The sequence below is a fragment of the Caretta caretta genome, chromosome 3 (genome assembly GCF_965140235.1).
Source record: "Caretta caretta isolate rCarCar2 chromosome 3, rCarCar1.hap1, whole genome shotgun sequence".
In the NCBI taxonomy this organism is placed as follows: Eukaryota; Metazoa; Chordata; order Testudines; family Cheloniidae; genus Caretta; species Caretta caretta.
Genome location: NC_134208.1, coordinates 14276518 through 14399129, shown reverse-complemented (window position 1 = coordinate 14399129; position 122612 = coordinate 14276518). Strand labels below are relative to the sequence as shown.

The window sequence follows — 122612 nt, the reverse complement described above, 5'->3', positions numbered from 1 at the left end:
TACTCATCCCAAATCTCCTGTACAAGCAGAGGAGCCCAAAAGGTGCTATCATTGTACGTCCACTGAGCAATAAATGTCCTTGGCTGAGTGGAAACAAGCAACAGGTAACACGTGAAGCTGCTGCTTTTCAGAGCACAGGGGTATCCCATGCTACTTCCTCTTTCCACACAGGATTTGTAAAGCTTGCTTTTACACAACCAAGCAGTGAACATATGTATGCTGTTAAACTTAATGGCGAAGTGCTCCAAGGATGGAGAGATACAGGTGCAGAAATTTCTGTGGTCAGGAGGGACCTGATCCATGTGAAGGGTTTGTTACCAGAGAAAATGGCAGAATTAGAATAGGTGGGAGGTTACCAAGTCCTTGCACCTTTAGCTAAGGTACACATGGAAACTGGTGATTTGCAGGCTGAACTGACTGTTGCAGCAGTAGCACACAATTTTGCACCATTTCTACTGGGGAATGATTTTTTTTTTTTTTTGATGTGGCAGAATCTCTCAGGGTTTGTTAGCAGCAAGAAGGAATCTCGTGCTGAAAGCCCTAGAGAGGAGGGTAAAAGTGTCTCTTTAATTGCTCAGTGGTAGCAGCAGGGATGGTTGTAACCAGTTCCTGTAAGCCCAGGGCTCAAGGCAAGTCCCTGCGGGAGCGGCTGGATAGAGCTAGCTCCTGTCCCATGATCATCTCCCTGGGGGAGGAGAACTTTTCACCTTGTAACAGGGAGGCCTTCCCAGCTGCTGACTGCCAGGAAGTTGCAGGTCAGCAGGGGACAGGTCCTGCCCCAGGGTGCACAGACATGCACCCCAAGATGGAAGTTGGTGTCCTGGTGACTGCTGTAGAGGGAACAGATCCCAAGGACTCTGTAGCTGGAAGCAAGCCCAACCCAAGTGAAAGGGGTTGTGGATTTTGCTGGACCGTGAAGGGTCTGTCATAACTCATAGCCTACAGCTGGATCAGGGTCACCTTCCCTCTCTGGGCTCCCCTCTGAGGCAGCCACTGTGTCCCCCAAAAGGGAAGTCCAGACAGAAGGTGTGTGTGCGGGGGGGGGGGGGGGGGGGTCAGGAGGGCCTGCCCACCTTTTGTAGGGAGGCTTTCCACCAGGAGGAGTGTGCAGAATCTGCATCTGAAATGCCAGACCTCTCACCTGTGGATCCAGTTTTAAGGAAAGACTGGGGGTCAGATCTCCTGGAGGAGAGTGTCCACCCAGCTGACCTGTTGGGATCAGAGTGGGGTGACCAGGGGGATTTTACCAAACCGAAGCACTCCATTAAAGAATGTTATTCCTACTACCCTTGTAAAAGATAACACTGTCTCTTCAAGGCTGGGGGAAGAAAAACTTTGCATTTGGGAAGCTTCACAAAGGCATGGAGTCCAACCAAAAGAAATTTACAGAGGGAGGGGCTGAGGGCAGGCATGGCTGCAGTGCACCCTTTCTTTGCCAAAGCCTCAAAGACGTGCCTGAATTGAGAGGCAGAGCCTCCTCCAAAAAGACACTGTCTAAACCCCTACCATGGTACACAAAGGAATTGGGGAAATGCAATAGACACTGAACAAGCTAAATTGTGTGAACAGCGCCTGTCCACCGTAGATTTGCTGTTAAATCTTGTCTTTTGCTACTTCATCTATGGGTCAAGACAAAGGTTAATACTAACGGTAAACCCTTTAAAGATGTATAACATACCTGATTTGTGGGGAAAACTTTTGTACATGCTAGGGATGGTGACAGAACAGTCCCACAAGCGTGTTGCTTTTCAGCTTATACCTGTAAACAGGCTGGAACCTTGTACAGCAGCAAAAGCATAACAGGCCTGCGCTGCTGTGTGGAAGGAGAAACTAAAGCACACTGCCTCATAGCATTGGTGGCTAAATGCCAAAACACCTACACTTTAACAAATATTGCTAGCTGCATACTGTTAGCAAACGGGCAAAGAAAAGGGGCTCAGAGGTAGTCTCAGCACATAGAATCATAGAATCATAGAATATCAGGGTTGGAAGGGACCCCAGAAGGTCATCTAGTCCAACCCCCTGCTCAAAGCAGGACCAATTCCCAGTTAAATCATCCCAGCCAGGGCTTTGTCAAGCCTGACCTTAAAAACCTCTAAGGTGACAGTCCCAAGGGGGTCTCTGTTACCCAACCAGTCAGTGTCACATTAGCTAGCCTGCAGGCATCTGGTAAAGAAGCTGATTTAAATGATACATACTACAGTTAGCAGTTCTGCAATTTTGGATTTGAGTTCCTTCAGAACTCTTGGGTGAATACTGTCTGTTGCTGGGGACTTATTACTGTTTAATTTACCAATTTGTTCCAAAACCTTCTCTAATGACACCTCAATCTGGGACAGTTCATTAGCTTATGCTGCACCGTTCCTTGTGCAATGCAAGACAGTATAATTGTGGGTTTACGCTCCAGAGGGGTGCATGCCTGAGTAGCTGGGAAGTATCCTGACTGGAGCCTTCCTATGTAGTAGCTGGTTAGAGTGTCTGCATGTGTCCCTACCTGTATGTGTGCTGGTGAAAGTGCAGGCTGGAGCCTGGAGAGGGCTTGGCAGCCTGTCACGGCAGTACAGTGTAAAGGGAGCCCAGGCTGGTGGGTCAGGGGGACTCAGCAGTACCCCAGTTCCAGGTGGCACCCTGAGAGGAACCATCACAGCCATGGTCACACTTTTTTGGTCATCTTACTATGCTTTTAATTTGGAGTAAATATTTAATTTGAGTCTTTATTATGGTGCTTTTAAAGTTTCCATGCAGCTTGCAGGCATTTCACTTTTGTGACTGTACCTTTTAATTTCCATTTAACTAGTTTCCTCATTTTTGTGTAGTTCCCTTTCTGAAGTTAAATGCTACTGTGGTGGGCTTTTCGTTGTTTTTTTTCCCCCTCACAAGGAGAGTAATATAATTAAATATATGGCCACAATTACCCACTTAGAGGCAATTCTTGATTTAGTCCTCTCTTTGTGGGTTCCAGGACTAGTTGCTCCAAGAAAGTCATATGGTGTCTAGAAACACTATGGCTGTATCCTGTCCTGAGGTGACATGTACTCAGTCAATATGAGGATAGCTGAAATCCCCTTTTTATTAAGTGGTTTTTTGGTTTTTTTTTTAATAGCCTCTCATCTCCCAGAGCATTTTACCATCACCATCCTGGTCAGGTGGTTGGCAGTACATTCCTACTGCTATGCTCTGATTATTCAAGCATGGAATTTCTATCCATAGAGATTTTTGTGGTACAGTTTGTTTCGTTTTAAGATTTTTACCATATTTGACTCTCTATGCTTTCTTTCACGTATAGTGCCACTCCCCCCACCAGCATGACCATAGGGCTGACTCCAGGGGTGCTCCAGGGCTGGACCACCCATGGGGAGAGGGGAGTGGGGGAAGGTGGGTGCTGAGCACCCACTGGAAACCCTGCTATCAGCTCCCTTTTCCCCCAGCACCTCCCACCTGTTGCAATCAGCTGTCCTGCAGCATGCAGGAGGCACTGGGGGGAGGAGTAGGTGCATGGCGTGCTCAGGCAGTGGCAATGTGGCCCATGCCTAGGGACCCCAGTCAACTGGTAAATCCAGTACCCCAGCATTTTTTTAACAATATTTGGAAAGCTCATTAAGTGGTCCGTCAAGACCCTCTGTGATTTTTTCAAGTGGTCTGTGGGGAAAAATAAGTTGGACTACATGAACAATCAAAGTACCTCACTTTCTTTTTTTTCTTCATCCTCCAAGTAATAGCAAGTAAATGAAAATAATGTTCTTGGCTGGGTCACAAGGAGGGCCCCCGAAAATGAAGCTGAGCACAGGGCTGGGGGGGGGGGCCCACCAACTCTAAATCCACCCCTGGCTGTCACGTCACCTGGGCTGGGGATACTGTGTCAGCTGATCCACACAGTCGCCAACCTACCTGGGCAGTACAGCAGACATGGCCCTGCCCACTGCTTCCTCTCCCTAGCCCACCCACCACTTGCGCTCTCTCTCTTTCTCTTCTCTTCTCTTCCCTCCCTGCCCCCACATTTAGGCTTAGCCCTTTCACTTTTAAAAATAATTGCTTGCTGCTCCCCGTCTCAGGCCTTTCTGGCAGCCCTGTAGAACTCCAGTAGAAAACGGAACCCGAGTGTCCAGTTAGCAGTGCAGACCGGAAACTAAAAGTCCAGTTATAGGAATAACCGCATTAGCCTCCGCTCCTCCCACTCCCAACACCCACCCCAGAGGGCTGGAAGAGAGGAGGGGCAGCTCAGTGCAGAGAGAGACAAGAGAATGGGCTAGAACCAGGTAGGTACCCGCTCTATGTGGGCGTGGGGGGGTGGAGATCCTGTTTCTCCCTTCCCCCCAGCCCTGCTGTGCTTGCAGTTTGCCCCTCCCTTGACCCAGGGACTAACCCTAGCTCCTGCCCCACTGTGCTTTTGCCTCCACCCCCTTTTTACAATCCTTCCCTGGGGGGGCCACAAATATGTTTGGTGCCAGGCCCACAAGAAGTTAATCCAGCCCTGCCAATGGGGGGGGGGGGGAACCTTGGAACAAATTTGCTGCCTAAAGCCCTGGCTGGCAGGTGGGGTAGGGGAAGCCCCTGCAACCTGACCCCAGTAGCAACACTAGGCAGGGAGGGGGGAACTGCCGCCAGGTACTGATGCCAGATTCTCTTTGAGCATGTAAAAGCCACGCTTCATCAATGGTGACTTATGGAGCGGATTAGGGGGCTGGGCTCCCTTACTACTTCTATGGGCTCCCCCTTCTGACTTATTCAAAGGCGCTGCATTCTTGCGGGGGATGCAGTGAGGGGACTGTCTGGACTCCACGGAGAGGGGTGGGCTGCTGGAGCAGTCAAGGGCCCTGGGGCCAACCCTCCAAGGGGAGGGAACTGACCACAGCTGGTCCCGCTGCCAGGGCTTGCGCTTCAGTGGTGGATTCCAGGTTCCTGTGCCCCACTCCGGAGAAGCACCTTGGTCCTGGCAGGAAGTGAGAGATGCTGCCTGGTGTCCTGGCCAGCAGCGGGCTGAGGGGGGGTGGGGGGGAATGAGGAGAAGCGAGGTCGGGGACTGGACCACAACAGGATGTCAGGCCCCTGGGGAGCTACGGGAGGGAAGATGGCGGAGGATGGGAACTGTCATCACAGGGGATGTTGTGAGGGGGGCAAAGACACAGCTCTGCCAGTCTAGAAGCTCCACATTCAGGAGAGGGGTCTGGGTGGGTGGGGGGGTGAGAGTGGAATGGGGACAGGCAGCAGCAGGGCTGGAGGCAGTGAAGGGGCTATTGGAAGAGAAGTGGAGTAAGGGAGTTAAGAGGTGATGGGGGCAGGACTAGGGGAGCTAGGAGTCATGGGGGTGGGAGCTGGGCTAGGGGAGGCAGGAGGGGAGCTAGGGGGTGTCAGGGGAGGCAGGTTTGAGGTGGAGACAGAAGTCTGATTGGGTGTAAGGGGAGTGGCGGGCAGAAAGAATGTGCACACTCCAGGAGAGGGCCCTGAAGGAGGAATTATGAGTCAGGGAGGCGGCAGAAGGCATGTTTTGGGAGGGTAACTGGGGATATAGGGATAGGGCAGGAGGGGCGATTACATGTCCAGGAGGCAAGGGCAAAAGGAGGGAATTAACAGGCAAGGGAGATGTTGGGGGGGGGGGGGGAGGGAGGGGAGGGCAAAGGGTAAGTGCAGGGGGAAGAAAACCGTCCTTCTGCAGCTCAGCTCAGCAGCATAGAGGATGCCAGCTTAGGAGCTGGCCAATGGATACTCTGGCACTTTGCTCAACATTGCCTCCAGGAGCCTCCATTCGTGAAGGGCCCCCCTGCTTTTGCCCCCATAATTCAAGCACTGCATCTCATATGAGAATGTGTAGAGGAATCACTCCCTGCTCTGCAGTAATCAAGAAGTTGATGTCTAAGACAGAAATACCATATCCATGATTGAAGACTGTCCAAAAATCTTTTAGATGTTTTTCATTAGGATTAGGCTTTATGGCAGTTGAACCATAAAAGATGTGAGGAAGTTCTGTGACCACCACAACCATCTAAATCAAATTGTGATCTAGCTAGCAGTGAGCAGATATTCAATGAGCTATAACTTAGTTTTCCCAGTTATCAAGAAAAACATTTTTCTTCTTTAAACCTGTGGTTCTTAAACTTTTTAGTAATGTGGCTCTTACAGATATTTTCAAATTTAGTGGCTCCCCACAACCGAATACCGTTTTGTTTTTTTAACCAACTGAGGACAGAAGATTCTAGAGTTCAGGACACTAGATTCAAGAGGGACACTATAGCTTGGATTTTTGCAACCTTATTCAATTCCAGTTTAATTATATAATGTGATCTGATCTGGGTTTTTAAAACTGTCATTTGAAATTATGAATTTTTTAGCATGTCCGGACACAGTCTAAGATTTTAGTGAGAAAAATGGGCCTGTCTCAAATTGCATAGTTGCACAATGTTTGGCTAAATTTCTGATAGCTGCAGATGTAAGTCATTTTCCAAGTTTAAATATTTCTGTACTTAATTTTCCCAGAAATCATTGCTGAAAACCCAAACGTAGATATAACTTGAAGTGAATGGAAGCAGCGCTTTCATAGCTTCATCACTGAGTTCTCCATACTCTTCTTTAACAGAAATCTAGAATTCCTGGTATTTTAGACATGAAACTTGGTCTTTAGCATAGTGATCACTTGACAATTCTATGAGATTTTGTTGAGCTATACTTAACACCATTCCAGCCTTAACTGTTATCAAGAATCCAACAGGTATCAGGAGATCATGTTAAACACCAGGAAAATATCCATAATGGGAATACAATCCAGACAAATGAGTAATTATTTGGTCTTGAGCATTTTGATCCCTTTCACTCTGTTCTTTTAAAAAGTCTAACAGCAGAAACATCTCAGCAACTCCCTTTTCAGTGGGGTATGTCCAAAGACAAAGTTTCTTTATGACTTCCTGGATTTTCTTTCATATCTAGTATTTGTTTTCCTATCTTGAGGGGTTTGAGTTTAGTGCATTCAATTTGACATAGATACCCACCAGACCCTTGAAAACAAATGACCCATTGATCTCCCACCCCCCACCTCCGAGCCTCAGCAGAAGCCTCAGGGCTGAAGTCTCAAGCCTGGGCATTCCCCTCATATAAGGATACATATGGATAAGACCTATATATGTCTAGCTGTTCCCACTCAGGCCATTGCTACATGCTTTGGGAAGATGCTGGTGCTGAACTGTTCCATGAAACTGCAGATGCTGGAGAAAATGTTAATGCAGAACTTCCCCAAATCACACAAAGTAATAGATCTGATCTTCTCTTTTCTGAGCTATCTCCTTTGGGGAATCAGAATGTTGGGCAAGATGGAAGCAGAGCCGGGGGGGGGGGGGGGCGGGGGAAGAGAAGTTTCTTTGCTACTACAACTGACTATCAAGGAAGCCTGTACCTGAGAGCAGTGGATTCACCAATGTGACGGTGTAACCCACTGCTCAGTGTGTGTCTAATGGACTTCCCTCTGTGTCTGATCAACAGAGGACACAGATCTGTTGGAGAACCTAGCTCTTGCTCTAGCTCTTGGAATTTGTGCTTTTAGCTCTGGGAGTCCTTGGTTCAGTCTCATGTGTGTCAGCCAAGATGGCAGGCCTCAAAATGGTCTCTCTGGTTCTTAATGTTAACCCTGCAACGTTAACTATGATGAGGATGGTATAGGCCAGCTATACCTTGCAGCTAAGTAGCAGGATCTTAGATACTGGATAAGGGTCCATCACCCAGGGCTTAGAAGGGAAAGATAGTGTACCTCCCTATCCCATAATGCAAATGGATAAAGAAGAGAAAAGAATAAAGTAAACAGATGACAGCTTTTATTTAAAACAGAAACAGTGAGATGTGGTTTGATAGTTTGGGTTTAAAACCCAGGCCCAACCAAATAGATACCCTGGCAATAAACAAATAAACCTAAAACAAAATCCCAGATACTGCACCATTTCTAGGTGGTGGTAGGCAGTAGATGCTAAGACGCCATTGTCATGGCCAACTGATGGACCCTGAATCTCAACTGCTTCTTAGTAGGAGATCAACAGGATCTGTTGATGCTAAAGAAATGCCTGGCTCTGCAATCATCGCAGGATGAGCGATCAACAGGACCTCTGTACCTTTCTCTGAAAAGAATGTGGGGTTCAGAGATTGGTAGCACAGTCTCAGTTCTTAATGCTGTTGTCTTCAGATGCTGCTCTTCTGATCTTCTAGTCCACGTAGCTGCGCAAATACAATGGTACTGTGGCTGCCTCTAGGATGGACAGCAACGAGGCAGCGGGTGCTCAGAGTTCATATAGGCACAAGTGCACCAAAGTTCTGAGGTAAAACTGGCAGCTCCCCTGGTGGAACCTGTTTGAACCAATTCTGACTGTTAGCTGCCTTTCCCACCATAGTTCCAAAGGGCCTGAAAACTTTAGCAAGAAGGTAAACAAAGGGCTGTTTGTCAGGCATGCCGTTTTGAATTTCAGACTCCATATCCAATACGTGGTCAAATACCTTAACCAAATGAAAAGGCATAAAGTACAACTTATTCTAAAGCACAAAACAATTTATAATCTCTACTTCATGTTCCATTATCTGGCAGGTTTATGGAGCAGTGCTGAATATCAACAAAGGAAATCCCTTCGGGAAGGAAGTGGTGGTGGATTCGTGGCCAGATTTCAAAGTTGTCATCACCAGGCAGCAGATAGAGGTAGATCAAAACATTTTTTTAATCTGAGCTCCAGAAGAGCAAATGCACTGTGGAGCCTGTTGTGATTGAATCCTTTCCTTTAGCTTCTTAGGTGGTGTCAACTTGGAGTGGGAAGGGAGTAGCAAGGCTTGTACTCTCCAACACCCTGCAGAGTAGGTGACTTGGCTGATTCCTGGGAATATAGTAGATAAGATTCTTCACCACTTGAAATCCTTAAATCAAGACTGGATGTCTTTTTGAAAGATGTACTCTCTCTAACAGAAGTTACAGGCTTGATGTAGAAATTACTTGGTGAGGTTCTCAGGCCTGCATTGTGCAGGAGGTCAGAGTAGATCATAATGGCTCCTTCTGGCTTTAACATCTATGAAATTGTGGAGAATGTATTGAATGGGGAAGAAAAAAGTGCAGTAATACAGAGGGTTTTGAAGATTTCAGATGTGCAAACAGCTTCATAGTGAATCCAAGCTTTGTTTTTTGATTTTTTTATTTCCATGTGCATTGTTTTTTTAAATGAGTCACTATTTATCTTTGCCTACACAGGGCTCCAGGGTGGATTATATGAAGCATCCAACACTGACTTGTTTAGACCTACCAACAATGTGAAACTATCCTCTTTCCAGATGTTTATCCTCCCAGACCCTGACATGCTGCCAGACATCAGAACTCAGTATGTCCAATCACATCCTTCCTATTTTCAATAATATATAATACTTAGCTCATATCTAGCACTTTTCATTAGATGTTAAAACAGGGGTCTCAAACTCAATTTACCGTAGGGCTAGTACCAGTCCTCAAATCCTCCCAGCAGGCCAATAATGTCACTGAAGATGGTGTTCAGAAAAGAAAACGTTTATATTATATTTTTATTTTGAATTTATTAGCAATAAAACGGTCATACAACTTTATACAATTCTTCGCCTGCCAGAGTTTTTAGTGTTTGCTAGACACCTGGCAACGCTTCAGTTCTGTCAGTTTGACGTTTGGCCTCAGTGACTGAGCAGTTGAAACCTTCAGGATTGCAGCAAGGTGGGCATCAGATAGTTGTGTGTTCGTTTTTTTGACTTGTTTATATTCATGGGGGGGGACAGAGGGGGCGCGCGGGAGGAGAAGTGGTGCTGACTCTGCCCGGTGCCTAGTGATGTCCCTCTCCCCCAGCCAGTGGGAGCTGCGGGGGCAGTACCTGTAGCAGACATTGCCAGCAATGTGCCGGCGTGCATCTCCTCCGCAGGCCACAGTGGGGAGGTTCTCTGACTGCAGATGACTTTGAGACCCCATCTTAAAGAGCTTTACAGATGTGGAAACTGAGGCACAGAGAAGTGGAGTGACTTGACCACGGTTCCCCAGCAGGCCAATGACAGAGCTGGGAATAGAACCCAGGTCTCCTCAGTCCTAATCAAATTCTCTATCTACTAGGCCACAATAGGCAGAATGGTAGGTCATTGGGACACAAACTGGCTGAATGAGGAAGAGCCTGGGAGTGAGGAGGCAACTCCAGGAAGTGAGAGGCACTGTGTGTGTGTGTGTGTGTGTGTGTGTGTGTGTATTAAGGGCCTTAATTTTTAAGGAAAGGCAGACCTTGAGGTGTGTTGGTAACCATGATTGATTTTTTTTTTTCACTCTCCAAATCAGGTCCTCAACTCCCTCTAAAGGATCATGGGTGGCGCAGTCCAACAAGCATTTCTTGTACTAAGAACTGCTAGAGTTAAAACCATTTAAAACATCATGTGCACATATTACAGGGGTGAGCAAACTATTTTGGCCTGAGGGTCACAGCAGGGCTCCGTAACTGTGTGGAGGGCCAGGTAGGGAAGGCTGTGCCTCCCCGAACAGCCTGGCCCCACCGCCTATCCAACCCCTCCCACTTCCTGCTCCCTGACTGTCCCCAGTCAGAACCCCTGACCCATCCAACCCCCCCTTCTCCTTGTTCCCTGATCACACGCTGGTCCTCACCCCCATCCAAACCCCCCTGTCCCCTGACTGCCCTCCAGGACCCTTTGCCCCTTTTCCAACTCCCCCACCCCCTTGGAGCACCAGGACTGCCAGCCGCCGTGCCACTGCGGCCAGACCCAGCCACTGGAGCACTGGCAGCATGGTGAGCTGAGGCTGTGGGGGAGGGGGGACAGCAGGGGAGCGGCCAGGGGCTCAAGGGCCAGGCAGGACGGTCCTGTGGACCGGATGTGGCCCGCAGGCCGCAGTTTGCCCACCTCTGTATTACAAGCTTAGTCCCAGGACTCAGACATAACACCTCCCTGGGCACCTGGCAGATAAGGACTGGACCTCCCATCTAGACTTCTCATACAGCAATGGCACTAATCCTCCAATCTCTAGCCTGGCCTAGCGCTCTTTAGTTTCCTTTTCTGAAGTAGAACAGGAAAGCCATTGAACTGGGAAAGATGGCTCTAATTCTGCTTCAGTGGCTTAAGGATGAAGTATTCTGCCTAATGCATTTCCTATTCCTTCTCCCAGGATGGACCCTGCACCAAGACTGGCTTACCTTGATGTCTCTCATACCAGCCTGCTGAATGAAACCTGGTCACGGGGAGGCAGCGAGCAATGCCTGGGTACATTGCCAACCTCATTCACTGCTTCCCCAGCATCTGCGTGCTAGATGACAATAGACACCCTGTCTCCTGGAGTCTGACAGATCAGTTTGCCACCATGATTCACAGTTATACCCTTCCTGAGCACCGCAGGAAAGGTTATAACCGTCTTGTTGCCACCATGTTAGCTAATAAGTTACATAGCCAGGGCTTTCCAGTTCAGGGTAACGTCCTGGAGGAGAACATACCAGCTAGATCATTGTCCAAAAGCATGAACTCTCAATGTCTGCCCTGCCAATTTTTCAGACTCATCCACATGCCTTTCTGGTTTTTAGCCAGCCCTGACCTATAGTCTAAGCACCGGTATAAGTTATTGGTTTCCTGAGTATTCACTTACCTCCTCCACTGTACCTAGGTGAAATATTACAGCCTTATATGGGAAATCAGACTAGATCATAACAATCCCTCTTCTAGCTTTAAAAATCTCTCAATCTAATATACGCTAATAACTGTTCACGGCATCTCAGTTCAGCAAATCAAAGAAAGGTAGGAATGGATTTAAGTCTAGCATTTTGTTATTGTAGTTCATCTCCCCTGCATTCCCTCTTATTAAAAAAAAACAATTCCTTTAGTTAAGCGAACTGTCTTATAAGATCGCCTATCTTGTCCCGGAGTATACATCTTTTATTAGACCAACCCACAGTTACTGGACAAACCAGACCTCTGACCCCTCCTGGCCTCTTCAAGTGCACCCCATCTAGATCTCAGGCCCTGGGCTGTCACTTGTCTCGGGGGGGGGGGGGGGGGGGGCAAAATAACATGATTCTCCCACTCTCAGACCAGGCCCTGGCTTGCAGTCCCCTGTGTATCAACCTCAGCAGACATGTCCAGACCCTATAGTTCTGTTCCCTCTGGGGGCAATGACAGTGGTGACCAAACAGCCTCCTTCAAGCAAAGTATTATTTAGAACAAAAGCATTTCAGAGAAAAGTGGTCTTTAATAATAAGGCACACTACATGCCTCTCTAGCTCACCAGGTGGTTGTCTTACTACAGACTCTATGTGGAAGATAAACTTCCTATAGACGCTTCTGCAAAACCACTCTGTCTCTCAGCCTCTGTCCTCCCTGTCAGAGCTCCATGATATTCTCTGGACAGCCCTGGAGACTTGCTCCCCTTCCCAGGGCAAGGCACTATGGATATGCCTACACTGCACTTAAGAGGTGTGACTGCAGTTCCCGTAGACATGCCTGAGCTAGCTTCAGTCTAGCTAGATCAAAGGTAGCTTGACTAACAGTAGCAGGATAATCACAGCAGCCAGGAGGTGGGATAGGGGGGTGAGGGTGCGGAGTCCGGGTACATACAGGAACAGCTAGTGTGGCTGTCTGCCCTTGCTGCTATTGTTACTCAAGCTAGCCTTCGTCTAGCAAGATCTAGGAGAGCTCTGGTATGGCTACATGTGCTGCAATCACACCTCCTAACTGTAGTGTAGAGATGCCCTTTAATCTGGTAAATCTATCTCTGGCAGAACAATGTTTACAACTCAGAGGCAGAGGATCCATGATCCTTGAAGCTTACACTTGAAAGGCAATGGGCCAAGTGTATGTCTAGGTGTTCTTATCTGAGAAGCTCCTGTATTGCTTTACTTGGCTGTTTGTTCTTCCCACAGCCACTATTGTATAGTAAACATTTCACTACCACAACATAAATTATACAGTCTCTCAATAACTACGTTCTATCACTCCATAGATTAGCACACAGCAGCTCCATGACTGTCACGCTCATCGTTTCACACTAGCAATGATTAAGCAATGAATGGCACTGGTTCCTGTGTTAACAGAGCCCATGGGGATGTTCACAGTACCTAGGAATGTGAACTCCTGCGTTGGGCCTACAACAGTTTAGCAACAATGCAGTGGGAAAATTGAATGGTATATTAAATACAATGCTTATGTTAGCAGCCTCCCTTTGAGTATTTGGGACACATCTGATTTAACTACATCCCCCCAAGAGACATCAAAGATAAAAATATGCTGAATGTTAATCAAAAGAGCAGTTCTCAGGTGCTGCAAAGATCTCTCTCCTGTGATGCAAAAGAAATGGCTTTTGGTTCTTTCAGATGTTACATTCAAATGAATTCTCATCAGCAACAAGCTAATATGGGTCCATCCTTTAAAAGACATTTTATCTGCGAACAATGCCAGCATGAATACAAAGATAATTTTGAGATGTCACTTCCATCTGGTCACCCAGCGTATTACATGCTGGAAGTCTGTGATGTATTGTCCAATTTAGGGCCAAATCTCACGAGTACTTTCTATTGAAGGTAATGAGTAGTTCTGCATGTAGCCATTTTAAAAAAAAAATCTCATTGCATTTTTTGCATGAGAATGGGAAAATACACTAGGACAAATCCTAAATTTCCCCTCTTTCTGTAATGGTGTTGTCTTCTACATATTAGCTACTACCCTGCACCCCAAAGATGTTGTGTTTCAGTTTGTAAAATGCTTTGGGAATGTTGTAATAATTGGGCCTATAGGTTTACCTTACTTGTGAGCCTGACTGTGGGGAAAAGTCAACACAAGTTCATGGTGACACAATAACCCCCAGAGTCCACTCACTGCTGGGATGCTATCTCCTGGCCTCTCTGGAGATTAGCTCTTTCCAGGGCTGATGCTCCCTTCTGCTGCTTGCTTCACATCCTACTACCTCTCTCTCCCCCGTCCATGTGACTGCACATGCTTCTTTGTGACTTGGCCCTCTGCCCTGGTCACTATGCATCTTTCCCTATTCTGGGGTATCAAAACCTTTCCTAACAAATGGCCTCAGGCAGCCTTCTCATTCGCGGCCTAGCTGGTGCCACTTCCCCACCTCAGGCTAGCAGAAGAACCCATGCCCACCTACTACTTCAGATTCCCACTCAGGGACCCTCTAATCAACAGCCAAGGCCTGCACCCTCCTGAACCTTGATGCCTTACCTTACCATCTAGCTCTCCCCACTTCTCAGGGCTCACCAGCCTCACAACTCCCTCCTCCCAGGGAGTATCTGTCACCTATTTTAATTCTATAGCCACCAAACATACCTCCCAGTCCCTACCCCCCCAGGGTGTGACTTCAGCCTATTTCCCTGTCACTCCTTCTACGAGGGGCTTCCGACATTTATAAACCCAGCCTAGCTACTCCCTCCTCAGCTGAGCTCCCTCAGTCAGTCAGGGGATTCCTTAAACCACCTGGTTCCCCTCAGGTGTGGCTTGTCTGGTTAGTTGGCCCTCTTCTTAGCCTGCATTAATCCCTTCAGGAAAAGTGTGGGATGAACACCCATTACAACCTATACCAATAAATGTTGATGGGAAAAGGTGCAATAGGGAGACCGACTGAATTAGTCCAAACAAAGAGGCCTAGGGATCCAAGCATGGGACCACAAATCAATGAACCAAAATTGATGTGCTGGCAATTAGGCCTAACTGGTGGATAATAATGGGGATGGGCTATTCCACACACCACTCACTGCCATTTGGAGTTCTTGAAAAAAAGTAAAGACACTGAGGAAAAAATATGGACAGAGAAGTACGCTACTTGAGTGAAAGACAAGAGAAAAAAAAGGAATGAGCTTCACCATCATAGCTGCCACCTCAACCCTCTCCTGGGACTCTAGTATCTAGCCTGACACCCTTGTGCCTTCTTTGTCCTAATCTGGGGAGCTGTCCTGACCAGACCAAGCCAGAAAGCAGGGTCCAGATACCACCTCTGGCTAAATTCCAAACATCACCTGAGATATGAGACTTTGTTTCCCTGGGGCCACTGTGTCCTACACCTTCCCTATGTATATTTCCTCTCCCTCCTCACACTTTTCCTTCTGTCTAATAACAATCTGACTTAGTCAGCCAAGACTGCATATTTTACAACACTGCTGTAAGCCTATGACCAGAAAGAGACAGCTAAAAGCAATGCCCTAAACAGCCCAATACTTATACAAGTTTGCCAGGTCTCTCACTGGCTGATAAGACCATTTGCTGAGTTTGTATTTCTCCAGCAGCGAGGTTGCAAGTGAGAGTCAACACCAGAGACACAAGCTGCATTTTCTCTCCTGGCTGTTCTTTTCTCCCCCTTTTCATGTGTATGTCTTGTTTTGTCTTCTCAGAAATGGAGTTGGACTTTAATAACAGCAACAACAGCTCCAGCCCATCTCAACTGATTTCTAGTCTTTCCTCCCCAAAAAGTAGTTTATTACCATTTAAGAGACTATCAGAGAAGAGGGGTGTGTGTGTGCCACCCTTGACTAATTTTTGTGGCTCCTTTCTGCACCCTCTCCAATTTTACAACATCCTTTTAAAAACATTTTGTTCTCTTTTCCCTGCTGCTCCCAGCCTACCAACTCAGTGACTGTGGGATTTCTCTGGCCACCTCGTAGGGGAGGGATGCACAAAAGGGTGGACAGGATGAAGAGTGTGAGGGGACAATGCCATTCACCCACACAAGGATGAAACAGGATGATGACTCCATCACTATTAAATCCACACTCACATGTTTTTAAAGTTGAAGTTTCTGACTGCATGCAAATTCTTTTCCAATATGCAAATTAGCCAATTTATTTAAAACATTAATGGGACACAAGTTCCTTAACTTTTTTCCTTAGCTGGTGGCAACTCTAGAGCAAGGATCATTTCTCATCCAAACTGAGAGTATGGTCACAACATCATCCCACATATCTCGCCACTCCCTATAGTCACTATCTTTCATCAAAGGCGATGTGTGGGCAATTACTGTGGCTATGATTGATAGCCAAGTGGCAGCCAGCAGAAAGTGAGCTAACATAGGACCAGGTTTGCATGAGACATGCCATGACAGATGTCCCTTTGTTCTGCTTAAACCCCAGTTTCACTAGAACCACGATAATCCCAGTAAACCAGGATGTCCAGCCATTCTGTCCACAGTACTTTTCAAAGGAAGGAGCTGCAGATAACGTTTTCATAATGAATGATTTTTCACCAGCAATAATAGGGTTAAGCTAGGCATCATAGGATAGGGAGAGACTATGTACAGACTTTTTTAACAAAGCTGATCACTCTGTTTGCAGACACAGCTGGATTAGGTTGCATTCTTCCCATAATTTTTTTTTTGGAAAATTCCTGACTAGTACGGTATCAATCCCAAAGAAATGACGCTGGCAGATCCAGTTGTCATACTGCTGCTGTTTGTGGTAACTTTTGTTTCTATTCTCACTGTGAAAAGGGGCTGGAATAAGAGAGCCTGCCTGAATTTTCCCCCAGGACCAAGACCTTTACCCGTCCTTGGAAATGTACACCAGCTGAACCTGAAGAGACCTTACCGAACTTTGCTTGAGGTAACACTTTCGAATGGGATGGACTGGGCAGGCTATACTTGATCTCAGAGTTGTAAATGGCAGATGGAAAAATGCAAGCTAAGTAAAATGCAGGAGTCCCCATTTTTAGAAGCAGTGCGCACTGCGAGGGGAAATGCTTAACGCAGACAAAGCAAGGGTAGCACGGCTTAAGAGTTAGCTAGTCAGTGAGGCACTGATCACTGACTTACCATTGACTTCAGCCAATCTGGGATCAGGTCCTTCAGTCTGGCGTTATATGTATGTTTATTTGGCCTATCTAGAACTTTGATCTGTGCTGGGCTTCATGCAACATATCTTAAAGCCTGTCACAGATCAGTGAGAGAATGTGACAGAAAAGTTCATTAAAGATAATAATTAACAATACTTGCAGTACAGGCTAACCCCGCGTAAGGGGGGTGAACATGAAAGGACCATGAGGAGGATGAACTTATCCTGCCTGGATGGAGCAGGGTATGGGGGGGGGCATGGCTGGGGATAAGCCCCTCTGGGGTCTTCCTGCCTCACACAGAGGTGCTGTGTAAGGGCCCTATGGCCATGTGGGCACTTTCAGCCACTGAGCTGAAGCGGTCTCTGAAGAGCCACTCCATGCCCGGGGGCAAAGACTAATCCAGTGTTTGAATTGTATGTATGTTTATCTAGCCTATCTAGAACTTTGATCTGTGCTGGGCTTCACTCAACATATCTTAAAGCAGCGCTGTGCATGCCTGTCACACATCACTGAGAGAATGTGACAGAAAAGTTTGTTAGTGATAATAATTAACAATACTTGCAATACAAGCTAAACCAGAGGGATGGACATGAAGGGACCATGCAGAGGGTGCGCTTATCCAGTCTGCCATGGAGCCCTGCCCATGTAAGCCCCCTGCCTGCAGCAGGAGCAGGTGGGCATGACTGGGGATAAGCCCCTCTGGGGTCTTACACCGCAAACTCTGTGTGAGGCAAGTGCTCTATGGCTGAGCTGAAGTGACAGGTTTCAGAGGGGCAGCCGTGTTAGTCTGTATCAGCAAAATGAAAAAGGAGTCCTTGTGGCACCTTAGAGATTAACAAATGTATTTGGGCATAAGCTTTTGTGCTCTAAATCCCACTTCATCAGATGCATGGAGTGGAAAATACAGTAGAGAGGTATAAATACACAGCATATGAAAAGATGGGAGTTGCCTTACCAAGTGTGTGTGGGGGTCAGTGCTAACGAGCCAATTCAATTAAGGTCGAAGTGGGCTATTCTCAACAGTTGACAAGAAGGGGTGAAGATCACTTTTGTAGTGCTAATGAGGCCAATGTAATCAAGGTGGCCCATTTCAAGCAGTTAACAAGAAAGTGTTTCTCAAGCGGCCACCAGGGGGTTTTCCTGTGGCCATGACAGCCTCCTAGGTGGTGATGGGGGAGGGGGAGATGGCAAAGCATTGGCAGAGGCCCTGGAGACGGGGGACGGCAGGTGGGAAGGGGACAACGCTGCAGGAGGAAGGTCAGTTCTCTTCTCTAGCTATGGGAGTTTCAGCCCCGGGGTGGTTGGGAGGCGGCTCCAGCGGCAGGACCTAGGGAGCCTGGCTGCGCAGACCAGGGCACCCGCAATGGTGCTTTGGGTGCCAGCACCCAGCTCCTGCCCCCAGCTCCGGGCTCTGGCCACTGGCACCGACCCCAGCCCCGGGTTCTAACCCCAAACCTTGGTGGCGGCCGCTGGCCCGGGCACCAATCCCCAGGCGCACACTCCAACTCCCAGCCCTGGCTGCTGACCCCGGGTGCAGATCCCCAGCCCCAGTTGTGTGGCAGCAGGCGCTGGTTTCGGCATAGTGGCCCTTGCTGCCTCCCCCAGCTCACATCCAACCCCCTCCCCATTGCCCCTGGTCCTTCTGCCTTCCTGGCCCTGCATTCATTCCTCCATCATCCCTGGGCCCCACTACCTCCCGCAGCCCACATCCAACCCACCATGGCTCCTGCTGACAAATGGAAAGTGTGCTGACAAATGGAACCGGGTTCAAGGAAGAGCAACAGAAATGACTGGAGGTCTGGAAAACACATCATAAAAGAAGAGACCAAAGAAGGCTGGTCTGTTTCACCAAGGGAAGGTTAAAAGGCGATTTGATAGTTTATAAGCACCTGCACAAGGAGAAAGTCTCTGACAATAGGGGGTCCGTGAAGTTAGCCGACAAAGGCATAATGAGATCCAGTAGTTGGAAGACCAAAAGCATAACTGGATTCAAAAAAGAATTAGATAAGTTCATGGAGGATAGGGCCATCAATGGCTATTAGCCAAGATAGCCAGGGATACAACCCCGTGGGCTAGGTGTTCCAAAACCTCCAACTGTCAGAATGTGGGACTGGATGACCAGGGTTGGATCACTCAAAATAGCCCAGGAATGTTCATTCTCTCTGAAGCATCTGGTACTGGCCACTGTCAGAAGACAGGACACTGTGCTAGCTGGACCATTGGTCTGACCCAGTATGGTCATTCTTCTGAGACAGCCCGTGTGCTGAAGAGCTTATGTTAGATGGCCTGATACAGTCACATCTCATCACTTGCCTCTTGCTGTATCCCATGCCCCATCCTTCATCTTTTCATTGTCTATCTGGGCCTTGATCCTGCATCAGGATCTGCTAGCACAGACCCCTGTGCCCATGAAGTCATGCTGAACCCAGTGGTACATAGATTTTATGCCCCTTTGAGCAAGGCCCATTGTTATATTCTGTGTTTGTACAACATCTAGCACAATGGAGTTCTGGTCCTGACTGGGGCTCCTAGATGCTACAGTAACACCGATGATTAATAATAATGAGAGTCCATGCAGATAGAAGGGTCTGCACAAGCAGCTTTCAAAGCAAGATTGGAGCCATAGATTGTCAGCTATTCAGGGAAAGCACCTTGTATTCTTATTTGTCTTCAAAGCACGGAGCATATATTTGGTGCCATTTATAATAACAATAACAAGCCCATCTAAAGTAAAACCACTGATACACTGTCAATTTTTTTCAAGGCCAAAGTGAAAGAACTATACTCTCAGTAAAGTTGGTTACAAAATAATTCATTTATTGTTAATTGTTTTGTTTTAATCAAAAATTTAATTTTTTTAAATGAAATCCTGAAAAATGTCAATAAAAATCATTTTTGTCAAATTTGTATGTGTGAAAAGGAAATAAGTTCCTGTCCAGCTCTAATGGTATACTGTAGCCCATTATACTGTCTGTAATTGCTGTATGCAGGTAAAACCAGATATAGGTAATCCTTTACATAATTCCCTCCTGAGGGCAATTCCCAGGGAGCCAAGCAGTGTGTCATTTGTAGAGCCTGTTTTTTTTAACAGGGTTACAAAGGTAATGAATGTACATGGTAAGTTTGTCATAGACATAAGTGCAAAGCCTGGTCCCATGTTTCAATAAGTAGGACACTAGCCTAGGACTTGGAGACTTGTCTTCAATTCCTGCTCTGCCAAAGACTTCCTGTGTGACCTTGGGCAAGTCGCTCTGTGCCTCAGTTCCCTGCCTGTAAAATGGGCTGATAGCACTTTCCTACCTCATAGGATGTTGTGAGGGTACATTAAAGATTGTTTCAGTGGGCATCGGACACTCTATGTACTAGGCATTCTTAAGCTCTATGCCCATATTATAGCAAAACTTAAAACCTTACAATGCTTTTTCCAAACAAAATAAACAGCAGCAAAAGAGCAGCAGTGTGTATAACGGTCTCCTGTCTGGATGCTGAACCTGGCACTTGTTCATTCAGCTATATTTGTAGACAGAAGAAAAAAAACCAGCTCTAGCTTGTATGTTTTAAAATCAATTGAAACTCAACAGTTGGTATAACAGTAGCATGGAAACATATAATGCTTCTCCCCCCTCTCCCCCCCCATATATAAGCTGTCTGAGAAATATGGCCCAGTCTTCAGCATTCAGATGGGACCCAAGAAAATGGTGGTGCTGTCGGGATACAAGATGGTGAAGGAGGCTCTTGTGAACCAGGCAGATGCGTTTGTGGAAAGGCCTAGAATCCCAATATTTGAAAAAATTTCAAGAGGACATGGTGAGATTTCTTTTCTCTCTTACCTAATGATAAGACTGTTTTATGCTCTGACCATTGGAAACATTCTTCTTCTGTCAGGGGTGTGTTCTGCAGGGCTGAGAAATCAGAACAGTCTGGAGAGCATACATTCTTACTTGTATACTTCCATTCAGCAGTTCTGTTGCTTCCAAAGATAAGACCAAGACACTGGGGACTTGACACAAAAATGTTACAGGAGATATACAAAGGGGCATTATTAAACAATGGAGTAAGTCCATCCCTGTCTATCGGTGAAAGATAGAGACCCCAGTAAATGTAACGTAAGGTAACAAAACTAAATCTGAGGTGAAAATAAAGGAGCTGGAAGACTTGGAGGCAACCATCTCATTACCCTTTGCAGACGTCAGTGTGGAAACACCACAAAACCCATGCAAGTTACAAAAAGACTCAAAGAAAAAGAAATTAGGCTTGCCTACTCCTGGCTGTCTGCACTGCAGAACGTGTACACTAAACCCACCTATTTTCTTTTCCAATAACCCCAGAGGCAACGGAGTGCCTGGACTTTGCAGAGCTCCATGACTGACAGCTTTGCAGGGACGCAACAGGTTTCTCTGACTAACCGGCGAGGCTGCTGCCTTTAAATCTCATATGATAGCTCTCCATTCAAGGCTTCCTCTTTGAACTCACCTCCCTAGTCCTGGCTTTCCCTGCATCCTCCCAGATCCTGCTTTCTCTTCTTAACAGGCCACCCCCTGCTACAGGCTTCCCTGATAACCCTGCACTGATCACGCCACCGCTAAGCTTTACCCAGTGTCTTCCTTAGTGGCTGAGTACCCTCCTCACTCCCAGCTTCTTCCTATCCGGCCCAAGAAACTCCCTGTTTGCAGCTGCCATCCTTGCTTGCTACCATCATAGGCATTGCAAAGCAGAATGCAGTAACACCTAACTTTTAGTCACTTAGAAAATCACAGGAACAGCACTGCGATCCACAAAACCTGAGTCAGGCATGTAGGTTCCCTATACAATGAATGGGAAGAACTAGACACCTGATTCACAAAAGCCAGCATGCTAGGCAGGGAACTGCCTAAATTAGCCAGTGGGAGATGTTGATGAGAGGGGTGTTTCCTAAGCCCTGCCCCTTCACTGGGATAGGTTCCTAAGTCTGGGCTGCAGGGAGGCACCTAGCTGTGCTAGCAATCCGCAAGCAGAAACCCCTCTCCTGGAGTCAGACAGTTTAGGTGTGTAACTCAGTGTTAGGTGCCTGCCTTCACAGGCCCTAGGCTCCTATGTGTCTGCATCTTTCTAGGCATCTGGACACCTATCTCCTGCCTAAGTCTCAGTACAATCCACACAAAACAGCAGGAGGAGGAGGTGCTGGTGGCACTGCCCACCTTATAACGTTTAGCCCAGTGGTTAGAGCACTCACCTGGATGTGTAAGACCCAGGTTCAATTCCCTCCTAAGGCAGAGGGGGAACAAAAGACTGGGAGAGGCATCTCCCACCTCTCAGGAGAGTGCTCAACCCACTGAGCGATGGGATATTCTGAAGTAGGGCTCTCAATCTCTCCTGCTGAGGCTGTTCCACTTCTGAGAAGAGTCTTTTTGTCAGCGAGTGAGAGAATGAATGTCTCTTAGCCTGGTGGTCAGGGCACTCAACCAGGGATCCTGGGGCCACTCCCCCTGCTCCAGGGGCCACTCCCCCTGCTCCAGTGACTCTAATTATTCAAAGTGGAACAGCTTCAACAGGAGAGGTTGAAGGAGACTATCCCATAGCTGGATGGTGAGCGCACTTTCTTGAGAGGTAGCAGACCCATGTTCAAATCTCTTCTCTGCCTCAGAGGGGAAGTGAAACTGGGTCTCCCACATCCCAGGTGAGTGCTAGAACTATGGGGCTAAAAGTTATAAGGTGGGTACCACGACCATCACCTCTGCTTCTTTTATTGGGATCAAAATGTGAGATAGGCAAGTGAACACCCCAGTTCATGGATTGCACGGGGGCTTAGGAAGGAGATACGTGTCCAGATGCCTAGAAAGAGACAGAAACATGGGAGCCTAGGGAATGTTTATCCTGCAAATTTTGGCACCAAATGAGTGCAGACACTTACGGGGTTTGGCAGGATCTAAGCGGAACCTAAAATTGGGAATTAGGCCCCTAAGTACCTTTGTGAATCTCCCCATAAAAGTTTATAGAACCATAGAAATGTAGGGCTGAAAGGAACCTTGAGGTCATCTAGTCCAGCCCCTGCATTGAGGCAGGGTTGAGTACAAGCTTGTCTTACTTAGCCACGTAACTCAATGCATGACCAAGTGAAGTTGAAAGCAAAGCAGCCCTTGCGATCGAGTTACTCTTTATGCATAATTAATAACGACTTGCTGCAGACTGCTCTGAAAATGTAACCTGTGGTGTTTGGGAGGCTGAGCATTATGGACGTTTAAGGTTAGTTGATACTGGCTGCTCATATTCAAATCTAAGGAATGATATTTCAGGTGTTATTTTTGCTCATGGTGAAAACTGGAAAGTGATGAGAAGATTCACTCTCACGACCTTACGGGATTTTGGTATGGGCAGGAGGACCATTGAGAACAAAATCCTGGAAGAATGTGATTATCTGATAAAGGATTTTGAATCTCGCAAAGGTAAGTACGTGTTGAGCTTCGTAGTGTAACACTGGTAATCCTTCAAAGTCCTTAACCACATCTGGGCCTGTGAAGCCCCCTTTCTCCCACCCTCATGGAGTCACCTCACTTGGAAATTAACTCAGTCATGACTCTTGCCTTTGATTCCAACTAGTCAGAACTTAGGGGAGGAGCCTGAACCAGTTGGAGCAATTGGTCGCTGTGTAAAGGGTGGGAGGGGAAGGTGCTGGGGGATTAGCCTAAATATAATGGTCCAGTTCCTCACTGAGGCAAATCTCAGACTGACTCTCAGGGAAGTTTGACCTGAGGATCTGACACAAGGGAAAGGTGTAATGAGTCCTCCTTCTCTGCACACCAGTAATGCCTCTGCTAAAAGGAGCCCAGAGACTGCTCCCTTCTATTGCCCCAAGGAATGCAAGTCATCCCAAAAGGGGCAGGGGCGGCCTGTTATTTCAATGGTTTCCAGTATGAAACCTGTTGGTTACCAACAAAATGATGGATGTTGCTGTTTAATGTTTTTTAGGAAGCCCCTTTGACACCATGAAGATGATGAATGTTGCTGTTTCCAATGTCATTGTGTCGATAATGCTCGGACACCGATTTGATTACGAGGACCCAAAGTTTATCAGGCTTATCTATTTAATTAATGAAAGTGTCCGGCTTTGTGGGAGTCCCATGGTTACGGTAATATTAGTCTGGTTTATCCCGTGTCTATTTTTGGGATTTCAAAATATTTCCAAAGGAGAGAGATCCTAATCCCAGATTATCCAATAGCACAATGATTAGAGCCCTCAACTCGGGTGTGGGAGAATCAGGCAAAGCAGCCATTTGAACCTGGGTTTCTCATATCCTGCACGAGTGCCATAAACACAGGGCTATTGGCTATTCTGCGGAATTGTTTGTGTCCCGCCCCCATCCCCTTGAGGGTTGGCCAAAAATTCATTCTGGAGCTGCAAAACCTTTCCTGTTGAAAATGTCATCAAAACAATAGGTTTCCGTGACACGTTCTAGTTTCACAAAAAGAAAAGGAGTACTTGTGGCACCTTAGAGACTAACCAATTTATTTGAGCATGAGCTTTCGTGAGCTACAGCGAAGTGAGCTGTAGCTCACGAAAGCTCATGCTCAAATAAATTGGTTAGTCTCTAAGGTGCCACAAGTACTCCTTTTCTTTTTGCGAATACAGACTAACACGGCTGTTCCTCTGAAACCTGTTCTAGTTTCAGTGATTTGGGATTTTCTGATTCAACCATTTCATCTAAAAATTGCTGAGCAGCTCTAACATCTCTAACAGGAAGCAGCCCCAGATGCTCCCGGGGAACAAGCAAGAAACCCTTATGTTGGGCAATGGTGGAATAACCTGCCTACAGTGAATAACCTGTCCATGGAAAACCCTGCCCATAATCCTCACCACCATCAGTTAGCTGGCTGGCTTGTGCCCCGAGCGTGTGAGTTTACACCCTTTCTAAAAGTCAATTGACACAGGCGTTAAAAGGCTGGTGACCGCCCTACACAAGCTCCCCAACCTTTGCTATCATCCGCACAACAGCATCAGTGGTAGCGACCGCATAAAGTGCTAGGGCACAAAGGTTATAGACACATCCCAGGAGCCTGGCCGGCTTAACCTCCTGAATGTAAAATTATAGTGGTTGCTCTACACCTACACCAGCCATATGAAGAAGAAGCAGAAGAAGAAGGAGATGAGTTCCAAGAGTTGTTTCATTAATCTCAATGGGAGATCTGCATGTGGAAGACGTATAGAAACAGGCCCTGTTATTTACAAGACCATGTTTATCAACCCAATACGTATTACTGTAAAGCCACAGGCTGATCATGAATGATTTGTTAACCACTATAATCTGTGTTCCCTTTGGCTAATTGTGCTATTCCCTTCCTTTAGGTGTTCAATATATTTCCCGCCCTTGGGTTCCTACCAGGAAATCACAAGACTGTCTTTAATAACATGGAAGAACTGTACTCCTTTATTCAGCAGACTTTCATCGAATACCTGAAGCAATTAGATCCCAATGACCAGAGAAGTTTCATTGATGCCTTTCTCGTCAGGCAGCAGGAGGTACCAATGGGCTGGGAAAGGTAGAGGGGGTTAATGCAGATTTTCCCTGATTACCAATATTCTTTAAACTTTAACGGAGAGTTTTGTACTTGCAGGAAATATATAATCCCAATTCCCATTTCAAAAATGAGAATTTGCAAAGCCTGGTGAGTAATCTGTTCACGGCTGGGATGGAAACAACTTCTACCACACTCCGCTGGGGCCTTTTGCTTATGATGAAATACCCAGCTATTCAGAGTAAGATTTCTGAGCCCTTCTGACTATTCATCACTTCTCTTACTCTGCTCTGTATGTACTGAGTGTGCTTTTGTACAAACTATGTCCATACACATATAGACACAACAGTCCTCACCCATGTTCAAATGCAAGACCTCTGGCATGATGTCATCCCTTGCAGTAGGGAGAAGACAGACTCGGCTGTCATGAAAGTAAAGGGAATTCTTTATTGAGGCTGCTAGACTCAGAGAGGGCTCTGGAGTTTTCCCTGGTCATTTAGCTCTCTGACTAAATCACTCTTTGCTGCCTAATGTCCCCACACAGGGTCTCCCTAAATCCTAGACTGCACTAAGGATGGGAGGGACCACAGTTATTGTAAACCTCAAGAGCCTGATCATAGCAGATGCGGCACACACTCAACTCTCATTAATCAGTGGAACTTGAGGATGTTTAGCACTTCACAGGATCGAGCTCTCAAAGCAAAAGCCCGACCCTTTGCACAGAGACAGTATCTTCTCTGCACTCAGTAGGTTACTACTATGCATTGCTAGAAGAGGCATGCTTACCTCTGCTCCCAAATTACCCATCTGAGCCTTGTACCATTTCAGCCTTGGTAACTAAGGTTGTCAGCAGCAGCATTTTAGAAATAAGATGTTTGTGTCCTAAAGAGTGTCGATTATATTGTTTAGCAGGTGTCAGTTGTATGCTTTCTTCTCTCTGTCTAGTTTCTCATAGGGGTTCCCACCACCATAGTATCTGAGCACCTGCTTTCACTCTCTTTTAATTGTTCAGAAAAAGTCCACGAAGAGATCGAAAGAGTTATAGGATCTGCCCAGCTTCGTTATGAACATCGGACACAAATGCCATATACGGACGCAGTTATCCATGAAATTCAGAGGTTTGCTAATATCCTGCCAATGAGCTTGCCTCATGAGACTACTGAGGATGTCAGACTTAATGGCTATGTTATTCCTAAAGTAAGTTTTTAAGAGGTACTTTAATTACCGGGACTTTTAAACTCACCAATTAAAACAGAATAACAATGCATTATTTAAATTCCTCCAGACAAGAAATCACATGACCTCATGCACATAAACACCATGGTGATCAGTAGGGACTGAACCTGGGGGCTTCAGCATCAAAAATTCTAGCCCATCTAACTGGAGCTAAAGGAGTTACTCTGATAGCTCTTGATAAGATAGTAGGCGCTTCTCCTCACTGCGGCTAGCACAACCCCAGAGAGACACACAATCACATAAGCAGATTTGGATGAGAAGGGAGGACATTTTTTGAATATTCCCCTTTCTCTTTAATTTAAGAGAAACTAAAGATGTTCTATCATGAAACTAACAGCAGATTGAATGCTCTGTGAGCACTTTGGCTTCACACGTGGTGATGAGTTCACTGAAGCTGAGTCCTTCCCAAACAACACACCACCACCTCCTACCCAACACAATCAGTTCTGGCTCATAGGACAGGAAGCCAGCCACACCACTTCTGGCCGCATTCTTGACTTAATCTGGACAATTCCCATCCACAGACTAATCAAACTTTAAACTTCTTAGCTGCTGGGATCAGATAAGACAAACCACAAAGTAATACATGCAGTGATGTCTGCAGTGCTCTGGATCAAACCTCCGATATGTTTATGGGAAAGAGGGCAGGGGGGTGCTGTCCTGAGTGTTCGTCAGCTATGAAGGCATGAAATATTAAGAAGGCAGGGTGAGAAGTGGAAAGAGCCCTTCTCTGGGCACCCCCGGAATGGATATACCTGCAGGATACTGTTCCTGGATCAGATCCTCAGCTGGTGCAAATGAAGTGAGCACAGCTATGCCAGTTTACACCATCTGATGATCTGGCTTGTTATCTTTCTGAATGAAGCTCACAGTTTATCGTCAATTTGATATTTTTATTAGAGCTAGTAGAAAAATGCAAATGTTTTTATTATTTATTTTAAGGATTTTATTTTTAATTGAGGGTTGTTTTTTTTTTTTTCAATTTCACAGAAATTTCCAGGAAAAAAACAGAGAAGCTGTTTCTGGGATTAAAAATAATTTTTTGTGAAAATTTTATATTTTCGAAAATAGTTCTTAGTAAAAATGTTGGTTATCAGTAAAAAAATTTAGTTTGGGGAAAATTTTGCCGAAAAAGAATTTTTCCACGAATTTTTTTGTTGCCAACAAAATACCTTTTTTTTTGGTTGAAATCACAGTTCAATGGAAAAGTTTTGACTGTTCTAATTTTTATTTTGTGATGCTTTTTAGGGTACTTATATCATCCCCTTACTGGCCTCTGTTTTGTGTGACAAGACTCAGTGGGAGAAGCCTGGAGAATTCTATCCTCAGCATTTCCTCAGCACAGATGGAAAGTTCGTGAAGAATGAGGCATTCATGCCTTTTTCAGCAGGTAACTTCCCTTCAAGGACAGCAGTTTGCCTTTGTCTTGTGTCTTCCCCCTTCTAAGGCATCATGTTGGATCTCAGTCTGCCTTTGCATTCAAGGAAGGGCTGGGCGAAACTCTCTCAGTGCTGTTCCGGAGCAATGCTAGATATTCCTTGTCTCTGTGGGTTGAGTTTGTTACTTCCATTGCACTTCCAATCCCTGCTGAGTAAGAGACATGAAAGGACTAAGCATGAAAATCACATTGTTTCCAGAGATGGACCAAAATCCAGAACCAGACACTCTGAAACCTTAGTGGCTGTGGATTCTGGACCCTGAGCCAAAGGAGAGCTGGAGATGGCTCTTGCCAAAACCTGTCATTGCCATTCCTTGAGCAAGCTAAAATGGTCCTTAGAGAGAATTCCAGCCTTTAGGTTGTTCAGGAGGTTCTGTCTGTCCCCTTGCATATGGGCACTAGCTTGCCTGGATGACCTTATGGTCTGGTGGACTGAGCAAGGTACTACGAATGGGGAGCTTTTGATTTCTAGTCCTTCCTTTGCCCGTTACATCCGGTGTGACCTCAAAGAGGTCACTTACCCACTTTATGCCATATTTTCCCATCTGTAAAATGGAGGTGATAACACTTGCTTTCTGAGATGGTGTTGTGAGGATGAATTAGCTCATAATTGCTAAGCGCTTATCTACAGCTCTTTCCTAGAGTTAAAACTCAAATCTGTTGTGTTGCTGTTACTTTTGAAATCCTTCCATCCTTGGTGAATTTCATTACAGGTCGGAGGATCTGTGCAGGCGAGACTCTTGCCAAGATGGAGCTCTTCCTCTTCTTTACAAGCCTCCTGCAGAGGTTCACTTTCCATCCTCCTCCTGGAGTTACCAGCTCAGACCTGGACCTCACCCCGGCAGTTGGGTTTACCATGCCCCCAATGCCCCATAAGGTCTGTGCTGTGCCATGCAGATAAACTACAGCTTCTTGGGAAAGTCACACAACCTCAACCCCACTCTGTCCTACTGCTTATCCCTCCCAGATACATGTGACCTATCTTAACAGCATTTTACTCTATGCCTTAGAAACCGGTTAGAGCTTGGGGCCGGCGTTATGCTGCCAGAGCCAGGGATTGGAGCCTGAACTGAAGCCGGGGCCACATGGCCAGAGTTGGGGTCAGTGCCTGACAGGGTCAGGAGCTGCATGGCCAGAGTTGGGGGTCAGTGCCTGACAGGGTCAGGAGCTGCATGGCCAGGGTTGGGGTCAGTACCAGTGGTCAGAGCCCGGAGCTGGGGGCAGAAGCCAGGTGTTGGCACCTGAAGCCCCATGGCTGGAGCCCTGGTCTGCACAGCCAGGCTCCCTAAATCCTGAAGCCCACCTCCCAAGCACCCCAGGGCTGAAGCCAATGCTTCTTTGTCTCTCCCCCTCTCGCCCCATCACTGCCCAGGAGGCTGTTGTGGCTGCAGGAAAACCCCCTCATGGCCGCATGAGAGACACTGCATTAGTAACCTGCTAATTTCTACCAGAAAACAATAAAAACATATATAACTCTTGCAATGTTGTGAAAGATCCATTTCTTCAAACCAGCAATCATCATTGCCCAGAACTATAGTTATTATTCAGCCATTGTAAAATATTTCACCACAGTCCCAAGTGTAACTGGGTGGCTTGCCCATAGGCTGGAGTGCCTGGGCCCAAGACAATCCTGATTACGAGATGAGCCCCACCAAAGAGGAATTAGGTGATTCTAATATAAAGGCCACAAGAAGCTGTAGTGGGGCCTGTCCTACTTTTTGTTTGGAAGCCAGCTGGGGCTGGTGGAAGGAGCTGCTCTGAGGAGCAAGTTGGACTTCTGCAGAGCCCTAGCCAGATAGAGCCTGTGACTGGCTTTTAAAGAAGGAAAGATGAGCTGAAAAACTGTATTTGTCTGGATGTTTGAGTTGTGTTTTTTTGGCAGACTGAGGAGAACTAGTGAAGAGTCAATTAAAGGCTTGAGTTTAGAGGGTCCCTGGGGACTGTGTGGGGTTTTTAAAGGGGCCAGGATGAAGGGGAAATAGAGACAGGGTAGCCACATAGGCAATCCTAGCCATGAGGGGGCACTTAGGATGCAGTGAACAGCCACGTACTACAGCAAGATCTAATAATCATGTATTACATTTATAGAGTAGTTTTCATCTATTGTATCAATTTAGAGGGAGCATATGGGCCCAAAGAGTCACAGATGTTAACTTGCTCCTATCCCTGGCCAATATTATACGGTGTTGTATAACGTTTGGCATTTGTTATACAGAGGCCTCAGCCTGTTTAGTACCATGGCAAACACACTCTTTTAAACCTTTTATTAAAGGTAAGGAAACACCATGAATACATTACAATTCAAATGCTTTGAGTAAGGTTTATTTTAACAATATCCTTTGATCTTGTTCCTTTAGCTGTAGGGAGTATTTAAGAAGAACTCCCCTCCTGCACACGCACACACACATACCCCTCTTCTCTGATAGTCTCTTAAATAATATTGCAGATGGCAATAACTACTTTTGGGGGGGAAGAGTAGAAATCAGTTGAGATGGGCTGGAGCTGTTGTTGCTGTTATTAAAGTCCAACTCCATTTCTGAGAAGACAAACAAGACATACACATGAAAAGGGGGAAGAAAAGAACAGCAAGGAGAGAAAATGCAGCTTCTGTCTCTGGTGTTGACTCTCACTTGCAACCTCGCTGCTGGAGAAACACAAACTCAGCAAATGGTCTTATAAGCCAGGGACATACCCGGCAAACCTGTATCAGTATTGGGCTGTTTAGGGCATTGCTTTTAGCTGTCTCCTTCTGGTCATAGGCTTACATCAGTGTTGTAAAATATACAGTCTTGGCTGACTAAAACAGATGGTTATTAGACAGAAGGAAAAGGGGGTGGGGGAGAGGAAAAAAATAAAATAGGGAAAGCGTAGGATACAGTAACCCCAGGGAAACAAAGTCTCATATCTCAGGTGACATTTGGAATTTAGCCAGAGGTATCATATGGATCCTTCTTTCTGGCTTGGTCTGGTCAGGACATCTCTCCAGATTAGGATGAAGAAGGCACAAGGGTGTCAGGCTAGATGCTGGAGTCCCAGGAGAGGGTTGGGGTGGCAACTATGATAGTGAAGCTCATGCCTTCTCTTTCTCTTGTCTTTCAGTCAAGCAGCGTACTCCTCTGTCTGTATTTTTCCCCCACTGTCTTTACTATTTTAAAGAACACCAAAAGGGAGTGGTGTGTGAGATAGCCCATCCCCTCATTATTTTGTCCACCAATTAGGCCTAATTGCCAACACATCACTTTTGGTTCATTGATTTCTGGTCCCATGCTTGTTTATCAGGCATGATCTTAACACCGTCCTTGAGTTATATCACTAGGCCTGTTCATTTGGACTAATTCGGTCTTTCTGTCTCCCTATTGCACCTTTTCCCATCAACATTTATTGTTGTGATGGGTGTTCACCCTACACTTTTCCTGAAGGGGTTAATGCAGGCTAAGAAGAGGGCCAATTAACCAAACAAGCCATCCCCTGACTGAATGAGGGAGCCTAACTGAGGTGGTGGTACCCACTTTATAACTTTTAGCCCAGTAATTAGAGAACTCACCTGGGATGTGGGACACCCAGTTTCAGTTCCCCCCCCCCCGAGATTTGAACTGGGGTCTGCTGAAGAGAGTGCGCTCATCATCCAGCTATGGGATAGTCTCCTTCAACCTCTCCTGTTGAAGCTGTTCCACTTTGAATAAATAATTAGTCACTGTAGCAGGGGGAGCAGCTCCTGGATCTCCCAGGTGAGTGGTCTGACCAACAGGATAAGAGATTTTCATTCTCTCCTCTGTGGCACAAAGATTCTTCTCCAAAGTGGAACAGCTTCAGCAGGAGAGACTGAGAGAGCCCTACTTCAGAATATCCCATCGCTCAGTGGGTCTCGCACTCGCCTGAGAGGTGGGAGATGCCTTCCCAGTCTTTTGTTCCCCCTCTGCCTGAGGGGGGAGTTGAACCTGTGTCTCCAACATCCAGGTGAGTGTTCTAACCACTGGGCTAAAAGTTATAAGGGGGCAATGGCATGAGCACCTCCTCCTCCTACTGTTTTGCATGGAGTGAGGCAGGCACCTAACAATGAGTTAAGCACCTAAGCTCCCTGACTCCAGGAGAGGGGTTTCTGCTTGTGTATTGCTAGCAGAGCTAGGTGCCTCCCTGCAGCCCATACTTAGGGACCTATCTACCATTGGCTAATTTAGGCAGCTCCCTGCCTAGCATGCTGGCTTTTGTGAATCGATTGCAAGGTGCCAAGCTCCCCCCATTCATTGTATAGGGAACCTGTGTGCCTAACTCAGACTCTGTGGATCGCAGTGCTGTTCCTGTGATTTTCTAAGTGACTAAAAGTTAGGCGTTACTGCATTCTGCTTTGCAACACCTAAGATGGTGGCAAGCGAGGATGGCAGCCTCAAGCAGGTCGTTTCTTGAGCCAGATTGGAAGAAGCTGGGAGTGAGGAGGGTACTCAGCCAGCAAGGAAGATATTGGGTGAAGCTTAGCGGTGGTGTGATCAGTGCAGGGTTATCAGGGAAGCCTGTAGCAGGGAGTGGCCTGCTAAGAAGAGTAAGCAGGGTCTGCACAGCCGGGGCCGGAGGCTGCAGCCAGAGCTCGGGATCGGTGCCCTGGGCCAGCATCTGCCTGAGCCCAGGGTCAGCGTCTGGTGCTGCACAGCCAGGGGCCACTGCTGCATGGCCGAGGCTGGGGATTGGCACCTGGGGTCAGCGGCCAGGGCGTTGGAGTGCGTGTCCAGCTACCAGTATCTGGGCCAGGGGCTGCTGCCAGGTTTGGCGGTTAGAGCTTGGGGCCGGCGTTATGCTGCCAGAGCCAGGGATTGGAGCCTGAACTGAAGCCGGGGCCACATGGCCAGGGTTGGGGGTCAGTGCCTGACAGGGTCAGGAGCTGCATGGCCAGGGTTGCGGGTCAGTGCCTGACAGGGTCAGGAGCTGCATGGCCAGAGCTGGGGTCCGTGCCAGTGGCCAGAGCCGAGAGCTGGGGGCAGGAGCCCGGTGTTGGCACCTGAAGCCCCATGGCTGGAGCCCTGGTCTGCACAGCCAGGCTCCCTAAATCCTGAAGCCCACCTCCCAAGCACCCCAGGGCTGAAGCCAATGCTTCTTTGTCTCTCCCCCTCTCGCCCCATCACTGCCCAGGAGGCTGTTGTGGCTGCAGGAAAACCCCCTCATGGCCGCATGAGAGACCCTGCATTAGTCTTTCCCCCTAGGGCATGGAGCTGCTCTTCAGAAACCACTTCAGCTCAGGGGCTGAAAGTGCCCACATGGCCATAGGGCACTTACACAGCACCTCTGTGTGAGGCAGGATGCCAGAGGGGCTTATCCCCAGCCATGCCCACCTGCTCCTGCTGCAGGCAGGGGGCTTACAGGGGGCAGGGCTCCATGGCAGGCAGGATAAGTGCATATGTCGTAGGTCACCTCACTTCCTGCTGGCTGCCACTTGACCATCAATCATAGCCACAGTAATTGCCCACACATCACCCTTGATGAAAGATAGTGTCTATAGGGACTGGCGAGATATGTGGGATGACGTTGTGACCATACTCTCAGTTTGGATGAGAAATGATCCTTGCTCGAGAGTTGCCACCAACTAAGGAAAAGAGTTAAGGAACTTGTGCCCCATTTATGTTTTAAGCAAATTGGCTAATTTGCATATTGGAAAAGAATTTGCATACAGTCAAACTTCAGCTTTAAAAACATGTGGTTTCGGATTTAATATTGGTGGAGGCATCAGCCAGTTTCATCCTTGTGGGGGTGAATGGCGCTCTTCCCCCTGCCCCCCCGCCCACAGTCTGCCCCTTCCTCTTCATCCTGTCCACCCTTTTGTGCATCCCTGCCCTGCAAGGTGGCTGGAGAAATCCCACAGTCACTGAGCTAGTAGGCTGGGAGCAGCAGGGAAAAGAGAACAGAATGTTTTTAAAAGGATGTTGCAAAATTGGAGAGGGTGCAGAAGGGAGCCACAAAAATTAGTCAAGGGCTGGAGAAATGTTAATCTACCCAAGAAAGGCATAACAAGTACCCCTGGCTGGAAGCCAGATCCAGACAAATTCAAATGAGAACTAGTGGTGGTTCAAATAAACTAGAAGCTAAACCAAACCATGTAACTGTAGCTCTTTGATGAGGATCCTATGCGTCACAAATTGGAAACTAACAGTGATTAAATTGTGAGATCCCTGAATGAGGCTAGTGGGCTTGTTTAGTCGAGAATCTGTGGTCCTGTTTTAACTCAAATGTTTTGATTGCCAATTAACTCAAATTAACCAACTCACTTGTAAATGCTAGTCTAGATACTGCACAGATGTTTATTCCACCATACATGTGTTTAAGATTTGGTCAAAGGCCCCATAAAAAGTGGGAAGCATAGAAAAAGGCAATAAGGTGGGAAGTGGAGAAAGAACCAAATGGGAGGGAGACGCTGGCATTCTTGGCAGATCAGAGACAGGGGATGCAACAACAAACAAGATGCAAACCAGGGTGGAGCCGTGCAAGATACTGATGAATAATATCTGGGGTCAAAACCTCTGTTGGTGTATATGGGCATAGCTCTACTGAAATACATAGTTTGCACCAAAAGTGGATGACCAAAAGAATGTGTGTGCTGGAATAAATCTATGTGGATCTGCTGAACACACAACCTTGTACTGGTTTCACTATAGGTGTGATGTTGCACCGATTTAGCTAAACCAGTGCAACTTTATGAATGGGAATGTTTCATCAACCAGGTTTACAAATAAATAAATAAATACTGATGGAGAGGGAGAATGGGTCAGTGGTTAGGGTGATAACCGGAGACTTTGGAGACCAGGGTTCAGTTTACTGCTCTACAACAAACTTCCTGTGTTACCTTGAGCATGTCATATAGCCTTGCTGTGCTTCAATTCCGCATCTATAATGTGGGGATAACAGCACTGTCCTACCTCACAGAGGGGTTGTGAAGATAAATACACTAAAATGATTGCAAGGTTCTCAGATTCTACAGTAATAGCCACATAAGTACCTAAGACAAAGAGAGCGTGCACTTGTTATATTAGATCAGGCTTTTTAATTTTAGAAGATCATCTATAGAAAACCACATAGCAACCTATAAACACTCTATATTCATGATGATCAGCTCTTTCAGAATACATCACATTATTCATATTGACCCAGACTTTAAGTGCAGACAGAATCTTTATTTATAGGACAAGATACTCTACTTTTGAGATGTTATGTGATCAGAATTGATTATTTAAACAATATACATTTATCGCTATATTTGAGTTGATAGAAGACAATAAAGACATGGAAATGTTAGCTTCATATTGACTATTTTCATAATTAGTACAGGAAACAGAGTTTTAATACATTAAATACTCTGGCATCTTTTTAAAAGCCTTTAGTGTACTGGAATGGTTTAGTTATTGCTTAGTCCCGCTTTAAGTGTACATAGTAATAAATAAACCATTCCTGCCAGGTGTTTGTCTAACCCCTTTGACACCCTGAATGGCTTAGTGTCCATACAGAAAGAAGAATGATGGTTGAGGAGTGGGAATGGTGGAAAATGGAGTGGGGGTGAGGGGTGCACACAGCCCCTGGCATGATGGGGGGAATAGAGAACTCTGGTATAGGGGTATGTCCCCAAAACCCCTCAATGCCAACTGGTAAAGGGGTTATAAACAGGTTTGGGAAAGTTTGAAAAACTCAGCCTTACCCTCTGCCTCAGTTTCTCTCTTTCAGGGCTTGTCTGCAGTAGGAAAAAAAGTGTACTTTTAACATACCAATAAATGTTGCAATCCTAGTGCAGAGATAGCTAAGCGTAGTTATAACACTTGTTAATTGGTCGCGGTACAAACGCGAGTGGGACAGCTACACTTGCCTTTTTCCTGCTTGGCTGAGCTTGTGACGGCAGGGCTGGATTAATGCATAGGCAAGTAGGCACACGTGTAGGGCCCCAATTCATAAGGTGGGGCAATCCTAAACAGTGCGGTGAGCCCATGGGCCAGGTTACGATGCCACTCACTCAAATTTGGCCTTACTGCATCTCCATCACGACAGAAGGGTGGCCAGGTCACACCTGAGTAGTGCTGTGACCCTGTGGTCACGTAGGGCCCAGTGATGGGGTCACCCAGAGCTGTGTGAAGGCCTTACACTCGACTTGACATTTCTCTGTGTCTATCACAATAATCAATTCTAAAATTTCAGGGACTATTCTAGGCATCAATGGTCAGAATCCTATTGGTTCTGGGGGAAAATATAAAACCAAAAGGGGAAAATGTGAGACACATGAAGCCCTGACAGCTCTTTAGTACAGCCACAGTCAAACACCTCTGCAATTATCTAGAGCTCAAACAGCTGGCGGATGGCTGAGTTAATGCTTTCTAGTATAACAATACCCATTTCTCTTAACTCTACCCATCCTCCCCATAGATTTTAACATGGTGGCATCTGGAATGAATAAGCCCCCAGACAGAAAGAAGAAGAATGGTTGGCGTGAAGTGGGAATGGCCGGAAATGGGGGTGTGCTCACAGCCTTTGGCATGAGGGGGAGAATAGAGAACTCTGGTATGGGCGTGTAACCCTAAAACCCCTCAATGCCAACTGGCAACGGGGTTACAAGCAGATCCTGATCCTGGTATGTACACTCTGGTTCACCAAAGAGTGTCATGGAAGATCTTAAATGAAAGCAGGGTCAGGCTGGCTGTTAATATCGCTGTGAAGTGCATGCCCAGAGACTATGTATCTGAAGTCAGATGAAGGATTGTTAGAACTTCAGAAAGGAATGAACAGCTAGAGAAACTCAGCAGAGGACGAGAACCATTGTCCTAAAATACGCTCCCCCTTGCCTTTCTGTGTATTTGGGGAGCAAAGAACACACCTTGGCATCCTGCACCTAGGATGTAAACAGACAGCATGTTTACGTTCTTGAAAACAGGATCACAACCAGCTTGGTTGAAATGCTGCAAAGGACATTTGGGGCAAGATAAACTTACTAAGATTGGAGGTTAGCCTGGCAAGTTGAGTTTAGTCTTTAGAAAGCAGGTTATACTTGCTGGCAGAGGTGATGTTTGTGCAAGGGGCATGTGGTGTCATGCCCTGCCCAGATTGCTCAGTCACATGGTGTGGCCAGGCCCCCTCCCGACACAGCAGCTGAGCCAGGGAGCTGTGCCGTTGAGCAGCTGCTGCTTTCCCATGGGGGAGGACTGCCTTGGGAGGGTGGGGGGGTAGTCTTGACTTGAGCTGTTCCTGAGTTGTGCACCCCCTCCCCCCGCCACTGCCAGCAGGCACAGGTCGTCTATGCTTCCGATGGTATTAAGTGCTGACCATGAGCTGAATCAAACGAGCTGGTGTCATCGCTGGCCCCTTGGGGACAGGAGACCTGGTGTTACTGTGCGTGGTCAGTGGCTAAGGGGCTGGGCACCACAGGGGAACACGGCAAAGGACTGGGGTGCACCTACTGGTAACCTGCAAGGCAAAGTGGGGGCTGCATAGCCCAGCGGAGAGTGCTTGGGTAGCTAAGAGAAAGCAGAGGTCAGGGAGCTGGCAAGTCTCTCTCTCACTGGAGGTGGGAGGGGGAGGGTAATAAGGTGACTCACATTGCTAGGAACCCCACAAATCATCACGGGGGCATGGGGTGAATGGGGAACACAGAACCCCTGGCGGGAGGCAGATTAGAAAACTCTGGTATGGAGGGAGGGGGAATGGGGAATATGGGTGGGAAAGGGGGGAATCAGGGCACACACAGAGCCCTTGCCATGGGGGTGGAGAATGGGGGACCCTGGAATTGGGGAAGGGGGGCACACAAAGCCCCTGGCATGAGGGGAAGGTGGGGATGGGGGGGTTTGGGAATGGGGCACACAGTATCCATGGTATAGAGAAGAATGGGGGACATAGAGGAGAGTGGGGGTGCACACAGAACTTTTGCCATGGGGAAAGAATGGAGGACCCTGGGGAGCACACAGCCTCTAATGAGGAGAGATTGGGGGAAGCTGGTATGGGTGAAGGGGCCACACAGAGCCCTGGCCATGGAGGAGAATGAGGTGAATTAGGACATGGGGTGCACGCAGAGCCACTGTGGCAGGAGGAGAAAATAGGGGCCCCTGGTATAAGAGGAGCGGGAACTGAGATTCACAGAACCTCTAACATGGGGGAGGTTGTGGGGGTTGCAGGGCATCCCTGACAAAGAACGGGATGGGAGGCTGAACAGAAGGAGCTTTTGTGGGGAATGGAGAGATGCCAGGAGCAGCTAGTGTGTGCAATGAGCTTCTCCTACACAAGGTACAACATGTGTGATCCCCTAGCGTAGACATAGTCTCAGAGGTCGGGGCAGTCCTGGGAGTGCAGAGGTTCCTTCTTTGTTACTGAATGTCACCACCACACCTCCCTCCGGAACAGACTCCTCACTTCTCCCATGTCCCTCCCACCGAGTTGGAAATCACCAACGTAGGGAGTAATAACAACTGAAGATGCAGAGTCAGCATCTGTGGAGATAGCAACATCCAGGGGATTTCAGTGCAGACGACATTTGACCTTGTGTTTTGCATCAGTCTATGCTGTTTCAGCTCCCTCTCTGGTGGATGTTAGAATCATAGAATATCAGGGTTGGAAGGGACCCCTGAAGGTCATCTAGTCCAACCCCCTGCTCGAAGCAGGACCAATTCCCAGTTAAATCATCCCAGCCAGGGCTTTGTCAAGTCTGACCTTAAAAACCTCTAAGGAAGGAGATTCTACCACCTCCCTAGGTAACGCATTCCAGTGTTTCACCACCCTCCTAGTGAAAAAGTTTTTCCGAATATCCAATCTAAACCTCCCCCACTGCAACTTGAGACCATTACTCCTCGTTCTGTCATCTGCTACCATTGAGAACAGTCTAGAGCCATCCTCTTTGGAACCCCCTTTCAGGTAGTTGAAAGCAGCTATCAAATCCCCCCTCATTCTTCTCTTCTGCAGGCTAAACAATCCCAGCTCCCTCAGCCTCTCCTCATAAGTCATGTGTTCTAGACCCCTAATCATTTTTGTTGCCCTTCGCTGGACTCTCTCCAATTTATCCACATCCTTCTTGAAGTGTGGGGCCCAAAACTGGACACAGTACTCCAGATGAGGCCTCACCAATGTCGAATAGATGGGCACGATCACATCCCTCGATCTGCTCGCTATGCCCCTACTTATACATCCCAAAATGCCATTGGCCTTCTTGGCAACAAGGGCACACTGCTGACTCATATCCAGCTTCTCGTCCACTGTCACCCCTAGGTCCTTTTCCGCAGAACTGCTGCCTAGCCATTCGGTCCCTAGTCTGTAGCGGTGCATTGGGTTCTTCCGTCCTAAGTGCAGGACCCTGCACTTATCCTTATTGAACCTCATCAGATTGCCTCTTGGTTGCACAGCAGTGTTGATATTGCAAATGGCCAAGTTCTAGGCTAGGCATGGAGGCTCCTCTGAGATTGTACAATGTAACAGACAATACAAGACTCTAGTCCCAGTTACACCTGTGCAACCTTGCTAATGTCATTGGAGTCAATGGGGTTGCCCATTGGTATAACTGAGGCTAGGATGTGGTCCTAACAAATCATGGGCCAAACCACAACCAAAGGCCAGTGCACGGCCGTGTACCAGGCAGAGTCTGCAGAGGGAGGGCTGAAGATACACATGAGTAAGGGTTAGTCTACACCACAACAGCTTTTCTGATATAGCTACACTAGTGTAACTATACCAGCAAAACCCTGTAGTGGAGACACAGCATGTGCTGGCCAAATGAGTTATTGTGCCAGGACACTTAAACCACCTCCCTGAACAACATCAAGTAGATCATCAAAAGGACTCTTCTCTTGATATAAGCTGCATCTACATGGGTGGGGAAGCTATTGCTGGCTTAGCTATGTCAGGCATGTGATTTTCTGACCATCATACTTATATCTGCCAAACTTTGTAGTTAGACCTGGCCTAAGGGAAGGAGCTCTAAGAACGTGGCTCAGCACAGACCTTATGGGGCATTGGGGGCGTGGTAAACCCAACCGCTGGGGTGAGGTCCAGGTCTGAGCTGGTAACTCCAGGAGGAGGATGGAAAGTGAACCTCTGCAGGAGGCTTGTAAAGAAGAGGAAGAGCTCCATCTTGGCAAGAGTCTCGCCTGCACAGATCCTCCGACCTGTAATGAAATTCACAACAAAAAACAGGTGCTTGTTTAACTCTGAGAAGGAATAAAAACCACAGCACAACTTCTTAGTAAACTTCTTAGTTCAGAGTAGAACTATGGATTTACTTCAAGAATAAACAAGTGTGACTTAAAACAGGACTTCTTCCTATAAATACACCAACTAGTAAACAAAATGGAAAGTGATTATAGTCTAAACCTTTCGAGAGGAACAAATTTGCTCTTTTAAAAAATACTATATTAGTGGCTGCACCAGTCATATTTTTGAAAATAATTCTCCTGGCAGCTATTCCAGGAGAAATTAAAAACCTCAACCAAGCAAACAAAGACCCCCAACCTCCCATTTTTTTAAAAAAAATGTTCAGGGTTTTCTTTTGCTTTTGTTTTTCATTTACCATTTTCAAGGTTTTTTTTTTTTTCCTCCTTCACTTTCAGTCTTGAGTTTGGATTATTTTTTGTTCGCCATTGCCATTTTTTTAGAATTGAATTTTTTAAATCAAATAATTTTGACTTTGTGAAAAATTTCATTTAAGAAAACTCCAACTTTTGAAAATAAAAAAGAATCAGGGCCAAATGTTGTGAAAAACAGTCTGCTTCAAGACCCCAAAACATTTAGTTACTTTCAAAATTTTTGTGACTATTTGTGTAGCCCATAGGGCCAGTCTGCTCGCTTACCTATATATCTTTTCTTATTTTCTTAGGGTTTTGATTGTTTTATTATAATAGGTTTATAGGTTTATGTTAAAGTAGTTTGGCTGTAAAGCAAGGGACCTACCTACAGGCCACATCCCGTATGTTGAACTAAGATGCATCCAATGAAGTGAGCTGTATCTCACGAAAGCTTATGCTCAAATAAATTTGTTAGTCTCTAAGGTGCCACAAGTCCTCCTTTTCTTTTTGCAAATACAGACTAACACGGTTGCTACTCTGAAACCATACATATGTCTGGGACTTTCACCTAGATCAGGAGTTCCCAAACTTGGTTTGTAGCTTGTTCAGGGTAATCCCCTGGTGGGCCACGAGATGCTTTGTTTACCTGAGGGTCCACAGGTACGGCCGCTCCCAGCTCCCAGTGGCCACGGTTCACCGTTCCCGGCCAATGGGAGCTGCGGGAAGAGGTAAACAAAGCGTCTCACTGTGGCTTGTTACCCTGAACAAGCCACAAACCAAGTTTGGGAACCCCTGACCTAGATAGATAGTGATGAGTTAAGGTACAATGTCCATATATGGCTGTGGCCTTTAACGTAGCTAAATAAAGGATGCTTGAAGCAGGTTGGCACAAGGGGCTTTCCTAGTTCATACTCTCTGTAAACTTTACAAGTACACCACAAGGAAAGAACTGAAATAATCGAGAGGACAAAAATAATAAATATGAGAATGAGCTAATGTTATTAATATGTATGTATATGTCATCAATACATACAACATACCAGCCCATGCAGTAAGTGCACTTTTTTCAGCTTCTGAGTTGATTTATGGTGTAACCTCAAAGGGGTATGTCTACGCTGCAATTAGACACCCAAGGCTGGCCCAACCAGTTAACTCAGGCTCGCAGGGCTTGGGCTAAAGAGCAGTTTAATTGCAGTGTAGACTTTTAGCCTCAGGCTCCAGCCCAAGCTGTGGGACCCTCCCACCTTGCAGGTTCTAGAGCTGGGGTCCAGCCCAATCTAAATGTCTACACCACAATTAAACAGCACATTAGCCAAAGCCCAAGTTAGCTGGCACAGGCCACCCACGGGTTTTTAATTGCAGTGTAGACATACCTAGATAAGCACTGTCCTTAACTGAAGCCTAACTTTAAGCAAGTGCTTAAGTCCCATTGAAGTCAACTGAAGATCACCTTAATCGGAGCCATAGAATGTATTGGAGTAGCCTAATAGTGAAGTGACAAAGGCATGGATGATTGTAGCAAAATCCTCATTAGAAAGGAATGATCGCAACCTCCCAGCCAGATATAGGCGGATAATAACCCATCTGGGTCACAGCTGCTATGCAGAATTACAGAAATGTAGGGCTCGAGATGTCATTGTGAAACTCTATACTTCAAAGCACCACCCTGGAACCCCCATATTCACCACTGTCTTATAATTAGGATATATTTTGTACACAGTATGCCTTGTGAGGTATAATTTTAAAAGTCTTGAGCTGTTGAACATTAATATCCTGTTGGACTGTATGTGCTGTCACTGTATGTGAAGTTATGAAGTTTTGCTATGTGTGTGTCACTGAAATATGTTGTGAGGTTGGGAACACTCACAACCAGCTTTTCAGGTACAACAATGGAGTAGCCAGACAGCAGTGAATGTCAACCCCCACCAAGGAAAGAATCCACTATCCCATGTATACAGTGGAGACTTCTGAGAGAGCACATATGCAATGGAGACTGTTGACCAATGGGGGCTGACTGACCTCCCAAGTCACAGCATAGATCTTTCCAGCAAGCTGGAAGAAACTATAAAAGAGGGGAAGTGACATCATCACTTGGCTGCACTCCCCCCACAATGCAACACCTGGAAACACGTCTGGAGGACAAAGACCGAACTGCGGGAGGGTGATCTCAGGCTGGAAGGCAGTTCCAGCCTGTATACTGAGGATCTGTGCCCTGCTTGTACCATCTGTCAGGGTGAGACACTGCTTGATTCAAATCCTGTTTAGTTTGTAGAACTCAGACAACAAATTTATTTTTGTTTCTTGTAACCAACTTTGATTTCTATGCCTGCTACTTATAATCACTTAAAATTTATCTTTCTGTACTTAATAAATCTGTTTTACATTTTATCTAAAGTTTTGGTTGAAGTGCTTGAGAAATCTCAGCTCAGTTTACAAAGGCTAGTGTGTGTCCTCTCCACATCAAGGGAGGGACAGACTGAATAATTAACATACAGGGGTCAGGCTTCTGACCAGGGCAAGATGGCACAGTTCTGGGGAGCAAGACTGGGGAGAATTGGCTGGAGCCTCCCTATTATTGGTTCATGAGAGGCTGGGAGAAGCATTCATTTAACTCAGTTGGGTGTGTCCCTGCCTGTGGATGTCTGTGTAGTGCTGTGCCTGCCAGAGATTTGAGGCTTGACAATAGCATCACAAAGTGAGAGGGATACCCCAGGTTGGTGGGACAGAGGGCTCAGTGGTTCAAGAGTCCAGGTGGCACCCAGGGACCCCATCACAGTAATCTAGTCTATCCCCTCCACACTCAGGCAGGACCAAGACAAACCATCCCTGACAGGTGTTTGTCTGGCCTGTTCTTAAAAACCTCTACTGATGGGGATTCCACAACTTTATTAGGTAACATCTGAAGACAGTTATTGGGTTCCCCTTGATATATGATCATTTAAAAGCAGCCGGGACTCTAACAGCACCCTCAAGTTGCAAATTAGAGTACCCAACCGTGCACATGTGCTTTCAGCAGTAGTACAGTCTAAAATGAGAGATTATCCCACGTAAGGGGCAAATAGAGGATGAGATTTAAAGATTCACAAATGTATCTTATAGTCTGTTGAATCTTGGATATCTATCCCCACAGCAGTAAATGAAAATAGAAAGTACCTGCTGAAAAAGGCATGAAAGCCTCTTTCTTTACAAACTTTCCTTGGGAGTCAAGAAAATGCTCAGGATTGAATTTATCTGGTTTCTTCCACTGAGATTCATCCTGCAGTACAGAGGCCAGTAAGGGGATGATGTAAGTTCCCTGTAAATCAAGTCAATGGAGTTATTCTATAGGTCAATATGGTCTCTTGACTAAAGCTTGGTATAAGCATTTCATAGAATATCAGGGTTGGAAGGGACCTCAGGAGATCATCTAGTCCAACCCCCTGCTCAAAGCAGGACCAATCCCCAATTTTTGCCCCAGATCCCTAAATGGCCCCCTCAAGGACTGAGCTCACAACCTTGGGTTTAGCAGGCCAATGCTCAAACCACTGAGCTATCCCTCCCCCCCTCTTACTGTTTAAGCTATAGTAAGTGAATGATGCTATTGCAAATACTGCCATGGGACTTCCAATGAGATTCAACATTAAACAAAGAACCAGGACTTAAAAGGGTCAATCATTTGAACCAGGACTTTAACGATGTCGCAGATCACAAGAAAAGCAATACCACAAACTGTTCACCTTTGGAATAAAGTAGCCTTTAAGAGTAACATCCTCAGTAGTTTCATGAGGCAAGTCCATGGGCAGGATATTAGCGAACCTCTGAATTTCATGGACAACTGCATCCGTATACGGCATTTTAGTTCGATGTTCAATTCGTGGCTGGGCTGATCCTATAACTCTTGCAATCTCTTCTTGGACTTTGCCTGAGAAAATACAATAGAGATCAGAATTCATTTATTATAATAAATGCTGTGCATTGTGGCTTTGAGAGGTGCACAAGCTCATGTTAAAGTGATATTGTAAGCTCTCCAAAATCTGTGTCTCTTTCCAGAAATAATGGGGTGCTGACAATATTAGAGCTTATAAACATTTGCTCGTCAATATAAAAACTAAATAGAGAACTTCCAAAAACACACAGGTAACCTATCCTATTACTTGGCCTGCCAAATAATAATATACAGTCATTTCAACTACAGCTGGTCGTAGAAACTTTGATGGAACATATTTGCTTGAACATGCCCTTCTGTTAAAACTGAAATGCTTCATGAAATCGTGTCAAGTCTGCTGAAATTTTGTTCTGGAGGAAAACTGGGGAAAAGTAAGTTCTGGCAATGTCAAAAATGTCCCATTTTAAACATTTTTGCAATGAAATATTTTGATTCTTTCTCTCTGAAACAACTTTTTGTCTAGACATTTTAATTTTTATTGTATTACATTACGTATTTTATTTGATAATATAATACAAAATTAAAATGTCAACTTTTGACATGAAACATTTTGATTTTGTTGAAAAAAAATATTTCAATTGCCCCCAAACTTTTTTTTTTTTTTTTTTTTTGGAATTTTCCCCTGTGGGGAAATCTCAAAAGCCTTCATGAAATGGAACTTCCATCTTTGCACAGTTCTATTTTTAACCATCAGAGCACTTACAAACATTAACTAGTTAACTTCCCAACAATCCCGAGATGCATGAGTACTATTATCCTCATTTTTACAGAGACTGGCAAGGCCACAATCAGTTCAGCATTCAGGAGTTCCTGGCACCCAGGCTTGCATCAGACCACTAGATCATGCTCTTCTGTACTTAATCAAATAGGCTGTGGGCCACTGTGACCAGTGATTAATACAGGATTTTATTTCAAACAGTTTTCAATGTCTTTGCAACTGAGGCTTCCCTGTTGACTCTGTCAATTTCATGCACAAAGGATTTTTCCTGTGGTGCCCTGAAGCAGCCTTCAGGCAAGAAGCCACCAAATAGAAATGAGTTAGGGGAAGCAACTGCAAAAGCATAAAAGTAAAACCAGCAACAACAAAAAACCTTGCTTTATTATAGAACCAGACTCTGGGTCCTTCAGTACATAGGTGGCCAGAGTTTGACCTCACCTCATTGTAATCAGGAATAACTCCACTGAGACCAGTTGAGCTGTAGTGATGTAAATGAGAGCTGGTGGTGTGTGGTCTATATATGCAAGGCATGCCCGACTTACTGTGTGCTGCCCAGCTGGCAGGATGAATCTGGCTTGTGGGACAATTCTGTCCAGCCTGCATGGAGGATTCTACTTTGTAGAACAAACCTCTGCACAGTGTGACCTCACGTGTGCCTTGTATCAGGTAACGCTGCATGGAGTACACCATTTTGACCAGAAAAGAGGCCTGTGGAAGCTCAAAAGCTTGTCACTCTCATCTACAGAAGTTGGTTCAATGAAAGATATTACCTCACCCACCTTGTCTCTCGAAGGCATACAAGCAAGCTGTTGCATGGCTTACTAAAACTAGCTCAACACATGACAGGTGAGATCAGTTCCTTTGTATCTTGTATTATTTTGTCTGTCTATTGAGACTGGAAGTTCCTTGGGGGCATGGACTCTGTCTTCTGTTTTGTACAGTGATGAACATACCGCTGGGATTTAACAAGTAATTAGAGCTGGATGGAATATGGGGAACCACCAAAGATATGTTCAAAAAAGCTGTGTCTATTTTTTGTGGGGGCAGAGAAGGCAAAATTTTATATTCCTTAAAATTTTCTCACCATCCCTAATTATAATAATTATCTGTGGAAAGATCTTGGAGGGTCTTCAAGTTTGGAGGAAGACAGAAACTTAGGGTCATATTCTGCTGTTGTATTAAGTTAGATGGAATATGTGAGCCCAAAGAGCTAAGGATGTTAAGGTGACCCTGTCACGGTCCAATATTAAAGAGTGTTAAGCAAGGTTTGGAGTTTGGAATATAGAGACCTTGGCCTGCCTAGTACCATGGCAAGCACATTAGGAAATTCATGTCAATGATTAAAAGTGTATTGATGGAAATGTACAAAAGGGAAAGAATCAAAACAAGGCAAAAACCACTGCAACTGAAATGGAGTGATTATGCAAAACAAACAATGAAAATCTGTCAACGTCTTTTTTTTTTTTTTTAAATTTTTGAGAGGGTGAATACTGGTTAAAATTTCTTATTCTATCAAACAGTCCTTCTTGGTGGGGACAAATGGATTATTTCTGTTTAATTTTAAGTCAGGAATACATTCGCTTTCCTGCTTTTGACAAAACACATAGAAACAGAAGGGAGAGAAGAGATAAGATAGGTCAGATCGGGGAAATACAGCTTTTGTTGATGTTTTCAGAATACAGGGCAGCGGGTCAGTCACAGACAGATTGGGCCATGAAAGTTGCTGCTCTGGACCCCAGCTTTCTTCCCTGGCCAAGGATATCATCCGGTTGGTCGGCTCAGGTCCCTCTGCTTCACTGGTCCTTAGGCCAACCAGAGCTGGATGGGTTGTCTCACCAGGTCATGTTGGTGCAGTACAATGCAATTGATTTCAGGATCAGGTGGAAAGCTGAGACACACACACACACACATACACACATGACAGGAGGAAGATTGTGAGGGATGGAAAGAGACACACGAGGGAAGGGAAGATCGAACAAGATCTCACATGTATCAGGTTGGGTCCTTACTGGGGCAGTGATGATGGCCAAGCATCCCTACTGGAGAAATAAAGTCTGAGTGTTATGGTAAAAATCCTTCTGCTGCAACCGCGGTGGTTGTAGAAGTTCCTTGTTTAATTTCCCAAGCATCTTTTTAAGGTCCACCCCAAAAGAGTGGTGGGTAGAACGGTCCATCCTCTCATTATTTTGTGCACCAGTTAGGCCTAATTTCCAAAGTAACAATTTTGATCCATTGATTTCTGGTTCCCTTTTCCTCTTGTTTACTAGTCATGCTCATAACAATATCCACTAGAGACCTCCTCCCCCTCCTCCTGTTTAAATTAATTCCATTTGTCTCCTTCTTAAATCTTTTCTTAAAAAATTTCATATAACTTGTCATTGTGACAATTCATGGCCCTTCACCCACTTTCCATGGGTTAGGCTCACAATTCAAGTAGGTCTGCATGGTCTCAATTATTACAACTGTGTTCACAGTTATGACCATTTAAATTCTGCTCTGAATTGTTCTGCTTATCAAGAGCAAAATTCTAGTGTAAGTCTGGAGCAATTCTAATGAGTAGAATGGAATTGCTCCAGGTTTACATAGGTGTAACTGAGATCAGAATCTGGCTCTAAGGAAATAAAAGCATAACCCACTGGTAAGTGGGTGTTCCATGTTCCACTCTGTGCCTGATCTACTGAGGATATGAGTCTGTTACAGCTCTCTGCTGTCAAGCAAGACTCTTTCACTCAAAAGCTGTAGCCATTTATGCTGTTAGCTCCCCAGGTTTCCTGTTCAACCCTCCCGTGCCAGCCAAGCTAGCAGCTGTCACAAAATCACTTACTCTGAATTTGGGGGTATTTCATCATTAGCAGAAGTCCCCAGCGCAGCGTGGTGGAAGTGGTCTCTATGCCAGCAGCAAACAAGTTGTTCACAAGGCTTATTAAGTTGTCATTATGGAAATATCCATTGGTATTACTTTTCTCCTGAAAAACCCCCCAAAAGATTAACACACAAAGAACTCCAGTGGGCAGTTATAACATGGAGAGCTAAAACATATTTTTTGAATAATAAAGTATATAGTAAAAAATAAATGTAAAAAAACCAAGAGGGCTTTGATCAGATGCCCTCAGAAACATATAGGTATCTTCTCTACTAAGGATCAGTCCTGAAAAGTGCTGAGCACTCTGGATCCAATTCACCACAGCACCTAAGCATGTGCTTAACTTTAAGCACAAGGGTACAGCCACTGATGCCAGGAATCAGGAATATGCTTAAAGTTAAGCATGTTTTAAGTGTTTCACTGGATCGCAGTTAGAGTGCTCAGCACCTTCCACAATCAAGCTCATAGAGAAGTGTATTTTTCCTATGCAGCCACAACCAGCCTGAGTGTCACAGGCTTAGGAAGCTAACATGCTGAATACAGTTCAATCCATGGTCTTCCAGACCTAACTGAGTCAGCTCAGGACAATTACTCCATATGTGATTGAGTCCAAACTCAGAGACACACATGTGCAGCTTGCCATCTTGCACAATCAACCATCTGTACTCATGCATCTAAACAAACAATGGAGATCAGGACAGGTGATTATTGTAACACTATGATGGTGAAATATTCTGCACTGAATTAGTCCTGGCCAGTAAAGGTTACATATGCAAAGCCTACTGGGCACTGATTCTGCTCTTCTTGATGTCAGTTGTATCTGTTCTAGAGGCTTCAGTGGCAATGCGAATGGACTCTTAATAACATTAATACCTATTTCATAAACAATCATTAGTAGATCTCAAAGTGCTTATAATGGAGGCAAATGTCATTATGCCCATTTTATAGATAGGGAGATGGAGGCACAGAGAAGCTAAATGACTTATCCAAGGTCACCCAGGAGATGAGCGGCAAAGCCAGCAATCATCCAAGTCCCACTCCATTGCTTGACCCATTAAGCCATAATCACGCCCTATTCTTTTTGCTCTTTTTATACTTGATCATTATTTGTAGTTCATTCTCTCATTCTTTTGTGATGCACGTGAATTGTATACACGTCTGGGCAGCTGGGAAATAATAAAAAAAAATCCACAGGAAATTCGGTTCCTTTTGATCAAGCATACCAACCTTTCTGCAAATATTTGAGATACTGACATTTCCTGGCAAGACTATTCATAGAAAATGCATTTCAATGTGGCCTGCTTGCCCCTCTACCCAAGGAAACACCCCTCTCTGCATCCCTCCACTGGCTTCCCCTTCTGATTGCTTCCAATAGACAATCATAGAAATGTAGAGTCAGAAGGGACCTCAAGAGTCATCTAGTGCATTGCCTCATGGTGAGGCAAGATTAAGTATACCTAGACCATCCATGACAGATGTTTGTCTAACTGTGTTCTTAAAAACCACCAATGACAGGGATTCCATACATAGGCGCCAACTCTGTGGGTGCTCCGGGGCTGGAGCACCCATGCGGAAAAGAAGGTGGATGCTGAGCAGCTCTCCCCCGGGCCAGCGGGCCCTGCTGATCAGTGCCTCCCCATCCTCTTGCTCTCCTCTAGACTGTCTCCATTCTGTTCACATCTGGTGCCCAAAACTGGACACAGTGCTCCTACTGATGCCTCACCAGTGCTGAGCAGAGCTGGACAATTATCACTTGCTTCTTACATTAACTCCTGTTAATACATCCCAGAATGACATCTGCCTTTTTTTCAGCTGCATCACAGTGTTGACTTACAGTCAATGTGTGATCCACTATAACCCCCAAATCCTTTTCTGCACAACTGTTGCCTACTCAGTGATTCTTCATTTTGTGTTTTTGCTTTTGATTTTTTCTTCCTAAATGCAGATTTTGTCCTTATTGAATTTCATCTTATTGATTTTGGACCAGTTTTCAAATTTATCAGGTCTTCACTTTCAAAGCTCTTCACCACCATTTCCCACCCTGCCTATCATCTCTCATTCACTATTAAGATGTCGAGTCCTGGCTTCAACTGACTAATGACACCAGCCTCCATTGCCCAGGTGTTATAGTTTCAAACACACGCTCTAGTGTTTTCATAGAATCATAGGACTGGAAGGGACCTCGAGAGGTCATCTAGTCCAGTCCCCTGCACTCAAGGCAGGACTAAGTATTATTTTGACTATCCCTGACAGGTGTTTGTCTAACTGGCTCTTAAAAATCTCCAATGATGGAGATTCCACAACTTCCCTAGGCAATTTATTCCAGTGCTTAACCACCCTGACAGTTAGGAAATTTTTCCTAATGTTCAACCTGTAGCAGAGTGATGACTCACCGGCGTGGCGTCTCCTGCTGGTCGTCTTGGGAATTAGCTCAATGCCAGCTCTGGAGCGGCCTCTGCTGGCCGGTATCTCACCTGCTTGAGGCCCCATGTCCCTCCCGGACCCCAGTGCCCCTTTACCTGGGGGTTCTACCCCAGCAGTACCCCCACTCTGGGTCTCTCAGAAACCCCCAACCCTCTAAACCCACCTTGCCTCAGTGGCTACTGCCAGTCATCATCTAACCCCTACACTCTCTGCAGTGTAATGGCCACTCATCATTGGCAAGGGGTTAGGACCAGCTGCCTCTGCCTATCCCCTGGCTACACCTCTGCAGCCCCAGTACCTCTGTAGGTCTTCACCAAGGCCTCAGTCTGGGGTTTACCAGGCTAGATTGGCACTATATCTGCCCTTTTCCAGTCTTCTGGGATCTCTCCCGTCTTCCATGACTTTTCAAAGATAATCACTAATGGCTCAGATATCCCCTCAGTCAGCTCTTTTTTCCAATGCTGCCCCAAACAATTGGAAGGAGCTCCCCACAAGCATCTCTGAAACTAACACATTGTCCTTCTTTAAATCCCTCCTTAAAACTCTCTTTTGCTGTGATGCCTACAGAAAGCTTGACAGCAGTTAGGCCACTGATCTACTGAGACCATGGCCTATCATGCTGACCAATATTGTCTCACTGTTTCCCTGTGCTTCCCCATGTCCACATTGCCTCACATTTCCATATCCATCTGTTATCTCTTGTCTTATTCTTAGACTGTAAATTCTCTGGTACAGGGACTGTCTATTTACTCTGTCTTTTGTACTCTGCCTAGCGCAATGGAGTCCTGGCCCATAACTAGGGCTCCTAAGTGCTATTGTAATAATAAAATAGTAATAGAAGAAATACTATGTGACTAATCTGGCCAATCACAAGTAACCAAAACAATTAGAAGTTTGAATCTTTCTGGATTCTCCAAGTAAACATTTGGAAAGACATTTGTAAAGCAAATTCAAACAATGAATACATTTGAGGAAATTGCAATTAACTGAGGGATATTCAACTAGCAATGAAAGAGATTTTGATCCCTGGTTGCTGCAAGAATTGCATAGGTAGACTTCCTGAACTACTGAAACCAGTGGGACTCCATGCTGGCCAAGTGTTCCACTCATGCAATTCTTATTGCAAAGTTGGGGCCAAAATTTGTTGTATACATTAGTCATAGCAATCTCTTTGCTCAACTCTGCTAGTTTGTTAGGTGCATACTTTACCAATGCTAAATTTCCATGCAAATTTGTTTTTAAATATAAAATATGACAAGGAAATATACAAGTCTGCAGCAATCATAATTACCTCTTGCTGTCTTACAAGGAATGCATCAATAAAACTTCTCTGATCATTTTTGTCCAGTTCTTTGAGGCGTTCTATGAAAGTAAGCCGTATAAAAGAATGCAATTCACTTGTGTTGTGCAAAAGAATCTTGTAATTCCTGAGTAGAAATCCAAGGGCTGGGCACATGTTATATAGCTGAAAGAATTTAAGACGGCAGAGTGAGCAAAAATAAGTAATGAGAATACTTAACACTTACTATAGCACTTATCTGCCAAAGATCTAAAAGCAATTCATAAAAGCAAGTGACTGTCGTTATGCCCATTTTGCAGATAAGTAAATTGAGGCACAGGAAGATTATATGCTGTGGTTGGGGGTACAAGCAGCTAACAAGCCCCATATCCTCAGGGGCCCCGCCTGTCTTGAGGCACAGGATGGGGCAAGAATTCCGAGGCTGCTGTATATCCTGGGTCTTTCACCTTTGGCATTGTGCCACCCAGCAATCATGAATTTTCTATCACTTGAACATGTATCCCAGAAGGTAGATTAAGTAGTGGCATTTTGTATATATTGTAACAATCTGGACAGTGTGTATGTGTAACTACTGCCCTCCACTGGATGGAATCAGAACTGCTCAACTGTATCTCAGAGGCTCTATATTGCTAACCAGAGCTTGTCAAAAAAAACCTTGAAATGTCAAATTTGTACAGAAAAAAACACAAGTAAATGATTTTTTTTCAAAAGTCTCATTTCATTTTTCAACCAGCTCTACTGCTAATACAGATTCTCTTTTAAATTCAGTAGTGACAGAAGGGAGAGCTGAAACGGAATAAATGTTATGAATCCTGTAGGAGAATCCATGAATACTGACTTGTATCCTAGTTATTTAGATGGACTGTATAACACACATTAGTGTAGGGGAATGTTTGTTATAAACTATAATGCGTGAATTCAATAGGGGCTATAGGAAGGACAAACAAGGAAGCCACACAATGGCATCTGAGATAAGAACAGTCTAGTACAGACTTAAGGGACAATGGCCCAAACTGCTTGCTTCAAGAATATTGCCTCCTCCCTCAGGCCTTGTTCTGCTGGGATGGGAGCTGGGAGACACTAAACACTTAAAAGGCCACTAAGAAGCGTGGGATTTCACCTTCCTTGGCAGCCGAGAGTCACCTTTTAGGATCAATTGGGCATGTCCTACCTCATCATTTCCACGCCACAGCAGGTGCCTCAGGCATTGGTGGCACCTTGGTCTCTCCTGTTCTCTGCCTGTGGTACACAACAGTTTAGTCTCCTCGGGACTGAAATGCTTTAGTCCAGTGGTTCTCAACCTATTTACCATTGTGGGTCACAAATGCAGCTCTCTATGTGTTATGTGGGCTGCATCCACACAATAGATATCCTACCTGTATGGTCCTGAGGGTGTCACATAGGCTGCAGCTGCATGCTGATTGGGCCACAAGTGGCCCGTGGGCTGAGAACCACTGCTTTAGTCTAACCAAAGTTATTGGGTTCAACACAGTGGTAACTGGGTGAAATTTAATGTTCTGTGATATGCTGGAGGTCAGACTAGATAGTTTTATGGTCCTTCTGGCCTTAAGCTCTCTGAATCTCTGATGAGGTAGGGGGTGGTCAGTCACCAGGGGCTGTCCAGGGGGTCACTACTCTAAGGCGGCAGGCTGATACTGACAGGTTCTGTGGAAGAGTCTGAAGGAATTGGGCCCAGGGCATGGACAGCCTTAGGGAAGAATTAGACATGCATACAGGAGACTTTTCAACATTACTTTATAGTGCAGAATGTTGGGGAATGACAAAGTATGACACATGTCCCAGTTGTCTTCATTCCATCTAACCTGCCTCAGAAAAATCCTCCGTATCTTTCGGCCCTGAACAATCTCAAACCAGGATCTATTCACACAGTGCAGCCAAGAAGATATGAGCAAGAGGCGTTGGAGATGGATTGGCCATGTGCTTTGGATGGAAACTGACTCCATCACCAGAGTAGCAATAAGATGGACACCTGAAGGCAAGCGAAAATGAGGCTGCCCGAAAACAACATGACGAAGAGCTGTGGAAGCCGAGCTGAAAAAAAAGCCGAGCTGGGGCACAGCTGGGGAACCACTGAAAGACTTGCCAGAAAGAGACAGGAATGGAGGAGCTTCGTCACTGTCCTAAACATTTGTTTTTAAGATTGGTTTTTCTCTGAATTGCTTTTTGTTCTAAATAAATAATACTTTCTCCTAAGGAGGCTTTTTGGTTTCTAATTACTACTGTCATTGCCCCGGAGGGAACAGAACAGCAGGGTACAGACATAGGCCAGGAGGGACACCAGATCATCTAGTCTGATCTTCTACACATGGGAGGCCCCAGCCAGTTACCCCTTATTGAGCCCAATAACCTGGATGAGACTAAATTATTGTGTGCCACAAGCAGAGATGTTTTGACAATTTTTAGAAAGGGTGAATGGGGTGACTCGGATAATTGACATTGATCTCAGGTAAGATAGTGGACCAGCTGATGTGGGACTTGATTAATAAAGAATTAAAGGAGGGTAATGTAATTAATGGAAATCAGCATGCACTTATGGAAAACAGATTCTGTGAAATTAACTTGATTTTTTTTAATGAGATTACAAATTTGGTTGATAAAGATAATAGTAATAAACTTAGACTTCTATAAGGCCTTTGATTTGGTACAGCACAACATTGTAATAAAAAATCTAGAAAGATATAGAATTATCATGGCACACATTAGACGGATTAAAACTGCCTAATGGAGTGGTCCCCAAATGTATTTGTAAATTGGGAATTGTCATCAAGCAGGTGTGCTTCCAGTGGCGTTCTGCAGGGATCGGTTCTTGGCCCTACACTATTTAACATTGTTATCAGTGGCCTGGAAGAAAACATAAAATCACCACAGATAAAATTTGCAGATGACACAAAGACTGGGGGAATGGTAAATAATGAAGAGGTCAGAGTGATTTGTATTGCTTGGTAAACTGGGCGCAAGCAAGTGCTTTGCGTTTTAGCAGAGTTGTCCCTAGGGGATTTGGGGAGCCCTGCGGGTTGGCGCAATTGGCCAGTGCCACATGGGCAGTGTGTGGACCGCTGGCTGGGGGAGCCTACCCCCAGCCCCGCCCCTTTCACCTGAAGAAGAGCTTTTGCTTCTGTTCCAGGCCCCAAACCGCCCTAGGTACAGCCCTGCATTTTAGTATGGCTAAATGTAAATGTATACCTCTAGGAACAAAGAATGTAGGTCATACTTACATGATAAGGGACTCTCTCCTGGGAAGCAGTGACTCTAACAAAGATTTGGGGGTGGGGGTGGAGAATCAGCTGAACATTAGCTCCCATTGTGATGCTGTGGCCAAAAGAGCTAATATAATCCTGGGAATCCTGGGCATAAACAGGGGAATATCAAGTAGGAGTAGAGAGATTATTTACCTTTATAATTGGCATTGGTATGACCACTACTGGAATACTGGGTCCAGTTCTGGTTTCACAATTCAAGAAGGATGTTGAAAAATTGGAGAGATTTCAGGGAAGATCCACAAGAACAATTAAAGGATTAGAAAACCCTGCCTTATGGTGATAGACTCAAGGAGCTCAATTTATTTAGCTTAATAAAGAGAAAGTTAAGGGGTGACTTGATCACACAGTCTATAAGTAGCTACATGGGGAACAAATATTTGATAATTGGGACTTCAGTCTAGCAGAGAAGGTATAATATGATGCAAAGGCGGGAAACTGAAACTAGACAAATCCAGACTGGAAATAATGTGTACATTTTTAACAGTGAGAGTAATTAACCACAAACAATTTACTGAGGGTTGTGGTGGATTCTCCATCACTGACAATTTTTAAATCAAGCTTGGATGATTTTTCTAAAAGATCAGCTCTAGAAATTATTTGGGGGGAGTTCGACAGCCTGGGCGATACAGGAGGTCGGATTAGATGATTGCAATGGACCCTTTCACTTTGGAATCTGTGATCAATGAATCAAGATGCACCAATACCCAAGGCCTCTGCATAGGTCAGACCTGCTGCTGGAGTGATCGTGGTTGTTAAGCAGGGGAGTGCAACCTAGGACCTAGTCTGAGAGTGGGTGAATTCCAGGATTCCATCTTGAGAGGCAGGTGATGGTCTAGGGCATGAGACCTAGAGGGGCTGTGCTCAGAGACACTAGAGGGGATTAGAGGTGCTGGTACTCTGGGAACTGAAACACTCAGTTTTTCTGGAGCAGAAGGATATTACCTGTATTTCCACTACCACCATGCTGGGAAATATATGAACTACTAAGGAATTCATTTCAGAGCTAGTTTGGTTCATGTTCTCCAGACTTGATACACAACTGCCACAGTACTTCAGATGAATTATTCTCAGACAGGTTTAATGGGTTTGTTATTAAGGAACTACGTGTGGATCCAGGAGAGGTAGGTTCAATTCCCAGCTCTGTCACTGACTTCCTACATAACCTAGGGCAAGTCACTTAATCTCTCTGTGCCTCATTTCACCATCAGTCAAATGAGGAAAATAATATTTCACATGGATGTTGTGAGGATAAATCCATAAATATCTGGCAGACACCCACTTAATATGATGGTAAGCGTAGGGGCGTAGAGCTAGACAGACATATGTATCGTCCTCTAATTTGTTGGACTATTCTGATTGGTAGAAATGATTTGATGTCATATACTGTATACAGCACACAGTTACGGTGTGAGTATTGCATGCACTTGAATAGTGACTTTAAAATCACCAGAATTACCGTAACTGACGGACTTCCAGCCAGCCTGGCGTTTTCACTCATCAAACTTAGCAGTCTTAAGAAGGTGGGGTTTTTGTAGTCAAACCGTTCTCCAAGTAATATTGACACAATGATATTGGCCACTGCAGCATTTATAATTGTAGTGATCTCAAAGGGCTTTCCTAAAAACAGTGTTCAAATGCAAGAAGAGATTGTGCAAAGAGCATGGTTAATAGTGAGTTATTACAATGTACTTCTATTACAGTAGTACCTAGAGGCCGGCAAATCAAGATCATGGCACCGTTGTGATAGACATTGTAAATACACATAGCGAGAAACAGTCCCTGCTTCAAAGTGCTCACAACCTAAATAGACAGGAAAAAGGGTGGAGACAAGAATTATTATTAATTCCCATGTTACAGATAGAGAACTGAGTCAAGCAAAGATTAAGTGGTTTTCTTGAAGACTGGCAGACTCAGGCATTGACCCCAGCTCTACCTGAGTTCCAGCCTAGGGCCTTAACCACTATCATAGGCCAAAAGTCCTTTTTCGCGACACTCACCAAGCTGCTGGGTTTGGGCCCATCTGCTGGCTCTGTGATCTTTTAAGCTCTGAGAGTCTTCTGGCACTGTCTCTTTCTTCAGCCTCTAGGCTCGCTCCCTGGGCATAGATTGTCCAGTACCCATTCTCTGGAAGTGTGATTCTGTTAAGGTTACCATTCATCCAGGTTTTCCCAGACATTTCCTCTTTTTTGATCCTCTGCCCTTCGTAGGGCTGCCAACTTTTGAATGGCACTGAAAACCGAACATCTACACCTTGCCCCCTGTCACGCCCCTTCTTCCAGACCCTACCCCCACTTGCTGCATCCCCCCCTCCCTCCATCGCTCGCTCTCCCCCACCCTCACTCGCTTTCACCGGGATGGGGCAGGGAGTTGGGGTTGGGGTGTGGGAGGGTGGTGAGGGCTCCGGTTGAGGGTAGAGGCTCCAGGTGGAATCAGAAATGAGGGGTTCAGGGTGTGGGAGAGCGCTCCAGGCTGGGCCAGAGGGTTGGAGTGCGGAAGGGGGGAGGGTGAGGACTCCATCTGGTGCTGCGGGCTCTGGGGTGGGGCCGGGGATGAGGGGTTTGGGGTGCAGAAGTGGGCTCAGGGCTGGGGCAGGGGGTTGGGGTGCAGGAGGGGGTTTGGGGTCCTGGTGGCACTTACTGCAGCTCACAGAAAGCAGCCATCAGGTCCCTGCAGCCCCATGGTGCATAGGCAGCTAGAGAGGCTCTACCCGCTCCCCTCATGCCTGCAGGTGCCGTCCCTGCAGCTCCCATTGGTTGCAGTTCCCAGCCAATGGGAGCTGTGGGGCAGGCACTCAGGGTGGGAGCAGCACGCGGAGCCTCCCTGGCCACCCATGCACCTACAGGTTGCAAGGACCTGGTGGCCGCTTCCGGGAGCCGTGCAGAGCTAGGGCAGGCGGTGAGCCTGCCTTAGCCCTGGGTCCCTCCCTGTGCCGCTGACTGGAGCCACCAGGGTCTCTTTTCAACCAGGCGTTCCGGTCGAAAGCTGGATGCCTGGCAACCCTCTGAGTGGGTGGATTTTTCAAATCAGAGGAAATGTCTGGGATTTTTGCGGAGCAGACATTGCAGCTCAGAAACAGCAGGTCTCTGGGCCCCAACTGGTCCCTCCCCTGCAGGCACAGCTGATTGGTCCATTCCCCGCAGCTGCAGGTTCCCGCCAACCCTAGCTCTGGCTCCCAACTCTGGGGTAAGGGAGAATCCCATAGGGAGGTGCTGACTGATGGCTGGCACTGTGTCCTGGGTCTGAGCCAGCCGCCTTGCCACCATGACAGGGAGCGACTTTCCCTCCTACCTCAGGCATGAGACTGCAGGTCTCCCTTCAGCAACCCCCAGATAGCCCCTCCAGTATTCCCCAATACCTCCTCCCAGTGCACACATACCCCTCCAGCACTCCCAAACTGTACCCTCCCTCAACCTCCCCTCCCTGTATGCCTCAGTTTCCTCACCACTCTTGAGCATTCTTTGGGATCTGTTCAATGTCTTTTAGGGTCCCAGGAAGGGTTGCCAGATGCCTGGTTTTCAACCAGAAAGTCTGGTGGAAAAGGGGACCTGGCAGTGTCTGGTCAGATGCACTGACCAGACACCAAAAGTCTGGTTACCGCCGGGGCTTCGGGGTGGGATGCAGGTGCTGGGTCATCAACCTGTGCCAGCCCCTGGTCAGCCAGTTCCACCTCCTATCTGCAGGCAGGTAGGCTCTGAGACAGGCTACAACTCCTGTCCCAGCCCCAGAGCAGAGTGAGCCCAGTTGGGGGTTGGGGGAGGGAGGTAGAGACAACCCAGTGATGAGGAAGGGGGAGGGAGGGGAGGAAAGGAGTGAGCGGGGGCTTGGCCTTGGAGAAGAGGTGGAGCAGAAGCAGGGGGAAGAGGGGAAGGGGAGTGAGGATGGGACCTCGGGGGTCTGGTTTTCAGCAGTTAGAAAGCTGGCAACCCTAACAGGTCCCCTCTCATAGACCTCACTCCTCCAGGTCAGTTTTCTCTTCCAGTTCTGGTTGGTGTGACAAAGCTGCTCAGAAGAGACCTGCTCCTTTTGTAACTTCTAATCCCTTCTGTCATGTGAATCTCCTGGTCAGCCTCAAAACCTCCCTCAGGTAACCAAGGACTTCTCTCCCGTGGTTACCATTCAATAGAGTCCACACTTGAAAAACTGGTTTTACTTAGGTTGCAACCATCCCATTGTTCTGCTAGGGCAAGGCTCATTCAACTGATGATCGTCAAAGACTTCCATTCAGAGGCAGACATCCAGACACCAGCCTCCCTCTCCTTAGCACAAGAAGTATGATTCAAGAATACAGCAGAGGACAGCCATAAGGGGATAAATATGCAGAGAGCTGATAAAATCAAACACCATTCACAAACTGTATATAGATAAAAAGAAAAGGAGTACTTGTGGCACCTTAGCGACTAACCAATTTATTTGAGCATGAGCTTTCGTGAGCTACAGCTCACTTCATCAGATGCATACCGTGGAAACTGCAGCAGACTTTATATATACACAGAGAATATGAAACAATACCTCCTCCCACCCCACTGTCCTGCTGGTAATAGCTTATCTAAAGTGATCATCAGGTGGGCCATTTCCAGCACAAATCCAGGTTTTCTCACCCTCCACCCCCCCACACAAATTCACTCTCCTGCTGGTGCTAGCCCATCCAAAGTGACAACTCTTTACATAATCAAGTCGGGCTATTTCCTGCATAAATCCAGGTTTTCTCACATCCCCCCCACCCCCATACACTCACAAACTCACTCTCCTGCTGGTAATAGCTCATCCAAACCACTCTCCAAGTTTAAATCCAAGTTAAACCAGAACATCTGGGGGGGGGGGGGGTAGGAAAAAACCAGAGGAAACAGGCTACCTTGCATAATGACTTAGCCACTCCCAGTCTCTATTTAAGCCTAAATTAATAGTATCCAATTTGCAAATGAATTCCAATTCAGCAGTTTCTCGCTATCAGATAGGCTCATTCACCTGCACATCCACCAATGTGATATATGCCATCATGTGCCAGCAATGCCCCTCTGCCATGTACATTGGTCAAACTGGACAGTCTCTACGTAAAAGAATAAATGGACACAAATCAGATGTCAAGAATTATAACATTCATAAACCAGTCGGAGAACACTTCAATCTCTCTGGTCACGCAATCACAGACATGAAGGTCGCTATCTTAAAACAAAAAAACTTCAAATCCAGACTCCAGCGAGAAACTGCTGAATTGGAATTCATTTGCAAATTGGATACTATTAATTTAGGCTTAAATAGAGACTGGGAGTGGCTAAGTCATTATGCAAGGTAGCCTGTTTCCTCTGGTTTTTTCCTATCCCCCCCCCCCAGATGTTCTGGTTTAACTTGGATTTAAACTTGGAGAGTGGTCAGTTTAGATGAGCTATTACCAGCAGGAGAGTGAGTTTGTGTGTGTATGGGGGTGGGGGGGATGTGAGAAAACCTGGATTTATGCAGGAAATAGCCCGACTTGATTATGTAAAGAGTTGTCACTTTGGATGGGCTAGCACCAGCAGGAGAGTGAATTTGTGTGGGGGGGTGGAGGGTGAGAAAACCTGGATTTGTGCTGGAAATGGCCCACCTGATGATCACTTTAGATAAGCTATTACCAGCAGGACAGTGGGGTGGGAGGAGGTATTGTTTCATATTCTCTGTGTATATATAAAGTCTGCTACAGTTTCCACGGTATGCATCTGATGAAGTGAGCTGTAGCTCACAAAAGCTCATGCTCAAATAAATTGGTTAGTCTCTAAGGTGCCACAAGTACTCCTTTTCTTTTTGCGAATACAGACTAACACGGCTGTTCCTCTGAAACCTGTATATAGATAAGTGCCACATGTCATTACAAACACCCAACTCTAATAATCTAACAGCTGTCTTCTGCAATTCACAGTAAAAAGCCAAGTAAGAATAATACTGGGTCATCATACTGGATGATACTGAATAAAAAGAAAACTAACTGTATATTAGTGCTCAGATCCTCAAAGGTATAATGATTTCAGATGGAATTAGACACCTAAATATCTTTGAGGATCTAGGACTATGTCCCCTATTCTAGGGCATGTTACAACAAAGGGCATTTAGGGCTCTATGTTAAACTAGGGAAACAAATGTGTTTGTTTTATAGATATTCTGTTCTTGCAGGTCCCTTTCATTTCAATTCCTGGTGCCTCTGAACTAATCAAAGATTGTCACTAATGGAGGAACCGCACACGGGGAGACACATTTTGTCCATGGAACATCTGCCCCAGTAGTTTAATAGAGCTGGTCACATGGCTCACAGTGCATGAGGCCTTCCATTTCCAGGTCCCACCGACTGGGGACGAACAAGGGGAGGGGCTATGGTTTCACGCCTTCTAGATCGAAAGGCTGGCTTGAGCAGGCCATGCGTGCCCAGCAGAAAGAGAGCAATGGAGTGGTGTAAAAATCTCACGGCTTCACAAAATGCTTTGCAGTGCAACCAGTTGCTGAAAAAAAGATGTCAAAATCAACACAACCTGGATGGCGACATTTCCTAAAAAGGTGGATGTTGGATGAGATGATGACAAATTTTGTCTTGGTGCCTCTTCAGAGGCACATGCAACAAATGTTAGAAGTGTCTGTGAAGTGAAACACACACCCACCTTTACGAGATTCAATATCCTTTGTCAGAAATCCGTTCTCTTCAACAATCCGGTCCTCTATGGCCCTCTTGCCCATTCCAAAGTCTCGTAAGGTCGTGAGAGTAAATCTTCGCATCACTTTCCAGTTATTGCCATGAGAAAAAATAATACCTGAAGTGGAGGGAGAGCTTCAAGTCAGCAGAATAATTAAAATAAATGCTTCTTAGAGATATAACCTTACACCCAGAACATTCGTTTTGATGCGCTAGAGCTGGTCAAAAATGGGGGAGGGAATTTTTCATGAAATTGTTCTTAAGTTTTTGGGGGGTTTCTGGGGTCAAAATTCAGACAAAAATTTTCATTGAAAATCTGAATGTTGAAAATGTTTGCCCAGTTGCACATCTGATAGAACAGATTTTTTTCGTGAAAATGTAATCAACATTTTTTTATGTTTTTTCCATCCCAGTATCATGGACATTTTGAAATGAGAAACACTTCCACCAGCCTTAAGACACACCATAATAAATTAACAAATTATTTATAAACTACAGTAATCAGAATGGTTTTTGATTTTGATATTGATTTTATATGGTTTTGCAGTGTGGTAAATTAGATCAAAGAATTTATCTGAGTTCTTTAAATTGTAATTTATAAGACATATTTGTTGAGCTTTATAATCACTCAGTCTAACAAAAACATCCAGAAAAATCATTATCTCAAGCATGGGCCAAATTCAGAGGTCATACCCAAGGTACATTCCCTTCCTCTCAATCATACTCCTTTGTACTCAGTGAAGCCCTGATTCAGGAAGACATCTCTATTTAGTAAAGTATTAAGTGCATGCTCAACTTTAAGCATAGTTTAAGTCCCATTGATGTCAATAGGAGTTAAATACATGCTTAAAGTAAAGAACTTGCTTATGTACTTTCCTGAATAGGCAAGATTATCTGCCCTAGACTTATTTACAACCATCCCACCAATGGTTAAGAGAGGCTAATTACTCCAGTTCTGGTATTAGCTCTGAATTGGCACAGAATTCCATTGCAAGGAGCTCTTTGGAGGATTGGGGCCTATGATGGTGGCTGAGGACCCAGAAGGGGAGGCAGGGGAAGGTGTAAGTGAAACTAGAGAGGTGACTATTTCCATATTGTCAACCCCAAGCATTAAAAGTCACCAGTCAGGTCCCAAAAAATAATAAGATTTTAAAAAGTAACGAATTTTAAAAAAACAACAAATTGTATATTCTGTACTTGCCTTCTGGATTTTCAGTCTTTCAGATTCATATTTCAAGCTTTTACCTCAACCAGAGCTAGTGTAACAGGGGCTTTCACAGCTGATACAAAGGGGATTAAATCAAACACCTCCAGTGCTGAAAGCACTAGCAGCTACTGTTTGAGCTAAACAGCCAAGCTATTGTAATTTGGGGTTGTAACGACTCACATCCTCTGTGGAGCAGCACAGTGTGGAACCTGAAACACACTCACCAGCATTAGAAACTAATTTGTATGTTAAATACGAGTAGATGTTTCACATGATTCCAGGAGCTGGGGCTTTATAAAAACACCCAATATCATGAGACTCACAACAATATCATGAAAGTCGGCAATGCTGCCATGTCAGTGTCCATCTCCTTATGCTTTTACAGCATGTGACCTCAACTTAGTCTCCCTTAGACATGGGTACAGGGGGTATGAGTAGTTCTAAGGAACTCATGGCTCATTAAGGCTGTTTCTGCTCTCACTCACACCACTTTTAGCCTCAAGTCCACGGACTTCTCTGAAGTTACTCCTAATTTATGCTGATTGACATACATACTGATCCAAATTGGCATGCCAGCCCCTAAGCCATTTGCTCCCTCCACAGAGAAGCCATTCCACTTGCTTGAGTAAGTTAGGCTTATGAGTAACAAGAAAACTGTCACCATATCCTTTTGAAGTATCTGCAAATACTGGGATTTTAGGTCTCTCTGCAAATGCATCTGCCTGGTTCACAAGAGCCTCCTTCACCATCTCGTATCCCGACAGCACCACCATTTTCTGGCATCCCATCTGAATGCTGAAGACTGGGCCATACTTTTTGGACAGCTTAAATGGGGAAGAAAATACAATGACTTAAAGAAAGAAGTGAAATTCACAGCTGGTTCAACACTATTTTGCCATCATGACTGTATGTTATGCCAATGTCAAATTCTTTCCTAAGTGCAGAGAAAAAGAACCAGTGGTTAGTAATATGGCTATCATTAGATGTTTTAATTATTAATTATGATAGGCCCAGATCCTCAAAGGTATTTAAGTGTCTAACTCCCACTGGGTCATAATGCCCTAAGTTGACCAGATGTCCTGATATTAGGGGCTTTGTCTTATATACACAAATAGAGTCCCCCTCCAAAAACGTGTCCTGATTTTTCACACTTGCTACCTGGTCACCCTATAGTTCCCAAAGTGTTCAATCAGTACTAGAACCTTATTGTGCTAGGTGCTGCATAAATACAGTCATGGTGACAAAGCTCTTACAGTCTAAATCAATCTGTTCAGCTGATGAGCATGAAAATATAGGGACAGTTTCTTGTCTGTACCCAACGTCCACAGGGTGCAGCTCAGCAGGGAATAGAGAATGAAAAGGAGCTGGTTGCACCTCCCTGATCTGAGGTCCGGTTCTATTGCAGCCCAGAGACAGAGTTTACAGCAGTCATGGGGCTGCTTTAAAGTATGCTGGCTGAATTGATTCCCCGGGATTGTTGGAGCACAGCAGCACACCAGTCAGACCCGCTCCCACTTCTTTGCCAGATGCTATGTGGGGTGGTGACCCAGAAGCCAGAGATATTAGCTCTATGCAGGTCTGAGGACTCCTCTATGGTGAAGGAGCTGCCCAACACGTTAATCAGGTTAGCCTCATTTTGAGCTTAAAATCCTAACTCTGCTTCTCATGTTACCATTTTCCTTTTGTTTCATGCTTTTCAGATCAAATCTCCTCCTCTGCTGGCTCAAAGAGGCAAGGAGAGTTTGGTTTCAGAGTCTTTAGTTAGCATTGAAAATATTTGCATTGTTTATATGTACACACACCCCCATAAGTCTATTTGCAAGAAGTATTTCACAGATTTGTTTTGTCCAAACTTGAAGCTGATTTATTTACATTGCAGATATATTTTCAGATGCCTGGACTTCCAAGTCCTTGGGCCAGGCCTGGTCATTTCATTGTCTGCATGCATCTCATGAAGCAATTGAATTAAAAAAAAATGCAATTATTCAACAACCACAGAAGATATGAATCTAGCTAATTATAAGCAGTACCATAGAGCCAGCTACACTTGTATAAAACCAGTGTAACTCCATTGATGGTGATGCAGTAGGGTTGCCAACTTTCTAATCGCACAAAACGGAACACCCTTTCCCCGCCCTTTCCCCGAGGCCCCGCCCCCCACTTGCTCCATCCCGCCTCCCTCTGTCACTCGCTCTCCCCCACCTTCAGTCACTTTCACTGGGCTGGGGCAGGGGGTTGGGGTGTGGGAGAGGGGTGAGGGCTCTGGCTGGGGGTGAGGGCTCTGGGGAGGGGCTGGGGATGAGGGGTTTGGGGTGCAGGAGAGGGCTCCAGGCTGGGGCAAGGAGTTTCAAAGCAGGGAGGTGAGGACTCTGGCTGGGGGTGCGGGCTCTGGGGCAGGGCCGGGGATGAGGGGTTTGGGGTGTGGGAGAGGGCTCCGGGTTGGGGTGCGGGGAGGTGAGGGCTCTGACTGGGGGTGCAGGCTCTGGGATGGGGCTGGGGATGAGGAGTTTGAGGTGCAGGAAGGGGCTCTGGGCTGGGGCAGGGGATTGGGGAGCCAGCACTTGGTGTGAGGGCAGCGCATGGAGCCTCCCTCATCACCCATGCACCTAGGGGCTGTAGGAACCTGGCGGCTGCTTCCCGAAGCTGCGTGGAGCCAGGGCAGGCAGGGAGCCTGTCTTAGTCCCAAGGCCCTGCTGCGTTGCCAACCAGACTTTTAACATCGAAAACCGGATGCCTGGCAGTTACTCCAATGTTAGGCTGTTGCAGCTGAGAGTAGAATTTGGTAAAAATATTTTCTCAAGTCAGGGTTCTCTTTAATTTTAAACATTTCAATTCAGTGTGAGTATAAGGTTTCAGACTTTTTATCTATGTATCTAGTAGAGGCTTGAATACTAAATGCTAAACATAGTGGGCCAAATTCATCCATGGAAGTCAGTGGTGTTGCACCAGGGATCTATTTGGTCCAGTTTGCTTGTAAAATTTGTTGAGGCAAAAAGGTTAATTTAGACAAATATTCAAAGAAATGGTCATACAACACAACTCTGTCTCCTCTGAGTCTGATCTTTAGGGAAAAAGAAAAGGAGTACTTGTGGCACCTTAGAGACTAACCAATTTATTTGAGCATGAGCTTTCGTGAGCTACAGCTCACTTCATCAGATGCATACCGTGGAAACTGCAGCAGACTTTATATATACAAAGTCTGCTGCAGTTTCCACGGTATGCATCTGATGAAGTGAGCTGTAGCTCACGAAAGCTCACAAAGTCTGCTGCAGTTTCCACGGTATGCATCTGATGAAGTGAGCTGTAGCTCACGAAAGCTCATGCTCAAATAAATTGGTTAGTCTCTAAGGTGCCACAAGTACTCCTTTTCTTTTTGCGAATACAGACTAACACGGCTGTTACTCTGAAACCTGATCTTTAGGGAAGGCATTCATGTTTGTGGATACAAATTTGCACCTGCTGTTAGAGTACTGAAACATCTAACTTGTCCACATAAACTGCATAGTAAAATGTCTAACTTCTATTTGTGCTCAGAATTCATAGTGAGTAGACTTATATGTTGACGCAAACTTGTGCCCCCAAAGTGGAATCTATTCAGATCCAGCTGAAAATCAGACCTTTGTGTCAGTTTCTAGCATGCATTAGAATTACTAAGAAGCTCTGTCAAATTTATGCTAGATGTGGCAAGTATAAGCATGCGAACATTTATATACAATGCTGGGCTCATGGACATGAGGAGGTCAACAAAAATTATTAGGGGGCTGGAGCACATGACTTATGAGGAGCGGCTGAGGGAACTGGGATTGTTTAGTCTACGGAAAAGAAGAATGAGGGGGGATTTGATAGCTGCTTTCAACTACCTGAAAGGGGTTTCCAAAAAGGATGGATCTAGACTGTTCTCAGTGGTACCAGATGATAGAGCAAGGAGTAATGGTTTCAAGTTGCAGTTGTGGGGGTTTAGGTTGGATATTAGGAAAAAAACTTTTTCACTAGGAGGGTAGTGAAGCACTGGAATGGGTTACCTACGGAGGTGGTAGAATCTCCTTCCTTAGAAGTTTTTAAGGTCAGGCTTGACAAAGCCCTGGCTGGGATGATTTAGTTGGGGATTGGTCCTGCTTTGAGCAGGGGGTTGGACTAGATGACCTCTTGAGGTCCCTTCCAACCCTGATATTCTGTGATTCTATGACATGACTGATGTTAGGGATCCATAACATTCCAAAGTAAATGGACATCATAGGTAAGATCCTGGTCATATTGAAACCAATAGAAGTTTTGCTACTGCCTTCAATTAGGCCAGGTTTTCACTGCAGGTTTCTATCTGTAAGCTCTGTCTCTCTTGCTCAACCCACACTGGATAATTTTTCCACAGGGTCAGGCAAAATGATCCTATATTTAACATTGCATCACACATCAGGATAGTGACAGGTAGAAGGGATGGAGGATACCCTCTGACCTTTGGGATAATGTGGTTTGGTGAACAATGTGACAATACAAACACCAAAAAGATTTACCTCCAGCATAGTCCGGTAGGGCCTCTTCAGGTTCATTATATGCAGATTTCCAATGATGGGTAAAGGCTTTGGTCCTGGGGGAAAATCCTCTCTGAAGCTGCTATTCCAGAATTTTTCAGTTTTCATAATAAACAGAACAGTCAGGACAAAAAGTAAAAATATGGAAATGGGATCTGTCCACTCCATTGCCTTTCAATAAGTAATTTGCTGCACAGGGTGAAATGCAAGGGTGTAATAAAAATATGATCAGTGTTTGTCAGCAGAAATTAGCAGCATGAAGCACTAATGCCTGTCAGATTAGCTACTGCATAGACCTTACCTATACTATAGTATTTAAACTATCAGGTGACTGCAAAATAATTTATTCTCCTCCCCAGTCATTTGCTAATCCCCATTCAGTGAATAAGTGACGATTGCAACACACAGTGAAAGCGGCAATGCCTGGCTTGTCAAACCAAGCTTATGTAACAGGTTGACAGAGAAGTCTATGGATCTCATGCTGTCTGAAAGCCCAGCAGTCCAGTTTAGCAAGAAAGTCAGTCCAGTTAGTGATTTAAGTAAAGAGTGAAATTCCAAACTCTGCAAAGGTTATTGAGCATTAAGCAGCTTTCTTGTATACAGACTGACCCCTGAAGCCAGGGGGCTGGTCAAATGCAAGGGCCAAAGCTGGATGAACAGAGCTCTGAAGGTGGGATTTTTCCAAAGTGTTCAGCACTCTTTTAACTCTACTTCCTTTGAAATCAATGAGATATTTACCACTGGCTTCAACAGAAACAGAATTAGGCCAACACTGAACTTTTCTGAAAATTCCGCTCTACTTCATTCAGTCAAATTCAGCTGCTACTCCGGTTGAGACCTCATGGGCTCTTCACATAGTGGGCCTGCTCTAATATAACCTGGGATTTTGAAAAGACCCTACAGGAGTCAGGAACCCAACTCTTACTGACTTACAATGGAAATTAAGTACCCAATCCCCTTAGACTCCTTTGAAAATGACTGCTACAAGGGCCAAATTCTGGTTGCCATATTCATATGGGTAGCAGTAGCACCTCACAGGATCATGCCCCTTGCATTTGCAGACTCAATATGTATGGGGAGATTTTGGTGGACCAGCAAAATGCCTGGACCACTACTGATAATTAGAATATCCATGATCATGCTTATTGCCCAAAGCAGCTAAATCACTAGGTCTCAGATATGCTAAGCCTGTTGCAGAGGCCTGCTAAGCAAGAAGCTAGGAGGAGAAGAGGGTCGAGGGGGACACCCTGTGTCCTTCCTGATAAGATCTCTGTTGAAATTGCTGAGGTATGTATTTTAGAAAAACAGGAAGCTTATCTATACCTGCCCTTTGGAATGTGTTTGTCAGGGTCCTCAAAACATGTGGGCAGAGCCGGCCCTAGACCAAATGGTGCCCCAGGTGATGAGCATCTTTGGTGCCCCCCCATTGTTTAAACTTTTGAATACCTTATTTTTTATTGCATTTGTAGCCCATTTCACGACTTTGATGCATGATTTGCATGTATGATTTATCCGTCATATAAGATGATAAATTTGCATGCTAGGATCTGTATGTACATCTGTATTTATTCATGCCATATATAAGCAAATAAAGAAATATTTCTTCTAAGCTTATAGAAACATTTAATTTTAAGCACTGAAGTGTACTAACATCAAGAAATTGAACTGTGCACTAACACTGGGTGGAGGACCAGTATTAAACAGTGTTACAGTAGGTGACAGACTTAGAATGTTAACCATAGTCCTTTAGTTCAAAAGGTCGCTTTTCTCGCCTTTCAAACAATACAATAGCAAGCGATGTCAGTCTTTCTCATAGGTGCTGACTTTCTAATGTGCTGGGGGAGGGGAAGGGGTGTGCCCCCGTTCCACCACCTCCTCCGAGCGTGCTCCACTCTTGATCCTCCCCGGTGCTTCCTGCCCGCCGCGGAACAGCTGATCTGTGGTAGGCGGGTGGAGCTGACAGCGTACTTTTTTTCCACGATACTCCAGCCCCGGAGCACCCATGGAGTCGGCACCTATGGTCTCTCTTGAAGTTCAAGTCTTAAAACACAAGTACAATTTCACAATTACACAATAAAACAAGGTTTTCAATATCACAGCTGGACTCTCATTTCAGTTTGTTCTTATATCTCACTGATTGACTGGCGACGCACCAACCCTTATATACCTATGAGGGCATGACTGACAACATTCTAGGAGGTTTGAGGAAAATGTAGTTCTCAGAAAGTCTGGAAGGTTCCATGAGATTCTACAAAGGTCCAGAACATTCTAGGAGGTTGTGGATTCATTTTTCACTATACAGAATACCTGAAATATTTGACTTCAAACGTTCTATTTTCCCTTTTGTTTCTAACAACAAAAAAACAATATATTGTTTCATATTCTCTGTGTGTATATAAAGTCTGCTGCAGTTTCCACGGTATGCATCCGATGAAGTGAGCTGTAGCTCACGAAAGCTCATGCTCAAATAAATTGGTTAGTCTCTAAGGTGCCACAAGTACTCCTTTTCTTTTCACCCTGAGCCTGGCACTCCAGGTGGTCACCTGGGTCGCCTGCCCATACATTTGGCCCTATATGTGGGCTCTTCAAAAACGCATCTGTCTAACTGATGGTTTAAGAGAAACCTCTTGCTGAACCTTTGAAATTGTTTGCTTAACAAGTTATTTTATTGACATGTTATTATTACACTAACCCAAATAAATAAATGGGGGAATTGGGAGGGTGGTCTCTTCAGGGACTTTTCAGGGACGCAGTTTAGGGTCCCCAATGGCAGCTGAAAGATGGGCCAACTGGACAGCTGTTGTACCCCTCGAAGACTGCTCCAGACTTCGGTAATTATTTATTTTTGGGTTGTTTTACTAATCTGTTGCAGACATGTGTAAGTGCTTGAGACTGAAATAAAGTGCAGCTTTAAGTGAAAGCATTCTTGTATTGTACTGTTTGTGCCAGCTACCTGTCAGTCGGACGGACATGTCTCCATTGATTTATTTCCTGTCAAGAGGTTTTAAGAACCATGGTAACAAAGACAGATGAGCATATGAGGCCTGTCCAACTAGTACTTTCTCTGTTGAACCATGATGTAGGACAATGGATTGCACCACCCCGAGACAAGAGCAATGTGAGGGCTATTGAAGATTCTCTTTGCTTCTTTTTAAAGTAGCATCTTGGAATAGAAAAACTCACCCAAAATGTTTAGAGCTGCTATTTCTGGTCAAGTTGGCAAAAAAGTGGTACAAGTCTTGTGTTCTTTGTGGCACTAGAAAAATGGCAAATACTACACCCAAAGCACCTATGTTTTGCCACAGACTGGAAGATCCATTGCCATATACTGAAAGAGGCAATTGTTATAATATATTGTTGGAGCAGATTACTTTTCAAAATAGGCAGAAGTCTACTCAACCAGGAAGCTCAATTTGTTACCAGTATTTTTATTGAAAAATCTGTCTGCAGATTTGGGGCCCATGTTCCATAAACACTGATTAACGTCAACATTTGAATCAAGGTTATTTTGTGTGTTGTGCAGGTTGCCAGAAATACACAAGACTTGAACAACTCCATTCCACCTGCAATCAGCTAGGGTAGTGGAGTGCTTAAACCAGACACTCATCCATGCTGGCATCTTTTGTAGGGACAAATCAGATAAATTGCGATAGGTTGCTTCCCTATTTTATGATGCCTTAGCAGGGTAGTGTCCAGTCATTGACTGGTTACACACTTCATAAGGTGTTGTTGGGCATGAGCTTACCAGTTGAGCTCTGAAATGGGACAGATATTCAGAAGAAATATTTGAATGCAATGGACTATGTAACAATATTAGTTGGTTACCTTAGTACAGTTGGTGAAGCTGTTAAAAGGTGCCAAGAAAAAGCCTCTCAGATGCAAAAAAGAGTATTATGAGACAAGGGCTAGTCCACATGGAGCAGGGGATGGGATTTCTAAAGTGTACTAATGTGTTGCACATTGATTAGTCCATGTACAGCCTGCTCTTGCACACTAAAGTTTCCCTAGTGCACTTAACGTAGTGCTGTTTGAAACTGTACAATGTTAAAGTGCACTACTGAACATTACAAAGAGATTATTCATTACAGTATACATTAGTCCTTACAGTATATACAAAGAGAAAGCCCTGACTCTCCCTGATTTTGAGACATGTATGTAGAATTAAAAAATTGCTAAAAATAAACCCCGAAAAACAAAATGACTAAATCCTAACAAACAGAAGCCTTAAACATATAGTACCAGTGGATTGTTCAGATGAGAGACAGAGAGAGAGAAAGGAATATTTAACTCAATATTTAGGAGATGGGAACAATGAAACTGATCATTTCATCAATAAAAGTTATCAGTAATGGAGCTGCATTAAAATTTTCTTTGACATTGTTGGGAAGTGTTCACCAATTATTTTTCAGACAATTTTATACTCCTAGAAATTCAGTGAAGTTGAATCAAAATAGGCAAAGATCTGAATGTCAAACTTCAGATTTCAGTCACTTATATCCGGAAATGGGCCCATTTATATTAACCATGTTTTTTCCTTTTATTCCACCCCTGGAAAATGGGCCCATTTGTTTTGACTATTTCACAAGCCTCTCAAAAATAACTGCCCTCTGCTGAAGAAGTTTCATGTATGTGATTTAAGTCCAGAACTTTTAAGGCATTCATTCAAAAAGGAGCCTGTACCTGCCTGATTTTACCGTTTTAATGAGAGATGGACCCCCAAACAACAAAATCCTATTCAAACCTATGAAATTTTTTTTAAACAAGAATCCATCCCAATTGTGCTGATTCCAGTTTGGTTCTAAAACAGAAAGGGGCTTATTTTCTGGTTCTGGATTGGCTGCAAATTATACCGCTCATGAACAGCTGATCTTGGGAGACTTCTGATATTTCTGGTGAAAATCTGACAAGAGCAACCTGTCTCATTAGGTTTCTACAATTCTGGGCAGAAACCTCACAAAAATGGCTTGCAATATTTGGTTTTATTGAATCTAAACCCAAACCTAAACTAGATACAGTTATGGTCATCTGGGAGTAGGATGAGTTGCTTTACTGTAGCTCTGACCCTGAGTGAGTGCTCCACAAAGAGAGATGGAAAACAGAGAGAATAGGTCTCAGCAAGGAGGCTTAGGGTGTTTTCTGTAACCAGCCTGGGGAGTGGTTTATAAACTGGGGAAGCCAGAAGAATGTTTTCATAGGAAGAGGCTCTGGGAAACAAGCTGGCAGTGTGGGCGGTTAAGGGCAAGCAGCCCAAGTAGATAGGGCCCCAGGGCTGGTTACCTATAGCAGAGGGTGGGTGTGGGTACCACCTATGCTGCCACTTTGAGAGATGGTGTAGCCGCCCCTGTCAATCCCTGGAAAAAAGGGATTGGCTGGAGCCCAGGAGGGCTGAAAGCTGAGTCCGATGGAGTGGCTACAGGCTGTTGTTAAAAAGACCAAACCCTCCGAGGAAGGACTGTGTCCCAGGTGGAAGATTTGTGTTTTCCTTCCACTTATTTTCTCTTCTTGAAAGGGCTGACCTTTGTGACAGAAAAGCACCGAAGAGCATCCTGGTGACCTCTCAGCCTAAGGTGGAAGTGCTGAGCAATATGGAGGTAAGCTAAGGGAGAGGAGGTGTCCACAGCCCTATCCTGAAAGGAGAACTTCTATTGCTCTAGAAAAACAAAATCTTTGTAAGAAGGTGTTTTAATTCAGATATTTAAATAATGATAATGACTGTGGATTTCTTGTCAAGCTCATGTTAGGATTGCAAAATCATTTCCCCCTTTTTTTCAGTTTTGTTAATGAGAAAACAAATTTGTTAAAAGTTTGTTACGTTGGCCCCAAAAGGTGGATCATTGGCATTTCCTTTTACGGTTCATTGATTCTTGGAAAGTAACTTAAGTTAAGAGTTCGATGTACTTTAACCACAGATTACCTTTCACTGACATGTTCTCTGACTCACATTCTCACTCCTCCTGTCCATTTTCACCTCTTCTCTCTTCTTTTTTGCCTACATCTATGTCCTTCTGTGTAATGTTGAAAAGAATTTTTTTCAAATAAAAGCTATTAAGATGCACTTAAGGTTCAGTATGTATCTGTAATTTAAAGTATAACACTGCAGGCATATTGTAACTATCCCTAGCACTATAAACACAGGGAATTCGAAGTTAAAATTAAAAACTTAAACCCTAAACATGTTAAGGTAAGGAAATGTACAATTAAGCATGCAAACAGCTTGAATTCTGGGCTGGACTGATATAATGTAATAACCCAATTATGACCAATGCATATTTGTGTTTACGGTTTCACTTTAAACGGATTTCTAAAGACAATTAGATTTTTTCAAATCTGGATAATGTCCCTCCAGACTCACCGCTCTGCCTGTACTTGCATAGCTAGACAAAGCCTGTGCTGACTTTATGTGGGAGCAAAAGAAGTCAGATACACGGGAGCTAGAGCAAGTTGGGGAGAATGAGGGAGTTACGTATATTAGTTTTCATAAATCTCATTCCCTTCAGGTTGTTTTTTGATATTAACCTGCCTGCCTGCCAGGATTTAAATCAAAGGAGGCTGTTCAGAGGGAAGCTCACTGGAAGTGAAACAGAGCCAAGGATAAAGATTCCTTGAGGAGACAGTGGCTGGGCCATTCATGGGGAAGCAATTACCTGTCTGGTGCCATCCAGGCTAGCATGGTTTACTCTTCCCAAGGCTAACGCCTGGGATCAAAGTGGATAAAATCTCAAAGACCCTAGAAAAAATGGGGTGGAGGTTGGTGAGCTAGGAGAAGCTGTCAAACTCACCTAGAGGGGAAGAGATAGGAACTGCCTGCAGGGGCAGTCTGTTTCTTCCTGCTGGAGGTGGAGTTAGCAGGGCTGAGGGGAGTTTACCAAGGTGTAAATGATGGGGGCCTTTTATTGTTATACCCTTTGCTCTGTGCTTTGGAACCTTTGAGGTATGAATCAATAATCCTTTGTTTTGAAGATGCTGTTTCTGTGTCACTGAAAATTTATGCAGTCGCAGGATCCCAAAGATTTAGGGTGGAAGCAGCTAATTGAAGACTGGCTCAGCTGTGTTTTGGATGGTGCCAAATTGGTGTGGCCATACTGACTGCATGGTGCGAGAACATGGCTTGACATAACTGAACTGCGAAAGAAGATTCTGGGAGCAGAATCCTTCTCTTAGCATCAGGCAGATGGCAGAGGTGAAGCTGTCTGGCTCCATGCTGCGTGTATGATCAATACTGATTTTTGGGTCAGCAAATATGTCCACTTGAAAGCAAACAACACACGTAGAACATCCTGAGTGAAGCATGGGCTGACCGGGGCATCTCAACCCTGTTGTAGGACATCATGCAGGGAGCTGAGGTGAATGATTGTTAAGAGAGTGAATGTGGGGTAATTTTTGGTTGGTACCACTCAGCAGTCTCCTCCTACTAACTCCTACCTAAATACTAATTAGGTAAAAATTAGTAACCACATGCCCACTGGGCATGCTTTTAAGACATGTGACTGCTTTGAAGAAAAAGAGCATAAAAATCAATCAAATTAAATTACTGTGGGGATTTCTTAATTAACGCTTAAAGAAGCAACGCTGCTGGACAGAGTAGCCAAAATTCTGCTCCGTGGGCTCAAGTAGGACTGTGAACCAAAGGGGTCTCAAGGCAACCAGGGCCTTGCTTTGGGGGAATCTGAGACAGACCAGAGGGCTGTGAAGAACTGACAAGGAGAGAAGAAGCCGTCTATAAAATTGGTAACCACCTTCTTTGTTTGCCAAGCAAGACCTGCATGAGGCTAGCGCAGGGCCTGTTTGTGTATGTTTGTGAAAGAGAGACTGGTTAAGAGGTATGTATAGCTCTTAATGTATAGCTCTTTATGTCTAACATAGGAGTTATATGCTTTTACCGCTTGTGTAATTCCTCCTCAATAAACTGTGGTGCATTGAAGAGAATTACTGTGGACCTATTTACCTTAGCCCCTGAGAAGAGGGAGTTGGAGGCTGGCAAACCCAGAGAAGGGGGAAGCCCAGGGAAAGAGCAGCAAGGGGAAGGACTGTACAGGGACTGTGGAAGTTTGTTGTAAGGTCCCTGGGCTGGAACCCCATGTAGAGGGCGGGCCTGGGTTCCCCCACCAGCCACTGGGGAGTGGCAAGGGCATTGGAGGCACCAGCCAGACAGAAGGTCTGGAAAGACTGTGAATTCCCTGGAAGGGTCAAGTCACAGAGAGGAAGCTGAAGACCCAGGAGTGAACAGGGCAGCCGAACGAGACAAGACAGGAGAAGACAACACTGGAGGGAGAGCGCAAGCTGGCAGAGCTAATCCCCAGGACAGCCAGCAGGAAACGCTGCTTGCAGTGAGTGGACTCCATGCCACTCTTCCTCATGTAGGTACTTATAGATCATGATCAAGGCATTTCTTACTTTCTCTTGGATGAACTGCATAGATGGACCTTCTTAAGCCTCTTACTATAAGCTATGTTTTCCATACCTCAAATCTTTCTTGTAGCAATTTTCTGAGCCCTTTCCAACTTTTCAACATCCTTTTTAAAATTCAGACCACCAGAACTGGACACAGTATTCCAGTAACAGTCTCACTAATGCTGCACCGAGAGGAATTAACACCTCTCAGCTCCTTTACTCATTGCATCCCACATCAGCCTTTTCATGGCTGAGGTCAGGCTAATCTGCCTCGAGCTAGGTGGGTCATCCCCTTTATCCTTTTTAAATATTGGCGGAACACTATTTTTTTCCAGTCCTCTGGAACTTCCCCAGTGTACCTAATTTTGTTAGAAATCAACTTTAATAGTTCAAAAAGCTCTTCAGCCAATTCTTTTAATTAGCTTTTTGAATGCAAGTTAGCTGACTTAAAAATGTTTAAAAAGAAAAGGAGTACTTGTGGCACCTTAGAGACTAACCAATTTATTTGAGCATGAGCTTTCGTGAGCTACAGCTCACTTCATCAGATCAACATCTGATGAAGTGAGCTGTAGCTCACGAAAGCTCATGCTCAAATAAATTGGTTAGTCTCTAAGGTGCCACAAGTACTCCTTTTCTTTTTGCGAATACAGACTAACACGGCTGTTCCTCTGAAACCTGTCATTATGCAAGGCACTGCATTTAGCCGTATGGAGTGGAAATCTATCAACTGCAAACATCTGATGAAGTGAGCTGTAGCTCACGAAAGCTCATGCTCAAATAAATTGGTTAGTCTCTAAGGTGCCACAAGTACTCCTTTTCTTTTTGCGAATACAGACTAACACGGCTGTTCCTCTGAAACCTGGCAAAAATGTTTAAGTTATTAAAATTAAACTATCAAGTTGTTGTTCTAACATCCGCCCTAGTTGCTGATGGAAAAGCAAGTATTTAATTATCGCTGTAAGATGGGAATACAGCATCCTGCTTCTTTCTTAATACAGAACAAATATTTATGAATACTTCTACCTTTTCTACGTCATGATTGAAATTTTTATCATCCTTATCTAGTATCAGACCTATACCATTGCTAGATTTCATGTGTTCCTGATATATTTAAAGAATTTAGGTTGGATATTAGGACAAACTTTTTCACTAGGAGGGTGGTGAAACACTGGAATGCGTTACCTAGGGAGGTGGTGGAATCTCCTTCCTTAGATATTTTTAAGGTCAGGCTTGACAAAGCCCTGGCTGGGATGATTTAGTTGGGGATTGGTCCTGCTTTGAGCAGGGGGTTGGACTAGATGACCTCCTGAGGTCCCTTCCAACCCTGATAGTCTATGATTCTATGAATTCCTTCTTATGGTCCTTAACTATACCGACCACAGATTTTTGATACCTTTAGTGTCCTCCATCAGTTGTATGCATTTCTTAGCTGCTATTTTGTACTCATTTCCATCAGCTCCCCCATTTTTCTATTTGCTATATTTATTTTTATGGTTGCTTTCATCTCCCCTCTTAGCCAGGATATATAATCCCCCCTCCTCAAAAAAAAAAAAAAAAGCGCCTTTTCTGTGATTGTGGAATTGTGTTTCTGGGCATCTAATAAAGCAGTGGTTCTCAACCAAGGGTCCATAGGGGTACACAGAGGTCTTTGAGGGGGAAATCAGCTCATCTAGCTATTTGCCTAGTTTTACAACAGACTACATAAAAAGCACCAGGGCAGTCAGTATAAATAAAAATTTCATACAATGACTTGTTTATACTGCTCCATATACTATACACTGAAATGTAAGTACAATATTTATATTCCAATCAATTAATTTTATTATTATATGGTAAAAATGAGAACGCAAGCAATTTGTCAGTAACAGTGGGCTGTGACACTTTTGTATTTTTATGTCTGATTTTGTAAGCAAGTAGATTTTAAGTGAGGTGAAACTTGGGGGTACTCAACACAAATCAGAAAGGGGTACAGTAGTTTGGAAATGTTGAGAGCCACTGTAATAAAGCATTCTTAAGCACTTCCCAATTATTATGCTTTCTTGTCTTTTAATTTTTTTTTCTCCCACTTAGTTTCATGATTGTCTTTAGCTTTGGGAAATTAGCTTTTTTAAAGCAGCAACTGTATATTGGGATTATCTTCTGTTTGCACATACCAAATGAAATTAGTTCATGATCCCTTGCACTTAGGCAACCTTTATACATAACAAAGTGGCTGAATGACTTGTTTAACTACAAAACTCTGTTCAGTATTAATTATGGAGCTGGGACTAATGCGGTCATAATCTCATTATCAAAAGAGGTCAGACATTGTTAGTGCCAACAAAAGAAAAAGAAATAGGGCTTACTTCACCATGTGTTTCAGTCCAATTTTATGATGGTGCAACTCCTCTGAAATAGTTGATTTATGAGAGTGTGAAACTGAGTACTGCTGTAGTGAATCAGGCCCATAATACCTGCAAAACTAAACAAAGATAAAAGCTCCCCCTAAGCATGTATCTAATCTGTTAATACCTGTTGTAAAAGTACTTCCTTGCTAATGTTTACCTATAACTTTTTCATCTCAGTGGATCTAATAAACAAGAGCAACAAATGGGGTGACACTAGCATCTCCAACTACACACCTGAACGCTGCTGATAAACCTGGACACTTACCATTCAGGTTTTAGTGAAGGATAAGGCACACGTTATTCACATTAGTCAATGATCTCCCTGACATGTAATTTAAAACAAAGAAACCTCTATTAGGGAAGCGAAGTTGGATTATTCTGAAATTCATCAATTTTTAAGGCAAGGAGAGAATTATGATAATCTAATCTGACCCCCTGTATAACAAAGGCCACAGATTTCACCAGGTGATGCCTTCATCTAGCCCAGGGATTCTCAAACTTTACTGCAGTGTGACCCCTTCTGACAATAAAAATGGCTACACGACTTCAGGAGCGGGAACCGAACCCTGAGCCCGTCCGAGCCCTACAGCCCCAGGGGGGAGGCCAAAGCCCAAGGGCTTCAGCCCCTGGCAGGCCTGCAACCTGAGCCCCTCCGCCCAAGATTGAAGCCCTCGGGCTTTGGCTCTGGGCGGTGGGGCTTGGGCTTCGGCCCCCAGGCCCCAGCAAGAGAAATGCCAGCCCTGGCAACCTCATCAAACGGTGTCGCAACCCACTTCAGGGTCCCGACCCACAGTCTGAGAACCGCTGAAGCCAAACAACTGTGGCTGACCTCGAGCATTTCTTTTAGAATGATATCCAGTCTTGACCGAAGGACTCCAAGCGATGGAGAACTTACCATGTGGTTACTGTGGCAAGATGGCCGATTTTAGTCCTGTGGGTCCTGCGCTTTTCTTGGGGGGTAGCTAAGATGCCACCCCTTGCCCCTGCTCTTGGGTGCCAAGGGCCCCGCTAATAGCCCAGGAAGGTGGTGGGGGAGGGAAGCAGGGGAGGGGTCTGGGTTTGCTCCTTGCTCTGAGTCCCAGCCCCTCTCAACCCCTGTGGGTTTCTTACCTTCGTCCCCCTTTGGTGGGGTTACCCTCGGTCCTTAGATGCTGGGCGGAAGGGAGTCTCCCTGTCCTGCTGGGCAGGATCTCCCTTACTTCAATTCTCAGGTCTTCCAAATCTCTCAACACACCTCCAAGCTCCCATCCTTTCTCCTTCCTCCTCCTCCTCTGTCTGCCTGATGCAGGGGGTTTTATTAGGTTCCTAACAGGGCCTTAATTGACTGCAGGTGCTCCAATTAGCCTGCAGCCACCTTCCCTAGTCTACAGGGAACCACACCTTAATTAGTCTTGACCTTATATATTTCCCCTCTAGCACTCTCCCATGGCTCCCTGGCCCTCCTGTATCACATATTCATTCCCCCCTTCACCCCCCACCCCCACCCCCCGCTCAACACCACAGGGTTGGGCTACTTGGGACGAGAGACAGTGTTGTCGTGACAGGCTATCCGCGTTGCCATGTTGGCTTCCAGCTCTATGCTGTATCTGGAAGTGGAAAGATTATAGGGATAGAAACCATCTAGTCACTCATGCATTCCTCTCCTTGTTTGTGTGCATCCATTGGAGTGGGGCATGGTCTGTCACAAAGGTGAACCACCGCCCAAGCAGGTAGTTCCGTAGAATCTCCATGGCCCATTTAACCACTAGGCATTCTTTTTCTACTATGGCTTATCGTTGCTCCCTGGGCAGGAGCTTTTGGCTAAGGTAAAGGATTGTGTGCTCCTCATCCCCCACCATCTGTGAAAGGATGGCCCCAAGTCCTACCTCCGAGGGGTCTGTTTGTAGGATGAATTCCTTTTTAAAATCTGGGGCTCTGAGCACTGGATGACTGCAAAGGGCTGTCCTTAGGCCTGTGAAAGCTTCTTCTGCCGCTTCGGTCCACTTAGCTATCTCCAGGCCCCAAGCTCTTATCAGGTCCGTCAGAGATGCTGCCCTTGTGGTGAAGTGAGGGATGAACCAGCGATAGTACCCCACTATCTCTAAAAATGCTCTGACTTGCTTCTTGCGGATCGGGGGGGCCATTCCTGTATTGCCTTCACTTTGTTCTATTGGGGCTTCACCAGGCCCCTTCCGACTACATACCCGAGGTATCTGGCCTTGGCTAACCCTATTGCACATTGGGATGGGTTAGCGGTGAGGCCAGCCTGTCTAAGAGCATCTAGTACTGTTTCCACTTTCCCCAGGTGCATCTCCCAGTCAGGGCTATGGATTACCACATCATCTAAATAGGTGGCAGCATACTTGGCATTAGGTCGAAGTAATCTGTTCATCAATTGTTGGAAAGTTGCGGGGGCCCCATGGAGCCCAAAAGGGAGGACGGTATATTGGAAAAGTCCATCGGGTGTAGAGAAAGTGGTTTTTTCCTTGGTGTCCTCAGCCAGGGGGATCTGCCAGTAGCCTTTTGTCAAGTCCAAGGTGGTTAAGTATTGGGCCTTGCCTAACTGATCCACCCGCTCATCAATACGTGGTATTGGGTAGGCATCGAATTGGGATACCTCATTGAACTTCCGGAAGTCATTACAAAACCTCAGGCTGCAATCAGGCTTGGGGACCAAGATAATAGGGCTGGACCACCGGCTGTGTGATTCCTCAATCACCTCAAGTTCCAGCATCTTCTTTACTTCTGCCCTAATTTCTTCTCTTTTTGCCTCTGGTACGCGATAGGGTTTTATTGTCACCCTTGCTCTGGGACAGGTGACGATGTGGCGCTGGATCAGCGTCGTATGGCCTGGTTGTGTGGAGAACACGTCTTGGTTCCTCTGGATCATTTCAACAACCTCTGTTCATTGTTCTGGGGCTAATTTGGAGGATATCTTTACCTGCCCCTGTGGGCCATCTGCCTGGGATGGAACCGGCAGGATGGTCAGGCACGTCTCCCGATCATGCCAGGGTTTCAGTAAGTTGATGTGGTATATCTGCTCTGGCCTTCGGTGGTCTGGCTGCTTCACCTTATAATTCACCTCCCCAACAGCTTCCACGATCTCATAGGGTCCATGCCAACTGGCCAGGAGCTTATTTTCTACTTATTGGTACCAGCACCAGCATCCATTCTCCTGGTTGAAATTTTCGTGTTTTTGCCAGACAACTGTAGTAGGTTCGTTGGGACTCTTGTGCTTTTTCCAAATGCTCTCATATTATGGAGGTCACTTGGGCTATTCTTTCTCTCATCTGGTCTACATGTGTAATGATATTCTTCCCCGGGTTGGGTTGTTCCTCCCATTCCTTCTTCGCGATTTCTAATATGCCATGTGGGTGGCGTCCATACAGTAACTTGAAGGGGGAGAATCCAGTAGATGCTTGGGGAACTTCTCGTATTGTGAACATCAGGTATGGGAGGAGGGTATCCCAGTCTTTTCCGTCTTGGGCCACCACCTTTCGGATCATGCTCTTGAGAATTTGGTTAAATCACTCAACCAGACCATCTGTTTGGGGATGGTAGACCGAGGTTCGCAAGGCTTGGATGTGGAGCAGGGTACATAAGTCCCTTGGTCTGTCAGGATCTCCTTAGGGATCTCCTTAGGGATGCCTACCCTAGCAAAAACCTGCACCAGTTCTTTTGCAATTGCCTTGGATGTGGGGTTTCTTAAAGGAATGGCTTCGGAGTACAGTGTAGCGTAGTCCAGAATGACGAGTATGCTTCGGTGGCCCTGGGCCGTTCTTTCTAGAGGGCCCACTAGATCCATTGCTATCCTTTCAAAAGGTACTTCAATTACAGGCAAGGGTACCAACGGGGCCCTTAACTGAGGTTGGGAGCTATGCAGCTGGCACTCTGGGCAGGAGGTGCAATACCGCTGGACTTCTACCCGTACCTTTGGCCAGTAGAACCTCCTTAGGACTCTATCCAGGGTCTTGTCTACACCTAAATGTCCCCCAAACAGATGGCTGTGAGCTAACTCTAATACGGCCCTTGTGTGCTTCTGTTCTACTACTTCCCCCCATATTGGCACTACCCGGTACAACAGATCCTGCTTGATTATATAGTCGGGCCCTGGGCCTTTGGTTTTCCCTTCGACTGGCACGCCATTTACCTCTACTATCTCCTCCCTCACGTTCGCATACAGGGGGTCATCGGGTTGGTCCTGTCCAAAACAGTTGTGTGCGGGACTGATCTGGCCTGATTCTATTGGAATGGGCTCCCCTCCTTCTCTTGGGGTGCTTCTGCTCGTGCTCTGGGTCTCCCCGGAACCTCCTCCTTGGTTTGCTGCCAAAATCCTGGTTCCTAGTCTTTTGTCTGCCCTCCTTTCCTGTTTGGATTTCTGAGATTTTCCAGGGGATGAAAATAATTCTGGGGAAAACCCAGCAAAAATTGTGGTAGGGTCATTCATGGGCACCTCAGACTTTGCTCGGGGTTTACTTCCCTCCCCTAACTCGATGCAGGGAAGTAAGCTCTTGAACCCAGGAAAGTCCCTGCTGTTACCCGGGGTTCTTTCAACCCAAAGCTCTTGGTGACTTTTACTCTGTGCGAGGTGGTATCAGGAAATAAATCAGGGGAGACACGACCGTCCGACCGATAGATGGCTGGCACAAACAGGACAACACAAGAGTGCTTTCACTTAAAGCTAAACTTTACTTAGTCTCAAGCCCTTATACACACGTCTGCAACAGGTTAGTAAAACACCCCCAACCCTTGATCATTACCAAAGCTGAGTGTGGCTCTCGAGTGACACAGTGGCAGCCCGTCTGCTAGTGGGGAACACAAGATGCATCTAGAGGGAGAGTCCAGTCCTGAAGAGTCCCACTACCTCAAATTTTTCCCCCTTATTATACATTAGTAACAGAATGACATGTCCCTTAAAGAAAACTTGTTAAGCAAGAAGTTCCAATGGGCAAGCAAGAGGCTCCTTCTGATTATTGATTAACCAGGTGTGGGTTTTTCCAGAGTTTGCAGCCTTGAGGCCCCAATAGACATTCCTGGGGCACAACCTGCTCTTCTAAGATGCATGTATCAGCAACTTCAACACAATTCTTATCAGGAAGGACCAGGGTCAAGCTGCCCTTTCTGTGGCACCCAACCCCCCCCCCCATCCCCCGCCTTGGTTAAGCTAAGCCTGCTGACTTGGCTAATTTACAGCCTGCTGACTTGGCTGCTTTTAGCAATAAGCCATAGTGGCTTCAGGCACTTTACTAGTTTGCCGAAGTCTCCCCATACAGTTTCCCCTCCTTAAAGGTCACCTTTCGCACAAGGGGGCCTTTACATGATCGCTGTCACACCTTTTCTGGATGCACCTGAATTGAGAGCCAACGAAAGCTCAAGGCTCTCAGCCGAGACCGAGCAAATTATCTTCTTGTTGCATCCCATACTTAGCACACCAGCATAGCAAGTGACAAGCGATTGCCTTAGCCTCCTTTCCTAGTTGAGGGAGGGGCGACAAGTTCGATATGTTCCTTATCCGGGGGTACGAGTACCGGTGGCAGTAACCACTGACTCATCTGTCAGGGGACTTGCAATTGCCGGATTTTGCGCTATATCCAGCATGTCATTAGGCTGGTAACAAAAACCACTACTATTTGGCACCCCAAGATTACCATGATGGGATGTAGGGCCAAATTCAGGACACCTGTACCAGTGGGGGACCATCCCAATAATACTTCCCACCAGTGGTGCCACAGGTCCTGGCCAATTCTTGCAAATACCCGTTTAATTTCAATGGCATTATGATGCACAGTAACCATGACTCTGCGCCCTTCCTGTTTTGCAGTATGTAACTGGTTCTGTAAATCAGGGTGTACAAGCAATATCTGTAAAGCAGTTAAATCCATTCCAAGGGGCACAGGTTTTACAATAGAATACAAAGTAGAAGACACTTTTAACTGACTATATTTAAATTCTGGTACCTGAAATTTGAAATCACATCCCCTAATTGCTATAATATGACAGAAACATTTATAGCATAACTTCATTTGTCTGCCAATACCTCTATGTTAGTAGCATCCCGCACTCCAACTTCTAATCCAGTTCCACCCAAAGCAGTTCAGTACATTTCTTGAGAGCCTTTTCTTTAGGCTACCCACCCCTCCTGGCTGCCAGGCAAAATCCAATAGCCTTCAGTAGTTCACATTGAGATAGTATTAGGGCAGCTATAAAGAAAGGCCTTTCTTTCCTTATATCCAATGTCATACAACACCCAGGTGCATTCAGCTGGGCTTGCATGCTGGAAGTTAACTAAGAAGTAATAATTGGCAAGTCTTAGTCTTTTAGTAACCAATGTTTTTACAAACCCTTTTTTCCCGTTGGTAATTTCACTTTGTGCTTTAAAACTTTTTATGTCCATCCTTTTATTCCCACCAACGGATACACCTTGTGTCTCATGCATAGTTTGCTTTTAAATGTGCCTTTACCACCTAAGGATGTTTCCCTGTTAACAGACTGGCGTTTCTGTAAATACAGTTAAAATGCTTGGTAATCCTTTTCTGCCTAATGTAGTATTTCCTTTTTTGTAACACAATACACAACAATGCTAGCAACAAGACAAACAACACAAGACAAAACATAAAACACAAAACACAGTCTTTGTTGCGACAGTAGATCCATGGTATTCTGGGTTGCTCTTTAGCTGGTACCAGCTTTTCCTGATTCTCTGAAAGACAAAAGGAACATGTTTCTACCCCTTTTGGGGTGGCAGATTATTGCTTAAAATATCCATTCCTTTCACAAATATCCTTGCTGATTGAATTATAGACTTTAAGATCAGAAGGGACCATGATGATCATCTAGTCTGACCTCCCACACAACGCAGACCACAGAATCATACCTACGCACTCCTGTAACAAACCCCTAACCTATGTTTGAGATATTGACGTTCCCAAATCGTGGTTTAAAGACTTCAAGGTGCAGAGAATCTTCCAGCAAGTGACCCGTGCCCCATGCTGCAGAGGAAGGCAAAAAACCCCCAGGGCCTCTGCCAATCTGCCCTGGAAGAAAATTCCTTTCCGACCCCATCTAACATCCCATCACAGGCCATTGGGCCTATTTACCGCTAATAGTCAAAGATGAATTAATTGCCGAAATTAGGCTATCCCATCATACCATCCCCACCATAAACTTATCAAGCTTAGTCTTGAAGCCAGATATGTCTTTTGCCTCTACTGTTCCCCTTGGAAGGCTGTTCCAGAACTTCGCTCCTCTGATGGTTAGAAACCTTCGTCTAATTTCAAGTCTAAACTTCTTGATGGCCAGTTTATATCCATTTGTTCTTGTGTCCACATTGGTACAGAGCTTAAATAATTCCTCTCCCTCCCTGGTATTTATCCCTCTGATATATTTATAGACAGCAATCATATCTTTCCTCAGCCTTCTTTTGGTTAGGCTAAACAAGCCAAGCTCTTTGAGTCTCCTTTCATAAGACAGGTACCTGTTCCAGTTTGAATTCATCCTTCTTAATCATGGGAGAACAGAACTGCACACAGTATTCCAGATGAGGTCTCACCAGTGCCTTGTATAATGGTACTAACACCTCCTTATCTCTACTGGAAATACCTTGCCTGACGCATCCCAAGACCATATAGCAGGCAAAACAGAGGAATTACCCCCATACTTTCCTGTGTTTTTGTTCTATAGGCAGGCTAGGTTTCAATGGCTCCTACCTTTTAAGGGTTTAGGGGAAATTATTCCACTGTTCAGTTATTAAGTTCATGAGGTGGTGTACCTCAGTTTTTCTTCTTATACAGCAGACCAAGTTTGTAATATTCTTTCTGCTGTGCTAAGTTTTAAGTGTATTCATAGGTAATAGCTGAGAAGCATCATTACCATATGACCTTAAAGGTTTTTTCAGATGTAAGCAGTGTCAGGATGAGCTCCACCCTGACATCTGGTGGTGAGGTGTGGCAAGTTGTGGAAAAGAACTTCAGGGGCCGAGCTCATTTGCATAGACACACCCACCCCACCTAGAATGAGGCCATAGCTGCCCAAATGGTCACTTTGGCTGCTGTGGGATCCCCAGTGTCTCTGTTATTGGGGCAGGAAGAATAAATTGTTATTACCCTGATTATGGGAACTGTGCTTGGAACTGTACTTGGCCTTTTGTTATGATGGAGGGACTCACCATCAACTAAGTAGCACTCGCTAGGCAAGGGTCATGGGTTCCAAAACTCTGTGAATTGAAAGAGGCTGGGGATAAGTATTAATACTTAGTGGCATGGGCCCCTTGGTGAGGGCCTTACATGCTAATTGCACTTCCTCCTCTCTCCACTGTGGAATATCAGAGCTAATTTTGATTTTATTAGAAGTCTAGTTACAGGCTGCTGAGCTCACTTTGGGCTAATAGTGCACCAGCGCTGAGGCTCCCCTACTACAAGCTGAATTCACCTAAGAGCTGAAATCATTGAGCGTTGTGTTAAGTAGTGGGGGATTCTGAAGATATATTGTGGAGCAGTTTGCGGGATGGCTGGAGTGCCTTGTGGACAGGCTGGTGGAGCAGTTCGTAGGACAGTGGGAGCCGCTGGTGGGACGTGGAGCAGTTTGTGGACTGGCTGGTGAAGCAGTTCGTGGGGCGGCTAGCAGAGCGGAGCGAAGGCCTATGGAGCTGTGGGGCAGTCAGCTTCAGATCATGTAAGGTGCCTCTTACCCCCGTCCCATCTCCACCCAGGTTGGGAGGTAAAGCTCCGCAGATAAACTTTCGAACTCTGGGGCTGCCCTGACCAGGGACAGAGACTTTTGGGTCATTGGACTTTTGGGACTTTGGGTGATTTGGGGTTGCTGGACTCAAGAACCAAAGGGAAAGGGGCATGCCGCAATTTGCTTGGGGAGCGTTTTTTGCTCATGGGTTGTGTTATGAATCCTGTTGGTGGTGTTTCCCCAACATAATGCCACATTGTTTCTCTCTGTTATTAAAAGGCTTTTTGCTACACTCAGACTATGTGCTTGCGAGAGGGGAAGTATTGCCTCTTCGAGGCGCCCAGCAGGGGTGGTATATATTTGTCCCAGGTCACTGGGTGGGGGCTTGAGCCGGTTTGCATTGTGTTATTGGAATGGATCCCCTAGATATTGAACCCAGCCCTTGTTGCTGCCAACTCTGACGGGCAGAAGGGTTACACAAAAATCATACACACTATCCATTGTTACAGGGGTACTTCTTAACATTAAATTTATCCCAATGTTTAATATTAACATCAAATCTATTAAAAACTTCAGATTTCAGCACTGCATACACACACAAAAAGAATATTTTTCCTACTTAGGGTTACCCTGTCCCTCTCTTATTTTTAGGTTTGACTTCTTTTTCCACCTTCCTCTATCAGTAAGGTAATTTGCATTTTCAAAGACACTTTCTGGCTTGCTTTTGGATCCAAAGCCATCAGCAGGTCAGAGACCCTCTCTTAAAAGGGGACACAATCAACTTCCACCAGAGTTTTGATTTCTTTTCACTTTCAACTTCTGCTTCCAAAACTCACAGTGATCTGAAAAAGAAAACACAAACTACTGTGGCTCCCTTTAGAGCCCTAATAGGATTTTAGTTAAGTAGCATGTTTTGTTTGCATTTGTTTTACCCCTTTTACAATATACACTGCACATGTCCTGGGAAAAATGCACATTCCTTTCATAGTTTAACTTCTATAACATTATATTAGCCATATCAATTTTTACATAAGGTGTAACAGTTTCTTTTGTGCTCACACAGTTTTCATGTACCTTTTTCAAAGTGACAGTCTGATTACTCAGAGCCACCTTAAGGCTCAGTGTTTCTAATGTTGCTTCCTTATTTTTGTGCACCTCACCCCTGCTGTTGCTCCAGAGGGGTAGTGTCTTTTTTTCTTTTTTAAACTTCTTATACTACAGCTCTTATCTGTTATTTTGTTACCAAAAAAAAAAGGATCCAGAATTTCTCCCCATTCTCCTGGGTTTGACTGTCCTGTTGCAGCGAGGACTTGGGTCTTTTAAAAAAAATATTGAACTGTTTGCTATTTGTTATTTGCTATTGAAATAGGCAAGGGTCATGGGGCACATTGAGGTACCTTAAGGGTTAAATGCTAACTACCACAGCCAAACAGCAGGAGTCACCTTTGTCTGGCAAAAGAGTGTTTCTCAGTTTTGCAACTTTGAATGAAAGATTCAGGTGGCTTTTTAGTGGTGTTATTTAAAACCAAACCAAACCAAACCACAATTTATCTTGTGGCACCTTAGAGACTAACCAATTTATTTGAGCATGAGCTTTCGTGAGCTGTAAAGCTCACGAAAGCTCATGCTCAAATAAATTGGTTAGTCTCTAAGGTGCCACAAGTACTCCTTTTCTTTTTGCGAATACAGACTAACACGGCTGTTACTCTGAAACCTGTCACAATTTATCTGAAACTCTTTACACTGCTTTAATTTTTACACAGCTGTACATAGATTACATTGATATATATTTGGGGTCAGGTAAGTTCCAATAGAAACCCCTTTATGTCCTTTTGGCAAATTTGACTAAATTGTCAGTCAAATGATTCAAAGCAGACTGTCTTTTTGCCTGTCTTATTTACAAACATTCCTTTGGAAAAAGGCCCATTTTTCCTTCAGAATGGCTGCAAAGAAACCAAGAATTCTTTTTCTATAACACTTTTTCTGTTAACATTTGTACAAGGTTCAACTGCTTAATTCAGCCTCCGCAGAGTTAATTTCTCACTCTCTTTATCTGTTGCCTGCCTGCTTGTCTGGGCCTGATCCTGCTTTCCTCCCTGAACCGCCCCTTCCCATGGGCACAGGCTTTGTCCCACTAACAATTTAGCAAAGAGGGTGGGTTCCTCAATTAGCCTCCACCCTTCCTGGTCCCTTTTCTTTGTTCCCTTTCTCTCTTCTTGCTCTGGAGTGGTCATTCTGCCAGATAGGTAGCGACCCTTTCTGACAGAAGGCACAGGTACTTTGCTATTGTTTACTGTGTTAGACTCTATCAGTTCAGTCCGAAAGCCTTTAGGCTGCCTGCAGTGTCTCCACTGAATTCTCTGTTACTCACACATTCAAGGGCACCCACCTTTCCCCCAGTTCCTAGGGCTCCAGGCAAAAAGCACCTAACTTTACCCCTCTGTGGGTCTGGGCTCTACTCCTCCATGGGCTCTGGGCAAGTACCCATTTCCTGTGGACTCCCTTTCCCTGGGGACTCAGGGCTTAATCTTTTGTGGATTTATGGGGTCTTTTACCAGTGAAAGAGCCTTACATAGTAATATACTACATAACCTCTATTTCTTAACAATCACCAAAACAGAATGCACACACATACAGTGCTCACCACTCCCAATACAACAGATGGACTTTTCCTGATGGCTAGTCAGAATCAGGTCCACCTGAGGGACTCCAGTTTCTCCACGGTGTCACTGGCAGAGTGTTAAAGACTGGCAGCTCTGATCTTTGGGGCTGTGTCCTGGAGTTGGTTCCCTGTCTCTGGACATAATTTCTCCACTTGAGCAGGCAATCAGCCTGAGTTCTGAGTCCCAGTAATGGAATGTATCCGTAAATTAACTCGCGAACTGCGACATGGGAACTTGTAGGGAGCGACCCCACGCCGCCGTCTTTTACCTCTTATTGCAATGGACAAACTACAAACTGTTTGTACCGTCCGTCTCCTTCCTCTCCACCAATCCTTGCTGGGGCCTCCAAATTCTGTTACCCGGGGTTCTTTCAACCCCAAGCTCCTGGTAACTTTTACTCTGTGCGAGGTGGTGTCAGGAAATAAATCAGGGGAGACACAGCCGACCGATAGATGGCTGGAACAAATAAGACAACACAAGAGTGCTTTCACTTAAAACTAAACTTTACTTATTCTCAAGCACTTATCAGGAAGGACGCGGGGTCAAGCTGCCCTCTCTGTGGCACCCAAAACCCCCCCTCCCCTCCTGCCTTGGTTAAGCTAAGCCTGCTGACATGGCTAATTTACAGCCTGCTGACTTGGCTGCTTTTAGCAATAAGCCATAGTGGCTTGAGGCACTTTACTGGTTTGCCAAAGTCTCTCCATACACTGCCAATTAAGACCAGATAGGGGGGCTTGGGGACCACCCCTGCAGTCATCTTGGTTGTATTTCCCTGGATCTCAATCTGTATTAGAATTGTGGGGTAGAAATTTACTGTGCCATGGACACGTCACTCCAGTGCTCTTGGCCCGGCTCAGTTGGTCTTGCCCCACTAACTTCCAGAGTCCACCAAAGCTATGGTCTGGATGCCGTTCATTTTTACCGGCCTGGTGTACTCGCAGGGTTCCACCTCCTGGGGTTTTGAACAGTTCACAGGCTGCCAGTTGTCTCTTGACGAGGGTGACCAGTTCATCACAGGTGGAGGGGTCATTCTGGCCTATCCAGGCTCGAAGGCCCGAGGGTAGTCCCCTCAGATTGTGGTCCAGCACCAGTAGCTCCATCATTTTCTCTGAGCTGAGAGCCTCCAGGCATAACCACTTCCAGGCTAGGTGAATTAGGTCAAATAGTTGTGATCGTGGTGTCTTGTCTTTGCAGTACTGCCATTCATGGAAACTCCCGGCTCACAGGGCCATCATTACCCCTGTCCTGGCCAGGATCTCCGCCTTCAGTCGGGGGTAATCTGCCGCCTCCTCTGCGGTCATATCATAGTCGGCCTTCTGGGCCTCCCCGCACAAAAATGGGGCGAGTATGCCTGACCACTGGTCTCGGGGCCAGGCCTCCCGCAGGGCTGTCCTCTCGAAGGCCAGGAGGTATGCCTCCACGTCATCCTCTCTGGTCATTTTCTGCAGACAGTAGCTGGCCCCGTATGGTCTACGTCCCATCATACCCATGCCTCCTCTCTGTAAGGGCCTTCAACTGGTTCACTAGTTCCTGCAGCATGGGTGCCCGATCTTGGGTGGCCTGGGTCATCAGCAGGCGATTGGTCTCTTGCTGCAGCCGCATGACCTCCTGCTGGGCAGCTGCCTGGACCCAGGTAGCCTCCTGCTGGGTGGCAGTGACTTGCACCAGTGCTTTGACCACGTCCTCCATCTTGAGGCAGGCTGGTTGTGACCCCCCTGGACTATGTTCATGGCACAGAAATCCCACTGCTGACACCATGTGTAGCAAGATGGCTGATTTTAGTCTGGTGGGTCCTGCGCTTTTCTTGGCGGAGAGCTAAGATGCCACCCTTTGCCCCTACTCTTGGGTGCCGAGGGCCCCGCTATTAGTCCGAGAAGGTGGTAGAGGAGGGAAGTGAGGGAGGGATCTGAGTTTGCTCCTTGCTCTGAGTCCCAGCCCCTCTCAACCCCTGTGGGTTTCTTACCCTTGTCCCCCTTAGGTGGAGTTACCCTTGGTCCTTAGATGCTGGGGGGGAAGGGAGTCCCCCTGTCCTGCTGGGCAGGGTCTCCCTTACTTCAATTCTCAGGTCTTCCAAATCTCTCAACTCACCTCCAAGGTCCAGTCCTCTCTCCTTCCTCCTCCTCTGTCTGCCTGATGCAGGGGGTTTTATTAGGTTCCTAACAGGGCCTTAATTGACTGCAGGTGCTCCAATTAACCTGCAGCCACCTTCCCTAGTCTATAGGGAACCACGCCTTAATTAGCCTTGACCTTATATATTTCCCCTCTAGCACTCTCCCACGGCTCCCTGGCCCTCCTGTATCACATTACTTACCATCACAGTGAAATGTGAGTTCCTTATTTCTACCTTGAACATCACCTCCCAGTCAGATCTTGTTATGCCTTTGTTTGCTACACATTGAGCTCGTTAAGATCAGATAACTTCTCCCTATGCTGGCATGTTCAGACTGATCAAACTACTCCTTAACTTTCTCTTTAATAAGTTGTATGGATTGATTTTGATTTTCAGTATAAGACATGTTGTCCAGACCTTCAATCATTCCTGAAGCTTTTTTCTTTTTAAAGTGCGGACAGCGGAATTGGACCCATCGCCCAATCAGTGGTCTTACCAATGCCTTGCATACACTCAGGTACTTCCTCCCGGCTCTTAGAATACCATGGGTCTGAATCCAAGTCAACAAAACCAGAGATGGAGATTAAAATATTTTGTTTATTAATTTTAGTTCCTTTAAATTCACGGAGCTGTGCTTTCTTGCAATTACTGTAGGTTTGATTCTGCAAGACTTACTCACGAGTAGCACTTGCAAGTAGTTCAACTGAAATCAGTACTCACAATGGCTGAAATTCACCCCTGGTTTGATGGTGAATTTAAGGCTATGTCTACACTACATACCTTTTAGAGACACCGCTGTAGCCACTCTTTGTCGGCAGGAGACAGCTCTCCCACCAGCAAAAAAATTCCACCCCCAATGAGTGGCAGTAGCTTTGTTGGCGGGAGAGCTCTCCTGACGACAAAGTACTGTTCATACCAGCACTTTTCCTCGGTAAAACTTTTGTCGTTCGGGTGTGTTTTTTTCACAGTCCTGAATGACAAAAGTTTTACCGATGAAAGTCCAGTGTAGGCAAAGCCCTGAGTCCTACTTAAGTCCTCAAAATAGGGTCTAAATGAATCTTAAGTGGCAGCCTTGCACCGTCTCTCTGCACAGAGATTACTGTAATCCGTTGCGTATGTGGTTTGCAGAACTGGAACTTTATCAATAAAGCTTTGGCTTTACTGTCATGCCTTTTTTTTGGTAATGGCAACTCTTTGTTTCTAAAGTATGCGCAGAATATTGAGAAGATCTCTACATGTTCATCGGAGTATTTCATCCAATCAACAAAGGAATAAAATGTGGCACCGGGAACATCTGCAAAAGGGAACATTTCTCTGTTTCTGAAAATAGCATAAAATGTGTTACAACAAACGGGCATTTCATTCAGAGATCAAAGCTTATTTGTAAAACGGTACACACAGAATCTGCCATATTGGTCTGCCTAGCCCAGTCTCCGATTTTATGTTGTTCAATGCTGGATACTTCAGAAGAACATGTAAAACCTCCAATGGGATATTTACTTCATGCAATTCTACATTGTAGAGGGAATTTTCTCCCCAAGCCTCAGAGGCAAGCCCTAAAACAAGGTGACAAATGGCCATTTTAATTTCATGCTTTAACCTTTTCAAAATCTTTCTGGTACTGCTATTTGTCAGACCTGTAGCTTGAAGGAATGAGTCCCAGAGGTTAATCTGAGACAATTCCTCTTATTTTTAAATTAGTTTCTTTTCTGGTTCATCATGCACCCTCTTGTCACTGGTCTGTGACACATGGTAAACAGGAGCTGATCTTCTCTGTACGATTATTTTATGCACCTCTTTTCATAGGGAATTTTGTGGATGCTTTTGATTTTAATTTTTGGTGATATTCTTGGCACTTTTCCTTCTCTGTCTGTCGAGATGTGGTGTCCCCAGAGGAGGAGGCATAACACACTGACATTCTAATATTCTGCCTCTGATTCTGCTGTGATTTGAACAGATGTCCTTACTGACATCTCCTTAATGGTACAGATCTTTTTATTGAGACTGCACTTAGCTCAGAACCAGTCAAAGTACTTGAATAGGCTTCAGTTTTTCCTTCCAATGTATGGTATCTTCCTCATGTATATACTGGTTACTAATTTTGGTAGGTCCTTCTGGACTGGCTCATCAAATCCTGCCCTGACTGGATTAACCTAACTAATTTGGTGCCAATAAAAATATTGTCAGCTTACTATTTAATTCTTTCTCCAGGTCATTAATGAATGATATATTGAAAAAAAACCCTACATCACGCTGTTTGGCTTTCCCAGTCAACTTAGTTAAGAAGATAGGCATCTCTTTATTCATAGATTCATGGATATTAAGGTCAGAAGGGACCATTATGATCATCCAGTCTGACCTCCTGCACAATGCAGGCCACAGAATCTCACCCACCCACTCCTGCGAAAAACCTCTCACCTATGTCTGAGCTACTGAAGTCCTCAAATTGTGGTTTAAAGACTTCAAGGAGCAGAGAATCCTCCAGCAAGTGACCCGTGGCCCATGCTTCAGAGGAAGGCGAGAAACCTCCAGGGCCTCTTCCAATCTGCCCTGGAGGAAAATTCCTTCCCGACCCCAAATATGGCGATCAACTGAACCCTGAGCATATGGGCAAGATTCACCAGCCAGATACCCAGGAAAGAATTTTCTATAGTAACTCAGATCCCACCCCCTCTAACATCCCATCACAGGACATTGGGCCTATTTACCATGAATATTTAAAGATCAATTAATTATCTTGTGGATCCCACACAGTCTCTCAAAGATTGAGTTACTCCTCAATACAGTCAGTCTCTTGATAAATTGGGCAGGCTTTCTCCCACTCCTTTCTGGTGAAAGGGGATGTGCTCATGGTCTGAGGCTGCTCCTGGTGCTGCTCCAGGACATTGAGCTGCAACATGTGAGCTTACCTCTGTTTCTGTGGTGCTCTTTCCTCAGCTTCTAGTTGTTCAATGTGTCTTCCGTGAGCTTTCTCCTCAATTTCAGTGGTGGCTTCGTGTCTTTGGTAGGCTTTCTTCTCAACCTCCTCGGTTTCTTTCTTCTTGATCTGGAGTTCCATCATCAGTATCTGGTGCTCATGTTCTTTCTGGGCTTCCAGGAGCTTTAGCTGAACCAGTTCCATTGCGGCAATCTCTGCGGCAGCTGAGGTAGGGGGTGTTCAAACTTTGCTGCTTAGCCAAAGTCTATGTGCAAAGCTCTCAGTTCCTCATCTAAGGCTCTCTTTTTATGGGATATTCCCCTATTTTTACATAATTTTTTCAAGGTCTTTTGTGTCAAGGCCCTCATACAACATGATTCACTCATCGTGACTAATCTGTAACCCTTAAAACTCTCCACCAAATTAAACTTTTAAGAGGTCAACTCAGTTTATCTGTGACAAGCGAATCCTGCCAAGACTATGCCAATTGTCACGCTGTCTGGAGTTCTCCTGAGTGGCTACCTCAGGGCAGACTGTCAGGAAACAGGGAAGACACCCCAAACTGGTGGTGTGTTCTATAAATTAGATTTCACCACGCCAGGGACAAATGTGATACTTCTGGATCACTATACCAGTCTTATCATGAAGTCACAGACAGTCCTCTTAGACTCTCCAGTCTGTCTTGTGACCCAGACAAACTAGACTTTGTGATAAAAAGATTACTTACACCAAAACTCACCACATTTAGTTTGCTTCCAGTCCCAAGAAAAGAAAAGAGCCGGTAGGAAGCAAGCAGCTCCCAACCAAGATACAGACATTTGCAATAACTGCCAAAGATCATGCAAATCTTGGATTGGACTATTCAGTCACATGAGGCATTGCAAACTATCTACATCATAGGACGCAATTCCCACCGTCTCTTGCAGATGAAAGGATGCCAACAAAAAGTCCCAAGAGACCAGTCACTTGCCCCAGATCAATTGGTACTCTAGATCTTACACCAAAGACAATGCCTGTAGCCAATCCTGTAATAAACGATCTAAAGTTTTATTAACTAGGAAAAAGAAATAAGAGCATTATTTACAGGTTAAAGCCAGTAAACACATACAAGCAAATGAGTTACCATCTAGATCCTAAGAGTGACAGAGTTGCAGTGATCTGTCAATTCCAAGTGTCTTTCACGGTGGATCCAGGAGTATCCACAGTATGCATCCGATGAAGTGAGCTGTAGCTCACGAAAGCTTATGCTCAAATAAATTGGTTAGTCTCTAAGGTGCCACAAGTACTCCTTTTCTTTTTGTGGATACAGACTAACACGGCTGCTACTCTGAAACCTGAAATAAGCCCTGGGGATCTCCAGCTTCAGTTTGGTTTCTCTGGCCTGTGAGATTTCAAACGGCAAAACAGAGGAAAAATCTTCATGTCCAGTACTTTTATTTCCCTCTTCCAGCATTCAAAGGGATGGGATGAGTCCTTCTGCATGTACTTCTCCATGGGTGGATGGGGCATTTAACAAAGCTATTACCTTATAATGTCCCATTTAAATTTTGATAGCTCTCCTGGATGGGCTGGGGGAGGAGGAGAAATTCCCTTGCATGGGCTGACAAATTCAGAGCAAACTTTTCAAAGATACAAAGCAAAACTTGCATATTTTCTTATAGCATGGAATATAGACATTACAAGTGAGATTAAGGCATGCAGCAACTTAAAAGCATTTCATAGAGTCTAAACACTAAAAATATTTTTATATGACTACTACCTATTTTGAACAAAACTAACATACAGGTGAAATGATCTGGTCTCCAGCTATGAGTTTGTCCGTTCTTAGCTAATGCCTGAAGTCTTGGAAAGAGCTGGCACCTGCTCTGCCAGCATCACAACCTGATTATTGTACTGCTGCCTGGGATATCTCACTGTTACCCATTTTTCATACTTAGAATTAGCTATAAATACCCAATACTTTGATTCCTGTCACTTATCCAGTTTTTAATCCATGACAGGATTCATCTCTTGACCCAGAGTGAGGTAAGGAAGGTTTCATAGAATCATAGGACTGGTAGGGACCTCAAGAGGTCATCTAGTCCAGTCCCCTGCACCCATGGCAGGACTAAGTATTATCTAGACCATCCCCAATGGGTGTTTGTCTAACCTGCTCTTAAAAATCTCCAATGATGGAGATTCCACAACCTCCCCAGGCAATTTATTCCAGGGCTTAACCACCCTGACAGATAGGAAGCTTTTCCTAATGTCCAACCTAAACCTCCTTGCTGCAATTTAAGGACATTGTAGTGAAAAACCTTTTGGAAATCTAAATAACCTACAGGAACTGATTCCCCTTCAGCCTCTAATTGATTATACCTAGTAGGTTAAAGGGTATGTTTTAAAGTCTTTTATGACTCAGCATGTTCAATGTGTAAAAGGAAACATTCCTAAATCTTGCAGTCAAATATGGTACCAGGGTGAAGGGCACATTAGAAACACATAGATAGGAAATCTGTATGTTAAAACAACCTCAGTGATGATGGATGGTTAAAATACAAGGAATACTGCACATCAGTTAGCATCTTTCAGTTTAGATAAACAAATGTATGTCAAGGATCCTCAAATGCGTTTGCATTGTGTGTATCACATTTGTCAGTGATGACATATTCTAAATAAAGTTTGTTTGGGTTTTAAAAAGAATACAGCTATCTACACCTGCCTTTACATATTGAAAACAATGAGTGGTATGGATGATATTTAGACGTTGTCTCTTTGAATGAGAAACTGGAAACAGCACTGCTAGGACAGGAATTAATGATGGAGAATTCATCCTACATATTGATGTTGACTGTTCTGTGATCCCCATAGTCACCGAACTGGCCAGCAGGTCGTGTCTCTTCTGCTGGAACCTAGCATGAAAACCAGACAAGAGGTTAATGCCACATCATGACATTTGGCGATTCTTTCTTCTTATATCAATTGTCAAACATGCACAGTCTACTAAGGACTGCTGTGCTACCCAGAGTGATCACAGTTTGCGACGTTGCATCAGGCATCATGTACTGAAGTTCCCAGATCTGGCTCATGCATTTCATTATTAACAAGATGACCTAGCCTGCCCTGTATGCCTGTACTAAAATCAGCAATTCTGAGTTATTAAACTGAGTTATCTTTTTAAACTGGAACTGACTCAAAGCCATGCCAAAGGAAGTATTTTATAACATGTGCTATAACCATCTATATAGCGTAAAGACTCCATCTGTGATTTTCAAAAAAGCCTAACGGAGATTGGTGCCTAATTCCCATTGAACTTCAACAGGAGTTGGGTGCCAAACTCCCTTAAGATCCTATAAATATACCAGGCTCTATTAGCATCATAGGCTAATTAGTGTCATGGTCTTACACAAGTAGATCCATTGACTCTAATGGGACTCTGGGGTGGTGAGGTGAGCAGGCCCGTATTTATTGTTAAAATACCGCTGAGTTTCTTTGTGAATCTTTCATCAACACTTCAAAACTTTTCCACTCCCTCTAACTGTTGGTGTTGTTAAATATTTATTATTATGGACACACGTTTCTGGAACTTCTGCAATCTAAGTTGCATGACTTCCCCAAGATCAGACAGAATCAGTTGCAGAGCTTTCAACAGGACTGTCTGGACACTCACTCCAGATGCTATCCTTTTTGATCACAGCTGCCCCTTAGGCAGTAAGCTTCCCTGGGCCATTGGATCAACCAAGTTGCATTTCTAACACTGGAGTGGTTTATATTTCCCAGCGCATTACTACATTCTCCTCCTCTCACCAAGTAAAGAGCCATGATTCACATACAGTACAAACAGTTTAGGCCTGGTCTTAAAAGACAGACTGACCTAGCTACATCACTCAGGGGTGTAAAAAATTCACCCCCTGCATGTTGTAGTTAAGCCAGTGTAGCCCACAATATAGACATGGGTAGACTGATGGAAAAATTCTTCTGTCAACCTAGCTACTGCCACTCGGGGAGGTGGAGATGGGAAAACCCTGCCCGCTGATCTAAGAAATATCTACTTTGAGGCGCTACAGTGGCAGAGCTGCAGCAGGGGAGCTGTGCTGCTCTAGCACCCATCATGTAGACGTGCCTTTACTTCCCACAGAACTTACCTCACTTCCTTCCTCTGACATTGCACTTTATGGGCTCACACTAGCACACAACGTTCAGGTATTTCTCTCTTCTTCCAGCACATTTTTCATCTGCGTTTGCTGGTGCTCCCCTCTCCCCACAATATAACTTACTGGAGACTTTAGCTCTGACAAACGCTCATGACCAGAGCACGACAGGCTGAGGACAATGCCAGCTTCTAAGGGGCCAGAAGCTTCCTGATGCCTAAACCCTTCTCTCTGAAAGCCAACTGTAGTCTTTGGTGTACTCTTGACTTTGAAGAGCATGGTGGCTTTTGTTGTTTGTGAGATTACAGTGCCAAGAGGCCTTAACTGAGATCAAGGCCCCATCGTGCAAGGCGCTGTACAAACCCATAGTAAGAGTCTGTCCTTGCCCTGAAGCGCCTACCATCGAAATAGACCAGACAGAAAAAGTAAGTGACTTTCACATTATCCTCATTTTACAGAGGGGGAACTGGGGTCTATAGGCAGTTAATGACTTCCCCGGCATTACAAAGGTAGAGCCAGGAAGTGAACTGAGATCCGATGAGTCCTAGCAGAGTGCCTTTACTATGAGGCCTTCCTTGCACCTACACTGCAAAGCATGAGATTTTCATTCTGGCTCGCCTCTCCCCCGCAGCCCTGTCACCAAGGTTTCTCTTTATCATGTGAAAAAAAAATGAGTTTGTTTTTTAAAACCATGAGCAATAACCATCTCCTGATGTGCAATGACAGTGGATTTCAAGAGCTGTTTTCTCTGCAGCCTGCTTATAGAGGGCCCATCTCTCTATTCCTCCTCCCAGCTGCAGCACCAAAAGTCTTGCGATTTTGGAGGCAGGCCTGAGAAATCCTAAACCTGAGATTAGGCAGGATTTTTGAAGCCTGGCTCCCATGCGTAAGTGACTCCCCAGTTTAACAAAGATTCAACGAGTCCTCCCTTTCCTACTAGGAAAACAGAATTGCCTTGTATTGTAATCTTCTAATAAAAGGCAACGAAAGCTGCATTTCCTGACGGTCTGATTACTCCGCGGTTATATCCTACCTCCCAGTAAACTGAGTCATTGTAGCAATTCTCATCAGGTGGTTGTCCCAAGAAAGGCAAATTTAGAACTAAACCTGCAGGAGAGAAAATACGGTGAACCACAATAGGCAAACCTGCCAGAACAGATGCATAAGAGCTAGCCTTGGAGGGGGAATCATGGCCTTTGTCCTACGGCCCTATGTACCTCTCTGATTTTGTACTTCCTGAGAGGTACTGACTTCCCTTCAGAAGCGCCCAGCACCAAGGATCAGCCCCTACAATATCAAGCCACTCAATAGTCTAGGCAGTGCAGGTTAACACTTTCCATTATAAAACCCTATTTTCAGTTGCTTATAGCTTTTCCAAACATCAACTGTTGGGACTGAACTTTTCCACACTGAGGGTCTTCCTCCGGCTGAATCTTTTTTGGAAAGTATCAAGCTAAAAGGGCTCAGCCATTTCCGAGAATAAGGTTAGGGAAAAATAAATTTATTCCCTCCCCTGCACGTTAAAAAATTCTTACAGCTGTTTCATTGAGAAGTTCTCGCCCTCCATGTTTCAGGGCTTGACATTTGGCTTGCGGTTGCCCTGGTGTTAGGGATGTGCCTTTGGCTGTGCTTGTGAAAAATCGGCTGAAATTTGGTCAAATTCTAAGCCTTTGGGGAAAAAAATCAGTTTGCACATGTTCAGCAGAGGCTGGCAGTTAACTTCTCTGAAGAGTTCATATTTACTGAGCACGGTCCATCCCCATACAGTTCCTACCTGAGACTCAGGAATTCTAGGTTCAATTCCAGCTTCTGGGGAGAAGTGTTCACTAGTAACTACAGATCCTTCCGCCCCAGCCCTCCACCAGCCTGTCCTTGTCCATCTCTGCTTCTATTCCCCCTTATCACCCACCCCAGCTCCTGTCCTGACCCTCCCACTACTTCTCATACTTCCCACCCCATTGCAGGTGGAATGGGAAGTGTACTTCATTGATTAAGTCTATAAGTATAATTAATTAATTCTGCCATTTCCTAACTTCTGAGTGCTTCACTTTGTAACCTTAACCTTTTTTTTTTCAGCACAGGGTTTTGTTTTTGTTTTTAAAATAATATATACATAATAATATATACTGCCTGATTCTTGGATTCCCATGCAGGATTTCTTAAAAGTGTTGATGGTTTGGAGGGGATATGTTAAGTGTCTCCTATTGAGCACCCACAAATATACTGGAAAACAAACCAGAAGCTTTTATTACCATTCTACAATCAGATCCTTATGCCAACACAGATTCTCTGTGAGTGTCCAGCTACATGGTCAGACATTCCAAGGCTAAAACTATTTACCTAACCTATCTGATTTACACCCACTGGCATATGGATAGATAGCTATTAAATTATTCACTGTTCCAAACTTTTATTTTACGGAAGTTTCCTTAATTATGGATAAAAAAATAACCCAACTGCTAAGTGACATATATCAAGGACAACAGCTTCAATAAAACAAGAAGATTCCCAATGTAATCCTTGTTTCAAAATTCTTTATTCAAGGTTTAACAGTGGGCGAGGCTGTGCAGGAAGTCAGACTAGATAATCATAGTGGTCCGTTCTGGCCTTTAAATCTATCAATCTGTTTTTTGGTTGATATTGTTTGCACCACAAAGTGCTACCCAAGGATGTCTCTATAGTTTGCATCTTACTGACCTGCATTTGGGTGCTGTTTGCATCTTACTAACCTGCAAATGCTCCTCCTACCAGAGCTATCCCAATGGTACAACCCAGGGCAGCAGCCTGCATGGGAGCAGAAGGAGAAGTCTCCCTGAAAATGAGAAAAAGGCAAATGACAAAAGATTAAACTACCACCGAGTTTCCAGAGCTGGTATTCTGCTAGCTTATATGCATGTTTAATATCATCCCCTACTGGATGGGTGGAATTTTTAGGGAAGGTCATCTGCAGGAGATCTGTGCTTTCGTCACAAAAACTGAACCCATGTAAAATTTACTTCACTTCGGGTTTTGTTTCAAACTCAGAGCACGGCACAGACTAGTTGAGAGGTTTACTGAAGTTCCTCCATGCAAAAAGAGCAACCCTGTATTTTCATGTAAAGTTTCCATGAGAGAAAAAGGGAGCACAGTGTACAGTGCTGTCAAGTATTGTGATTTTATTGCAGTAGTAGGTTTTTTCAATTCAGGCCGCAGATCCTAGATTCAGGTGAATTCGTGAGAACCTCTTCTGTCATTAGAAAACAAAACTAAGGGCTTGTCTACACTTACGGGGGATCGACATGTGGTGATCGATGCACTGACAGTCGATTTAGCGGGTCTAATGAAGACCCACTAAATCGACAGCAGATTGCACTCCCGCCGATTCCTGTACTTCACCTGAATGAGAAGCACAAGGGGAATTGACAGGAGAGCATCTCCCATTGACATAGTGTAGTGTGGACCCCGCGGTAAGTAGATCTAAGTATGTCGACTTCAGCTACGTTGTTCATGAAGTTGTGTAACTTCGATTGATCTCCCCCCATAGTGTAAACAAGGCCTAAGGTTCTAGCTCTTGTGGGTGCAAAGAAAAGAATGAAAATGTGACCTAAGTGCACCCTAAAGGTTCAGAAACCAGAAGACAAATAAAAAGAAGGCCTCTTCCACAGTTTTTTTAAAAATCTCACTATTTTAAAGCCAATCTCATGATTTGTGAGCATTCAGGATAAAACACAAAATAGCTGCCAGTGACTGCAGAGAGGAAAGCTTCTAGAGGTTTAAAGGTGTAGTATACAGAAAATCATATCAGTTACATAGCTCAACACACCACGCATTCAAGCAAGCCTAGGGCCCTTTTATGGTTCTGACATGTACCAGGGGGTTGACAGATTTACTTTGAATTGTTAGGTATGTTTGGCTTTGCAGGTGTGATTCCATTGAAAATGCCTAAGATATGACTGCAGTGGAAGAAGTGGCTTGTAGGACCCATTGGATTTTGCACAGCTCTGTGGTGTGCTAGTGAGGCTGTTCTTTTAGGTCACTGGCAGTGGCCTTTAGTTCTAGTGTCAAAGACCATGAATCTTATACCAGGTGTGTCATGTATGTGATTAGCTGTGATGTCTTTATGTAGAGAAGCTGCTAATTTGAGAAAGAACTCAAATGTGAAATTGTGGAACTATTAACTATGGTTTGTAACCTGTCCTTTAAATCAGCTTCTGTACCCAATGACTGGGAGATAGCTAATGTAACGCCAATATTTAAAAGGGCTCTAGAGGTGATCCCAGCAATTACAGACCAGTAAGTCTAACGTCAGTACCGGGCAAATTAGTTGAAACAATAGTAAAGAATAAAATTTTCAGACACATAGAAGAACATAAATTGTTGGGCAAAAGTCAACATGGTTTCTGTAAAGGGAAATCATGTCTCACTAATAGATTAGAGTTCTTTGAAGGGGTCAACAAACATGTGGACAAGGGGATCCAGTGGACATAGTGTACTTAGATTTCAAGAAAGCCTTTGACAAGGTCTCTCACCAAAGGCTATTACATAAATTAAGTTGTCATGGGATAAGAGGGAAGATTCTTTCATGGATTGAGAACTGGTTAAAAGACAGGGAACAAAGGGTAGGAATAAATAGTAAATTTTCAGAATGGAGAGGGGTAACTAGTGGTGTTCCCCAAGGGTCAGTCCTAGGACCAATCCTATTCAACCTATTCATAAATGATCTGGAGAAAGGGGTAAACAGTGAGGTGGCAAAGTTGGCAGATGATACTAAACTGTTCAAAATAGTTAAGACCAAAGCAGACTGTGAAGAACTTCAAAAAGATCTTACAAAACTAAGTGACTGGGCAAGAAAATGGCAAATGAAATTTAATGTGGATAAATGTAAAGTAATGCACATTGGAAAAAATAACGCCAACGATACATACAATGTGATGGGGGCTAATTTAGCTACAACTAATCAGGAAAGAGATCTTGCAGTCATCATGGATAGTTCTCTGAAGACGTCCACACAGTGTGCAGTGGCAGTCAAAAAAGCAAATGGGATGTTAGGAATAATTAAAAAAGGGATAGAGAGTAAGACGGAGAATATCTTATTGCCCTTATGTAAATCCATGGTATGCCCACATCTTCAATACTGCATACAGATGTGGTCTCCTCATCTCAAAAAAGATATACTGGCATTAGAAAAGGTTCAGAGAAGGGCAACTAAAATGATTAGGGGTTTGGAATGGGTGCCCTATGAGGAGAGATTAAAGAGGCTAGGACTTTTCAGCTTGGAAAAGAGGAGACTAAGGGGGGATATGATAGAGGTCTATAAAATCATGAGTGGTGTGTAGAAAGTGAATAAGGAAAAGTTATTTACTTGTTCCCATAATAGAAGAACTAGGGGCCACCAAATGAAATTAATGGGCAGCAGGTTTAAAACAAATAAAAGGAAGTTCTTCTTCACACAGTGCACAGTCAACCTGTGGAACTCCTTGCCTGAGGAGGCTGTGAAGGCTAGGACTATAACGGAGTTTAAAAGAGAACTGGATAAATTCATGGAGGTTAAGTCCATTAATAGTTATTAGCCAGGATGGGTAAGGAATGGTGTCCCTAGCCTCTGTTTGTCAGAGGGTGGAGATGGATGGCAGGAGAGAGATCACTTGATCATTACCTGTTAGGTTCACTTCCTCTGGGGCACCTGGCATTGGCCACTGTCGGGAGACAGGATACTGGGCTGGATGGACCTTTGGTCTGACCCAGTATGGCCATTCTTATGTTCTTAATTTTGGACAAATTTGGGTATGGAAAAAATGTATTTACATTTGGGCACCCCCATAAGAATCACGTTTTAACCGCAAAATAGAGGCAGTATTTAAAAAAGTATGAAATCAAACCAGAGGGGCATTTTCTGAAAAGAAATAGTGTTTAGGGTGACCAGATGTCCTGATTTTATAGGGACAGTCCTGACATTTGGGGCTTTTTCTTATATAGGCACCTATTACCCCCACCCCGTTCCGATTTATCACACTTGCTATCTGGTCACCCTATCAGTGTTCATGCTCCTTTCGTGTTCTCCTGTGCAAATTCTCTAACAAATGGGTTTTCTGGCAGGAATGTTCCTTGAAACAGAATTTTTTAAGTGATTGTTCAAAATAGTGACCAAAAATGTGCTTCATATTTTCAATCCAAAGGATTTGCACTAGAAACCTGATTCAAAGAGGCAAATAGATAACCCAGGATCACTGTCAATGAATGGACATGCACCTAAGAGGCAGAGGGAAGGCTGTGAATGCACATTTCCTGACTTTTTAGTACTTAACTTACGACCTTAAGTTTACAACAGGACAGTGCCTGATTCTCCTCTCATTTACACCAGGGTAAATCAGCAGTAACTGCATGGAAGTCTATGGAGTTAACTGGATGTAAAAAAGGTGTAAGTGAAGGGAATACCAGGCCCACAGGTTTTATATTTAAAATAAATGGTATGAAATTTATTATATACAATTCTTATGCAAGGCTACATGAGAGGATTCAGTTTAGTCAGTCTGATCTCCACAGTAAAGTGGTGAAGGGGAATAAAGGCATTCTTGGGAATTGCCTTGGTTCATAGTTGAGTAATTCTAGATCCAATACTGCAACAAGGGATGCCATATAGAACATGTAAAGAAAACAAAGTAGAACGCAACTTCACTGAAGACGCCTCACTTCCACCTTTTCTTTCTTTCTTTCTCTTTCTTTCACTCACCCCAATTTGACGTGTGCCATAGCTGCAATGATGCTTGCAAGACCTCCCAGTAATCCAGGTAAACCATGTAAATTATGGACTCCACACGTGTCATGAATTTTCAGTTTAGAAAAAAAGAATGGCTAAAAGGAGAGAGAAATATACTTTCATGTCAGGGTATAGTCTACAGGTTTCACTGACCAGTTTTGCTAGGCAAATTAACTGGGGGAGAACACAAAGTACTAAAATATGTTTCCAGGACTGTCCCTAGGGGGGTTCGAGGACCAGGACGGAAGTGATGATACTTCCGGGCCAGAAGTGAAATCACTTCTGGGACCAACCTTGCTGGGGGCAGATAGGGGAGGCGGCACCGCTGGGCTCCATGGGGTTGGGACCACACCATCTGCGCTCTCCCTCAGGTAGAAGGGGCGGGGATACGGTAGCCTCCCCCAACCAGCTGTTCGCCCACTGCCCATGCAGCACCAGCCTATTGCATTGGCCTGCACGGCCCCCCAAAGTGCAGGGCCCCAAGCGGTCTCCCCAGTTCGCCATCCCCTAGGGATGGCTCTGTATGTTTCATATGTCTAGTAAATCAGGAGTACCTCCAGTGAAATCAATGAAATTACAGTGCCGTGAAGCCAGCGTAAGAGAGATCAGAATCAGGTCCTGCATATTCTACGTTATTTTATACTTACAGTCAAGAACTTGAACCCGATGACAGAGATGAGACCAGCAATACTACCAATTAACATAGCACCAAGTGGGTAGATGCTCATGTCGGCACAGGAACCCACTGCTACTCCTCCTGCTAGGGTGGCATTTTGAATGTGAACCTGTGCAGGACATAAAACCCTGAAGAGTAAGATGACAGCTGGGAATGGAGGCCAGGTTTGTATGTGAACGACTAACAGCACAAGCCTCCTCTGTCTTCACACACGATATTTACATTGTAAAGTATTTATCAGTGAAACTTAAAAGTGCATCTCCAATACAGTGATGTCAGACTGAGGCAGTCAAGGAATGAATTAAGACCAGCAGAGGCCTGGTTTTGATTCTACAGCACAATCACTGCCCTGTAGGGTCCCCCTCTGTATACATATGTAGATTCATGGATGCACACTAAATCCATCTACTGGCATTAAGGGTAGGCTACATGGATAGTTAATTCGGCTGCTTAATTTTCAAAGGCATTTCCTGTGCAGATTCCCAACCCAGCCAGCAGGCAGGACAGCTTTGAGGCAGGTCGTACTCTGATACCCTTTAAAGACATCCTCCCACTACAGGGAGCAGCAACTGTAGTTGGGAGACTAGCCAGGATCTGACTGTCCCGTTCCCATCTGTTAGGACATTGTAGGGGAGAAGAACATCCATTCCTCCAAGGTCAGCCCCACCAAAGCTACAAGGACAGCAGCAGGGACCACAACTCCTCATTCCAGTGTGGATCGAACCTGGCCACTCCCTCACCCCAGTGGTCAGCTTCAGGGAGGTGGGAGGAGGAGCCTTGCCCCCTTGAACACCCTTTCCTCCCTCAGTAGCACTGGCCTAGGGCACTAGAGTGCCTAACATCAGCCAACTGAGGGGTTTTTTTGCTCTGGAAAGAGGCCAATTCAAACTATCACTTGAGGGAACACTTGAATAGGGTGGTGCAGAGCGGGCCTACACCACAAATGGCCTCCCTGCCTCCGGGGCTGCTGTTGCTGGTGGTGGTATGTACCCCTAGAGGGCATGAGGAGGGACTGTCTTTGTTACTGACCCCAGTGTGGTCCTTGCTTTTCCCTCCCAGATGGCCCACCCCTGTAGCCAACCCCAGTTGGACCAACAGTTGGGTTTTAACCCTGGGTCTTCAGTACTACAGCTTGAGTCAATGGACTAACTCCTCTAGCAGGGAGCTGTAGCAGACACATAAATATCTGTGGATCACAGCCACTAGAGCGGGAGGGGAAACATGCACAGAGCAGTGTGGGTTACACACAGTGATGAGCTCCCAAAATCTTAGCAACCGGTTCCCTCCTCACCCCACGAGGGGGTCATTGCCCACCCCCGCCCCCCGGGACTCCTGCCTCATCCAACCCACTCGCCTGTCTGCCCCAGAACCGGGCAGGAGGGTCTCGTGGGCCACCATAGTGGGTGCCCACCTCACCCCTAAGAGCCAGAGGGACCTGCAGGGGGGCAAGGTGGGGAGTCCCGGCGGTGCTTACCTGGGGCAGCTCCCAGGAAGCATCCGGCAGGTCCCTCTGGCTCCTAGGGGCAGGGGAGCGTAGCTAGGGGGGAAGCAGGAGGAGCAGCCGCTCCCCCCACTGACCACATCAAAAGGCACCGACTCCGTGGGTGCTCCGGGGCTGGAGCACCCACTGGGAAAATTTGGTGGAATCAGCTGTTCGGCAGGAAGCCTGGGAGGGCTGAGAAGCAGGCGGTGGCTTCCCGCTCAGGCCGAGGGTGGCGGAGGTGAGCTGGGACGGGGAGCGGTTCCCCTGCGCGACCCCCCCCGGATTACCTGCTGCAGCATGGGTGGCCCTCCTCACGCCCCCCCACGCCTCCCGCCCCAGCTCACCTCCGCCTCCCTGGGCCTGAGCGGGAAGCCGCAGCCTGCTTCTCAGCCTGCCCCGGCTTCCTGCATGGGCGGGAGGCAGAGAAGCAGAGCGGGGCGGCGCGTTCAGGGGAGGAGGTGGAGCGGAGTTGAGCTGGGGCTGGGGGTGGGGTGGGGAGCTGCTAGTGGGTGCTCTGCACCCACCAAATTTTCGCCTTGGGTGCTCCACGGCTGCAGTCGGCACCTAAGGCGCCACTTTTGGTCCGTTAAATTTAGAAGCCCGTTTAGAACCGGTTGTCCCTCGCAGAACAACCGGTTCTAAACGGGCTTCTAAATTTAACAACCGGTTCTAGCAAACCGGTGTGAACTGGCTCCAGCTCACCACTGATTACACACACACACACCTACACACACTCTACAATACAACCCTAAATTTTTTTGAACCATAAACCAGGGTCCTAATTTAGTCTGAGTTTGGAGCAAAGGCTCCAGCTAGCTCTTATATTTTCTGAACCAGCCCATTCATTGACAGTCCTCTGTCATTGTCACTCTGCGCTAGATTTAATGACAGACATGGGATTTTGACGTAACTCTTACCATATCCAACTTGCCTCTGTGTTCGACCAGGCTTGAGAGGGCAAAGGCTGTGAGTGTGCATGCAGCCATGGAAAAGTAAGTGTTAATGATCGTTCTCTGCTGGAGATCAGCGTGCGCCATGGCAGAGTTAAAACTGGGCCAAAACAGCCAGAGGAAAAGGGTACCTGCATGAATGCAAAAAAACATTAAATCTCAGGAGGGTTTTCAATGTTAGATACTACATTTAGCAGAACGAGCTCTCCAAGAGCAGGAGAATGGGGAAGAGCAATAAGAAAGGATTAGATGATTGGAAAAATGATGGACTATTACCCAGAAGCTTTTGACACTAGAGATGAAAGAGAAGACAAAAGAAACCCCCAGCCCATGTGAGCTCCATTACCTTCCTGTGAAGTGGACAGGAATTCAGGATGCTCAGGTGCTAGTTCGTCCAAAGACTCACTGTGATTCTGCAATGCTCAGTCACCCTGAACAGGATGTTACTCCCAAAGTAACTTCTAGGGAAACCCGCAGAGCAAGACTCCTCAACATGAATAAAGGTGGCAGAATCTGGCCTGTAACCTCTTTCTGTCTCAGTTTCTCTAGCTGTAAAATGAGCATAACACTAGTACTTACCTACTTAGCAGGATGTTAACTCATTAATTAGAGCTGGTTGATAGTTTTCCATTGAAACCTTTTTTTTGGGGGGGAGGGGGGAGACACAGAAAATTGACTTTTTTCCCCTAAAGTAAATTTTTTGCAAAAAATGAACCATCACTGAAATTTTCTGTTTTTTTTTTTTCAATGAAAAACCAAAACATTTTAGGTTGCATTGAAAACACATTTGCAGCAGAAGAAAAGCAGCATGCTGCAAGGAGGAAACAACAAATCTCTAATATAGCAACATTAGTATTTACAATGGATCAGATGCAGGAAGGAACAGCTGACCCATGCTCTCCATTCTTTTGACAGTACACCTCTCTGACTCACCAATCATGGCAAACATGTCCGAGTGGTAGACTGACTCTTCATTTTTATGTCCCTCTTTCAGACCAGGACGATACAAGACTCGCGCTGCAGATAATCCAAAGTAGGCTCCAAAAGCATGGATAGTCATCGATGCTCCAGTATCAGTGGCCTGCAACAGGGAAAAAATTTGAATCCTAAAACTGGCACCATCCGTACTGGGAACAGGGAGGGAGTAGGATTCTAATAAAGGAGGAATTTGGATGGGTCTGGTTGTGCACCTTCCATGGTGGAGACCAGAGTTAGAAGTTCAGGCTACTACAGAATGACACAAGTAAAGATTAAAATGGGATCAGTAACTCTTACCCACCACTTAAACAAGGCACCTTTCTAGTGACCATCTTTAACAATGCTTCACGGTTCAGTTGTTTAACAGAGACTGATCCAAACATAAACTCTGGCTCCCAGTATCCCTAAAGCTTGGGAGGGGTAACACAATCCCAGACCCAAATTTCAAGTGGCTCCTCATTTACTAGTGAGTGAATCAAAACTCCAGATCAGAACACCCTCAGATTTTTCCAGGTTAGAAATCTGGGTTTGGATTGGAGTTCTGTGGCTCGAATGCATCCCTAGTTTATTCTAAATTACCTTATATATTATAAACAGTGAGAATTATCTGCCAACTGTTAGCCAGGCAGTACAATGTTCTAGAGGAGATGCAGGGCAGATATATACAGACATGGGAGATACAAGAGGAAAAACAGTTTAGCGTCAGGGATGGATGACTCAAAGATTTCTTGTCTTGGGAGCAAAGTAAGGTCTGAACTAAAGACAATGAAAAGAAGTCAGGACATCTCCGGAGATCCAGATGAGCAAGTTTCATACTGGGCATGAGACTCTCTCAAAAAGTCGATGGTGCCATTATTTTCAAAACAGTTCTCTGGGCTCTCTGATGCAGAAAACCAGAATCATGCCTTTAGACCTAGAAGACAGCTGCTCTTCATTGTTCTTTGAAAGCCATTTGTCAATCATATACAAGATACTACTATCACCTTTTACCCAAAGGAGGGACGTCAGGAGAGGACTTTGAAGCATTCAGCAGTCACAAGTTATGCTGTAGCCAGGAGTCAGCAAAGAGAAAGATAGAGGAATTGGCAAGTGAGTTGAGGAACACAAAGTTGTGTCACACACACTGAAGCAGTATCTGAGTTTGAAGCTAAGCAATGAGATATCCGGAGAGGAGATGACAGGTGGAGATGTGAAGAAGAAGAAGGAGGGAGATTTGATTCACCCTATGACAGAGCAAATGAAAGGGAAATAGAATTCTCCACACACACAGATTTGCTATAACTAATGGAGATATTAGGAGCTTTTCCTTCTCAGTAAATGTATGTTTCCTACCCCTAGTACTTTCACAACAAGATGTTCGTTGCATGAAAAGATTGTGATCTCCAGAATGGTCATGATCAGCATCTGGACTGGACTTGTTTTCCCCAGGACAGCTCCAAACGAAATCAAGACGGTTGCTGTACTGAAGTCTGCATTTATCATACTGTATTTAAGAACATAAATAGAAACAAAAACCAGTTTAATATGACGAGAAATTAAATGGATCCCAAACTCGTATCAACACAATCCATAGAACACTCGAAGAGTGAGTATCAGATCTGCTAATTATACATAAAAAACTCTTAGGACTGTTTCAAAGTATGGGGCCCTGTGCTGTGGGACAAATAGTGGGTCCCAAGGAAGGTTACATACATGCACAGACTGCATTCTTGCCAAGCAGGATGAAATCAAAGAAAAAGTCAGATGAAACAAGGCAATTGAGAACACACAAGAAAATTGTTATTATCTGATTTTATTAGTATTGCTGATGTTTCAAAAGGCAACTGTAAGATGAGTAACTCCCTTGTTCTGGGTAAGATTCTCCTCTTGGTTACATGGTGTAGCTCAGCTCTGAAATTCTACTCCCCCATATGTGCCTTCCTCCCATTATCATCAGAGATAGGTTTGCCTGGGTAGGTGTTGGAAGGGGGTTAGTGATAACTGGTTACTGGAATGGAATAAAGGTATGTTGACTAGAGCTGGGTGAACAACTGATTTTGGGTTTGGCCAGGACAAAACTCAGAAAGCATATTTGGCTCCAAAAATATTTGGAATTTGTCAGCAAATCGGAAAAGGCAAATTTCAGAAAAGTGTCTTCCTTGTAACCATTGGTCTGATGGTTGGGGCACTTGTCTGGGATGTGGAAGACAGAGGTTTGAATCCCAGCTCTGGATCAGGGACTTGAACACAAATCTCCTCCCTTCCTCAGTGAGTATCCTAACACCAGGCTTTGGGCTATTCCGGGGTGGGTAGCATTCAGTGTCTCTTCTTAAGACTGCTCCACACACACACACACACACACACACACACACACACACACACACACACACACACACACACACACATTGTAGTCAGGGGATGTTTGGTGATAAATTAACTGGGAACACCATTGGACCTGAGAGAGAGTTACACTTACCTTTTGATGCCAATATTAATTTTTTGTGCCTCCATGTGCCAAAATCCTTGCATCAGGGTACCCCATTGAAGACCAAGCGCAGCAATGAGCATGTTGATTCCGACACTGCTGAATCCATATTTCTTCAGGAAGGTCATCAAGAAACCAAACCCAACAAATATCATCACGTGGACATCCTGAAAGACTGAAAGGACCATGGGCCCATAAAGAGGAGGTATTTGGGGGAAAGGATAGGCAAGTCTTTTACTACCTAGCTGTTTGGCAGACAACTACACCACAATCAGTGCTGACAGCCAAGATATAAATAGCAAGAATGTTTGGGTGGCTTCTGTCTGAAAGATGGGGAGATCTTTGTACTACAGTTAATGAAAATGTTATTTTAAAAATGTTATTAAAAATTGCAACCTAAATTCATTATATTAATGTGGACATTTACCAATTAACAAACAAATTCCCCCTCCCCCCCCAAAAAAAACAAAACAAAAACCCCTTCACTTTTCTACAGTGCCTTACATACCTCTCAAGGAGAGCTCTGTGCCCAAAAGATCTGGATCCATTTATGAATATGAACAACTTATTTTTCAATCTGAGTTGGACTTCCTAGTCAGAAAATTGCTAGGGAATAACTTATTCATTCAGTCTCCCCAACACTCGTCACATACAGGTGTCCAGCAAAAACAGGGACAGTGGACATTGTAAACAGAATACTTGGCTTGAAGATCCATTCTCCACGAGTATTATTTGCATACTTTCTATTAGAACTACCATCAAGACTGTATTACCACCTTGTGCCACAAGAGAGTGTAAAATACATTCACTGAAATCTAAAGTCAAAGCCATTATATGGTGAAAAGCCTGCTTAGTGCCTGCAGATAAATGCGTCAACATTACATTGGCGAACAATGAAAATCAAACAATATTTATAAAAAACTTAGATGAGGTCCCTAATCAAAGTGTTCTATGTATTTTATATATACTGGCATATTATGGTCCTGATCCTGCATGGAATGCACACAGGCAGACCACCAGCACCTCCATGGAGCCCCATTGAAGTCAATGGGGCACAAGTGTTGACCTGCACTCTTCTCACCACAGGATGGGGGTCTATATGCAGATTATATGCAGAGCCTTATCTTCAGACTGGACATTCTCAGATTTATTTTATAATATAGGATCCTCTCCTGACATCAATATGGGATCTCCCGCTCCCGCACCCCAGAACTGTTCCCCAAACCTCTCTGACAATCATGGTTGTGGTTACTATTTATTTTTAAGGGTTACACAATAATCTTAGATTTTCCACTTTGGGTTGTGATGTTGATTTACAGATGAATTTTTGACTGTGATTTAAAAAAACCTCTGAAACCTGTTCAAAAAACAAACAAACAAAAAAATGCTCATCTTGATTTGCTCACAAAAACATTTTCCTTCCTTATAAGAAGGCAAGTTGAAATGACCCTAGAGGGTATGACTGTGTATAGTATAAAGCATATATAAAATTCACTATCACTGAATCATACTGTTATCTCAATGGAATATATTTATCCATTCTGTGTTTCACAGAACATCTGGAAATAAAGAACAGGTTCTCTGGGCATTCTCTCTGCTTGATAGGGTGGCTGAAGTGATGGTCTTGGATAGTATGAAAGAAGATCAAATACAGTTTCACACATAAAATGTCTCACCAAACTGAAATGGCAGAATTAACAAATACACATGGAACACAATGGAAAACACACAAACCCTAGAGAATGCTTTTCCTCTGAGGACTAGTGAGAAGTTGTTATTCTCTAAGCTGGCTGGCAGATTTAACTACGTGACTCCTATATATTTCAGTGGAAGTTGTGAGGTTAAATCCCCTAGAACTCAGCTTTGAAAATCTCAACCACAGGATCCAAATGCTTTACTTCATATGGAATAAGCACTTTTCTGTGGCCTCGGTGTGAATGAGCTGGTCATCAAGCCTATTTCTCCGGCTCATAATCCTTTTGAAGTCCCTCTCCCTTCAGCAGCACACTCTTAACCGCCTACAGGCAAAACATTAAGCTCATAAATTCATAGATTTTAAGGCCAGAATGGACCTTTATTATGATTACTGGTCTGACCTCCGCCCAACACAGGCCATAGAATTTCACCGAGTGCTTTCGCCAAACTATTCCAGTTGATTTCCATCTCCAGAACGTCCCATTACAAAGACAGAGCAGGCATCCTCCCTACTCTTTGCATATAGTTGGCTCTGCTTCTGCAGCTACAATTTCAGGTCCATTCTCCAGTGGAAACTTAGAATAACTGAATAACAAGCCTAGAGGAACATTCCCCACTTGTTTATAGGAAATCTAGCAGCGGCCTCCAGATAGCCAGTATTAGTGTAAGCAGAGTCAGGATGAGCTCCACCCTGACATCTGGTGGTGAGGTGTGGCAAGTTGTGGAAAAGAACTTCAGGGGCTGATCTCATTTGCATAGGCACACCCACCCCACCTAGCATGAGCCCATAGCTGCCCAAATGGTCACTTTGGCTGCTGTGGGATCCCCAGTGTCTCTGTTATTGGGGCAGGAAGAATAAATTGTTATTACCCTGATTATGGGAACTGTGCTTGGAACTGTACTGGGCCTTTTGTTATGATGGAGGGACTCGCCATCAACTAAGCAGCACTCGCTAGGCAAGGAATGTGGGTTCCAAAACTCTGTGAATTGAGAGAGGCTGGGGACAGGTATTTATACTTGGTGGCATGGGCCCCCTGGTGAGAGCCTTACATGCTAATTGCACTTCCTCCTCTCTCCACTGTGGAATATAAGAGCTAATGTTGATTCTATTAGGAGTCTAGTTACAGGCTGCTGAGCTGAATTCACTTTGGGCTAATGGTGCACCAGCACTGAGGCTCCCCTACTACAAGCTGAAATCACAAAAGAGCTAAAAACTGACTAAGAGCTGAAATCACTGAGCGTTGTGTTAAGTAGTGGGGGAGCCTGAAGATATATGGTGGAGCAGTTTGTGGGACAGCTGGAGCGGCTTGTGGACCAGCTGGTGGAGCAGTTCATGGGACAGCGGGAGCTGCTTGTGGGACGCCGAGCCGAGCGGAGCAGTTTGTGGACCGACTGGTGGAGTAGTTCATGGGACGGTGGGAGCTGCTTGTGGGACGCAGAGCCGAGCAGAGCAGTTTGTGGACTGGCTGGTGGAGCGAAGCGGAGCCCTATGGAGCTGTGGGGCAGTCAGCTTCAGATCATATAAGGTGCCCCTTACCGCTTCCCCTTCCCCCCCCATTTCCACCCAGGTTGAGAGGTAAAACTCTGCAGATAAACTTTCAAACTCTGGGGCTGCCCTGACCAGGGACAGAGACTTTTGGACCATTGGACTTTTGGCACTTTGGGTGATTTCGGGTTGCTGGACTCAAGAACCCAAGGGAAAGGACACGCCCCAATTTGCTTGGGGTGGGTTTTTGCTCATGGGTTGTGTTATGAATCCTGTTGGTGGTGTTTCCCCAGCATAATGCCACATTGTTTCTCTCTGTTATTAAAAGGCGTTTTTGCTACACTCAGACTCCGTGCTTGCGAGAGGAGAAGTCGTGCCTCTTGGAGGCACCCTGCGGGGGTGGTATATATTTGTCCCAGGTCACTGGGTGGGGGCTTGAGCCGGTTTTGCATTGTGTTATTGGAATGGAACCCCTAGATACTGAACCCGGCCCTTGTTGCTGCCAACTCTGATGGGCAGAAGGGTTACATTAGTAGTAAATTAAACACCTCACACAGCACCAGAGACATGCCTGATCTGATCTTAATCCCTAAGTTAAAATGACATTACTAGGATCTTTCAGAGCAAACTACCACGAGCAATAATTCTCCCCAGATTCAGGGGGTACAACAGCCCAGAAGGCCTCAGTCACAGATGGTCACTGACCTTTTCTTTTGAATGAAAGAGACAAAAGTAAGTTTATAGGTTCTGGATTCATGTCAGAATGATATGCCCAGATAATCAATGAAGTGACAGTTCCTGTTTCCCCCTCATTTGGAGAAAAAGGGTCAAAATCAATAGGAAAAAAAGTTTATAGCTGCTCTACAGATATTACTAATTATTATTATTATATTTTATTATTGTCGATTCTCCACCCCTGCAACCAACAGCTTGTGGGATCAGGGCCTGAAATTGTAAGCATAAAACAATGCACAAAGTTTATTAAGTGTTATGACCCTTGCAAAGCCATTCCATGAAATCTGTACAGAGGATAAATCTGTAAAAGCTCTACAAAAACATCCATCGTGGCTTTTATAGAGAAACAGCTTATTTGCTCTGCTTCCCCAGAAATGAATGTGAAGCTTCTCTATAAGTATTCGAACATTTTGCAATGCAGGTCTCCATTTCTTTTGGTCAAACTCACCGAGGGCGTAACAAGATAGAGTAGACTTAACCCTTGGTGGAACTCCCTTGACTTCAGTAGAGTTACATCCCACATGAATTTGACACACTGAAGTGGAAAGTTGCATCACAACATGACTGAATGCTTATTTTTTCTACTCGCAGTCAACCTAGCCATGTACATCCCTTGAGAAACAGCAAGGGCAGTAATCATGTCCCTCACAGAAACAGCCCTGAACAACATTTTTTCCCCTCCTGGCGGAGGTTATGGTTTGTTCTATCAGACTGTTACTTGCTACTGTTTGTAGTTAGTTGCTTAATTCAGCACAGAAACAAAACAAAGAAGTCTGTTTAATCTAAACAATCAATTATATTGCCTATAGCATCCCAGTACACCATGTCTTGAGAAAAGGATACGGGGGGGGGGGGGGGAGGGGACGGATCAGATAACAGTTTTCAAATATGTTAAGGGCTGTTATAAAGAGGATGGTGAACAATTGTTTTCCATGTCTACTGAAGGTAGGAGAAGAAGTAATGGGCTTAACCTGCAGAAAAGGAGATTTAGATTAGATATTAGGAAAAACCTTCCAACAATAAATTCTGGAATAGACTTCCAAGGGAGGTTGTGAAACTCCTATCATTGGAGGTTTTTAAGAACAGGTTGGACAAACCCCTGTCAGGGATGATCTAAGTTTACTTGGTCCTGCCTCAGCACAAGGGGCTGGACTTGATGACCTTGCAAGGTCCTTTCAGCCCTACATTTCTGTCTATGCTAGAAAAAGCACTGCATTTTCTTGAGTGTTTATGAAAATGATGCTAAGCATGATCTAGGGCAGCGTTTCCCAAACTGTGTTCCGCGGAACACTGGTGTTCCGCACGATGTGAATAGGTGCTCTGTGAAAGAATTGTAATGAAAAAAAAAGGGTCTTTAAATTGTTTTTTAATTTTAAATTTGGCATATTTGAAGCATAGTTTACAACTCTTTTGAATTACTGTAATTTAACATAAAATTCTTTTTCCGGCATTATTCCTAATATTAAGCGAATTTGTGATAGAAAAATGCAGAAACACCAATCCCATTTAATCCAAATTTGTATTTCTGTTTATAAAAATAGATTTTCCAAGTAAAAATCTAATTTGTTTGGTGTTTGTGTATATGTAAAAACAGGTTTTTTTTAAGTAGAACACTGTTTTTAATTTTGACTCTTGCCCTTGATTTTTGTACTACTTTATACACGCTTTCCAGTTAGGAATTGTTAGTTCAAGTTATTTTAAATTTGTATTTTTGCTTTGTTTTATAAAATAAAATATATTTGAGCATAAATAATGCAATTTTTTATTTGAAAGCCAAACGACTACAAAATAATATCATAAGTGTTCCGTAATAGGCTAAAAAGTGTTCCGTGGCCAAAAAAGTTTGATCTAGGGTAACATTTTCATAAGAGCCCAAGTACCATTTTCAAAACTGTCTTAGGCTCCCTGGTGCCTAAAGTCACATTGCCTTTTGTTGAGGCTCCTAAGTCTCTTTTGAAAATGGGATGTAGCTGTTTTTGAAAAAATTCCCCCGAGCCCTTAGTGTGGACAGGCACAATTGTGTTTAAAAACACGTTAACTGGTTGGTGCTTATCCTAGGCCCTCCTAAAGGTTGACCATGACTAGCTGACATGTTTTAAGCATGTCTGGCCTTTTTTACACTAAGTTCAAAGCCGTATTTAAAATTTTGTCAATTCATAGATTTTAAGGTCAAAAGGAGCCAATATCATTGTCTAATCTGACCTCCTGCGTAGCATAGGCCAGAGAATCTCACCCAGAATCTGTCTCCAGCCCACAGCATCTTTCTGAGATACCTTGGAGAAAGACATCCTGTCTTGATTTGAAGATTCCAAGTGACAGTGATCCTACCACATCCTCGGGTAATTATTTCAGTGGTTAATTGCCCCCACTGTTAAAATGTATTCATTAAAACGTGTTAATGTTAAATAAGCACATTGACTACTAATTACATTAATCATTCAAAATTGTTAATTAAAATGTGTTTGAAACACTGCCCATTTTCCTAGTGCAGACACGGCCATTGCAATGATTCGCAAGGTCTGTGAGATTCCGGGGCAGTCCCCACCTCAACACTGCCCTCCCTTGGTTCCTCCCCTTGGAGAGGTGTAAGAAACCCAGGGTCTGCATAATTTAAAACCAGATCGGGCTGGACCACTGTTTCATCAAGCCTCTGTTAGGGGCCAACACCTCCCAAAAGTCAGTGGTGCTAAGCTGACCCACACCAGTCCATACTTCTGGACCATTTCTTTCATGTAGAACTTCATCTGGGGTATGTACAGGGCTCTGTACTGTTTTGGAGGGATACTAAAGGGCTTGTGAAATACAGAGCTTGTGAGCAGTATCTTGAGAAAGGCATGAGACAGGCAGGTGCTGTTCAAAGCCACCACACGCAACTCTGCCAGTGCAACCCAATGCTGATTTAGCAGTTCCACTGTTGGGTTGCTCTGCATGATTGTTGACCTCCGTGCAGGAAATGTGTCAGTCCCATAGGGATTCTCTGGGGTGTAAAATAAATAATAGTGACTTCAACTGAGACCAATGAGAGAACAGTGTTGCATAAATACTGGCATCAACACAGCCAAACGAATTTACACCTGCTGAGGATCTTCCCTAGAGCCTTTAAAGTAGAGTTAGGACCCTATACCAGTGGTTCTCAAACTAGGGGCGCTGCTTGTTCAGGGAAAGCCCCTGGCAGGCCGGGCCGGTTTGTTTACCTGCCGCATCCGCAGGTTCGGCCAATCACGGCTCCCACTGGCCGTGGGTCACCGCTCCAGGCCAATGTGCTGGCCGCCCTTCCTGCAGCCCCCATTGGTCGGGCAGTGGAGCTGCGATTAACCGAACCTGTGGACGCGGCAGGTAAACAAACCGGACCGGCCCTGAACAAGTGGCGCCCCTAGTTTGAGAACCACTGCCCTATACTCTGCTCAACAGCATATAGAGGCCATGAAGGTGCTGCAAATAACTGGGGGAAAATTCCCCTATGCGGGGAAGCTGTATGTAGTTCTGTGCTTCCCCAATTCCAGCCCCCAGCCAAAGGGGTTCTGCTAGGAGCTGTAGGAAGAGTTTCTATAGCACTTAGCACTATGGGGACTTACACTTCTTATCCTTGCTTTCAACACCCTACGTCATGGGGCCTCTGCCAATGTCATGGGCCTGCTCTGCTTTCATGTCCTTCCTCTGCTCCTATATCCTCTCCGTGTCATCTAGGATGCCAGACTTGATAGCCCCTTTGTCCCCTCCTCCTTCTCTGCAAGCTCTTACGCTTGGAACACCATCCCAAAATCAATTAGACAAGTCTCCATCATCACCTCATTCCAATCACTTCTGAAATTCCACTTCTGCGGCATCACTTGCAGAAACGAGCATGTCTGTACTTTAATGTATAAAACCAAAAGCAACAGGAAAAAGGAATGTTTGAGCCAACCCAACCATACATGCTCCCTCAGTTTAGGTAATAAAGATGCATAATAACTTATTCTACCTCACATCCTCAGGCAGATCCAATGGGATTCCAGACAAGTGCAGCAGTTCACACTAGCAGATCTGATTAATATCTATATTAAACTAATCTAGAAGCCCTGAAGCATATCAAGGCCCCATTGTGTTAGGTGCTGTACATATCTAGTGAGATTCTGTCCCTGCCCTGAAGAGTTTACAGTCTAAATTTAAGGCCAGGTTCAACAAATACATTTAGCCAAAAAATATTGGTGGGGGAGGGAGAAGGGGCTAACTAATACTAACACAGCTCATGTGTGAGCTCTGAGGCAGAAAATTATCTGCTTTGTGTTTTCTAGGTGCTACAAAAGTTGATTACACTAATGATTAATGAGGACAATAATGATACTCCCTATGGTTCTAGCTGAAGGTAGGTTACTACATTTTTCCAACTTGACACACTCCCTCTGAGTTTGCAGAGGTGCTCTTCTACTGCATTTTTCTCCTTCATAAGTAACAAGCTTCCTAAGACCCAGGGCTTACAGGCTTTTCACACAATGCTCACTTGAAGTTCTGACCAATATAGTGTGCAAATCAGAAGCTACATTCCCTGGCCATTAGGCATATTGGAGAGGAAGCATGGAGTCAGGAGATTGGGGTTTTCACCCCAGCTCTGCAATCGCCTCGCTGTGTGACTTTGCATGAGTCACTTGCCCTCTGTCTGCTTCCACTTTTCTTTGTAAGGTGCTTTAGAGAGCCACAGAAGAAAGGAGCTAGGATAATGCTGAGTAGTCTTATAACTTGTAAGGAAAATTCATACAAGAGTTTTTACATAATATATTAAATCTGTGTGTACTATTACAATCCAATTATATAGTACAGTATATGAGCAGACGTGTTACATGGTGGTATGTCTGATTCACCATGGCCTTGTACCTGTCATTTATACCTGTGCAAGGTAAGTGCTGAACAATATCAAATCAGAATGGTAACATTTAACCCATGCTTTGCACGGGTATAAATGGCTACACAAAGAGCTGGGCAGTGGAGAATCAGGCCTAGGTCTGATCCTTGGCCCAAAGATCACTCTGGCAGTACAAAGGGACCATAAAGCTGCCTAGAATGGGTAGCTGGGGATTCCTGGCTCTACACTATCTCCTTCAGACCTCCCACTGTATGGCGCACGCCAGGGGCCTGCCAAGGAGAGGAAGTACGGCTGGCGCACTACTGAACTCTGGCAACCCCTGGTGGACATAACAGCATTTTTTGGATGAATTACCAGCCTATATAAAGTAGAGCAGCCTCAGAGCTGCCATAATTGACGGTAGGGTCCAAGCAAGGCTCTGGCAGCCCAGAGAATTGGGAGAGGACCCAGGTGGTATAACACCACCTTTTTCCACCCCTGGGTCCGGTACGGTTCAGGATTAGGTGCTTAGCTGCAGGCACTAAGATTTCAGGGGCCCCTTGAAGTCTATGGAAAGACTCTCAGACTTCAATGCTCTTTGGATCAGGCCCCTGGTGCTTAGATATCAGTGATGGGTTCATTAAAAAACACTTGATATACATTTAGATAGGAGATGGGAGACTGAACTAGATGGGCCATTGCTCTGCTCTAGGATGGAAACTCCTGTATTTCTGTTTCAAGGAGAATACTCAGGGCAAAATTCTTCTCTCAATGTCTCTCCTGCATTGACTTCATTAGGGTTGCCCCAATGCAGCTGACTTTGACCCTCCAGGTTGGTCAATTCACATCTGAATAATGTACTGTTTTCCCGGCTCCCGCACAGGGAGAATGTACTATGTGAGCGTCATATTAGCGGCACATGACTAAGAAAGAGGAATCCATGAAAAGAGCCCATAGTTCTGTCCTGCCTGTAACAGTCACTGAAAGAGCAGTTGAAATAATGCACCAAGAATGATGCCTCCTAACATTTACCACACTAAGGCCCTTTTAGTCTAAAATAAACAAAATGTTGAGATGGCAGTTTCAGAAAATAATATCTCAATTGATCTCAGCAAATCACACTATCCCCATTTGTAAAGTGTCCTTGTGATTACTTCATTCCCATGGATGGATCAGCTCTTCGTGAGAGGAGAAACAGAAGGCAACCAGCAATATTATTGTCCAGGCAAAAGAACCTCCCAAAACAGCTTCAAACTTTTACAGCATAACAAACAAAAATGCATAAGGATCGTATGTTATAACGTTCCCAAATACCATGATTCAACAAGTGGAACCCTTTGAACTAGGGCTAGAATTCTGGTTAGTGGTAACTGCATACCCTGCCCAATCCCAGGTGCCGTTAGTTATAGAATAAACAGAACAGAAGGGTTGATAAGCAGCAATACAATTAATTTTAACATATGAGCCTGAATTCCTGCACAATGCTAGTGATCCCTCAAAGGTCTATTGCAACCTAAGCTTCTGCAAATCTTACCTTGCTATATAAACAATAATACTTACATGGATATAGAAATATATCCTTTGTGGTGGGCTGGGTGTTTTCATATCTTACAAATATCCCAAATAAAATGATAATTAACACCTCCAGAAAAATTGCCAGGATAGAGAATTTGAACCTCATGTTGGTAGCAAAGGCTGAAGGCATAGTGAGAGTGCTCAAGGCTGCAGGGGCTTGATAAAGAGAGAAGTTTGCTGTTTGCCTTCAATGGGGCTGGATGATACTGCCAAGAAGAGAGACTGGCCCAAGTGTCACACCCAGCAGGGGAGGGGAGTAATAGGGTTCAGTTAGTCGATTCCTATTCCACAGGCTGCTTCTGGGTATGAAATGTTATTTAATGCTAAAACAAGCCGGGTAACTTACATGTTTCATATAATTTATAGTGCAAAGTTTCTCTTCTAGTCCTTTTCTAGTAATAGATAATGTTGTCACTATGGTAC

General features: G+C 45.0%; 4 protein-coding genes across 8 annotated transcripts; 2 read left to right on the top strand and 2 right to left on the bottom strand.

Annotated features, from left to right (window-relative positions):
* The first annotated feature begins 7157 nt into the window (after positions 1–7157).
* Positions 7158–11714, top strand: GLYATL3 (glycine-N-acyltransferase like 3). The gene is given in 5 exon segments (XM_075126175.1): positions 7158–7235; positions 8555–8662; positions 9203–9261; positions 11129–11220; positions 11223–11714. Coding segments are annotated over 5 exon segments (669 nt in total). The 3' UTR covers positions 11555–11714.
* A 4542-nt stretch (positions 11715–16256) lies between these two features.
* Positions 16257–29419, top strand: LOC125634672 (cytochrome P450 2K1). The gene is made up of 9 exons (XM_048845737.2): positions 16257–16544; positions 20418–20580; positions 23046–23195; positions 23719–23879; positions 25094–25267; positions 25363–25504; positions 26276–26460; positions 27748–27889; positions 28651–29419. Exons 1-9 carry the CDS (start codon positions 16359–16361, stop codon positions 28836–28838), a joined length of 1491 nt encoding a protein of 496 aa, XP_048701694.2. The 5' UTR covers positions 16257–16358; the 3' UTR covers positions 28839–29419.
* Positions 27885–67804, bottom strand: LOC125634671 (cytochrome P450 2K4). 4 transcript variants are annotated; one of them, XM_048845734.2, is made up of 10 exons: positions 67322–67802; positions 63472–63634; positions 61572–61721; positions 56405–56565; positions 51659–51832; positions 47905–48046; positions 44154–44338; positions 43591–43732; positions 39878–40041; positions 27885–28086 (listed from the first exon to the last, which is right to left on the bottom strand). In XM_048845734.2, the coding sequence occupies exons 1-10, from the start codon at positions 67505–67507 to the stop codon at positions 28060–28062; spliced, it is 1494 nt and encodes a 497-aa protein (XP_048701691.1). In that variant the 5' UTR covers positions 67508–67802; the 3' UTR covers positions 27885–28059. The 4 variants fall into 4 exon arrangements, with proteins under 4 accessions (XP_048701691.1, XP_048701692.1, XP_048701690.1 ...); XM_048845735.2 differs by having other exon boundaries at positions 27885–28083; XM_048845733.2 differs by lacking the exon at positions 27885–28086 and adding an exon at positions 29518–30473 and having other exon boundaries at positions 67322–67804.
* A 27684-nt stretch (positions 67805–95488) lies between these two features.
* Positions 95489–122372, bottom strand: RHAG (Rh associated glycoprotein). Of its 2 annotated transcripts, none has more exons than XM_048845738.2 (10): positions 122175–122372; positions 111871–112054; positions 110748–110898; positions 109371–109518; positions 108405–108568; positions 105976–106113; positions 105302–105423; positions 101322–101404; positions 99626–99699; positions 95489–97353 (listed from the first exon to the last, which is right to left on the bottom strand). In XM_048845738.2, the coding sequence occupies exons 1-10, from the start codon at positions 122317–122319 to the stop codon at positions 97276–97278; spliced, it is 1287 nt and encodes a 428-aa protein (XP_048701695.2). In that variant the 5' UTR covers positions 122320–122372; the 3' UTR covers positions 95489–97275. The 2 variants fall into 2 exon arrangements, with proteins under 2 accessions (XP_048701695.2, XP_048701696.2); XM_048845739.2 differs by lacking the exon at positions 122175–122372 and adding an exon at positions 112388–112442.
* Between the last annotated feature and the right edge of the window lie 240 nt (positions 122373–122612).

Coding starts and splice junctions, on each gene's coding strand:
- LOC125634672 (XM_048845737.2), top strand. CDS start 16,359: ATGACGCTGGCAGATCCAGTTGTCATACTGCTGCTGTTTGTGGTAACT. Junction 25,268..25,362: donor TTCTCGTCAGGCAGCAGGAG/GTACCAATGGGC, acceptor TTGTACTTGCAG/GAAATATATAATCCCAATTC. Junction 26,461..27,747: donor ATGGCTATGTTATTCCTAAA/GTAAGTTTTTAA, acceptor GATGCTTTTTAG/GGTACTTATATCATCCCCTT.
- LOC125634671 (XM_048845732.2), bottom strand. CDS start 67,507: ATGGAGTGGACAGATCCCATTTCCATATTTTTACTTTTTGTCCTGACT. Junction 44,339..47,904: donor GAAATACCCCCAAATTCAGA/GTAAGTGATTTT, acceptor GTATTTTCTCAG/GCAAAGTCCAAGAAGAGATT. Junction 40,042..43,590: donor TTTCATGCCTTTTTCAGCAG/GTACTTTCTATT, acceptor ATTTCATTACAG/GTCGGAGGATCTGTGCAGGC.
- RHAG (XM_048845738.2), bottom strand. CDS start 122,319: ATGCCTTCAGCCTTTGCTACCAACATGAGGTTCAAATTCTCTATCCTG. Junction 108,569..109,370: donor GGACATGTTTGCCATGATTG/GTGAGTCAGAGA, acceptor GCATTCATGCAG/GTACCCTTTTCCTCTGGCTG. Junction 106,114..108,404: donor ACAGAGGCAAGTTGGATATG/GTAAGAGTTACG, acceptor TGTCCTGCACAG/GTTCACATTCAAAATGCCAC.